Source organism: Ascaphus truei, chromosome 2, assembly GCF_040206685.1.
Source record: "Ascaphus truei isolate aAscTru1 chromosome 2, aAscTru1.hap1, whole genome shotgun sequence".
In the NCBI taxonomy this organism is placed as follows: domain Eukaryota; kingdom Metazoa; phylum Chordata; class Amphibia; order Anura; family Ascaphidae; genus Ascaphus; species Ascaphus truei.
The window spans coordinates 165865775-166009953 of record NC_134484.1 but is presented as its reverse complement, the minus strand read 5'-3'; positions in this window follow the sequence as shown (position 1 = coordinate 166009953).

Sequence of the window (144179 nt, the reverse complement as noted above, 5' to 3'; positions counted from 1 at the left end):
CTGGCATTCCCGTAGCGCACTCCCATGTTACAACTCTTCAGAATTCTTGGAGGAGGATCCTTAAGTCTCTACAAACTGCCGTCTCAAAACAAAAAATTAAGGCAGATTGACGTCGCCAACCAGGTCCTTCGTTCAAACCCGGTGACAGAGTGTGGTTGTCCTCAAAGAATATTAGACTCAAGACTCCATCTCTAATGTTGTCTCCAAGATTTTTGGGTCCTTTCAAAATTATAGAAAAGATCAATCCGGTCACCTACCGTCTAGCACTGACTCCCACCATGCGGATTCCTTCTGTTTTCCATGCATCTTTCATCCAGAGCTTGCACTTCCCGGACACTTCCCGAAAACCCAACCCAGTGACTAACCTAGGACAACAAGAGTACGAAATTCACTCTTTAATTGACTCTCGTTGGTCCAGAAAAAAACTCCAATTTCTCGTCCATTGGAATGGGTATGGTCCAGAAGAGCGTTCATGGGTTCCAGCACGTCACATCCATGCTCCCAAACTCCTCCAGCAATTCCATCTGAAATTTCCCCAGAAGCCATGGCTGGATCGCCCTGAGATCGATCCTCAAGGGGGGATACTGTGACGGTTCAGGGGAATCCTTCCCCTCCATGTGTCCCTGGCACTGCGCTTCCTCCTGCCTCTCATGTCCCTTCCTTGCCTTCCCATTCTGCTCTCCCTTCCTCCTCCCGCACCTGTCCCTCTGAGGCAGTTCCTGACGCTCTCCCAGTGTCTGCGTGCGTTCCCCGCATGGCACGCGCACCTCCTCAGTCTCCTGTTTCCCTCCCTGCTCACGGTCTCCCTCTGCTCCCACTCCGGTCCCCTTATCTCCTGCAAACTCCCCTCCGGTTCTCCCTCCACCCTCGGTGGGTGCCCCTGGGGAGCGGCGCTCCGCGCGCCTCTTGACACAGCCTGTGCTCACGCACTCTAATCTTACAGAGGGCGCGGGCACACGCTCCTCTAGTTGGCCGTCCCAGACCCCTGGCTCCTCCTCTCAGGCTGTCCAGGTCATCTCCCTCTCTGGCTCACCTGTCTCCTCCTCCTCTTCTTCTCACCTATCCCTGCTGCCACTCTCTTCACCCTCTGCTCCTCCTCTCTCTCCCATTGGTGTTCCCTCCTTTATAACCCCTGTCTGTCCTTTCATTCATTGCTCTGCATAGTTCTTTGTAACCTCTGTGTGTGCAGTCCTATGCTTGGCTCTCCTGTGTTCTCCTGCTTCTGTCCCTGCTCCTGCTTACCCCTGGATTTCCCTGGATTTCCCTGGCTTGACCTCTGCTTGTACTGGATTACCCTGCTCTCTACTGCCCCTGAACCCTACAGGCCCGGCAATGCCATACCACACTCCGGGCACGCCCTCACTGCTGTGGGTGCGTGGTAAAACCCTTCCCACCTCAGTACTGGGGACTGGCCAGGTCTGCGGGCATACAGGCGTAACAAAATGAAGCAAAATTGGCAGAACATCTGATGGGAGCAAAAAGGACAGGAGGTGGTCCACCTAAGGAGCTCCACTTTGAGCCATATGATGGAGGGGATGTCTACCTACCTTTAAAAGCAGGAAGCTGGTAAGTGATCTTAAAATAATTGACTAACCTAAAAAATTCACTAAGTCCAAATGATCCCCCACACATGTAAACACATACAGATGCAGCCATTCAAACTGAATGGGACTGCAAGATCCCCCACTGTGTTAATCTGATGGGCTATTAGTCTGGCTGTAGAAATCTCACAGAAATGTTGCAGCATTACTGGGAGATTGCCCCAGATTTTCCAAGGCAAGTGTTTGGATACTCGTGGCTGCATCTGTAACTCCATTACTCAACAATGTTAAAATTATATGGACAATATAAACTACTGATGTGACTGTTTTCGGTGCAGCGGACCACCATTTGAAAATCCTCAGTCTGTCTGCAACAGCAAAATCTGCAAGGTTTGCGGTCTGGAAGGATTAAACACAGGGTTAATCATTCAGGCCAACTAGCCTGTTGGATCTGTGCGGCTCCTCAGAACAGCTGAGGAAAGTAAGAGGCAGTGTGATGCAGTCTCCGTATCTGTCCTGCCCATTGATGACATAGATGACCGTATAATATGGTCCCATAGTATTCCCCTCATGGCATACATATGGTCATTTACAGTACATCAAAGGGAAGAACAGATACAGAGACTATTTTTCACTGCTTGTTACCTTTCTCAACTGCTCTGGGGAAATACCTACCCCAATTAACTAGAATAGAGGGTAGTAAAGCATTGTCATGCAATGCCTTACTAACCGCTAAGGTAGCAGGATGTAGTGGAGAGCAAGGGCACAACCAGAATCCAGGAAACAAATATTCCAGGGCAACTCCAGATTGAATAAAAAATGATTTATTGTGCATAAAGCTCGCAATGGCAGTGTAGAAAACGCACCTAAGCGTTTCGTCCAACTGGACTTTATCAAGGTGTAGGTACACAGTATAAATACAGGCATTTTAAATGAAAAATTAGTGCAACTCACCAATACGGATGATGTCATCATCATGTGTCCCCACCACAATATTATGCACAATAAATAATTTTTTATTCAATCTGGAGTTGCCATGGAATATTTGCTTCCTGATTCTGGCTGTGCCCTTGCTCTCCACTACATCCTTCTGCTGCTATTTACGAGGACTGCACACCCAAGAGGGACTGGCTTGTCATCACTGGCAGGTAATTGGCAATAGCCCTTTAATACTGTATTTACCTTACCAGTGAATTTTTGCATTTAATTAATTGTATGGGAAGTTTTTATAGTGACCAATATATATGGTAGTCACGTGGACTCCACTAGGTCATCGCCCTCGAATTATCTCTATACGAATAAAGCTCTTATGGACATTTCAGTTTACACTCTGGACACTTATTGAAGCTTATTGCTATAGAATATAGAGATTACATATTTGTGTGAGCGCCATCTACTAACCATCAATAACCGCTACGGTAATTAAGGGGTTAGCCTCTCCCATTAACACCACCCCTCCCAGGAGGCCTAACTTTCTACCCTGGGGCAAGTACCCTTAACCTGCACCCCTCTACCCCCAAAAACCCCCGACCCCCCTCCATTGTGCCGGTAGCTGCTTCGGCTGGTGTTTAAAACTCTCTCGTCACATAGGCCAATAGTAAGTTTGCCCAGCTGTAGTGACTACCTATATCTCTGGAAGCTGGTGGTCGCTGAAGCTGAAATTGATGGGCTTCAGCTCCGGAGACCTTTTGCTTCAATCTCGTGTAGCCAGGTCACCTGATGGCTACTATTCTGCCCTTGAGCTGGCAGCAAACCCTGGTACAATTAGTTTGCCAGTAGTTGGTATGGGGTTTTCCCTTTCCTTTGGTACTGCACTTGAGTGATAGCGGAGGGTGTACATCCTGTTGTAGCTGGGACAATGGGGTGCCCACCTTCTGGCTGTACTTAAGGACAGTCCGCCCTAAAGTTAATAGTTCCTTTCCCTCTGAGGAAGGCAGGTCACACAACAGGGAGCCTGAGATTGGGGCCTTCCCATTTGCTCTTCCCTCCGGGGGAGAGCGAGGGTGGACAATACCTCTGCCACCATTAGGGAGGTGGGGAAGAGATAGGGTGGCTGCAAGTGCCCTTGGCCTGTAGTGGCGGTCCGGGAACCATCGTTCAGTGAGATCTGAGAGTACTGCATCCGGCAGAAGCCTGCCGTGTAACTGTGCTGTACAGAGTGAATAAACCATTCCTGATTTGAAATATACCCCCTGCCTGGTGCGTGACCTTACTAGGGGGAGAGGTAGTACGTTCTGCCATGGGAGATCACCTTCAGTTCCTGGAGTCTACGGCAGATGGAGGCGCTGCACTGCTAAAGAGATATGTGGGTTATGAACCCGAGAAGCCTGATCTTGTGTCCCCACTACCATCAGCGGCCGACTCAGCCCTCCTGTTGCCAGCACCATACACCCTGTAATAGCCCCTATATGCGATGGGGTCGGAGAAACACCGTTACACCTGTAAAGAATTTTTTTTTTAAATGGTTGGATTGCTGTTGCTCTTGGGAGACACAGAGAGAGACTGCTTCCCTCTGGGACTCCTTTGTGCATGTGTTACAGGCTGGCTCAGTAGGATTAATGCTGCAGGGGTTCCTCTCAGAAGCAGGGATCCCGCAGAGTTAATCCTCCAGGGCAGCGTTCTGTTTTTTAGGCCGAGATCGAGCGCAGCTGCACACGATCATGGAACAAAAAACAGTAAGTCTGGATAAATCTGTAATCATGAATTGCCAGATTAACACACAAGTATAATAATAATTATTTTAGCTATAGTATAATGTCTTTTTGAAGTGAAACTTCCTTAACTGCGTGAATGCAGTTGACTGGAGACGGAAGTCAGTGGTGACGGAAGAGACATCACTCCTGGCAAAAGAGGCCGTCAGTGTTGCCAGCTTCCACCAAGAGGAGTTACCGGAGAAGAGGCAGCACTGGACTGACGAAGACGGACTGACACACACACACAATCTGTATTCATATAAACAAACACCCCAATTCCACATGGACCTCAGATCACAGCCGCTGCGTGTAAAGTTTATTAGATCTATGTATTTATATAGTCTCTCACACTCCCGGATAGTGTCTCTCTCCGGGATGTTTCCACTCTCCCGGACACTTACCTATGAATCCCCCACCACCCAGACTGGCGGATCCTCCATCTCCTTGACAGACACGAGGCTCTGGGAACAAGAAGCGGAGGCGTGAGCCTTGCCCGGAGCCCACTCAAGCGACTGTGGGGCGGAGCCAGCAGCACAAAGCAGCCAAGTGGGCGAGCTAATGTGCCAATTCCACTATGTAGGAGTGTGGTCAATGGAAGGGATGAAAGCAGAAGTAAACAGGATGCATGCGAAGGGGGCGGGTGAAGGTTTTGGCTCTTGCCTCGTGGGGCACGAGAACGAGTGGCAACTGCACGTGGGAGCGAGGTCTAGATCGGCCTCGAGGTGAATTAAGGACATTGCTCCTGCCAGTCCCTCACTTCCGGGGTGCATGGGTGCACACTACCAAGCACAGCAGGTGTAATAGGTGCGGGAAGAGGCGGGACCAGTGCATCACCAGAAAGACAAGGAGGACACACTGCATAATGTGATTGTCATGGGAGACTAGGTATTTACACCTCTATCGCAGTAGTAGAAACTCAGAGAGCGCAGAAAACCAGGGAGAGCATGGAAAATAAAAACAAATAAAAACTCACAAATAGTGCAACTGTCTATGAAACAGTAATCAGAAATGCAAATGCAGAAGTTGCATTTCTGATTACTGTTTCACAGTCAGAGTTGCACTATTTGTGTGTTTTTATTTGTTTTTGTTTCCCTTGCTTTCACTGGTTTTCTGTGCTCCCTGAGTTTCTACTACTGCGATTATGGAAGACCACCAAGGAAGGTCCAGTGAGGGTTGAGCTGCAATTCACCAGTGTTTGTACGGAAGTTTTTTTTATTATATTTTTATTTATTATTTTATTATTATTTCTGTGTATTTATTTATCCACTTCTTCTATACTAATCAAACAACATTGTGCATTGACAAGTGTTGAGTTATTGATTGCTTGCACATTTACCTTTCAAAGCCAGTATTTTGAGTGAACCAGGGGGCTACTAAACTGTGGTGCCTCTGTGTCTACTCGAGGTCTGGACTTGAAAGCCACAGATGCTGCCAGAGGTGTGAAGAACATTTGGACAGGATGGCTCGGTGACGTACCCACATCCTGGGATCAATGCAAGTTGTTCCGGCTAGCATTCGCCTTCCAGGACCTGGAGGCACCTATCCTCATGGGTGGCTTCTGCATAGCAAGTGGCTAAGTTAGTAAACTCGCATACTGCTGCGGCACAGTTTATTCGAGCATTTGCCCGTTCTGTGCCGCAGCAGTAGCCTGGCGCGCGCCCGAGTGTGACGGGCGCACGCCGAAGCAGCGGAAGAGCGCCCTCCGATCGGGGCGCTCTCCCTACCGCTGCCGGGTCCGCCGGGTCCCCCGGAACCCCCTGCCGCTGTCCCGCGATCGCGGGACACCAGGGCTCCCTCGGGGAGCCCCTGGACACGCGTGCAGGGGGCGCACGCTCCCGATGACGCGTGACCGCGCGTCTATGACGCGCGGCACGCCGAGGGGCGGCCACTAGCAAGCCGGGAGATTTCCCGGCTTGCGGTACCGACCACACTTCAATAAAGTGTGTCGGTAGTGTATGCCCTTGTTTCATTCAGAAGATCCGCTTGCCTGGCTTCAGAAGACTGAAAGCCATTTGACTGGCTGGGAAGTTCCCACGCTGGGATTGGCTGTAGTATTTTGTGAATTAACTCCAAAACACTATAAGAAGCCCTGCAGCCATTCTGGACGAGAGATTCCATGTGCCAAGACAGCAGAGGCAAAATCGAAATCACCAAAAGATTTTCTGAGATATATCAACGAGCTGGCTTTCGCGGCAGGTGTCGATCCGGTCCTCTCACTCTCCGGAGGTGTCCACCTCTTGAGGGAGCTCCAGCTGAGGTTGTCCCATAATGTCTCTTAGGGTGCCTAAGAAAAACCAAAAAACTGCACACTAATTATAATAAACAGTGAAAACATATATATATTAAAATACTATTATAAATCTAACCAATATAGAATATTATAAGAGCACTGAGTGGTTTAAGGGAACATATAGTAAATATTCCAAATAGTGATAATAGTGATAGATATAAGTATATATAAAATAAACATACAACAAACCTTAACTCATATGTAGAGTCTGCAGCTTGTTAAAGTGGGTGGCTTCACATCACACAGGGAAGCATGTAAAAGAGAAAAAAAACACAGCGCACGACTCTCTTAGGGTAAATAAGTACATATATTGTGTCAGTGAAAAGTGTAAAAAATGCACATACAACAAGATTAATCAAACAAGCAGGGCACGTTTAGGGTATGTGTTACCACTTCTGGATATAGATGACTTGCTTCATAAAGATCCCTCTGCATGCACAGCCTCCGATTCAGTCAGGGGCTCCTCTCATCTGCAGCAGAAAGTCTTCAATGATTCTTTGTAGCAAGAAGTCTGTAACACTGTCCCCACAGGGTTATGCAGAAAGCACACTGGAACAAAATCTCCAATACCGCTACCCACGCCCCCGGCTTACCCCGCCGAGGAGCCGAAGACCTCCGTGCTATTAGAATCAAATACCGGGATGGTGACGTCGCTACAGAACGCCGCACAATAGCAAAATAACCCTCCTCCCCGTTTCCAAACTCACTCATTCCATCTATTTATTTGCAGTTCTTGCTCAGCATCTGTGAATAAGCAGATTTTTTTAAGACTGCTCTCCCTCCATTAGGTTGAGGCCCCACTGCATGCGTCCGCACAGCTGCCTTGTTAGCTGGTGGCGCGTGCAACTCACTGCACCACTATTTGCAGTCTGCAGTGAACTGTGATGCGCGCTGGAGGGTGTTGCCAAATGGGTCGGGTGAGCGGGAGCAAAGACGATGGGGGGCGCAGCCATGTGTGTGCAGAGTGAGAACATGCACAATTATTACGTCACACACACTCTTCCTCCCATACCTTTTGGAGGGTGGAGGGGGGAGAGGGAGAGCTATGCACGGAAGGGGGGGAGAGAGGGAGAGCCATGCACGGCTGCCTCACAGACTTCCCTCCCAAGCCGCCTCCCTCCCGTAGCTCCTTCCTCCTTCCCTAATCCCCTCCTCCCCTCCTCGGCTGACTCGTGCACCACGTGACGCATCAGCTCTGCAAAATACAAGGAGATGGTAGTTCCGGCAGGCTGACGCGTCCCAGCATGCAGTCGCCCTGTCTGAAGGAGTCAGTGGGGACAAACACATATCAGGTGAGGGGCTGGTGGCCCGCGCACACGTGGCCGCGCGCACCGCAGACCGCAGTGAGGGCATAGCTTTAGAGAGGCTATAAAAGCTTTTGCAGGTGCAGCAGTGTTAAGACCTACAGAAGGTGCATACCGTGACTGAAGTTAACTTCTCGTTTTGTCATAAAAGGTGTGTAAGGGAGTCAAGGAGGTAAACTCCCTTAACCGGGCAGGAGACTGAACTAGGTGTCGGGTTTCCTGCAGGTGATATGAAAACACCTGATTGTACAGTGGATGAAAGGCAGGAAATGAGAACCTGTCAGTGTTCCTGTTGGAGTCTGTTGAGGAACACAGGCAACAGAGCTCCCGCCCGCGTGGATCCAGGCTTGTTGACCAGAAGGTTTTGCCTGGCAAGAGTGGGGAACCCAAAGCCCCACACTGCAGAGAAACCTGTTAAGGGATAGGGCAAAAGACTTACTGGGAGCAGCAGGACTTCACCACCTGCATCTTAAATGCCTGGAGAATTCGGGAACGCCGGACCAGAAAACACAGATAATACATTATATATTGTTCCCTTATATTGTTTCATATGTTTTGGGTTTGGAAACCAGCTTAGCTGGCATCCCAGTTCGAAAGGGCCGGAGTAATATTTATTCAGTCTACTAACGTGGAGTACGTGTTTGTTTAATGATTTTGTGTTTTGCCTTAAAGGGGCAGTAATCCAAAGTTTTAGTTGTTTTCTGGAGAATAAAACCACTCAAATATTATGGTTTACCCAGAAATGCATGTGTGGACTCTTGTCTGACCTCGCCTACAGGCCTCTCCAATCACACGGAGCTTTGTGGATCTGCCCATATATTTTGTGTGTGAGCTACAGTGCAGTTAAAAAGGTACAAAAAAAAACCTAGAAGCTCCCTAAGAAATGCTGAAATTTTTTAAAAATAGTACAAAAAAACCCATATTCTGTACATGCTTCCCAAGCTTATTATTGCAGCAAAGGTTATAACCACCATCCTCGTAGGGGAAGCTATTGCTCAATGACTAGTACAATTACCTTGGGTGTGCTATGACCTGACCATTAAATAGGGATGGCATGGGTGAACTTAAACTAAGCAGAGGGGGCAAATACCTCCCAATAAATTTACAAAACCCCATCCCACAGCATTACTGTATATTTTGAAATATTTAATTGTGACAACATACAAACCTTCCTGTACATGTATATTATGGGAGCATTGCAAATTTAGCCAAAAATATAAACTTCATATGCTGAACAATAAATATATCACAGAATCTTTTGTATTATAAAGTGCGTCATTAGAAATGTTGTTGGAGCTGATGTATTATTGTACTAAAATCTTGTACCAGCAACTTTGGATTTATAGCAAATTCCCCTGGTTACAGTACAGTGGGTAATGCACACTATGAACCCATAAAAAACATTTACTGATGTTTATATTTATTGTTGTGCTATGTTTATATTGGCTTTTATGTCTGACTATACAATGAATCATGTTTATTTAAGTAATAGGCAATAAAACTGGTTGATATTGCTGCTGTCTGTTTTCTTATTCCAATATACTAAACTATATAATGTGTGATGCTTCTGGAATAACTGCATTTAAAATGTGGTGTAATGTTTTACAAAAAGTATGTTGTAAAGGCAGCACTGAATAAAAGCAAAATATGGCTTGTAAAACATTCTAGTGGTGCGCTGGAATAATGGAGGATCCTAACCCTCCTACACAATAATCTAGGAAAAGGAGGGGTGGGGGAGATTTCCAGCACTCAAAATAAATGACAGTACAACAATGGGTTTATGCCAAAGAATAAGGAAAAATATTGTACATCAAAAAAATAGAGATGCCTTACAGCTTGGGCATTGTAAACAACACTAGACTGTGTATATACAAAGTGTCACAATGGTTAGCAGTGAGAGGGATGGGGTGAGGTGGGGAAGGAAACACACAAGATGGGGGAGGGAAGGGAGGGAAAGAGTGAGGAAAGGACAAAGGATATATATATATATATATATATATATATATATATATACACATATATATATATATATATATATATATATATATAAGACAACAGAAAGCACGAGTAATCTGTAGGATGAGGGGGGCAACGATTCGGGTGGAATGCCCCTCCTTCAGGACCATTTCAGCAGACCCAAGGGGCCTGTGGTACTTCCCTTATACCCCACCTACTACTGATCCCTCTTTTGGAGTAAAAATACGAATTGGGTAGTGTCAGCCAGAAAACACTGAAGTCAGCAATAAACTGAACCAAGGACAACTTTGAATTAACAGCATCTCTATTGTCACCTGCTGGGAGCAAAAACCAAACAATTGCCAAACAGAAGACTGTCCAAGAAGCAAAATAATCACTATGTTTTATACACACCTCAATCTTACGAGAACAGCTCAGCCACAAGTACTGATCAGTCTGTACACTATTCACAGTATCTGCCAGAAACCAAGGACAGATCATTGTAAAAAACAGAATACAGGTCTTTACTGTGGTGTAATAGGACAGAGAAAACCCGGGCTCTCCCTCCGAAGAAAATATTAAATGGGGTGAATATAATAAATGGTTTCCAACCTTGAAACGTTATACAAGGGTCCCCTCAGTGTCATCGTCTCTCTTATGGCTCTGACCCCAATAGGATCTATCCAGGATCCTTGTTAGTACAGGGATAATGAAAGAAAGGGGGAGCACAGGTAGAGGGATAATATTGTAATGTATAATATTGTAATGTATAAAACCTCTAATAAAAGGTGTGGGAGTAATAAAAAAAGGAAACCAAATAACGTTACGTGTCTCTGAAACTGTGGGTCTTTGTTTTGCCACTAGCCCAGAAGCTGTCTTATACTACACAGTGTGTCCTTTGTACTACAGACCTGATTTATTTTTTTTACACAAGATTTCACATTTTTTGCTGCTTTACAAGAATATATTTGTTGGACATTCAGAAGAAAAGTATTTATGATAAGAAAAATCAACTCATTCTTCAAGGTCATATTTCAACATGTCTATGAATAGAATAGACCTGCATGATCACAAGTTATCAGAATTGTACTATTGCTATGTAACGCTGGTTCCCCCACCCTCTGGGAGATTTTGCCATTACATGGTGCATGATGCTGATTACAAGCTGGTCCACAGGATGCAGAGTTGTTCACGGTGGTAATGGGGATGTCTGGACAGGTTACATTACTGGTCTGTATCTCTATTGATACAGTGCCTCCCTCTGCTGCAGGCTCCAGGGATGTGGAGACAATCCCTGCAGGATAACTTACTTCCACTCCCTCAGATAGATTGCACACCAAGGAAGGAGTATAATTGAATACAGGAACACTATTGCCTCTGTACAGCATAACAAGGAAAGAGAGAAAAAAAACGGAGCACTACATCCAGTGCTAGTCAGCCAAAAAGCGTTTGTTCTATCTCTGTACAGCATAGCCTGGCTACAGAATACACTTCTTGGGCTTCACCTTCTGATGGTCCCTGGACATCCCCCCAAGGTCAAGGGCACCTGAGGCAGTCCTTGCTCTACCCTGACTCCCTAAGAGTCAGGGGAAAGATAGCACTCCTCACTCCCCAAAGGGAAGGGGATAGTAGGTGTCAGATCCCAGCACACCTCTGTGTGACTACCTGTCTCTTTCAAGGGAAGAGACACTGATTAAATTTCGGTGTGCAGCCCCTTAAGTACAGAGAGGGAAGGTCCAAGGTCTGAGTCCATGTTTGGACAGAACGCAGGCCTTAGCCCACATCCTCCCCCATCACTCAAGGAAGCTGCTTACTGTGGGGAAAACCCAGGATTGGTCCTGACACTGCCTGCACTGTTACCAGGGCTTGCATGTCAGGCAGGGCAAACTGGTGGCCAAAACCAGGCATGGCTTCAACTAAATCATTTTTTACCACAAAAGATATTTAATTTGAAGCTAATGTACAATATATGAAATGTGTCAAAACATACCTTTAATCACATATATTATATCACAATAAAAACATCAAGTTGTAGTTGAACAGCTGACTGAGGGAACAGTAACAGAAAGTCAAGATAAATGGAATAATCTCTAAAAACAAAGGATGACATTAAGTTTTGCACTTGTGTTAGTCACCTTCAGTGACTTTACAAATATTAGTTGAGGGTTGAAAGCTAAACCATATGCATGTCCATTATTACTGTAGGTGTATCTAACTAGCCTGCTTTTCATACTTAGGTAAATCACTTATGCAAGGGGTGCAAAATAAAAGCAAAGTACCTTATTACATTGACGGTAACAGGAATATTTTTAAATTTAATTTATTGGTGTCACTTTAACTACCAGACAGACTTTTTTTTAAATGATACTGTACATATTCCTATCTCTGATATTACTGTCTGTTCTTTTAATCCCCTACACTTTTGTGGGTGTTGCTGTTCTCCAGCAGTGACAGATTTTGGATTATTAACACTGTCAATGTTCATGCTGTCAAACTATCATTTTCTTGCAAGTCCCATAATGGATTTGTTACAGAAAAGAACAATGATATACAGCACACACTGGAAAGCGAATTTTTGCAGGGACAACGGATTACGGAGGACCCAATACCTCCTATGGTAAAACTGCTATACCGTCCTCCTGGAACTCCCGTCTCACCGCCGATGGATGGCGTCTGACGTCACTTCCGATCAACGGGTGACGACATCAGGTTGGGAGTGAAGAAGAAGGATAGCGGTGGATCAACAGCAAACTCAGATGTCTTCACTTCGTGGGCAGCTGCAGCAGACTGACTAAACAAGCTCTACGCGTTTCGTTGTACTTAGACAACTTACTCAGGAGAAGATTAACATCCCTTGTGGGTGGGCCAATATACAATATAAATAACACAAAGCCCAGCACACACTGTCTATAGATAATAGAACAAATGAAAAGGGATAATGCCAAGAAGAAATTAAATGACATTTAATATGTAACACAAACCACCAGTATAAGAACAACATCCACTACATCAAAAATTGATAACATGCAATAATAAAAACCATATAACAGGCAACAGCAGAGGGAATAATGGAGGGGGGAGAGGGCGGTGAATAAGGTACAAATACAATAAGGTCAAGACAACACATAGGTGGGTACAAACAATGGGGAAGCAGCAGGGGGGCAACGTTTCGGGGAACACACCTTTGTCAGGCCCATTCCCCTTCTCTCCAATGGAACATAGGGGTACTTCCCTGTCCCCCAGACCCACAATAAAAACGTCAAGTCACACAAAGAGACTGAATAACCCCCACACAAACAGTTCAATAGGGTATTAGTGAACAACCAAAATAGTGAGTATATAGCAAAGTCAGAAGGGGCAGGATAAATGATGTGAGGCAAAAATGCAAACCACAAGCAGTCTAGTGAAACTCAGCAATCCTGCTCCTGTCAGAAGCTGTGGGCGTCTGTGTGAAGCTGTGTCTGCCATGATGGTATTAAAGGGGGATGACGTCATCCATCAGCGTCGCGGGTGCAATCCCGACATGGAAATCAGCTGTGGGCTCTCTACAGAACCCGTGATGTCATCCTCTCTTCAGGAGGATTCCAAAAATCACTCCGGTGCGTGCACGCATGCGCACTGCGTGCCAACATGAAAAAATCAATACAAACAAAAACGGAAAGTCCTGCGCATGCGCAGTAGGCTGGAGAGACGCAGCACAGTGTTGTAGTGTTTGTATATGGCTCCAAATAAGTAGTAGATCCTCTCCAAGTCCAGGAATGCATACAGTATGTAAAGGAGTGTCAGAGCGATGTCAACACTGAAGGCAGGCTGCAAGGGGCAGGTCACACAGACAGCACCAGGGGAGGGTCACTATTGCTCCCCCCAAAAGGAGGCAAATGCCAATTACCTATAAATAAATATAATAAAGCACAACAACAAGAACATAATTAATGTGTATATATATAATGTGATGAGATAAGCATGCATATAAGGAATACCTAAATCAAATCAGTAGAAACCAAGTAATTCTAATAATATTGTACATGGTAGTAAATGCTAATGATAAGTCAAATAAAAGCGAGCTGGAAACAAATCAGACGTAGACCAGCACATATCCGGATTGGAGAACCATACTATTAGGAGGGCCAGGTTAGAGGTGAAGGAGACTCACCCCTCACATAAAGGATGGATCACTCGGCATCAGCACCAGGACGCAAAGCCCAACAGTGTAATCACATACCTCAGAGTGTAGAGCAATAGAGTAGGACAAGCACCAGACCGTATCGGAGATAATATGGAGATCGTAATAAACGCACATTTACCACACAGAGGGCAAGTACCTGGGCAAAGGCTGTCTACAGATAGCAGCCCATATTGAGATCCTTGTTCATGCCCAACGGAGTCAAGGTACAGAGAGTGCGAATCCATCTAGATTCCTTCTTGAACAGTGATTTCTGTAGGTTGCCACCACATCGGCCAAATATCATCCCGTCAATAATCTGGTACCTCAATTTACTCACGTTGTGCCCAGCCTGTGTGAAATGATGTGCTACCGGAGCATCCGGGTCACATCTGCGTATGGCCGCTTTGTGCTGTCCAATCCTATCCTTTATTTTCTGGGTGGTCTCCCCCACAAAACCTTGAATTACGTGCCACCACACACCACTCCATCCCAACTCTGATTGGCTAAAGTAGACCATGTGACAGAGGCTTTGCTTCAGCCAATCAGAATTGGGATGAAGTTCCCACGCTCTGATTGGCTACCGTACCATGTGTCGCCAGCCATCTTTGTTTTGATGGCATCATCTTAAAGGCACTTGAAACTCAGCCATTCTGATTGGCTGGCGTCATTGCCCTTAAATGACGTCATCATTTTTTTTTTTTACAATTCACATGTTTTTCACAGCCCAATCAGGACCATGGGAAACATTTGACCAAAATGTGACGTCATAGGCCCATAAAAGCCTATGTCGCCTCATTTTGAAGCCAGACGCCGAGGAGGGAACACCTCTCCTCCTAAGAAGAGAAGAAGGGCGTGGCAGAAGAAGATGGACGAAGACGGAAGAAGACGGAGAAGACCCCAAAGAAGAAAAGAAGACCCCAAGACTGACAGGAAGGATTACAAATAGAAGACAAAAGACACCATTATGGATTGTAAGGGTTTATTTTTTTATGGTTACCTGTGGATTGGTTCCAGTGCTTCCGGGTCGCCTGCATTTCGGTGAGTGGGCATCTAATGGTAAGTAAACAAAAGAAAAGTGTATTATTTTTACTTTTACAGGGTTTTTTGATTTTTGATTCATGTCTTTTATTTTTTCAGTGAACCCAAGGGACTTGAATCGGCGCTGGAACACCCACAACAATGTAACAGTGGTGAAACAAAATATTACATATAAAAACACTGTGAACAAATGATGTGAAACCAAAAAAATACTTCTCAACCTTCCAAGGAATATGCAAAGATTCCCTACAGATGCAGTCTTGGTCCGGGGTGGGAAGGGAGCGATGATTTCGGAAACACATCAGAAATAAAAAATAAAACAATAATGGTGCAGTATATTAACACATCATGGAATGTACTGAATATCTTGGCTCTGTAGAAATTCCTACTTACAGCATGAAGAATACAAAAAGGCAGTTATCTGATACTGTCAATATAGGTGGAAATGGGCATTCAACAGAAGGGTAGACTCTAGATCAGAGGGAACTTCAAAGGGAGATCATACGGATGGCATAGACTCAGGTCTGAATGAGGTACTGTATAATGTGCATGGAAGATAAAACGGACCAATGGTATAGATCGCAATAACAGTTTTTATCACACATAAACAAGGTTAGAAATGTACTTACAATAAGTACATAATCTATGTACACATAGAGGTATCGTGAGACAGTAGAGTGCTGGTCCCGTATGGTAAAACTGCTATACCATCCTCCTGGAACTCCCGTCTCGCCGCCGATGGATGGCATCTGACATCACTTCCGATCAACGGGTGACGACATCCGGTTGGGAGTGAAGAAGAAGGACAGCGGTGGATCAACAGCAAATTCAGACGTCTTCACTTCGTGGGCAGCTGCAGCAGACTGACAAAACAAGCTCTACGCGTTTCGTTGTACTTAGACAACTTCCTCAGGAGAAGATTAACATCCCTTGTGGGTGGGCCTTAATATATAGTGTGGATGATTACAAACAATTACACAATAAAAATTAGCATATTTAATTAATTAACACGAAGGTTTGCCTTACAATCGGGCACATAACTCTGCAGTCCAAAAATGAAAAACAATTAAAATATATATTTTATTAACTAATAAGTAAGATTGAACTGAAATAAATTAATAAATAAAGCCATATTGCTACAAACTCATAACGGGGCAGGGAGAGATGACGAAACAGGAGAGAGAGGAAAAAAGAACGGGCATTAATGTTCATAAAAGACTACCAAAGGCATAGTATTAAAAAGCAAATAAATACTTAAAAAGCATTTAAAGAAAATATTAAATAATAAATATATGTAAAAATTCTTAACAAATGTAAAATATATCTTTAAAAGCAAAGGCAAAGTGCAGATGTCACAGTGATCATATAATAAGGGATGGACGCAACAGATATATAGAAAGAAACGGAACATACTAAGAAATCAAAAAAGGAGTTATTTCAAATTCAACATTTAGACCATAAGGAATGAGTGTGTTGAGTTTATGTATCCAATACATTTCACGTCTGCTTAGATCTATATCTGTGCTGCGTCCTCTCCAGTGCTGTAAAACATTTTCAATGGCAATACATTTCAGACTATTAGAATTTGAGTTATGGTGTTTTGCAAAATGTTTGGATACACTATGTGTGAGACTATCGCGTCTGATATTGCTAAGATGTTCAATGATGCGTGTCCGAATGGGTCTTGTGGTCTTCCCTACATATTGTAGCCCACATGGGCACTGCAGGACATATATAACATAATCTGTATAGCAGTTGATATATTGTTTAATTTTAAAAATGTCCTTACTGTTATTACATATAAAACTTTTTTTGTCTAATTGTTTATATTCACACGCCTTACAGGATGAACATCCATAAAAACCTTCTATACTTTTGAACCAACTTTTATTGTTTGTGTCTAATTTTTTCAGTGCACTTGGGGCCACAATATTTTTTATATTTTGTGCTTTTTTAAAAATTATTTTAGGTTGATTGGGTAGTATATCGTTTAAAATTGTATCAGTTTTTAAAACGTGCCAGTGTTTTCTTAAAATTTTACCAATATTGTTTGCCTCTTTATTAAATGTCGTCAAAAAAGCAGTTTCAAAATTATTAGTGTTGGTCTTCAAAACATTTTTTGGTTCCAGGAGATCTGATTGGCTGGCGTCATTGCCCTTAAATGACGTCATCATTTTTTTTTTTTACAATTCACATGTTTTTCACGGCCCAATCAGGACCGTGGGAAACATTTGACCAAAATGTGACGTCATAGGCCTATAAAAGCCTATGTCGCCCCATTTTGAAGCCAGGCGCCGAGGAGGGAACACCTCTCCTCCTAAGAAGAGAAGAAGGACGTGGAAGAAGAGAAGATGGAAGAAGACGGAAGAAGACGGAGAAGACCCCAAAGAAAAAAAGAAGACCCCAAGACTGACGGGAAGGATTACAAATAGAAGAGAAAAGACACCATTATGGATTGTAAGGGTTTATTTTTTTATGGTTACCTATGGATTGGTTCTAATGGTAAGTAAACAAAAGAAAAGTGTATTATTTTTACTTTTACAGGTTTTTTTTATTTTTGATTCATGTCTTTTATTTTTTCAGTCCCATTTAATGCCCGTGAATGTATCTATTATGTACCTATGGCTATACATACATTCACGGATACTGAATGGGTGTATTATAGGTGATGTTTGGATGTAAATGCATTGTTTTTTATGCTCTATTATTGCCCCTGTATGTTATGTATATCTATCTACTGTATATGGATAGACATACAGGGATAATAATTGATTGTTTTGCTAATGTTTATGTTGTTTTCATGTATGGCTAATGTATTTATCAGCTTTATTTTGACATTGCAATATGGAAAATAGCTGAAGCGCTCAAATGCAGGTATATCTCAAAATGATAATAAGCCAGACCACTGTACCAGGGTACTAACAATTGATATAGTACCTATTGTGTCATATAATGGGTACTATCCTCCTGAAGACAGGTGGTGTGTGGTGCAACCCACTCACCATCAGTCTCATTGGCAGGTTCCCCTGAAAAATATGCAAATACTCACATCCTGGTAGGGCAGGCAGGCAGGCTGTGCCGCTACTCAATGCAATACAGGGAAAAGGGAGACCAAAAAGCGCACCAGCACAAACAGAGCAGGAAGAACCCAGGACAAAAAAAATGATTAAAAGGGCACTTTAATGTGGCAAAAGACCCATCCAATGCATTTCGAACGTCGCAGCGTTCCTTGAAAAAGAATGCTGCGACGTTCGAAATGCACTGGATGGGTCTTTTGCCACATTAAAGTGCCCTTTTAATCATTTTTTTTGTTTTGGGTTCTTCCTGCTCCGTTTGTGCTGGTGCGCTTTTTGGTCTCCCTTTTCCCTGTATTATTTTAACATTGGTGTGAATAATGTAATTTGTATTTAGTTACAGGTTATTTTTAATGGCTTCTTTCTGGTAGTTAGATTAGAATAATGGTGGTTACTTTCAATTAGAATTCTTTTGGCAATGGTTTGGCTTTAGGAATTGCATAAGAATTGAATAGGGAATTGTATAATTGATTTGTATTGTATTGTAATTGGTTTAGGAAATGGATTAATTGATTGATGTTAATTGTATTGATGTTGCTTAGTTTCTATTTGATTTTCATGATGGCATAGGTGGTTAGGGGACATTGTTCATAGTGTATTTTATTGTTACATATATTTTGCATAGTGTTACATGATGCACAGATTAATTGCATCATGTACACACTCAATGCAATTGTGTGACATTTCATATACATTTGTGTAGCTGCTGGTTTGTTGTTTTATATTTACAATTGCTGCTGGATTTATTGTTACATGCAATGTGGTGATTTTAAGATTAAGAATTCATGTTTTGATTTATGCATGTTTTATAATGGGCAAATAATCTATTATCCATATCTGGATAATAGTTATTTTGCACATTATTGTACTGTATGTATTGGGGGGGATTGATGTATTTAATGTATAGGTCCGGTTTATTTTTTTTACATACAGGGTTGGTTCCTTTTGGTTTGCGGGGGACATCTGGAGACCACCTGTCCTCTGGCTTCTCACGGGTATCGGGCTGCCGGGTCCACGGGGGACACCTGCGGGGGAGAACCGGTTGTCCCACATCTGTGGGGGCACCGTGGACATGTAGGGACCACCCGTGGGTCCCCAGACCCCTGTGGGAACCACCCGAGGCCCCTCAGACACCTGTGGGTCTGACCCGGGGCCCCCAAGACATCCGCGGGCCTACCCTGGAGACCCCATTGTGGCCCACGGTGACCCGCAGAGACCACCTGGTGGACCATGGTGCCTGGCGGGACCCACCAACAGGCCTCCACACCCTGTGTGAAACATGATGCTGGGCACCTGTAAGTCTGTGAGGCGACCCTTCAGGCCCACCGGGGACTCCCGTGGGCCTGGAGTATGAACCCTGTATGTAAAATAATAAATCATGTATTTATGGGGGTGCACAGGGGTGGGTTATGTATTTAATAAATATAATGATGTTTATTGTGGGGCAGTGTATTGTTTGTATTGTGGGTATTGGGGGTGGGGGAAGGGGGTATTGGCCCCAAAGGTATGTGGGTAGGCCTCCCGGCTGGGTAGTGGGTGAGGGTGGTTAGGCCTCACGGGGTGGTGGGTGAGGGTGGGTTAACCACTTAATGCCTGTAGCAGTTAATAAACGCCCTGGTGATTAAGGCGTTAGGGGACATTACATTGGATGTTTTTATTCATGTGTACGTTTTGCAGCATCGGTGGGGGCATGGGCAGGATGAAGATGAGGATGAAGACGGCCTTCATCGTGGGTGCCTGTAAAAGGTAAGTGTAATATATATTGACTGTATTTATTGTAATTTATATGTATTTAAAATGGGCAAATGCATTATTATCCATATGTGGATAATAGTTTTTTGGACCATTATAGTACTGTAGGTGTTAGGGGGTGGGGGGATGTGTGTTGTATATTGCTACGTTTATTGGGAGAAGGAGTGGCTCAGTGAGTAAAAGACAATGACTGGCACTGAGAGTTTGAAATGCGGTTCAGGTCCTGAGACACCCTGCTCATGTACAGTATTGTTAAAATGTATTTATTTAGTGTACGATCGCCTGTAACAGCCTTGCATGGAGATACAGAATCTCCATGCAAATGTTACATGCAGCTTTTTTTTCTATCAGCTAGCATACGTAAAGGTTAAGAACACTAGCAGGGGGAAAAAAAGCAACACGTACGCTGTGGGTGTTTTGAGCTATTTTGAGCAGGTACGTTAAAAAATGGGTTCAAAGCCTTAGTGAATCACGTCCCCGGCTTCACTTTTTAATGAACCTGCTTTTTTGGAACATCAGAACGCAAGCCATTGAGCTTAGTGCATAGCCCCCTTAGTGTTTATTTGTAAAGTGCCAATATATTCTGCAGCACGGTACAGTGGGGGTACATACTGTAGTGACATAAATTGCATACATAGAATGACATACAAATAAGGACAGGCAAGCACAAACATACTGTTTACAGAACTTAGATTGTAAGCTCTCATGCGTAGGAGCCAATCTATAGAGAATAATGGGCTGTATTGAAACAAAAGTTAAAATGACTGCTCATTGTGGGATGCAGTATGCCTTAGGATGTGGCATGGTCCAGTCACAGAGCTGGTTCCATTAAGGCAGTGATTCCCAACCTTTTTTGTTTGGAGGAACCCTTTAAGTATTTTGCAAAATCTCAGGGAACCCGTATCTGGCTGACACATATTAGGTTCGACAGGGGTCACTCACACAATTTCACACCTCACGAGCCACCTCTATTTCCTACAATCTATCCATGGATTTCTCTCTATCCGTCTCACTAACTCTCCCCCCCCCCGCCTCACATGTATTTATCCATTGCATCTCACTCTTAGTCCCACTTTTCCTCACTCCCTCCCGCCCCCCTCTCTTCTCTCACTCGTCCCTTCCTTCCATCAATTACCCCACTCTCACTCAATCCACTCTACAAAATACATACCAACCCCCCCCCCTGGGGGGACGGGGGGGTCTGTGGTCCGTATGAGGAACCCCTGAGACTGCTTCAAGGAGCCTCAGGGTTCCACGGAACCCTGGTTGGGAATCACTGCATTAAGGTTTGGAGGTGTGGATGTTAGAGGTAGTGTAGCGTTTGGATCAGCACAAAGTAGATGTTAGGGGTATACTAGGTAAACTTCCTTAAAAAATTTCAGTTTTCAGAGTGTTTTTAAATGTCTGAATGCAGGGAGAGAGAATTGCAGAGAGAGGGCGCAGTGCAGGAGTAGTTTTGTAGGCGGGAGTTTCAGGAGGTAATAAGGCAGGAGGAAAGGCGGATGTCATGGGCAGATTTATAGTATATTTGGCAATGAGAGCTTAGATGTAAGGGGAGGCAGCATTATTGAGACCTTGCAAATCAGAGCTAGGGTTTTAAATTAAATTCGAGAGGTTATGGGAAGCCCGTGTTGGTATTTGCATAGTGGAGTAGCAGAAGTGGAGTGGTGAGTGAGGTAGAGGAGTCTGGCAGCAGTATTTTTGATGAATTGAAGTTGTGTAAGGAATCCACTACTGGCTTTGACTTTTGCCTTGCAGACCTGTGCAGTTGCAGGCTTCCTCTGGCAATCTATGGCACAGGTGCTGCCTCTCATTGCAGCTTCTGCCCTGTGCTACTTCATTGGAGGAATTCTCACACACCCTCCTCCTGTGATTGGATCTCCGCCCTTTATATTCTAGGCGTTGGCTCTGAACCAGCGCCGAGCATAATTATTCCTACCTCTATGTTACTGTCTCTGCCACAAACCACCCCAGGCCTCTCTCCTAGCGTTCTTACCTTCCAAGTTCCTGAGTATCCAGAGGCCTGGTCCTGGACGTCTGTGCTGAAGCGTTGTTGCCAGCACTGGCCTGCTGCTATCTCCTTGCAGTGGCCTACCCTGGACGTCTGTGCTGAAGCGTTGATGCCAGCACTGGTACTGCTGCATTCCCTCCTAGCAGTAGCTACCCTTCCTGTCCTGTGGCCTGCCGCTATTCTCCTGTAGTGGCCTATCCTGGACGTCTGTGCTGAAGCGTTGATGCCAGCACTGGTACTGCTGCATTCCCTCCTAGCAGTAGCTACCCTTCCTTTCCTGCGGCCTGCTGCTATCTCCTTGCAGTGGCCTGCCCTGGACGTCTGTGCTGAAGCGTTGATGCCAGCACTGGCCTGCTGCTATTCTCCTGCAGTGGCCTACCCGGGACGTCTGTGCTGAAGCGTGTTGCCAGCACCGGTACCTGCTGCATTCCCTCCTAGCAGTGGCTACCCTTCCTTTCCTGCGGCTTGCTGCGATCCTCTTGCAGTGACCTGCCTTGGACTTCTGCGCTGAAGCGTTGGTTCTACCCGACGCTGCCCTGCGGTGAACTTCGGCCAGCCTGCTGTCTCCTCCTGCTGAGATCGGCATCATGGGCCGAGGCCGCTCCTCGCGCAGAAGCCACCCCCGCGCTCACGCTCCTAAGCTGAAGCGGGGAAATCCTGACTACCTGTTGCCGAACTCCTGCTTCCATAACGACGATGCTGCCTTCTCCAATCCTGACCCTGCGATGTACGACTACGAACTGCGCACTCCGGATCAGTCTGCGTGGACTCAGGTCGGTGATTATATAACCCCACCTCAGCCCCGCGGTCCGGTCCCGGTTTGTGGCGAGCATCGGCGTAACAGTATGCTCGGCCCGTTAAAACCGGACCGCGCCGTGGCGGGGGATGGCAATTTTCCAACTGAAGTTATGTCCCGTCCTGCGTATCAGTCCCACTATGAAGGCCAGTATTTGTGTGAAGTAATACCCCTGATGGATGAAATGTTTACCTATGAAGGTTTAACCCCTTTGCAAAGACAATGCCGTTGTGATCTCTTTATTAAGGCTTACTGTATCCTGAACTTAAAACAGTCTCTAGCCGAATGTATTCGCTCCCCTGATTCCCCTTTAACCTGGGATAATGTGAACCCTATGGAACTGGCCGACGCCCAAGAGGCAATCTATGCCCTGGCCTCATCACTGGACATTCATCTAGTAGAACAGAGCGCCCTCCTCATGTTGGCTCAGTCTCAAGATACACTCCATGTATTTTCCTCAACACTAGACACTCACATAATAGAACAGGATCCCCTCCTTGCCAGCTATGCTGCTGCTTGGCAGATTCTCTGTGCTACCAGTCCTGTTACTAAACCTGTGGGGTTACCTCTCTCTCCTAAGAATGGTCAAACCATTTCTCTGTCGCTGCCCGCTAAGGAAGAAGCTGCCACGCTCCCTAATCCTGAGTTAACCTCCCTAAGTTCTGTCCCTGAGGTTATTTCGGTCTTAACCCCTGCTAGTCAGGCTTATGCGTTCCCCACTGTAAATCCCTGCAGTACCCAGGTCAGTGTGTCTTCCCTAGCACCAGAGAATGAATCCTGTTTGCCCTCTTTTCCTAAACCAAAAATTCTAAGCTCTGTTTCCGAGGTTTTTTCTGTATTAACCCCTGCTAGTCTGCTCTGTGAGGTTCCTACTGCTAACCCTAGTATTCCGCAGTCTAATGATAGGTTCCTAGGGCAAGAGGCAGAACCCCCTATGACCCCACTCTCGGAGACTAGCTTCTATTTCTCTGATTCTCAGGTACAGAGTAATTTAACCCTTGGGGTTTTTCCTATGTTAACCCCTGCAGGTCAGCCCTGTGAACCTTCCTTGGTAGATCCCTTTAGTTCGTCAGTCAGGGACACCTCCTTAGCCTCAGAGGATCAACCCCTTTTGTCCTCTGACTCGGCTAAAATTCTCGGGGCTATGCCCCCTGAACTTTCGGCAATAATACTGGCTCCAGTAAAAAGTATTCTGGAGCCGTTTGTTTCTCTAAACCTGTTCGCAGAATCCCTACTCCTAGGTATTTCACTCACCCCGTCTGCCACTCAGAGAGCTGAGACCCCTGCTTCTGAGCATAGACCCCTTTTCGTGGAATCTGTTGTCGTTTCTGAAGTCCCAGACACTCTTTCCCAAATACCCACTTCAGAGGCCAGCACAGTCGTGGTTGCCCCACTTGCACTGTCTGAGTTCTCCTTTTCCCAAATCCTAGGGTTTAAAGCGAACAGTACATATTATTCTCCTTTCCAAGTGACCCCTTCTGAGATCAGCGTATCTGCTGTTGCTTCCTCAGTACCATTAAAGTTAGGGCCCTTCTTTTTGAATGATCAGGCTTTCAAGTTTGAGACTCCCTTTATCCCTGACTTTGTAAAACTGCAGTCCCTTCTCACTGTAGTTAAAAGTTCTCCAGCAGCCGCTGAGTTAAGCTTTGCCGCTGCCAAATCTTCTGTTATAGAAGCAACCTTGCCTAGCTTACTTCTGTCTGCCCTATCTGTGATGCCTATCACCTTTACTAAAATTTCTGTTTTGCAAGGTATTTCTCCTAGTAAATCTGTGATACCTGCCATTCCTTTAATCAGTTCCAAAACCCCTGTCACTAAGTTTCCCATGGAGTCTGATGCCCTCACTAGGGATTCTCAGGGACCCAATTCTGTAACAAGCAAGATGTCCCTTGTGTCTGTTGGAGAGTTTACCCCAGTTTCTCTCACGGATCATGCCACAGCCTCCGGGATGATTAAAAATGACTTTAAGTCTGGGATGCCCATTCCTGTAATAATACTGTTTCACGCTGATTCGCCCACAGTATTCGGGGTATCCACTACTGACTGTATGTCTACTACCACGCACTCAGGGGTATCGCATTTGGAACGTTGCCTTTTTTCAGAAGATCCCGTCTTTAAAATGGACTTATTTTTCTCTGTGTCTTCCACAATACTTGGGGTACTTGCTATTGACTGTCCTGTCCCAAAACTAGGGTTACCTCTCAAAAAGGTGCCTGGAGCTACCGATGTTAAAGACCCTATGTTTAAAACAGTAACAATTTGCATTGCTTCTCCCACAGTATCATGTGAGACCTGGGTACCTGGGACCTCCACTCCGAAGCCAAGCTCTAGTTCTCTGTCTTCTTTCTCTGTGTTGGAGGCACCCAGCTTTAACCCCAAGACTTTTTTCCCTAAGGTTGATGCACCGCTTAACCGCCTGCCTTGTTTTTTGGATAAAATCTGTTTTCTCACCTTTCAAACAGACTCCTTACTCGCAGGTCTCTGTGCGGTGCCCAAAGTGCCCAATCGGTATGGCAATTGGCCTCTCCCTAAGACGAAGACACCCTTACTGGACCTCGTCGCTTTACCTGAAGCGTCCGTTCCTGTTCTCTATGGGTCCACTATGGGTATAGACATGCCTATTATGTCCTTCGCCAAGGCCACAATTTCGGATTTGATTCTCTCTAAAGATCACAAACCAAAGGAAGCGGATCCTTCTTCAACTGCCAGTACCATGAGTTGCATACACACTGCTACAGACTCTCGCAAATTGCTTGGGATAGCAACCCTGCTTGGTATCAAAAGTACCGCTGCAATAGTGTGTAGTGAACCCTCCCGCCCCATTCCCTTGCTAACCACCACCCGGAATTCCTTGGAAGCTAAAGACTCTCGCAACTTCCTCCGTGCTGATTTCACCAAAGACATTGCCTTCTCTGAAGGTCCCTCTGCCATTTTTGTCCGACAATCTGTGTCCTGTGTCCCGTACTCTTGGACTATTACTATGCACCGGACACCTGGCTACCGTCCTTCCGATGTTCCCATTCCGGAGCCCTCAGGTCCCATTGTCCATGTACTAAGAACTGCAGTACCACCGCTGTCTTTCATGGCACTCGCCAATGTACATCTGGATTGTGGACCTAATTCTCGCCGGAGACACTTCAGGAACAACTCAATGTCTCCCAGACCTATGAATGGTCCTGTTCACCCAGGCTTTTCACCCAGTGGTGGGGGTACTGTAAGGAATCCCAACAAACTATGGGCTTTCAACGCCACCTCTCGCCTAAGGAGGTTTAGGAACAATTCCATGTCCCCCAAATCTGTGATGGATCTTGTTCGTCCGGAGGTCTCACCTGAAGGGGGGGGTACTGTAAGGAATCCACTACTGGCTTTGACTTTTGCCTTGCAGACCTGTGCAGTTGCAGGCTTCCTCTGGCAATCTATGGCACAGGTGCTGCCTCTCATTGCAGCTTCTGCCCTGTGCTACTTCATTGGAGGAATTCTCACACACCCTCCTCCTGTGATTGGATCTCCGCCCTTTATATTCTAGGCGTTGGCTCTGAACCAGCGCCGAGCATAATTATTCCTACCTCTATGTTACTGTCTCTGCCACAAACCACCCCAGGCCTCTCTCCTAGCGTTCTTACCTTCCAAGTTCCTGAGTATCCAGAGGCCTGGTCCTGGACGTCTGTGCTGAAGCGTTGTTGCCAGCACTGGCCTGCTGCTATCTCCTTGCAGTGGCCTACCCTGGACGTCTGTGCTGAAGCGTTGATGCCAGCACTGGTACTGCTGCATTCCCTCCTAGCAGTAGCTACCCTTCCTGTCCTGTGGCCTGCCGCTATTCTCCTGTAGTGGCCTATCCTGGACGTCTGTGCTGAAGCGTTGATGCCAGCACTGGTACTGCTGCATTCCCTCCTAGCAGTAGCTACCCTTCCTTTCCTGCGGCCTGCTGCTATCTCCTTGCAGTGGCCTGCCCTGGACGTCTGTGCTGAAGCGTTGATGCCAGCACTGGCCTGCTGCTATTCTCCTGCAGTGGCCTACCCGGGACGTCTGTGCTGAAGCGTGTTGCCAGCACCGGTACCTGCTGCATTCCCTCCTAGCAGTGGCTACCCTTCCTTTCCTGCGGCTTGCTGCGATCCTCTTGCAGTGACCTGCCTTGGACTTCTGCGCTGAAGCGTTGGTTCTACCCGACGCTGCCCTGCGGTGAACTTCGGCCAGCCTGCTGTCTCCTCCTGCTGAGATCGGCGTCATGGGCCGAGGCCGCTCCTCGCGCAGAAGCCACCCCCGTGCTCACGCTCCTAAGCTGAAGCGGGGAAATCCTGACTACCTGTTGCCGAACTCCTGCTTCCATAACGACGATGCTGCCTTCTCCAATCCTGACCCTGCGATGTACGACTACGAACTGCGCACTCCGGATCAGTCTGCGTGGACTCAGGTCGGTGATTATATAACCCCACCTCAGCCCCGCGGTCCGGTCCCGGTTTGTGGCGAGCATCGGCGTAACAAGTTGTAACAGGCAGTCAATGGTAATGCCAACTAGGAGAAGTTTGCAATTATCAACGAGGGTTATGATAAATTAGGTACTCAGGATATTAGGTACATCATGAGTAAGAAAATTGAGTATTTTAGAAATATTTTTGAGATGAAGGCAGACAGGCTTAGTGAGAGCTTGAATGTGAGGAATAATGAGGATAGAGTCTAAGACGAACCCCTAGGCAGCAGTTTTGGTGTATTGATGAGAATGTGGTATTTTTGACAGTGAGGGAGAGTTTGGGTTACCACTAGGTAACAGTGGAAGGGGGATTCTATTTTGAACATGATAAGCTTCAGGTAATGGTGAAACATCCAGCAGGAGATTGTGGATAAACAGTTTGTGACATGGGACAAGAAAGGGGGAGTGGTCAGGGGAGGAGAGGTAGGTTTTGATGTCATCAGCGTAGAGATGATACTTAAAGCCAAAAGATTGTATTAGCTCACACAAAGAAGAGGTATAGAGTGAGAAAAGCAGAGGGTCAAGGTCATAGCCCTGTGGAAGCCCAACAGAAAGAGGGCGTGAAGAGGAGGAGACACCAGGAAAGGAAACAATAAAAGAGCTGTTGGATAGGTAGGACTTATACTTGGAGGGGGCTGCGACACAGATGCCAATTGAGTGTAACATGTGCAGGAGAAAGGGGTGATAAAAAGTGTCCAAGGCAGCAGAGAGATCCAGGGGAGTTAGATAGGAGGAATTATCCTTTGAGTTAGCTGTGAGTAGGTAATTGGTCACTTATGTTAGTGTTATCTCTGTGGAGTGCAGAGGGCAGAAACCAGATTGCAAAAAGTCAAGCAGGAAGTTGGAGAAGAGAAAGTGAGTCAAGCGCTTGTAAACAAAGCACTCAAGTAGTTTGGAGGAAAAGGGGAGAAGAGAGATAGGGTGGTAGTTAGATTGAGAGACTGGATCAAAAGAGGGCTACTTTAGAGTGGGCATAAGTACATGTTTAAAGGAAGATGGGAATGTGCCAGAGATCAGAGATAGGTTAAAACGGTGAGTTAGTTGCCAGAGAGTGAGTGGAGGGGATTTAAGGGAATAGGATCAAGGGGGCAGGTTGTTTAGGGGAATGATGACATGGTGCGGAGATGTCCTCTTCAGTCACAGTGGAACATGAGCTGAGGGTAGATTTAGATGTGGGAATGGAGGTAGGTGGTGTGTGTGGAGCCTGACATAAAGAGATGTGATGTCTGATGGACTTGATCCCATCTGTAAAGTAAGTGGCAATGTCTTGGGCCATTGGGGCGAAGGTGCAGTTGGGCAGAGAAAGGAGTTAAAGGTGGGAAATAGGCATTGAAGGTTAGAGGAAATAGATAGTATGAGAGAAGAAAATCAGGGTTGCTTGGCAAGGGAAAGGGGAGTGTTACAGGAGGAGTCTATGAATTTGGTGGAGGAAAGCAGCTTTAGAGAGTGTTTTCCTTCAGTAACGTTCAGCAGTGCGTGAGCACTTTGAGGTACAGTAGTTGTAAGGGGAGGGGCAGAGGCTAGAGTGAGGCTAAAAGTTATGAGGTGGTGATCAGATAGGGAGGAGAGAGTGTTAGAGAAGTTAGAGACTGAGTAGAAGTGGGTGTCTATTGCAGTGAGTAGGAGAGGTAGTTCACTGAGAAAGACCAAAGGAGGAAGGGGTTAATTAGATAAATTGAAGACTAAAGGGCATTGGGATTATTAATAGTTATATTAAAGTCTCCAAGGATTGCAATAAGTGTTTCAGAAGAGAGGAAATGAGAAAGCCAAGCCGCAATGTTCTCAAACTGAGAGGTTGGTCCATGGAGGGCAATACATTACAGGAACATGGAGGGAGAGGGCAGAAGAGAGACCCACAGTGTGAACTCCAAAGGACAAGAAAGAGGGAAGAAAGAGGGGATATGATGTGAAATGTGCAGCGTAGGAAAATTAGGATACCTACACAGCCACCATATCTGTTCCCAGGTCTGGGGGTATGGCTAAGGGAATGACCACCATAGGAGAGACCAGTAGGGGATGCAATGTTTGAGGGGGTGAGCCAGGTTTATGTAATGGCTCTAATGTTGAGAAATTAATATTAACGATACTACAGACAGATTGTGCATTCCATGGGCACATGAAGAGGGAAGGGTGAGATAGTGATGAGCTTGGAGTTATTGAGAGTGTGGCGAAAGGTCGCTTTTGGGTAGGGTTTGGGACATGAAATGATTGGTAAATGATTGGTATATGAATAGGGCCAGATTTGGGGAGATGTGACCAAAAAGTAGAAGTAATAAGGAGAAACAAAGAGTAGGAGGGGTAGTTGCTGGATATTTTTGAGTAATGGGGATGTGATGTTAGCAGCAGATGTAGTTAATGGCAGCAAATGAGGGAGATGTCATTAGAGAATGGGAAATTATGAGAAAAGGCTTATGGACGACGTGTGGGAGATAGGGATAGAGGCAAAAGCACAAGTGAGAGAGCAGAGGTAAATAAAAGAGGAGAGTCCAAAGCTGAGAAGGGGCTGAAGTCTACTTAACAGGAATCTGAAGTGTTTCACCCTCAAGATGCTGGCAGGTGCAGAGAGCAGCGAATGGCAGCAAATAGTGACAGCCCTTTGGCCTCCATTCGACTGCCATCTTAGTGGTGATGCAGATTTATATTGGAAAGGTTCTGAATGATTTCAGCTGTGCTATGCAAGTCCTATAGTCCAGAGCAATGAAATTGCAGAGGGCCCGGTTGCCGAAAAACACACCAAGCAATCCCAGATATTAACCCTTAGCACGTTTTTACTGTGCAGATGTGAGTAGCTCTTGGGAACCCATTCAGACGTCTGCCATTGGGGCAATGCAGATGTAGGTTGAATTGATTTTTACCTTCCAATAAAATCCTGTGTTAAAAGCAAGGTAAAAAGATAGATTTTTTTACACAAGGGATTTTATAGATAGCCCTTCAGCTTTTTCACCTTTTCGCAAAGAACTTCTGCAATTGCAAACAGCTTTACCTGAAAGTGTGAATTGAGAAAAGCTGTGGACAAATTATTGCCATGGTTTCAAAGCAGTTGCAAAATTTCTGAGTATTACTTTTATGCAAAACTGAGCAATGCTTTAAAAGTATACTAACCAATTCAGGGAAAAACTCCCAGTATTCCAGTTTGCCGTTGAGTGGCAGAAAAGCCTTTTTAACTCCTATGTTTGTCTGTGAATTATCCAGTTTGTTATATATTTAGTAACACAACCAACACTATTTTTAATGTTCTCTTTGTGCGTAAGGGAGATTCTGCCCAATGAGGGCGAACCAGCTCCGTGACGTCACTGGCCCGCCCCCCGACACGCCCCCGGATGGCACGCTAACCAAGGCCAGAGAAAGCACCCGCTTTCCCTCAGCCTCAGCGCGCCTCCGCACGGGCTGAGTCATCATGGACTCAGCCTAAGAAGAAACTGCTGGAGGAGGAAGAGACATTTACGGTCTATACTTTATTGCTACTTCCAAATAAGTTGTTTTGCTAGTATATTCTCCCACAGTCCGAAGACACAAACGCGTGACAGTCACGCGCCCGGGGACGCAGGGGGTGAAGCAAAAGTCCCCATCCACCACTGCATAAAGCCCTGGCCAATGAACACCAACCGCCACCAAACCCACCACCAAGTTGGTGTTCATTGGCCAGGGCTTAATGCAGTGGTGGATGGGGACCCTAGTGCCTATGACAGGTTTTGATTCTATGTACTTGTGGTTGATTCACTAACCACAGTACCATAAGACTACCCGCCTTAAACTATCCCAAGCCTGATCTCATGCTCCTGGCGCCTAATTGCTTCCGCAGTCCCCTCTGGGACGAACTCTCCCTCCGCCCACCAGTAATCTACTATGTCACCCTCTTCCAAGATTAATCTGGTGCGGTGTATGTAATGGACCTGGAACCTGTGATCCCACCATGGTAGGGACTTAACTGGGGCAGCCTTAGTAGATCCCGACACGGAGGTAGTGTGGGAAGAATTCACCGACATCGCATACTGACTTTCCCCCAGAAGTGACACTGCATGCCATCTTCTCATCCTCATCACCTGGAAACCCATCCCCAAAGTCCCAATCCTTCCAGTTCTGAGAGGGAACGTCTGGTTTCAACAGGCTTGGTGCTCTTCGAAAAGGATGGTCTGGAAAGTACAGTAGGGGAAGCGGTACTAGTCGAGGGGCAAGGGGCTTTACAGTCCTTAAAGTCTTGATCAGAGTCCTTGGTTTTGAGCCCACCCTGACTGGATACCAGCGCCCTGCTTACTATATGGGGTTCCATGTCTGTCTTTGATTTAGGCCTATGAGCCATTAAATGTTCCCGGTATGTAGCCAAATATTCAGGGGTAAGGGCCTCAACACTCACCGGAGTCATTGCCATCTTGCGGTTTAGGCGTGCCCAGAGAGAGTAAATAAATTGGTCCCTCACAATGTTAGTAATAGTTGTACTCATCAGAGCGGGAATCGTCCGTTCCTTGTCCGCCCCGGCGGTCGTGCTGGTAGTGACATCATCGCTGGAGGATCTTGCAGGATCCCGGTACAAGTCCATGTCCCACACCGGAAGTACGTCCACATCGGGTACTTGAATGGGTGTGTCATCATCATGGTCTCCATCTGCGTGGGCCTCGGCACCGGAAAGCACCTAAACAGGCGTAGTGAAATCACTGGCAAGGCTGCTGGGAACCTCCATGATTGGCATGCTCCTCCGTCGCTCAGGTTTCACTGTTGTCGTCATAACAACCGGTCTCCGCCGTCGCTCAGAGCCACTGGTAAGGGTCTGTTTGTTTGCAGCATTGGTAGGGATACTTGCCACCGGCCGAACCTCCACAGATGACTGACAGCTACTGGCACTAGACGAGGCTAGGAACACGTCTGCAGGGGAGAGGTACCATATCATTTCAGTGTCATCAGTGGCAATCAGCAAGACTCGTTACGGCTCCTGCACTTCTAACAACAGTGGTTCCTCGTTACCCCATGCAATCACCTTACCCAATTGCGCTTGGGTTGGTTCCAGTTCCCTGACCGTCCCTGGTTCCTCTGCGGGGTCCGGGTCTGGAACCATCTCGGAACGTTCAATCATCGGGGTACTGTACCCCCAGGTGTATTCTTCAGAGCAATCGGTCCCTTTTGAACCTCCCGATTTGAAGTAGTTGGTTTAGCGGCATTGACCATGCAGGTATTGGAGTCAGTCGCATTCTTCTCCATGAATGCCATAGGCCGCAGCAGCCGCGGCTTCAGAAATCGAGCTCCGCATCTCGCACACTTAGCACCCCATATTAGGTCGCCGCCTGGAAAGTCGCACTTGGGGCAGAGGCATTTAAGGTACCTCTTCCCTTCCACCACTACTTGGAGGCCTCCCGGCAGATGATAATGTGCAAAGTCCATTTCACTGACCATGGTCAGGTATCTATGGGCACGGACACAGGAGTATTGGTAAGATAGCTCCTCTCTCTTGCAGGCTCCAAAGAACTGAGGGTGTGGTTAGCAACATCCGGCTCCTCCCTTGTCTTCAGCAGTCATTCGATACTGGCTGTCTCAGGGCCCCCTCCCTCTGATGGAGATAAGAGGAGGGGCACACTTGGACAGGGCATGACTCTGGTTCCTCTCTGAGCCAGTCACATTGCTTGAGTGGGTCCTGGATTTCACGCCAGACCCTTGCAGAGCTTTGCAAGAAAAAGGCGTGCAACTTTCCTGCAAGCCTCCCACGTAGTTCCCAGTCTTGGCGGGAACAGCCTTTTTAGATGGTGCGACTTACGTGGTGCATTCCCAGGCACGGAAACCTCCATTTTGAGCACAGTTATATCCCCGACCACGTGGGTGTCGTGATTCTGGCAGGAACGTTGGAGGTCTCTGCAGTACATGGTTAGCTGTCTACTGAGAGTAGGTTATACCCCAGGCTAGCAAAGCTCCCTCCTTTACGCTGCACTCTTTAACGGTCCATCACAAATACTCTGTGATTCCTGTCTGGTGACTGCTAATAGTACTCCGGGCGTTCTTCCAGCAGAGGGGTATAGGCACCTAGTACGTCAGGCACCCCTCCTAAAACACTCCTAAGCAGTGGCATCGCAGACCCTCTCCAGAGGCCCCTGGAACATGTAGCCAGGCCACCCCTTTTAGGCATCATATGCCTACCAGTCCTCAGGGCGACTCTGACAAGCAATAGCCTCAGTCTCCAAACAGTTCACCCTATGGATCAGCATAGGCTGCAGTACACCTAGCCTTCCTTTCTTGTCAGTACTTGCTCTGAAAGCGTATCTGATAACTTCCAGCCTTGTGTCACTGAAAGCCGGTCCTGTTGAGCAGTATCTCAGCAGCGCCCTCCAAATGTAACGGTGTTTCCCCCACCCAATGGGAGATTCTGCCATTACAGTGTGTGTGGTGCATGCTACCTTTTGGTAAGCAGAAGGGCTGAGTTGTCCACCAATGTTTGTGGAGACACAGGACGAGCTTCTGGGGTACATACCCGACATAGATCTCTAGTGGTACAGCGCCTCCATCTGCCGCAGGCTCCAGAGGTATGGGGGCGATCCCCTACGGAATTACATAAATACCCTCTCCTTTCCCAGAAAGATCACACACCAGGCAGGAAGTATTATAACTGGAATGGTTTATTCCGTTCAGCTCAATGCAGTCACAGCAAGCCTCTGCCCTATGCAGTGTCTGGTGTTGTATCCAGCTGTAGAATGGTCCCTGGACCTGCACTATGGGTCAAGGGCCCCTGCAGCAGTCCTTGCCCTGATCCTCTATCAGGATCAGGGGAAAGGTGCACACTCACTCTACCCCAAGGGGAAGAGGAACAGGGAAGCCCAGTAATCAGGCAACCTGTCTGTGACCTGCCTCTCAAGTGGGGAGAGGCGCTAACTACATTTGGACAGCACTCCCCTTAAGTACAGCCAGGAGGAAGGCACCAGGTCCGACCCAGGATTGGGTGAACCCAAGCCTGGTTCCCCCTCCCCACTCTGTTACTCCAGGGCACTGCTGGAAGTGGGGAAACCCCATGATAAGTACTGGTAGGCCTGCTCCTACCAGGACTTTCTGCCAGTGAGGGCAGACTGGTAGCAAAGAACCAGTCCTGGCTACAAAAGTATTAATACCAGAGATGAGTTGGTCAGGATTAACAGATTAGAGTTTTAGGGAGTGTGTACAAATGTTCCTGGCTATGAAAAGTCTGGGATCACTTTGTTCAGTTCTTTTTATATATATATATATATATATATATATATATATATATATATATATATATATATATATATATATATATATATATATATATATATATATATATATATATATATATATATATATATATAGTTATATAGTATATGGAGCAAGCTCTTCCATTAATAAACACAAGCAGTCGCCTAGGACCCTGCAGCTGAAATGGTCCAAGATGGGCTTCCATGCTTCTGACTGAGTGTTCCTTTTATTAGGAAAGCGCCTAATTTCATGCACTCAGTTGGTGTATTAGGTGTTTCACATACCTGTGAGGTTATTAGAATGGAGCTAAGGATGGATTCAATCCTGCAGTATGAATTACACATAAATAGTCCTCTATTAATAGCTGATTTTGCGGCAACTGCAAAGCCTGCCCCTACATGCTCCCCACCAAATTGTCCTCCAACTGGAATGACACCAAGCAATTTGATTCAAGATCAATTGCAATACTACCAATATAATTTACCTGGCATCTTGCGATTGTGGTATGAGATATGAGGGGAAAACCCTACACCAGGCCTGCACAACATACGGGCCCGCCTGGCCTCTCTGTGCGTCCAGCGATGACTCCGGCCGGTGCCAGTTAATTAAATAAATGTTAAAAAAAAAAGTTAAAAAAATGGCGGTGATTCCCCGCGGTCCCGGCGTGCATGCGCAGGGCCGGCGCCCCCTCCCCCTGCTCCCTCCCCCCCCCCGCGCTCCCAACGTGGGATGGAGGGGGAAGTAACAGCCAGCTCCTCCTGCAGCCTGCTTCCCACCACTTCCCTCCGCGGCCAGCTTCCCGCGTCCCCTCAAGCTCACCTCCCGTGGCCACCCCCCCACAAGCTCACCTCCCCCCTCCTCCCCCCCGAGCCCATGCCCCCAAGCCCACCTCCCGTCCCGGGCAGCTGCCGCAGGGATATCGGGAGCAGGAGGGGAAAGCGTCCGGCGTCAAGCTGCACCCACCCGGTAAAGGTAAGTCACTGTCACCCACCCAGTCACTGTCACCCACCCAGTCACTGTCACCCACCCAGTCACTGTCACCCACCCAGTCACTGTCACCATCTCAGTCACTGTCACCCAGTCTGTCACCCTGTCACCCAGTCACTGTCACCCTGTCACCCAGTCACTGTCACCCAGTCACTGCCACTCAGTCACTGTCACTCAGTCACTGTCACCCAGTCACTGTCACCCAGTCACTGTCACCCACTCAGTCACTGTCACCCAGTCACTGTCACCCAGTCACTGTCACCCGGTCACTGTCACCCACCAAGTCACTGTCACCCAGTCACTGTCACCCTGTCACCCTGTCACTGTCACCCTGTCACCCAGTCATTTTCACCCTGTCACCCAGTCACTGTCACCCATCCACCCAGTCACTGTCACCCAGTCACTGTCACCCTGTCACCCAGTCACTGTCACCCTGTCACCCAGTCACTGTCACCCAGTCACTGTCACCCAGTCACTGTCACCATGTCACCCCGTCACTGTCACCCTGTCACCCCGTCACTGTCACCCTGTCACCCTGTCACTGTCACCCTGTCACCCTGTCACTGTCACCCACTCACAGTCACCCAGTCACTGTCACCCAGTCACTGTCACCCAGTCACTGTCACTGTCACCCAGTCACTGTCACCCAGTCACTGTCACTGTCACCCAGTCACTGTCATTGTCACCCAGTCACTGTCACTGTCACCCAGTCAGTCACTGTTACCCAGTCAGTCACTGTCTCTCACCCAGTCACTGTCTCCTACCCAGCCACCGTCTCCCACCCAGTCACCGTCTCCCACCCTGTCACCGTCACCCACCCAGTCACCATCTCCCACCCAGTCACCGTCTCCCACCCAGTCACCGTCTCCCACCCTGTCACCGTCTCCCACCCAGTCACTGTCACCCTGTCACCCAGTCACTGTCACCCTGTCACCCAGTCACTGTCACCCTGTCACCCTGTCACTGTCACCCACCCAGTCACTGTCACCCAGTCACTGTCACCCTGTCACCCAGTCACTGTCACCCTGTCACCCAGTCACTGTCACCCTGTCACCCACCCAGTCACTGTCACCCACCCAGTCACTGTCACCCACCCAGTCACTGTCACCCAGTCACTGTAACCCACCCAGTCACTGTCACCCTGTCACTGTCACTGTCACCCAGTCACTGTCACCCAGTCACTGTCACTGTCACCCAGTCACTGTCAGCCTGTCACCCACCCAGTCACTGTCACCCACCCAGTCACTGTCACCCAGTCACTGTCACCCACCCAGTCACTGTCACCCTGTCACCCAGTCACAGTCACCCAGTCACTGTCACCCAGTCACTGTCACCCAGTCACTTTCACTGTCACCCAGTCACTGTCACCCAGTCACTGTCACTGTCACCCAGTCACTGTCATTGTCACCCAGTCACTGTCACTGTCACCCAGTCAGTCACTGTCTCCCACCCAGTCACTGTCTCCCACCCAGTCACCGTCTCCCACCCAGTCACCGTCTCCCACCCAGTCACCGTCTCCCACCCAGTCACCGTCTCCCACCCAGTCACCGTCTCCCACTCAGTCACCGTCTCCCACCCAGTCATCATCTCCCACCCAGTCACCGTCACCCACCCAGTCACCGTCAAACCGCCATTCACCCACCCACCGCCATTCACCCACCGCCATTCACCCACCCACCCACCGCCATTCACCCACCCACCGCCATTCACCCAACTGTCATTCAAACTCAGTCACCCGGGTAGGCAGTCACATGTCTTTTGTTGAAAATATAAAAAATAAACAGGTTGCGTTGTAATGTTAAACAGTTAAGTAAAAGTTGCGCACAAGAAAAAATTACCCCTGAACAAGGTCAAATGTTTTTCTCGCACAACATCACAGAGGAGGGTAGATGGATAACCTGTGTGATGAGTGGAACTGCAATAAATGATAATAGGGTGGTGCTGACTGGGCCCCCGATGAAGACACAACGGTGAAACATATGTTGGGCAGGCCAGGCGCTACTATCAGGTGCGCAGGCTAGTCGGAGAGGTCTGGTGCTTTCCTCACTGTCAGAGCGGTTCGGAGCCTTCGTCATGGGAAGCACAACGCTCTGACTATCTCATAATTAGTTTATATTTTGAGTGTCAGACCCACAGAGTGTGGTCTGAGAGGGCTATGTTCATTCTTTTTTAAGAGCATTTGGCTATCATATGTTATAGCTGTTCACCAGGACAGACCTACAGTAAAGGCTCAGCTATTTCTGAGCTTGGTGGTCTGGTATCACTGTGTATGTGTATATAGTGACTGTATTCACAGTACTCCATTTTCAAGCAAAGCCATTGATACACAGAGCTCATTACCCTCTTAACAAACCAACACTCTCATCTACTTAGGAATAGTTGTCGGACGACCTAGAATTGTATTTAATAGCTATTACCACGGTGAGTATAATCATATAACCGTGGACATAAATAGTAATTAATAGCTATTTCATTATATACACTGACGTATTTGACAATAAGCACACAGACACCCCCTCATTTTTAATTTGTTTTAATCATTTGGTTCATTGTATATTTTGCTGCAATAAATATATTTTAATTAATTCATTAATAAATAGTACTTTTAATTTAAGTGTAGGGTGCTCTCTAGTGCGACACTACAGGGAGCTTTCTTTCTTTTCTTTGTTCATCAATGTAAAAGTTGCGCGCTAAAATATATTTTTTCGTGGTAGGTGCGCTATGGGTTCGGGGGGGGGGGCTGCTCCTTTCATTTGTCCCAAGCCCCATGATTTCTGTTGGCGGCCCTGTGGGTGATGTGAGGTGCAGGGGGGGAGAGGGCAATGGGTGATGTGAGGTGCAGGGGGGGAGGGTGATGAGAGGTGCAGGGGGGAAGAGGGTGATGGGTGATGGGAGGTGCAGGGAGGGAGGGTGATGGGTGATGGGAGGTGCAGGGGGGTGATTGGAGGTGCAAGGGGGGTGATTTGCGGTGCATGGGGGGTGATTTGAGGTGCAAGGGGGGTGATTTGAGGTGCAAGGGGGTGATTTGAGGTGCAAGGGGGTGATTTGAGGTGCAGGGGGGTCATTGGAGGTGCAAGGGGGGTGATTTGAGGTGCATGGGGGGTGATTTGAGGTGCAAGTGGGGATAGTGATGTAAGGTGCAGGGGGGAGAGTGATGTGAGGTGCAAGGGGGGAGAGCGATGTGAGGTGCAAGGGGGAGAGGGATGTGAGGTGCAAGGGGGAGAGGGATGTGAGGTGCAGGGGGTGTGATGTGTGTGCTGTGCCGGGTGGTATTGTGTGTTTGATGTGGAGGGGGAGTATTATGTGTGTGGGTGAGGGGGAGAAATGGGGGTATGAGAGATAGATGGGGAGTATCGCAAAGGTTGATAGTGAGAGGTTCTGGGGGAGATATGAGGATGATGATGAGGGGTGCTGGGGGAGAGGTGAGGGTGAGGGTGAGGGTGAGGGTGAGGGTGATGATGATGATGATGATGATGGTGATGATGATGATGGTGATGATGATGATGATGATGATGATTTTACCCGTGCGGCCCAATTTTTTTTTACCTTGAAGCAGCTCGGCCCTTCTCACTTTATGAGTTGTGCAGGCCTGCCCTACACGAACTGAGACATCGGTTCTCGAATATGTGGGATGAGTTAGGAACTGTCTAGATACCCCGCTACGATAGCACATGAATGACGCCCTCTAGGGGGAACTTAAAGGGCTTACATTCTACAGAATATACCACCTGAAAGGATAATTGGGATAGAATCCTCTTACCAGAATGCCATTCGATATATGGTTTACACATAAAGTCCTAATGTCCTGAATGAAGGCTCTCTATTCATCCTTTCTGTAACCCACTTACTACAAAGTTAATTTGGACTATTTTTTATGGTAGCTCTATAGAAATCTCCCCAAATTTTTGTTCTACTACATTACAGGTAGAGGGAGACAGAGGTTTTCATTCCTATCAATTTTAATAACAAATCAAATTTTTAACCATACCACGACAAGGGAAATTTTATTAATACTTTTTCATCTAGTGCCAGGGTGGGCAACCCTATCGCCATTCGCCACTTGTGGCGAATTGGCACGGAAAGTGTGGCGAACAAAGCTGCCTTGACTCTCTCTGCGGCCCGTGACGGCCCCCTGAACCCCCCCCTCTCCCCTTCCTTGGTAGGGAAGGAGCGCGCTCCCGCTGTGTAACACGCTATCCTCCCTCCTACACCCCCGTCTGCTCCAACGTGTGCTCCATCCCCTTCGAGCTTGCTCCAGCGTGACGCGCTGATGCGTACACCTCCCCCCCAGCTCGCTCCTGCGTGATGTGCTTCACGCCTGCCAGCCAGCCACCCGCGCCGCCCGCCATCCAAAAATGCCAGCCCGCCACCACTGCCGCTAGCCGCCACCACTGCCGCCGCTTCTTCCATCGGCGGCGCAACACAATCTGGTAGGCATTGGGGGTATGGGGGTGCGGGTGCTTGATGAGGGGGACTGCAGAAAGGGTGCTGGGAAGAGAATAAAGGGTCCTGGGGGGAGAATCATGGGTGCCGAGGGGGGGGGGGAGAATCAAGGGTGCCGGGTGGGGGGGGTGGAGAATCAAGGGTGTTGGGGGGGGAGAATCAAGGGTGCCGGGGGGGGAGAATCAAGGGTGCCCGGGGTGGGGGGGAGAATCAAGGGTGCCATGGGTGGGGGGGAGAATCAAGGGTGCCGGGGGGAGATCAAGAGTGCTGGGGGAGATGATGAGGGGGGGTTAGATGAGATGGTGATGAGGGGAGGGGTTAAATGAGATGTGATGAGGGGGGGGTGAGGAGATGATGAGGAGGGTAGTGGTGGTGGCATGAGAGGATGAGGGGGGGTTGCGGTCTGAGGGCCGTTCTATAGTGTGTGCGCTTGCTGCACCGTGTGCGCGCGTGGCAGTTATAGTTGGCCGAGGTTTGTCAGCCTTTCTATAATGGTGCCGCGCGCGCATGGCAGTGAGCGTGGGACCGGCTGAAAAGGGGGAGAATGAGGAAAAGAAAGATTTCGCTACCGCCGCTGAAATGTGTGTGTATGTACAATGTTAATAAATAATTTATTAAAGTATTTCTTTATTTATTTCAAACGTATTTATAACACACACACACACACAGTGCCTCACTCGCTCACAGCATACACAAAAAAAGCATGCGTCACGTGCATGCGCGTTCGCACAGGCTCCGGCGCACACACTATAGAACGGCCCTGAGAAACAGTGTGTGTTTAAAATTTTCGCATGCGCAACATAACACCTCAATTTTTATATAGTGTGGCTATTTTCACTTCTAATTCGCCACACCTGTGGCTATATTGAAAAATAGGTTGCCCACCCCTGATCTAGTGGTACATGATTTTGAAAATCTCTAGAAATTATAATAAGGGTAATCTATCATTTCAACAAAATCAGACTATCCAAAAGTTGGCAGAAATAAAATGTATAATATTTAAACCTGCTGATAAGGGAAGGACGACAGTACTAATTATTGTTTTTTATTGTTAGGTGCCCTGTTTCTGAATATACATGGTCTAATCGTTATTATATAATATTAGAGTATTGACTTCCACATTGCATACATCATGACATAGTTTGTAATTTTTGGGACTATAAGACGGATAAACTTTTCTACAGTCATCATTGTCCCTGAGGAAGCTCTATGAGTGAAAGGTGTAGGACTACAGTGTGTGAAGCATTTCATTACTGTAGAGAGCCCAGCTGCAATCCCTGCTCTCATTCCTGTGTAACGGGTGTTCCCTGTGAACACAGACGCCTACTGATGCTGTATTTTACCTGTGTGGCCCTCAGGAGCCAAAGCCTCCGCTGGGGGAGCCTGGGGTACATATATAGATATCTATCTCGTGGTGTAATGCCTCCACTTGGGAAGGATCCTGACAGGGTGGGAGGGGCCCCTCACAGGATTCAAACCAATGACACACACTTGGTATGAACAAACAAGAATAACCTTTACTGACCATGCATATATATACTCTTATACTCTATGTCCCAATGTCATTCACTCCCACTTATGAGTGTACACCCCTTTACCCACCACCGTGTTCCCCCACACCGTGTCCACAGTATAACCCTTGTCCCGTGGTCAGTGCTGCCACTATGTGAAAGTACTCTGTAGTTGGTGCACTTGCTTAACAATACCTGCCCAGTGCGGCTGCACCTGGGCGTTCAAAGGATCTTCATAAGGGATCCGATGACCTCCTGGGCGATGTCCGTTTCCACCAGCGTGGTACTCAGTCAGGGCTGTCCACCTTAGCACAGTTCTGCTCTCTCTGCGGAGTGGGCCTGATCCCAAGCCTCGGAATGGGAAGCGCAGCGTCCACTGTGTCCCTAACTGTACTGCTGACACTAAAGGGGCAGGTTCCCTAACCTAGGTGTCCCTGCAGAAACACAATCTTACTGAGTGGCTCAGGGGCTAACTGGGGACTAGGGGGCAGCTGGCATAGTGCAGTGTGTCACTGACCCCTGCACCCTCACCTCCTTCCCCACACTTTCCTGGCACCGACTGACTGTCTCAAACCCCACAAAATTTATCTATCTCCTGTAGCAGGGAGATCCTACAGCCCTATAGGATCCCTGGCGTCAGGTGGTGCGTTCCTGAGGCTCATGGGACATGTTGTCCCTACCCATAGCCAATCCTCATTGGCCACCTCTTCGCGATCTTGTAACGGCCCCCGCGAATCCCCCTGCGCATGCGCTAGCTCGCCGAGGGCCTCCGCAACTGCTGCCCTCACTGCTCATGCGCAAGCCAAAAGAAAATGTCGGTGCTCTGCACGGGAGCCGCCGAGAATGCCGGCTACATGATCACCGCTGCACCAGCACCCAGCAACCGCCACACACTAACTCTTACTCTCCCCCACTCTTGCGGCCATAGGGGATCGGGCTACACCAGTATGTTGGCATAATTTCTGGAAGTGATGTCAGGACTGCCTTAATCAGAAGAAGGCGAGTACTGGCGTCTGCTGTAGTTCCATGACTCCATTTTCTGACCCTGGGTGGTCACAACGATTTCTTGTATAGCGATGGCTGATCCAGCTATCTCTCTACCTTCACTGTCATGTAAGTTCTAGTAAGACACAGACAGTGACAGGCTATCCTGTGGGTTTTCCCCCTCATGCTGACTTCCTGAGTGACAGGTGTGGAGATGACACAGGGATCTGTGATAGCCAATGGTGGTACAGATACTGGACCCTCCCTCTTTGAGCTTCAGGAAGGAAGTGCCTAAATGATAGAATGAAGTTCAGCCCTTTGGGGGTGAGTCCTTCAGCAGCAAGTTGGGTGCGAGACAATCCCTTCAAGCGGTAGGAGCTATCAGCTTCTCCTCCCAGCTGGGAGTGAGACATGTGTTCAGCCCCTCATGGGCTTAGAGCATAATCTAATCCAGAGAGGCCTCACCATTACACGCAGGTCAGTAGATCCAGAAGCCAGGGATATACCTTATCAACTGGAGCATACGCTGCAACAACATCAGCAGTAGCTGCTGTCATAAAGATCATCCTCATTTATACTTCTAGCTCTGCTGCAGTCTATGTGGAGAGAGGTGTTGGGCATAAGTACTGTAATAGTGGGGACCGCCTTCAGCCTTGCTGAAGCCTCCTATATCTTGAGGCATTGTCAAAAAGAAAGAAAAAACCAGAGGAATCCCCAAAGGTCTTCCCTGTCCCCCCACATCATTGCAGGCATCTATCTCATCTCTCCTGTACCTCGCAGGTAATCAGCACTACACCTAGCAGTAGCCTAGCTATATTCTCCCAGGGGTTGGGGGAACATGCGCTACACTTGTTACTTACATTTTTGCGTATTACTTTTTATGGTATCATTTGTGTATAAAACAATATTGCACAATTTGCTTTTTCCATATTTTTGTAATTTGGAGTCCCCTATATCATCTGGATTATCTACAGAAGATGCAAAGTCCATTTATAGTTTGTTTATAACCTAATGGCCTTAATATTCCCACATCACGAGTGAGATGTTATACACCCGCCTTTAATTCGCTGAATTGATTTTAGACAGTGTTACAGTACTGTATATTTGTGCTGTTTTTCCATTCCACATATTTACCGGGATATTTTGCACTTCGAATCCTGTCCTCTATTTGTCTAGATGATTGGAAAAGTGTCTTGTATTTACGGAACTGCATTACTCCCAAGGATTGTACTTTTACAATATATATTTCCGTTTATGCACCGATAGTTAAATTTACTTTTCCATTTTAAACTTCCACTTCTAAGTGATATTTGCACTTGATTTTTGTTTTTAGTTTCTAGAGACCTTGTAAAAACGGAGTGCACATTCACATTTTAGCAATATAAATAGTTATTTCACAGACTATATACTTTTGCCTGTCCCCAACTTAAATTTAATTAGAGATATTATTAACATTTATTTTATTACCTTTATCAGCTATTAATAGAGGACTATTTGTGTGTAATTCCTACACTGCACCTTTCAAGGTACACTCTGTAGGATTGAATGCATGTGTGCTGCTTAGCTCCATTCCAATAAACTCACAAGTATATGAAACATCCAATGGGTAACTGAGTGCACAAAATTAGGGGCTTTCATGCCTAATTCTCCACTTGTGAAGAAACTTTTTGGCTTGGGATCTTTCCTTGTTTCTCACATTCCCTTCTCCTACAGTAATGCACCTATCCACAATCCCCACCCCCAAATTAAGAGGTAGAGTGGGTATCACTTCTGTCTCAGTTATTTATTACCATTTATTAAGTATCTAGGGACACATGGCACCCCTCCATGGTACAGCACAGATTCTCCTCACCTCCATGCACCACTGAACATGTTTCTACATCTGTTTCTACTTCAGCTGCAGATGGAACCTGGTGCCCAGTAGGACCCACAGAAAATGTCTCTCAGAAACTATACACTAATTCCCTTTTGTATATAACAAGAGACAGGGGGTGCCCAATGCTGCATCCAATTGACAAAACATATAAAGTAAAATACTTCAATAATAATAATTGGTTATTTCGTTAACCCTTTGGCCAAAGGCGTCATAAGCCTGCATACCAACGTCAAGGTATAACCAAAATAATGCAGGTCCTACACTACACTGTGAAACCTTTCCTTTTACCTCTGTGAGAGGGGAAAAAACCATAATGGGTCTTGTTCCTGCAGCAAGTGAAATGACCTTCCAAGTTAAAAGGGTGAAGGAGGAGGAGTGAGCTCTGGGGGGAGGTGCCACAGCCTCCAAAGAGACATAGGTTAACACAGATACCCAGCAAGCTCAAACTCCCCCAGAGGTAAAAGGAAAGGTTTCACAGTGTAGTGTAGGACCTGCATTATTTTGGTTATACCTTGACGTTGGTATGCAGGCTTATGACGCCTTTGGCCAAAGGGTTAACGAAATAACCAATTATTATTATTGAAGTATTTTACTTTATATGTTTTGTCAATTGGATGCAGCATTGGGCACCCCCTGTCTCTTGTTATATACAATTGCCACGCTCAGTAGCTCTCTGGTTGACATAAATATATATTCACTTTGTGGTGGGTGGGGGAGTTTGAGCTTGCTGGGTATCTGTGTTAACCTAATTCCCTTTTGTATTGGTAGAAAAACATTACTACAAAAATCTGTCATACTGTTGATAACAGCACTAGGGAGAAAAACGGTTTGAGCAAATCAGTACGTCTGGCCTTAATTCCCTGAAAGGAATACAACCATATTCCTTTAGTGGTTATGTACAGTACAAGTAACATTTTATCCTATCAAGAATGGGGAAAAGGATACTGCAAACTTAGAACATTTACTTGTTATTAATCTCAACTATTATCCGATTTTAATCATGTTGTATTTCTATACTGAATGCTGGTTACATAGAAAATTAAAAACAGGGTAAGTTTTGTATAACATCCTACAAGAAATCCAATTAATCAAACCTGATTGAAAAGAAATACTGTATACTGTATATGATGTTGGAAAAGTTTGCACAAGTTCGAGACTGAAGTGAAATTTGCTGTTTCTCTGCGGGAAATAAAACTTGTGAAAAAGTCCAACCAGCAAAATTGCAGGGTCATGTAATCCTGTTTTTACATAAAAAAAAAAAAAAAAAAAACAGAATTAGTGGTCAGAAATTAAAACATTTTACAATGTTAGACATTTTCATAAAAAATTAAATTGAGCTTTTTTTAAGGTAAATGCAGTTTTAATGCACAAAGTAGTGAAATCACAACTAAAAAAAAAAGAAAACCTTTTGCACATGTCTAATTGTGCTATTCTGATTATATCAGACTCCAATGTCCTAATGGAGATAATTTAAATAAATCAAAGTGATTAGATGAATGTGAGGTCTAGCAATTTAACCTTAATTGCTACTAATCAATATGCAGTTTAAATAATAAAATGGGGTAAAATTAACCTGCATATTTCTTCTAGACATTTATTTTTATTTTTACAGCAGCAAATGTATAATTTAATTTTAAAAATTCTATCAAGATACATTTTTTAAAATTGGAACACATGTAAATGGTTATCATCTAAACTTCAAAAAATTCAATAGAGAATAGGTTGCTATTTTAATCATCTACTATAATTATCCTCCCCCTTGCTTGTGCCCATACACTGCACATCTCTATCCCAGCTACTTCTACACCCACCAGTAAAAAAGCACCTCCATAAATCCTTTATTCACCTCCTTCCTCTCTCACTATGCCTCCTTCTTGCTGCTGGTGATATACTGCACATTACCGGTATCGCTTAATCCTGGACCCAGCCATATACACACCTGCTCTCGCCAACACCTCCTGCATCCTCCCACCTGGATAAAAGGCTTAACTAATCTAACTTGTTATCGTATCATTTGTGTATAAAGCAAGATTGCACTATTTGCTTTTTTCATTTTATACAACGTGTAGTCCCTTATATCATCTGGATTATCTACAGAAGATGCAAAGTCCATCTAAAGTTAGTTTATAACTCAGTTGCTTCATTAACTCCCACATCTTCCTTCCCACTCCTGTGCTCCCTGGAATGTCCACTCTGACTAACACGTTTCTGACTATGCACAACCTATTCATCTTTGTTCTAACAGAAACTTGGCTCTCACAACATGACTCTGCTGTGGAGGCTTCTGTCTCCTGTGGTGGTCTCTATAATACTCCATACCCCAATGGCCAGCGTGGTGGGGGAGGTTTTCTCCTGTTGCTGATATAAAGACACTATCAAATTTTTAGTGTACAGATTTAGCAAGACTGAACATCTCCGGTGCTGCTCGCGTTCACAGCACCAAAGGATTAACTCTGTGGGGGATTCCCATTAAGAAGCATGGACTCCCAGCAGCGCAATAATGGCAGACCCTGTACCCAGTGTAGCAGACTTTTTCTTGCTCATCTGTGAAGTCTTACTACATCTATAGGTACTTGCTGAAAGGGGTATCTTGATGTGGCTGCAGGTTAAACATGTTTTAGCCAAAAGATTGAATAATCAACCCATACTTAAGACAAAAACATAGAACACACATAGAAAATGTCGATTTGATTTAACTTTAAATAAATCCAATATTAGTCCTCTGGAGTGCTGCCTATTTTTTCCTGCTTGAAGTAGAATACACAGCTTCATGGACTATGTAGTTGGCGCATGGCAAGCACCCGGGGCAGTTCCAAACCAGAGATCATGTGAGTGCACCTTTTTTCTATACCCAATATAATTAAATATATACATATTTAAACTGTGGGACTGGGTTTTGACCTTGCTAAGGTTGCATATGACTATTTATACCAGGTCCTTACTAAAAGAGGTTCCCTTTATGATTGCATTATCACCTCCTATAATTCACCATCATGCATTCCTCTTACCCCCTCCAACCTGTTCCTCACTATTTGAGACCTTCACTTCATTGACCTCTCGGCTCTGGCATCTTCCGTGAATGTTAACCTCTCCTCTCTCGCTCTATCATCTGAACCTGACAATCTTCTCAATATTTACAACTATCCTCTCCTCCCTTGATCTATATTCCCTGTGGACGGACGTTCACAGAGGTACACAATTGGAGGCTTTAAAAGGTGAAATTATAATAGGCTTTATTGTGCCTTTTCCTTTTCATCAGGAAATCATCCAAACACAGGGGGGGGGAACAAAGCTTCTATTCACTTGGGAGTATCTCTAGTGAAAATACCATGCAATTAATTCACAACTCTCTAAGTCAAGCATGTCTCGCAGCCCCAAAACATATAGCATGAAATAAGCAGATATAAGCAGTCTCTTAATTATGAAAGTCTTATCTGTTTCTTGCTGTAGAGTAAGCTTCTCTGCTCTCTTGGAACCGCACCCGTGCGTGCACAGAAAATATCAGCATCCAGGTTTAGAAGTCTTATTTGGTGTCTTGCAATCAGCTATGCCGGGCAGAGCTCAAGACCGGTCAGCTCCAGAGATGTGTGTTCTCTTGGTCAGTCTCTCCTGGGAGTCTCAAGAACACTCTTCTGTCTCTCCAAAGGTCAGCTCTCAGTCAGAGCTAAGGAGTCACTTCCTGACTCAACAGACAGGCTTTTGTAAGCAAACTAGATCAGGCAGGTGGTGTTAATTCATTGACTACCAGCAGTTAACCACCACACTGCTAGATTAAAGGCACATTACTTGAACAGGGATTACACCCATGTTACATACCTCCCCTGTTTGTGGGAAGCTCGGGCTTGCCACGGCCAAAGCCCATCCTTCCACTCTCATTCTAGATATCTCAGTGACTTGAATGAGAGTGGATGGAGGAAGAGAACCCTCAGTCCTGTTGGGATTGGAGCCCTTTCTCCAGTTTATTCGTGTCTCCTCCAGAAGGTGTTTGAGATCAGCACCCCTCAGTCGCTTGAGGAGGACTTTCTCCAAGTATATTCTTTTTTCTACATGCGCGGTCATGAGATTTCCCTCGCGTCGGGAGCTCGTCTTATTGTAGGCATACTGTATGGCAGCAGTTGCAGAGCGTTTAAAAACCGCCCTTTGAGTTTTCCGCTCTTGAAGCTGTCGCTCTGCCCTTTTCCCACTCAATGGGGTTGCTAGTTCAGCTCCTTTTAGATTAAGTTGCAATTCCACACCTACTTCCAGAGAATGTCCCATCTTTTCAGCTTCATCAGCTAAGGATTCCTCTGGTTTTGATTCAGCACGTGTACCTTCTTTTGTTGCCTGCTGGGTGGCTGAAGGTTTTGCTAGTGCTTGTTTAGGTGGTTCAAATTTTGCAACCTTGTCTTTCAGATGAGCGGTATTCCCAGCTCTCACTGTACCCTTGTCTTCATGGGTTTTTGAAGCTGTGGGATACTGACACTTAGTCAGGGTCAATACTTGTCCTTGTAGGACTGTAATCTCATCCGCGAGAGATCTCTGTTTTTTGAGTGCGTCTTGCAAGTCTCTTCTCAGGGAATTTATCTGCATGCTTTGCTTTCTATGAGCTTGCCTCCCCATTTTATTGCATTGTGAAGCACTATGAACTTCTTTGCTTGGGCAACAGTTACTTGTTTCAGTTTCTGGACCTTCTTGTGCTCCCTTTTGTGCTGCGTCACCTGGGTTCTAAGCTTGGCTTTTAGCGTTGCTTTGGTGATGCTCAGGGTAGCCTTCAGTTTCTCATGCTGCTTTGCGGGGACATACTGGGTCATCAGACGTTCCTGCAGCACTTGAATTTCTTTAGCAGCCTGCAACTTTTCTTCCTGCAGCGTTTGCTGCTTCTCCTCAGCATACTGGAGGTGTGTACACAGACCTTGCAGTTGGTTCTGCAGTCAGTGCTCTGCTTCAAACTTTTCCTTGACTTCTTCTGTCAACTGAAAATTTTCTTCTTTCAGTTTTAAGTTTTCTAATTTTTAATCTTGAATTTTCTCTTTTTTCAGTCTCTGTATTCTTCAGGGCTTCTTTGCAGTCCTCCTTCCATTTACGCACATCTGCTTTGAGAATGAAACTCTCCTGGCGTGAGACTTCCTTCTCTAGGTTGAGGGTCTGAAGCTCCTTCTGAGAGACTTTGAGATCTGTATCAAGATTATCAATAGTTTCTTTAGCAATATCCAGTTCCTCAGTGAGACTGTGTAGTTCCTTTTTGGAAACTTCCAGGTCTGTGTGGCAGCTGTTGGTCTCATGATGTGAGGCATCAAGCTCTATACGAAGAGTGTGAACCTCTTGCTGGAAGACTGTCATCTGCTTCAGTGCCTCCTCATACTTCCGCTTTAGCGTAGCCACCATTTTATCAGATTGGCTCTGCTTTTCATCCATGGCGGAAATAGTAGCCTTTGCAGTATCTAGCTCAGTCTTGAGATCCTCCAATTCGGTCTTGGCCGCAGAGTAAATTGCGAGCATAGTCTTCTGTAGCTCAGCATTATTTTCTCTCTCCCTTTCCAATTCTTCACAGAGCAGATCACAGTCATGCCTGGCATTTTTCAGGGCATTTTCATGGTTGGTCAAGGGATCGTCACTCACTGGTTCCGGCTCCACTTCCCTGGGATGGTTGGTTGAGGGTTCCTCACTGTTGGCACCGGACAGACACTTCTTTGGGGTACACGACTTCTGCCTAGGGCCCTCTGGATATTCGGTTATCCGCGGGACGAATTCTCCATTTTCTCTAGGATGCAGGGCAACACGGTCCCCCTTTTCCTCCACAGGATCTGCGGACGTGTCTGTTCCTTTCACGGTAAGTGAAGAACTGATTTTCTTTTTCTTTTTCCGCCTTTTTGATTTGGATGACACCGTCCCTTCAGGGATATTGGGGTCTCCATCTTCATTTGAAATTTTAGCAGCTTCATTATATACGCCAGGCTTTTCTTGCAGTTGCTTTAGCTGACAGAAATATTGGGTGATCTGCTGCTCCCGCTCTGTCTCCTGTTGATCATATTCGTCATCAAAGGGAGCGGTCTTTTCTGTTCGTGCCGAGTTCAGGCACCCCCACCATTCTGGGTGTTTTGTGACGGTAACTCGGTTCGGGTTCCCCATAAGAGATGTCTTCCTCTTTATTGGACTGGAAGGGCCACTCTTCCGTGGGGTAGGGTTCATTACAGGAACGCTGCATCTTGTCCTCCATTTTTAGGCTATCAGGTGTAATTTTCTTCCTGACCTCAGGAGGCGCTATTGCAGCTGTTGCCACTGTATTTGCTAGAACCCCCAATTGTGGTAGTCCTACAGGTGGGCATATTTTGCTTGTAGAGGGCGTAGCTCTCACAGGCATCTCTGTAGAATTTTCTTTCTTGGATAAGTTTTACAATATCAGCAGTACTGTGCATGCATTTTCTCTCATCAGGTATACAAGATGTGCAGTTGCTAGGTAAAAAAGTCTATTTGCTTTACACCACTTACTTGCTAGGTTTTTACTCTCATTAGGTATGCTGAATGTGTAGTTGCTAGGAAAAAACTTATGTTTGCTTTACACCATTTATTTGCTATGTGCAATCTCTCCGCTTCAGCAACAGAATTTGGTTTACTGCCTGAGTTCAGTAATTTTCAGTCTCATCTTTGGGTATTATGGCATTCACACTTCACACTTTGGGTGTCTGTTTTTGCTCCCAAGATATATATAGGCAGACTTTATTTACTTACAGAAACAAACAACATTCTTTGCAGTGGACTATTTCTTTCATTCCCGGCAGGGTGACTCAACATTCAGCAATTGGTTTTGAAAAACCTTTTACACAGTTCAGAAATTACTTTTTCCCCTATAGGGCAATTTTACACTCAGCATTTGTTTGCTAAAAATTCCCCTGCTTCTGCACAGTCTTGTATCAATTTTCATACTTTTCTGCATATACTCCATTCACAGCTGGTAGCCCTATGCGGTGTGGCAATCTTTATTTGCAAAATCAGTACCACTCGTGGGTCACCATCTGTATTCACTGCTTCAGCGAAACTTTTGAAAACAACAAACACCTATCCCTTTTTAAGGGCTGACTCACTTCTTGAACCCTGACTATGGCTGAAAGGCAAAACCCCTATTTCAATGACCATATTACACTTTGTGATAGGCAAATTAAGGTTTAGCTACTTCAGCAGTCTCTTCTGGGTTTTTGTAAGTTTCAGTGCAGTGTGGTTTCAGTGGTGTGTATCCCTTTAATTCCGATCTCTGCTGCATGAGTTTTTTTTATTTTTTTCCTAAGTTTCTCAGATTGTTTGTAGGCAAAAAGCCTTAAAAAAAAATTCACCTAAAAATCTCCGGTCCTTTTTAACTACAAAGACACCTCTTGTCCCACCTCGGACACCATATGTGGACGGACATTCACAGAGGTACACAATTGGAGGCATTTATAAGGTGAAATTATAATAGGCTTTATTGTGCCTTTTAATTTTCATCAGGAAATCATCCAAACACAGGGGGGGGAACAAAGCTTCTATTCACTTGGGAGTATCAGAGATATGTGTTCTCTTGGTCAGTCTCTCCTGGGAGTCTCAAGAACACTCCTCTGTCTCTCCAAAGGTCAGTTCTCAGTCAGAGCTAAGGAGTCACTTCCTGTCTCAACAGACAGGCTTTTGTAAGCAAACTAGATCAGGCAGGTGGTATTTATTAATTGACTACCAGCAGTTAACCACCACACTGCTCGATTAAAGGCACATTACTTGAACAGGGATTACTCCCCTGTTACATTCCCCTTCTGAGCTTAGACATAACCGTCCATCTAAGCCATGGCCTTGGCTAAATTTACAAACACGCATCTTTCACACTCGCTCGTCTGTGAGAATTCTGCATGGTCCGGACCTGGTTTTGCGATCTGGTCCAGTTTTTTTAATGTGCTTGCCCTAGCTTGGCTGTTTCGGCCATTTTGGTTTCTGGCAACCTCCTATATAATAACACTGAAGATGGACAGAACCCCTATATTGCACTCTATTCCTATGTGAAATGGTGGATGAATTAAAACATATTTATTCAAGAACTTCGTTAAAACAAGGGGGTTTAAAACATTTATTAAATAGTACCAAGTGCTTAATAAATTCTTGGGGTAGGTTACTCCAGTGGAGTGTTATATGGATATTAAAGTCCAGTGTTAGTGAACTCACTGGCCCTAGTAATCCTCATATACAGTGATTAGCTAGGGATTTGTTTGGAGTGGGAATGAAAGTAATGACCATATATGTAGTGCCACAGTAATTGAGTACTAGTTGGTGCACCTTTACACAGAGACCTTATACTGTGCTGCTATATTTTGCAGCCAGTTATATGATATTGGTTGTATATTACAATCCTAGGTAGTTGTGCATCAAATCTTGATCACTAACGCCAACTAAGATTAATTGTGCGTGAGCGCGGAGAATAAGATATTATATATGGTGTGAACCTGGGATCTGAAGTATGCAGATCTGAAGTTAACACTGGTACTCAAGAGGTTAATTGCTGATAAAAATAGGGGCACTGTAGAAACTCCTATATGGTTAGATAAGGAGTGTCTGCTAAGTACTGCACCGTGTAGGATCTATATGCAGGTTAGTAGTATAAAACCTTTATCCTAATTGGTGTTGTACTGCTCCATATATGGTATGAAACTGGCACTCCAGATGTTAATGGCTGGATCGTACACTGTATGCTTACAAAGTTAACATAATCCCTTAATTTAGTGTAGTGGTAGGATATTAGCAAGATAGTAGTCCCTAATAGTATAGATAATAGTGGTGAGCCAGATAGATTTAATCATGCCCTTTTGTGTTGGCTCACAAGACCGTCAGGTCTATTCAGAGCCCGTAGCTGTGCAGCAGCCAAGCCACGCTGACTTTCCCTAGTTGGATGAAGTCAGAGGGCTCGGCACGTGCACGTGACTGCGTGGTGCCGTGCCGACGCACGCGTTTCGCGAGTAGCTTTTTCAAGGCCAGTATGCGAAAAAGAGTGCTATATAGGGGTTCTGTCCATCTTCAGTGTTACTACATTTCTTGCCCCTTTAAGCACCATTCCCTACATCACTAGCTGTAGCGGGGGTATCTGATAAGTATAACCTCCTATAAAACGCTGCACTTCCTTCAGGAAGTTGCAGAGCAAGATTTCTGTTACAACCCTTTCCAGCGGCGGATTCCCAAATCCGCCACCCTTAGGCACTTGCCTGTGTCTTTCGCCCTGCTTCCCCTTCAGAATTCATCATCAAATGATGCCGCGGATGTCACCAACGTGGTAACACGATGTCATTATGGCACAGTTACCATGGCAACGAGACAACGAGACACCATTTGTTACGTCCGCAGCGTGATTTTATGCTCGATTTTGAAGGAGAAGCAGGGCGGCAGAACGAAGGCAGCCGGCACAGGTAAGTAAGTCCCTTCCCATTAGGTCCGATAGGCTAAGAGCACAGTAAATGCAAATGGGGCGGACATTTTTGTCAACCCAAAATTTTGCTAATGGGAAATCTGACACTGGTCCTAGCTATTGTTGCTGTAGTTTCCCTGCTACCGATCTCTGCTTCTGACCCTGACTAAACATTTGCTGCCTGCATTTACCTCAGCCTGTGACCCCGACTCTGCCTTGATCATCTGCCTGCAACCAGACTACTTTAACAGGACAAATACAAATCGATCACTCCTGGCTCCAAGATCAGCCTAAAAAGTCAACTTGAACTTTAAAGTCCCACAATATATTGCTGTATGCAATGTATAGTACAGGTGCGCCCACGAGTATTCTAAAACTTGCCTTGGAAAATCTGGGGCAATCACCAACAATACCCCAGTAATTCTGCATTTCAGGCAACTTCATTACCTTAGCGGCTAACTGCTAAGGCAATGAAAGGGTTAACTACCAGTGTCATGTTTATTGTGGGTAGCAGGGTTGGGTGGGGTGAAGAAACCTTTACGGTTTCGAAACGCGTTGGAAGTGTGCTACTATTCTACCTTGACTCTCTGCCCCGTTATTGTATACTGATCTGGCCACCGGAGGAGGATTGCGACGCGAGTTTTGGTGCAACCCTCCTGTGACGTCACTATCCGGAAGTGCTGGAACGGAGGACAGAAGGAGGAATCCAGCCGTCGCGGAGATCCGCGGGATACGGCCATTCTCACGTGAGCCGCGGGTCTGCTGGACACTGCTCACATTCAAGTGGGGACTCTAAAGGACTCCATACTTACCCATCCGGAACCTGGATATCACGGACCAGCTCCATTACTCCTTGATGACATCTGATCCAGTCCACAGTGTTGGTGCATGGGTAACTTACCCCTGAAATGCTTATCTGAATTTTATTTGATGTACGCACAATACTTACCCTATTAATTTGTTGTCTTAATATATTTTTAATGCACTATGAGCGTTGTGCGCTGTGTTTTTTGTGTATTTGGGTGAAGGTGGTACTTTTATTTACTTTATTTATGCTGGCTGGCTAATGTTTGCTTCACAATGGGCAAATGCACTATTTTTGACCATTACTGTACTGTATGTGTTGGGGGGGGGTTGTAGGAGGAAGTGGGTAGTAAGGAGGTAGTAGAGGAGGTGGGAAGTAGGGTTGTTGTGTGTATTTTTATGTGTGGGTAGAGGGATTGGGTAAAGGGGGTAGTAGCCCCAAGGATGGATGTTTAGGCTTACAGGGTTGCAGTGGGAGGGGTTAACCCGCAACCCCCCGCAATGCTTAACACCAACCAAGGGCCAAATACCACCTTCACCCAACCCTGCTACCCACAATAAACATGGCACTGGTAGTTAACCCCTTCATTGCCTTAGAGGTTAGCCACTAAGGTAATGAAGTTGCCTGAAATGCATTTTTACTGCATGGATTCATGCCAGGTGTCTCCGGTGCTGATATTAATGAGTATCAGCTCCGCAGACTCTCAGCATTAATCCGATACAGGAAAAAAGTTTTTTTTTTTTCTAAGTCCACTCTCGCCGCCTTCTCAGCAGGTTCTCCCCAGCCTCACGCCAACTTTTCCTGGCGTGAGGATTTTTGGAGAAACATGCCATTCTAGGGCTGCGATTAGCTAATCAAGGCTACTAGAATTGCATGAGTTTCAGAACCTGCCGATAAGTGGTTTATCGCCGCTCACGGCGATCTGTTTTGAACAGCTGAAAAAAGTAGCAATCTATGCCTTTATCACCGACTTATCGAGGCTTACAGAATAGCAGTAGGCATTTTGGCCGAAAAGGCTTCCATAAGTGGCTTATTAAGGCTTACAAAATAGGCCTGTAGATATTGTAAGGTCCGGGGGAACACACCTCCCTAAGGGGGTTCCCCCCGCGACTTTACCTACCCATGCTCCGGTCCTGCTCCCTCGACGCCGCGGGCGGGACCTTCCTTCCGCTACGCTTCCCGCGGTGGCTACTGAACGCACACATGCGCGCGCATGATCGAGGACTTTCATGTCCTCCCTCAGGAGGAGTTCCCGCCCCCAGCTCAGGCCACAGGTATCTCTCCCGCGCGGCGCACACACTTGATGCGCGTGCACCGCTCACAAGCCTCGCATCAAGAGCAGCTATGATAATTATCTCCCCACCAATTCCTACGCTAAGCTAGAGAAATGTTCTTTTCATCTTTCTTCCATTCCCTTTCTTGGATATATCATTTCTAGCACTGGCTTCTCTATGGACCCAGTCAAACTCAAGGCTGTCTTAGAATGGCCACAACCCACTTCCCTGAAAGCCATACAGCGATTCTTGGGATTTGCGAATTACTATCATAAATTCATCAAGAATTTTTCTTCTACCGTGGCCCCCATTACTGCCCTTACCAAAAAGGGAGCTAACACAGCAGTCTGGTCTCCTGCAGCTCTCCAAGCTTTCGACTCCCTCAAAATATCTTTCGCTTCTGCTCCTATTTTGCGCCACCCTGACCCAGGGCTTCCCATTACCCTAGAGGTAGACGCATCCGACGTCGGTGCTGGCGCCATTCTCTCTCAGAGACAGTCCCCACAGGCCAAATTTCATCCCTGTGGGTTCTTTTAAAAAAAAATCTTCGGCAGAACGGAACTATGACGTCGGAAACAGAGAGCTCCTGGCTATTAAACTCGCCCTTCAGGAATGGAGACATCTTCTGGAGGGAACGGAGACCCCCATTTCGATCTTTACTGATCATAAAAACTTACTTTACATTGAGAGTGCACATCGCCTTGGGGCACGTCAGGCTCGATGGTCTCTTTTTTTTCCGAGATTTAATTATCTCATATCTTAAATTCCTGGTTCAAAGAATCAAAAGGCTGACGCACTTTCACGTCAATTCCTGTTTGAAGACAATTCTCAAGTTATCTCCGAGACAATCTTACCCTCCAAATATATTATTTCGGCCAACTCTTTTGATATCCTGGATCAGGTCATGGCAGCACAATCTAATCTCCCGAGGGGCCTTAAGGTGCCGGTCGGCCGTCTGTATGCAGCTCCACGCTTCCTTAAGATGATCTTGAGTGGGGTCATTCTTCTAGGTCAGCCAGTCATCCAGGCATTAGCAGGAATTCTGACCTCATTGGTCATATCTTTTGGTGGCCAACCATGTTGCAGGACATTTCAGAGTACGTAAAAACCTGTCCAATCTGCGCCCAGGTTAAGACCGCTTGAAAAAAAGCCGTATGGTCTTCTACAACCCCTCCCTATACCAGAACGCCCATGGAGTCATCTGTCCATGGACTTTGTGGTGGAACTTCCAACCTCTAAAGGGATGAACACCATTTTGGTTGTCGTGGATCGTTTTTCCAATCAGGCCCATTTTGTTCCTCTCAAAGGCCTACCCAATTCCCCCACCCTGGCAGACATTTTTGTTAAGGAAATATTCCGCATTCACGGAGTTCCTCTTTCCATCGTATCCGATCGAGGTACACAATTTGTCTCAAAATTTTGGCGGGCCTTCGCTCGCAGGATGGATATCAACCTCCATTTTTCTTCTGGGTATCATCCCCAAACTAATGGGCAAACCGAGAGAACGAACCAGACTCTGGAGCAATACCTCTGATGCTTCATTGCAGAAAGCCAAGACAATTGGGTAGATTTACTAGCAGAGTTCTCCCATAACTCTTTAAAGAACAACTCCACGTTGAAATCCCCTTTTTTCATTAATTATGGTTTTCACCCGGGTCAGCTGCCCACCACCTCAGTTCCTTCCGGGGTTCCATCGGCCGATGACCGAATCAAGGAACTTCAGGAATCCTAGAAAAGGATCCAAGAGGCTTTAAGAAAGGCAACTTACAGACAAACGGCACAGGCAGATCGTCACCGCCGTCAGGCACCAGTCTTCAAACCAGGGGATAAGGTCTGGCTCTCCTCCAAGAACATTAGACTGAAGACTCCAAGCCACAAACTGGCTCCCAGGTTCTTGTTTCCATTCTCAGTAATAGAACGGATCAATCCTGTGGCATATCGTCTGGAACTTCCTCCATCCATGAGGATACCCTCCGCGTTCCACGTGTCACTGCTGTAACCTGTCTCCCAGAGTTCGCGGTTCCATAGGACACCGATTGACCCTAAGCCAGTCATAGTCCAGGGGCAGGAGGAGTTTGAAATTCAATCTAGTCTGGATTCCAGGAGGACGAGGGGTTCGGTACAATACCTGGTTCACTGGAAGGGCTTTGGTCCAGAGGAAAGATCTTGGATACCCTTCCATCAAATACATGCTCACAGACTGCTGAGACTCTTTCACGCTAAATTTCCCCAAAAGCCATATTACAGTCGTCCTGAGGCCGCTCCTCAAGGGGGGGGTACTGTAAGGTTCGGGGGAACACACCTCCCTAAGGGGGTTCCCCCGCGACTTTACGTACCCACGCTCCGGTCCTGCTCCCTCGCCGCCGCGGGCGGGATCTTCCTTCCGCTCCGCTTCCCGCGATGGCTACTGAACACGCGCATGCACGCACGATCGAGGACTTTCCCGTCCTCCCTCAGGAGGAGTTCCCGCCCCCAGCTCAGGTCCAGAGTTTCTCTCCCGCGCGGCGCACACGCCTGATGTGCGTGCACCGCTCACAAGCCTCGCATCAAGAGCAGCTGTGGTAATTATCTCCCCATCAATTCCTATCTTCCCTGGGGCCGCTCCCTTGTTACTCCCCCTCTTTCTATTGGGCCTTCCTCCTATTTATACCTTGCTCAGCCATTCCTTCTTTGGCTGAGCATAGCTTTGTGTGACCTGTGTTACCCACGGTCGTGCCTACCTCAGTCCCTGTCTCTTTGTCTTCTCTAGTGATCCTTTGTGTACCGTACTGGCTTGGCTGTGGACCCGCTCTGGACTTCGACCCTTGGCTTGCACCCTGACCTCCTGGACTTCCCGAACCCCTTTACCTCGGCTTGCAGATTCCAACCTACCTCCCGGCTCTGGCCCCCAGGTTCTCGGTACCAACTATCTTCTGGAACCTCCCTTCTCGTCTGGCGAGTATCTTACTCTATCTTATAATCCCAGATGGTTCCAGACGCCTATTTTCCACTTTCCAGGCGTGTCCCCGTAGCTGTGGGTGCAGTTGTTACCCATCTCACCTCAGTTTCGGGATCCCTCCTTGTCCGTGGTGAGCACAGCGTAACAGATATTTGTTGGAAAAATACACAAGTATGTAGCACACTTTCCCCCACCCCCTTGGAGGATGTGTGGCTACAGTGTGTGGTGCAATACCTGTGGATCACAGGAGGTCTGAGCCTCCGCTGCATGGAGCCTGGGGGTGTTCTGTAATGGATTATACTGTGTGGAATTACCCGTTACAGGACATACAATATATATCACCTAGGTCATCTTCACTATATATATATATATATATATATATATATATATATATATATATATATATATATATATATATATTATAAAAAAATATATATATATATGATGAGACACAAAGAAATATCGCTCAACACTATAAGTCACTGGTGTCCACAAGAACTGTCAATAAGTAATATAAATCATACTCCAAAGTGGTGCTAAAGGTTGAAATAATATTAAGCCAACAGAGAAAGCAACCTTATAAAAAGCACACGGACATACCAATAAGGTGTAAACAAGGAATTTTATTAAAGTGAGTTATAACAGGGGATAAAGTTAAAAGGTGAGGGGGGCTCAGCTCTACCAAACAATGTGAGCCTAGAGGCAAGGGTCTAAACATAGAACCAAATCTGACATGCACAGGACACAGGGAGCTCTGTAGAAGCACACCTGTGAATTGAAAACCCACACTGATAATAGGTATATCCACATTAGAATAATCACCATACAATCGTAAGGAAAGGTTGCATGGAGTGGAGGCAAGGATAGTACAGGTAGAAATGTGAAATATACATCACCACTCAGTGTAGGGGTGTCACGGGCAAAAGAGTAGGTCAGAGCCTCATATCAGGAGAACGAAGGTAGGGGCCACCCTCAGCAGATTCCCACTCCGACGCGTTTCGACTTGAAAATGTCTTCTGGGAGAAGTGTTTAGACCCTTGCCTCTAGGCTCACATTGTTTGGTAGAGCTGAGCCCCCCTCACCTTTTAACTTTATCCCCTGTTTTAACTCACTTTAATAAAATTCTTTGTTTACACCTTATAGGTATGTCCGCGTGCTTTTTATAAGGTTGCTTTCTCTGTTGGCTTAATATATATATATATATATATATATATATATATATATATATATATATATATATATATATATATATATATATATATATATATATATATATATATATATATATATATATATATATATATATATATATATATATATATATATATATAGTGAAGATGACCTAGGCGCAAAAAAAAAGGGTGAGGAACAAATAATACAATATAATGGGAAGTCCACAATAATTCAAAAAACAGAACACTGTCAAGGAAGGGGATCCCAAAAAACAAATGTCACTGTATCCAATTGGGAACGAGAAATTCCTTGCTGTATACAATTAGGAGTGTGGATAATATAAATACATATAGGGTGTACAATCAGCTCTTCAGCTCTCCTCTCTCTGCTCATAGAACGCTCGCCCTACGTGTTTCTCCAATGTGGCTTCGTCAGGGGTACTCGCCCCAGGGGCGAGCGTTCTATGAGCAGAGAGAGGAGAGCTGACAAGCTGATTGTACACCACGGATCCGGAGCAGTGAATTTCCAACAACAGAGAGGAGATGTCGCGAGAGCGGAGGTCACGTGACGCGGAAGTGACTGCGTGAGTTAGTTGGACTGGGAGCCGGTGCCGATCACCACTGAGTGTGAGAGACTCGTGTGAAACTCTCAAATGCTTTTTTACGACTCACAAAGTATGAGTGGGATACTTATTTAATTCCTTTATTAGTTTTAAAATAAAAGATTTTACACTATATTGTTTTTACTTTTCTTTTCCCTACCCAATCCTTGTATGAGATCTGTCTGGAAGACCCAATCCCTGTATACAGTTGCACCGCGACTGCTGTGAAGCACTGTGAAAGCAGTGACTTTGAAAAACGGAGAGTTTCCAGCCAAAAAGATCACCAAGCTGAGTTCTTGATCCCTGAGTGGATAAACAGCTGATATAAATCCTAATTGCTGTAAGTGCATATCTCACCAAATTAATACTCTGATAATCTGACGTATTACCTTTGATGGTTCTTTTTCTCTTTTTTCTTTCTCTCCCTGCTTTTCTTTGCGCCTAGGTCGTTCTTTCTCATGCATTTTATATCGGCAACTGTGGAGCTGTGGACTGATGTGGCAGCAGACTTAACAGGGTCAGTTAGTATTTAAAGGGTTAAAACCTCTTGTTTATGTAGCCATGTGTACAATTGGTGTACATATCTCTTTCTCATGCTGGCAGTAAACCTGGTAAGTATGCAGGATTGCCAGCAACAATCATGGAGGTTTGCCCTCAAACCCTGGTGAGGTGTCATATGTCCCAAAGGAAGTGACAACATATTTTGTGTCCACCCTTAGTGACACAGAGGGTGTCTGTTTTCTAGAGGTGATATAAGACACAGAACTGCCTAAAGTTAGCAGTTCAGTTCAGTTGGTGTTCTGACTCTGTTCAGGAGAGTCATGTGGAGGTCTGCAACAGTGTTGCAGTGTCTGATGCAATAGCTGTGAGTCTGTGCAGCTCAAAGCAGAGAGACAAGCTGGTGAATCTCCCTGAGGGGTGAGTTGGAGAGCAACTCTATTTGAGGAGAAGGAACCTTCCTAATGGAGTGCAGCAGAGAGATGAGCGGCTAGACTGCTAGCTGTGAGGGGCAGCTGGCCCATACCACCAAGCAACAATAAAGATGCCCTGTTTAAAGACAACCCCACTGTGTGAGTGTGAAGTTACTCTCCAGCGGAAGGCACCACCAAGGAGGAGTTCCTCATCAGAACCATCCCCTTGCGGACGCAGGGATCCTGATGAGGTGGAGGCGCTGCACTGGATATAGGTAGGACTCATGCACACTACATCAGATGCCGGTCTGGGTTGGCAATCCCCACACAACAGAATGCGGGAGACTCAGGAGTCCTGTTGCCAACAGGTGCACCACCAGACACGACCATGTAATGGGGACGGGTTAGACCACAGGGGCCAATGTGAGATTGGGTGGGTCAGTCAGGCCAGAAAATCTGTTACATTTATAAATTGAACTGGCTAGTTGCAGTTTTTCACCAAATACTGTTTTGATATTTTGTTGGGAGTTGCGCTGTATGTTTCTTGTATTATATATATATATATATATATATATATATATATATATATATATATATATATATATATATATATATATATATATATATATACTTGTACAATAACTGCACACACTGGGTAAAACATAAAATAACAGCTTTAGTGCAGTTTTTCTACTGGTTATAGCCTTGCATGGCTGTAACCACCCGCCAAGTGTCCCACACTCCTGTCCCTAGAGTACCTGACAGTGAACTCAGGCACCCAACCACCCTGGTGTCCACAAGGATATAACCCCTCACATGTGGTCATCGCTGCCACTATAGTGTGTGTTGGTGCACTTGAGCGTGGGGTACCTGCCAGGTGCAGATGCCACAGGTGCAGATGTTGAAGACGTGATTTGGAATTTAGGGTACAGTATGCAAAAGTGCAATAATAATGTAACTAGGTAAAATAATGTACCATGTTGCTGGATGAGCGAATAAAACCTAATAAGATAAAGAATCTTAACATGGAATAAAACACAGCAAAACATTTCAAACACATTTTTGGCTTTTGTGTCATCAAATTGTCCTATTATTCTCAAACTTCAGTTAAAACAGTAATGTTTGGCCAATTAATTCTCACACTAATGTGTGATATTATATGAACCAATAAATACTATAAGCCTGCTTTCCACTGACAGTTGAGGCACCGGTAACAAATTTGTCCAAAATACAGCTATTGCGTGTCACAATGATCAAGCATTGTCTTGAAGTCAAAGAAATGTAAATACTGAATACCACCTCAACCCTCACATTATTGTGACTTGAAAAGAAATGCGTTTAACATAATATCACAAACTGTTAAATGGAAGTGTTTTGCAATCTCAATCACAAGAAACTTTCCGAAAGTTGAACAAAAACAAACAACTCATTCTCAAGAAGGCCGTGGTTTATTTATGAGCAGTTTGTAAGGATGTGCTCACCACAAACGAGACGGGACCGCGGTGCTGAGGTGGGAAAGGTTAGAACGCCACCCACAGCCACGTGGGCACGTCTTGAGAGTAGATTGGTCTGGGGTTCCGGATCGGGGTAGGAGAGGTACGGTTGGTAGGAAGGCCGTTTGCCAAGTCCGGGGTTGGAGAGAGGGACGTTGTCGTTTACCGTAAGCCAGGATCGGAATGCCAGAGGTGCGGAGAGTCGTGTAGCCGTATGCCGAGTTCAGGTTGCCAGAGGTACAGGAAGACGTAGCGGAAGCCGGTTCGGTTCACGAGGAAGTCTGCAAAGAGAACTAGGGAGGCAGAGAAAGGTGAGAACAACTGGTTCTATGCTCAGCCAACGAGTCAGTGATTCTGCCAGGTATATATAGGAGAGAGGGTCCAATAGCAGTGCAGCAAGGTGGGGGTGTGTGGAGGGGCCAGGCTACCGCAGGGATAGGTCCAGAATGAGTCCCATGGGAGGAGCCATAAAGCCCAGTAGTCTGAGTGCATTTGATTGCAGCAATGTTTTGATGCGCTGTACCTTTAAGGGGTTGGGGCGACGCCGTGTGGCCATGCCTCCGTATAGCGGGGTTTGCGTGCGCGTTACCGGGTGAAGCCGCCAGCCCGAGATTAGAAGTGCAGTCCTGGCGTGCGCGCTCGCGCCCACGTGAAGCAGTGACCGGCGCTCCGGTGAGGGAATGAGAGTGTGCTGCGGGGATCTCCGTCGGAGCTGTAGGTGAGTGAGGAGCACGCCGAGGGTGGCGTGACTCCCAAACCCTCACACAGTTATACTGTACATTTCAAAAATAGAAATCCGATAGTCTAGTGGATTTGTGAAGAAAGTTATTCAAATGCATTTGCATAGTTACAAGCAATTCATCAGCTTTTGTCCCCACCAGGACCTTTTTCAAGGTAGCAAAGCAGTGATACCTGTGTAATATATATTCCCACCAGAAGCCAGGGGAGACATGTAAGGGGCAGGGGACAGGGCAGGGGCTGGGAAAATTGTGCCAAGAGCCCAAGTGCAACTGTTGCTTGGCAATTATCTTAACAGTGCTGTGCTACCTGTGATACAATAGAATAAGCCTTATTGTGACTATACATAATTATACATATCAGACTTGAATACAATACATTTAAATCATAGTAGGGAATAAAGAGCAATGTCAATACTATATATGAAACCAAGTATAAACTGTATATTAGAATATATACACTTGTATAATACTACTGATCTAAAGTCCTAGCGGCTTCCTCTCAAATATGAATACTCTTAGTCTAGAAACTATGCTCAAATCGCTAAGGAAAGATGCAGCCTTGCCGCAGTCTACAGACAAAATTTGAAGACCAGTAGGAGAGTAAATTGCATATAGCGAGCATGACATGTCTGTACAAAGCAACACGAGAGCGACTGTGCTTCCAAGTCTTGGCACCCTATTTCCAGTCCCCTCCCAGTTTCCTCCCCCTTACATGTTTCCCTTGGAGTCTGGTGGGTATATTTAGCCCAAAGGTATCACGATTCATTTTTTTATCCCCCATGTGGGGGCCGAAACGTTGATGAATTGCTTGTAATTATGTAAAGAACTTTCTTCATAAGTCCACTGAAGAGTTTGCTTTGTATCTTTGAATTGTATACTATATCAACCAAAATGTCTGGACTGATGTGCCTCTTTTCTATATGAACAGTTATACTGACATTGCGAATACCATGGAAAACGAAACAAACACCTGTTGTAATTATCACTGCCACCTAGATGTCAAAGTAAATCTACAAGTTGTTCAGTTTGGGAAGTCAAGAAAAAAGTGCACTTCAAAAAATAAATAAATAAGTGGTCCGAATCAAATTTTATATAAGATACATGTATAAAACAAGTTGTATTACTTTACACAAATATTCCAAATTATATACAAAAATGTTACAAATGATTTTATATAAATTATGTAATATGTTAAAGTGCATAAACATAAAAAACAATTTCAAATGTAATTAAAGAAAATTCAAGAATTGTTCATTCATAATGAAAAAGCAGATATACAACAGACTCCTGATAGCTATAGTCTTGGCCTTTTCTTATATTCCTATAATAGTCCCCTTAGATGTAGTTACTTCAGTTTGAATCAGCCTCTCTGCCGGGTGCGTATGCAGCTCTCAAACGGAGTGATTCCAATTCTCACTAGATAGAAGTAATGTAAATTAAAGAAAAGCCCATAGTATAATAAGGTTTAACTGTAAAAAAAAATATGTATTCAAAACACAAGTGTACTTTGACTCATTTGTGATGGATAAAAAAGCATTCACATATTTAATGGAAGTATGGTGCACTTTAGCATTTGTCCTTGGGGCGTCGCAAGGGTTTCTCTCAGACCCAGTCTACTCCCAATTGCTATTACTTGGGTACTTTCTGTATGAGACACGGTGGATTTCCAATTGGCATGTGGGATTACCGGATTGGTTGAGTCTCCCCTTTACTGGATGGGCAACTTGCAAAGTTCAATCAAACACATTTTGTGACAGTGTCACTTCATCAGGGAAAATTATATGATCACCAGGATCTGTCTTTTATAGTCCCAACAATTGGCCTAATTGTTCAATTAACATGAGCATAATTCTTACATAAGAGATCTTAGATCACAACCTTACCTCCACAAAACAAGACAATTTAAAAAATGGTTCATTAAAATGGCCAAAATGGAAAATGTATAAGTATATATATATCCAAAAAACTACTCATGGAGTCTGATCATGCGTGTGCATCTACTTTGATATACCTATTAGAATCTACAGTGTTTGTTAACATGGTTACCAAATTTGTCATCATTTTTAATATTTAATTTCTCTGAAATGGTTCAAGCAAATTAACTAAAAATGTAGTACAAATTCCAAAATCATATATTTAGTGTCTTGTATCAAGAATCTGGTCCATTTCCCCCCCCCCCCCCCCAATCCCCTCCCCATCCCCTCTCCCTCCCTCATCATCCCTCATCACCCCTCCCCCACCCCCCCCCCCCCCCCATCCCATCATCCCCCATCTGTTGAGCAGTTCTAGATTACTTCAGGTTTTTATTCACATTTTTCAAATTACATACTTGAGCCTATTCTAGTAGTTCCAACGTGTGACAAACTTCTTTTAAAGTGCCATTTAGAAGGGGATTGGCATGCTTTGCTATTCTGTAAGCCCTTCTCGCATGTGAAAACACATTTTTAGAAGCAGTTTCATTCCAGCTCTGCAAATCTGTGAAGAATGATCAAACCCTCATTTTTTTTAAGGCTACTGTAGCTGAATTCTAGTACTGTAGCTCTGAAAAGTGCAAAAGTCTACACCGCTTCAAACACCTTGCATTTTGTTTCTCGCCACCTCAAGATTGGGCCTCAAGACAAGATACTGTAGGCATTGCAAGTTCCTTCCCGAGCCTAAAATAAGGCTTTTGTTTCATGGTAGGGGAGGAGGATCAGAAATTACAATCTTTACTATTCAGGGAAGAAGCTCAGCCATTGAACTAAACCAGATGCTGGCAAATGCTATTGTCACAGCGTACTTTTGAGCTCTAATACCCACACTTCCCTCTGGCTTCCTTTAAAAGCAGACCGCTTCTGAATACCAGTTCAATGTTCCTTGTGCACAAATGAGAGCACAACTGAGGTACCTGAGAGATATTAGACAGTAGATTTTTCCAGCATTTGGTTTAGTTCAATGATAGAGCTTCTACCCTGAGTAGAAGAGGTTGTGGCTTCTGTTGTGGGATCCTGTTGCGAGAAAAGTACCCCTTCAAATATTTTACGAGGCATCACTCATTTAAATATACATTACATAGTCATAGCATATATCCCAAGGTACCTCAAGTGTGTTACTTTTTCAGCACAGGTATTTGTCTTAATTTATTTAGATGTAGATTTGAGGGGACATATACAACTGGAGACACTACTAAATTGGAACTCCTCCCTCCCCTCATCCCCAGCCCCACCTCAAATAAGAGACATTGTTTTACCAGACATAGAAAGAAAATCACAAGGAACAGATTGAACTGAAAATATGAGTTGTAGAGGAATTAAATAAACATTAAAATGAACTTGAAGGACAGTAATGTGGTCCTTAATTATACTGTTGAAAAACAACAAAAGAAGCAGGAGGCACAAGGGTGTAACATTGCTGACTGCAAATATACAGACCTGCAGGGCAGAGGTAGGGACCTTGGCCTGAGGTCTGGGATCCATGGGTTGTCAGGTCAGTTCCGGTGTCGAGGCAGGAGGCAGTCAGGGGTAGTCAGGTCCAGTTCAGGGAGCAAAGCAGGCGGAAGGCTGGAGTAGTCAGGTCCAAGAACAAGTTCAAATGCAGGAAATCACAGAAAGGCAGCCCTCAAGCAGGAACAGAGTACTTTGCTTGAGCAAAGACAGAGAGCAACTGCCTGGAATTTAAAAGCCAGAAGCAGCTGCAGGCAATAGAGGACCAGAGAGAGGCAGACTTCCTATCAGCAGCCGTCTTAGGTGGGGCAATACAGTATATGACCTGGTCCTTCGGCCATCTTGGTAACCAGTCAGATCCCTTATAAAGGGAAACAGACCTCAGCGACAGAGAAAATAGCCTAAAATGAGATTTGCAGCATTTTTAAAGATGAGATTGCTGTAAGAGGGATATAGCTTCATGCAGTCAAAAAAACACATTGACATCAGAACCCCCTGAAAGACAAATGCAGGACAAACATGTCAATCATATAGTGCCATCAACAGCACCAACACCACCAAAAAGGGTCCTAAAAAATAATAATTTTTGAAACTTTAAATACATTAATGGTATAAATATTTCAGAAATGATATTGAGTTCGTATAATATCTTACAATAGTCTCTGTGAGAGTTATGAAGGAATATTTTTCATACAGTAGGAGTTCCACATATAGTGTTTTCTTTTTTTCCCCAAAACATACATGTTTAAAATATTGACTTTTCAAAAGTGGATAATGACATAATGACATAAATGGGCACTAATGTCCTTGCTTGGTTACACTGTGTAGACATTCAAATGTGTGCAGGATTCCTCACAAAAGGTTATTATTATAGTATGGTAGGCTATTACTGTATATCTTAATATAATCTCTATATATGGTGTTTTCACATGCTTGGTCTACGTGACAAAGTCACACCTCATATAAGGAGCTAAAATGATTATCAGAAGTTATTATGTCATAGTTCTCAAATGACACATCTTTTTGTCTTACAACAGTTGTCATAATAAATTCAAGTCACTTATTGGCTTCAGATATATTCTCAACAGACGCTTTAATACGAGTATTATCTACTGTAACAGGACAAAGAGGGACAGCGCAGGCGCCATAGTGTAAATAGTTAAGGCTTTATTAATCACAAGCTAAAATCAGTTCACTCACAGCATTGAGGTAGGACATGCGCATTGAACAAGAACACCAGTCATCCGTGGTATCTCCGTCAGTCAGGAACTGAAGTGTTGTTGCTGCATACGTGTAAGTCTCTTCCTACAGCTGGGCACCTTTGTGATGTGTGTGCACTCAACAGCCCCCCAGCTGAAGCGGTACACGATTACTTGGTTCCGCAGCACAAAAGTTCCCATCCGATTCAACAGATGCTCAGTGAGCTGGATTCTTAGTGTTGCCAATAGCGCCCTTACGCGTTTCGTCGCATATAGAACGGCGACTTCATCTTACAACAGTTGTCATAATGAATCCAAGTCACTTATTGGCTTCAGATATTTTCTCAACAGCCGCTGTAATACGAGTATTATTTACTGTAACTCTATATTTTAAACTAGCTACATTCTTTACCATCAGAAATTACCTGTGTACTGTAGCTACAGTGTCTCCAATACCACATGAATGGTTAAGAATGGAAGGGATATCTAGCACGCCCCCCATGGCTGTGTAGTCCATAACTCATGCAGCATGCCCAGGAGGATCGGCCTCTAGATTCTCGACTAACTTGCCTGGATATTTTAACTTAATGCAATGTTGTACAGAATGCAGCAAGCAATGACTATGTCGGTAACATTCTCAGGCAAGTATTGTACAGCACCATGAGATTTATCCAGACATCTGAACTGACTTTTCAACAGTTGAAATGTCCTCTCAATAATTGAGCTTGTGAATGAGTTTTCCGCAGTATAATGTACCTGTGCCAGAGTTTGATGATTACACACTGAGTTAAGGAGCCAAACCAGGTTGAATATCCTGTATCATCTGTAGACAGAGGGACTATATATGAGTATTCTATGTTTGAAATGTACTATACATCTTATTTTATTGATAAGAACTAATCGTGTTAGTATTTGCTATCGTTTTGGTTAACGTGTGTGAAGGAAAATCCGTTATTTCCTTCCCCTGGCTTCAGAACCAAAAGGAACCTATTCTCTGCAGAGAAAAACTGAGGCCAAACTGAAGGAAAATCCGTTATTTCCTTCCCCTGGCCTCAGAACCAAAAGGAACCTATTCCCTGCAAAGAAAACTGAAGCCTTGTGACTGGATACACAATCTGCACCATTTTGCAGCAGACTTCCCCGGAGAAGCTTTCACACCCTGCAACTGTTATCTTCGATCTTTGATGAACCTTATCAGGCCTGGAAGATGAACGAAATGAAACGTAACGCACGCCAGGTTTCAAATCCTTTGTCTCAATTTATTACTCAAAGGGTAATGACTTTTATTCAGAAAAAAAAAAGATATTGGTTAGAGGCGTAACATAGGCGTATCATAGGCGTATACTAGGTGTGTCTTGGGCGTAGCTATGATTAGAGGCGTGATTTAGGGGCAGGACATATTAGTGGCGTGACTTTTGTGACGTGTCTTTTTCCAATACAAGCAATTGTCTAAATACATAGCTTATTCATTGTCTGTTATCAAAAGAGACCTTGAGTCTTAGCAACTTTATTACATTATCTTGCTTCTTGCAGAGAACCATTCTATTATATTCTACTAAAACACCAGGAAATTGACATCACAAAAGTATCTAGTAATATCCTGACCAGAAAGAAAGGAAATGCAATTTAGCAGAGAAACTGAGTGCATTTATGAATTATATTTCAGCAAAAGGCTGACTACAGAATCTTAACTAGTTATGACCATACAAAATGGAAGCTTAACATGAGTGCAGACTCTGGCCTGACATACTGGTCCTAACAATGTGCATGAAATACTTGCTATATTATTAACACATATCTAAGTGGCTGGATTAATGTGCTATTCCCTTTACTCATCCACCAGCTATCCTTCTCTGTATTTCCCCTCCTCCAATGCACGGAAGACTGATGAGTGACTCAGTATATAGGAATCATGACAGGTACCTTCATATTTAGCTACCACACTGAAAATATTCCTGTGCACAGCACATACAGTATGACCTGCACATTAAGGGAGTGGTAGTATTTGTGATTGCAAAAAACACCTCCTCCCTTTCAGGGACTGGGGTAAACGCAAAATGTGTACAGTCTATTGAATCAATCACATTGGGTATCCTAGCTGTGTTGTAAAAGCCTGTTCTGAGTTCCCGACAGTGTCCTTTCACTAGGAAAAGGGATGCGTATTCAGGATACATAGAAATTGGCTAAGAGTACGTAAAAAATTTGGCTGCGACACTCCACCTACTATGCCAAGAGATTACTGAAAAGACCAAGAGGCTAAAAAAGGAAATTACATCAACATGTTGACAAGTCCAGGCACTGCATCACCCTTGCCTGTCAGAGGGTCAAACTCTACTCCTATCTCTTCATAAAGGATTAATATTGTTGGTGAGCTCAACCTGTACATACTCACTACTTCCTGATATTTGGGCCCTTCCAATGTCATCTTGGGCCTATAGAAACATGACCTTGCTCCTCTCCTTACCACCCTGCCCTATCCATGTCTGTCCCTCTCCCACGATGATCAAGTTTCCAGCCTGTGCTAACTTTGAGCTTTCATAAGCTGCATACACATTTGTTGTTTTGGTCAGGGTGGAATATGTTTCGACAGCAGAATATATATGTTTTTGTTTTTAAGCCTGGCATATGTGTATGCCACTTGGCTGGCTATCTTGTTGTAGCAGTACTATCCAATTACTTTCCCATCTTGCTCTTCCTTAATGCTGATGGTTTGTAGCTCCACAGGGGCATGGTAGTTACATTATTTACAGGGTCAGAAAGTTCCCATGTCATGCCTTGCCTTCTTGGACTATCCCAAGTTTAGTACCACTATTACTCACAGCAGAAACAAGAACATACCACTGCCTTTCTTCCTCTGACTCTGAGGTTGCAATCCAAAAAATCATGTTCTCTACTAACTGTCATTTTTGCAACCTACACTTTTTTTAAGGGGCCAGGTGAAGAAGAACGCTTGGTGGCTTGCTGGTTACAAGGCACAATGTGGGATTCTTTTTCCCACTGTGGCTGCTTTGATCAAATGTACTTTTTCTTCAGTACATAATTCTCACCCAGTGTTTGGGTTTAAGTATAGTATGGATTTGGAAATAGCTGAATAAGCTGTACTGCTACGAAGAGTTTGTTTATACTAACATTCCACGGCTGCTTTGGCTATCGTCCATGTTAAAAGGTAACGGAGTAGAACTACAATACATGATAAAAGGGTCTGACTTTGCTTTAGACATGCTGCCTGTCTGTCTACCAAATACACAAAGTTGTCTTTTGACAATAAAACCTTAACTTTACAATGTGTAACAGAAACTAGGGAATGGTAATACATTCGATATATAAGGCTCCCAGGATACTGGACAGCTTCTAGCCTGTTTAGGCTGGAAAGTGCAGCCACAGAAGGGATGTCTCCATCCCACAGTTTTGCAGGTGCTGGAACTGAGGAATGAGGGATCCAGACCAGAGATTGTCTGCTGCCTGATTTCTGTCACTTGTCCTGCTAATTGAAAACAGATATTTAAAGCTGGTTTCTGGTTCCTCTTCCCTCTCCAAGAGCCTGGAGGCAGGAAGGCTGCCAACAAGCAGAAAGGGGAGAACCTTTCCCCCTTAAAGGGTAAATCATTTGTGTACTACCTTTGGTTGCAAAGTTTTTATTTTTATTTGTTGGAAGCGGGCAAGCAGCCCAACACTCATCAGAGTGATCCTCTATTTAGTTATAGCTCAGTTGAGCAGGGTTTATTTTGTACATTGTTTTCAAAGTGTTGCAGTCCCAGTGCCTGGGACTGAAAAAACTAGACAGAAACCTGCTTAAGGAACATTGCATTAAGTCTCCTCATTTCATTGACCCTAAAAGACTGTTCAAGTGGATCTGGACAGACGGTGGAGCCCCCTGAGTAAGCCGTTTGTCACATATGGTGGAGAATGCAGGCAGAACACTAAAAGCAATGAAAAAGGGGTGTAACCGGGCGCTCTTAAGTGACTGTGATCTCTAAAACTAAATTACTGATATAAAATATCAAGTGAAAAAATAACCTGGGAAGTTATTGAGCGCAAACGTGATTGATTTGTGCCAAGTCACAAAGAATAATATATTCTTAAAAAGTGACCTATATTTAAATGTCAACCATCACCTGTGAGTGTGAAAGTGATAAGGTACAAAGTGTTTAAAGCAGCAGCTCAAATAACCCTTTGTGGACCGTCCTTTCACCCCGAAAAAACAGCTGGAATATCCAAAGATTGGGGAGCGCTTGCAGATCACGGTAGGATATATTGTATGAAAAAGATAAAAAACGAATAATAGTCTAGCCAGTTCGTCAAAATATAAAAAAATGAAAGAAATGTTCTAATCCCACTTACATATGTTAATAGTAGGGTAGGCAGATCGGAGATACACTTCTCCCCGATAAGTGCTCTTTAGTCAATGCATCTCTAGGTTGTCAACGTCGGTCTTCTATGATATAACTCCAGTGTGGTAGGAGAGAGAAATATATGCACAATAGGGTAGTATGTCTAATATATATATATAAATATATATATATATATATATATATATATATATATATTGCACATGAAAAGGTTGTTACAATGCTCACTCACATTTTCACAAAGTATACAATACGTTTGAGAGGACTTGTTCCATAAGGTTTTTTGCCGGTTTCTCTGCGCCTCTGTGCTTCCACAATCGTCACTGCTGGTGACGTTAGTGAGTCTGGCGGATGAAGCGGTTGAGGCATCTACAATTAATTCGGCTGCCAGTAGTTGGATACGAAGTCCACGGGGGCACGATTCAACGCGTTTCGCCAAAAGCTTTGATTCTTTTAAAAGGCCCACGTTAGTGGAAGCAAGGAGGAATATACGGGACCATAATAGTACTCCCGGCCAAACAGATAGGTCACTTCCTACCCTTACTTCAAGGTAGAGAATTAACTAGTATATTAGGGCGGTAGGAGGAATTCCACTATAATTAAATAGTTGTTAGTCCCAAGGACATTTCGAAAGGTGGTATTTCATCTTACACATACTGTAGTCACCCATTGGGGGGACACCTAGGGGTGGAAAAGACAAACGAAAAGGTTCTCCGAAGCTTCTTTTGACCTGGGGTTCTGGTGGAAATGACAAATTATTGTTCCTCATACCCATAATGTCAGATCACTGCCCCGTTCGAAGCATATCATATCCCATTGGTAACCCTTCCCATAATAGATGTACCATTTGATCGGATGGCTATGGATCTACTAGGACCTCTAATAAGGTCTGCTAGGGGACACCAAAATATATTGGTAATATTTGTGATGGTGAAGGTTTAACCAGGCTTTATAATAATGGTTAAGCCATTTGGTTGCCCCTGAACTGTGTTTTGGGGGTCCTAGAGTGTCAGCACATGACTATGTGCAAATTATGCAACGATAAAGATTTTTCTGTGTTTCGCCTTTCCTGGGATGCTAGGACCAGGAGATTTCTAGGCTGTGAGTTTCAGGGTAGGTTTGATGAAGATACTTCTTTCAGATTGCGTCTATTTAGCGGGGTTCCAAAGTTACTGGAGACCCGAAAAATTTACCCAGGATTCAGGTTAGATTCCTGGCTACATTGAAGCACAGTGCTCCGGTCAAAATCCTTCCATGAAAAGCATTCTGGCAACTCACCACTAGGAGGTCCTGCTTCAGCATAGACCAGAATGGGTAAATGGAGCACGAAGTGGTTAATGTGTCCCTGCAACCTACACTGGGGTGCCCAGTGTTTTCCCAGAGCCCCTATAACCTAGTATAAGGAGTTTAGGGTTTACTCCAGACCAAAAATTAGGCTGTGAGAGTTTTAAAAGTAAAGTTAAAATGTTTAAAGTACCAGTTTGCTGTGTGTAAGACATAAAAGCTAGTGTAAGGGGAGCAGCTTAGGTTACACTCAATTTTATACACCAAAAAAACTATAACATATTTTAGCAGCAGAATGTATAAGAGTATGTTTTATTAAGCAGCACTGTTTTAAAATATGTTTAACTTTATACATTAAACCAGGCACGGTCATTCATCCTAGGTCCATAGATCAAAGTGACACTTGTCCTGGTGGTGTGAACCATTTGTTAGCAAAGAGGACTAAGTGGAGCACCCACACCCTCAGCTCAAAGGGTCCATGTGCCTAGTCCAGACGGGCTGAAGCCTTGCACTGTGGGGAGAAAAGGGACAGAGAAAAATATTTTACCTGTGCCTGGGAACACTCAGGTGTTTAAGGAACCCCATCTAGTGGTCTCAGATTGGATGCTAGGGAAATTGTTAAGGTTTTTGATTGGGCTGCAGGGTTTCTGGGAAGGAATTCCAGAGTTTTTAAAAATTCTGACATAGCTCAGATTTGTCAGAATCAATGTGTGTTCCAGATTTTCCAAGTTTTCCAAAGACTCTAAGTTAGTTCCAAGCTCTGAGTAAGTCATCTAAGATTCTCAGAGGCTAAGTGTCCAGTTACAAGTCTCCAGCAGGAAGAAGCTGCTTCAAGAGAAAAAGTTGCCTGAAAATTGGCTGTTTGTTTTTGCAACTGTATCAGGGTGAGTATTCCCTGCACTTAGGAAGTATAGTTTTGTTATCCCAGTTCCAAAGTAAGTGTGTCTTTCTCCTGCTATTTGTAACCCATTGTGTGTATGTCTGTTTCCAAGGAATAAACGCAATTTATTTAACTTTTTGGTTTTGCTCAGTGAAAAAATCCCGGTATAAAGGTGTACAGGCATACCCCGTTTTACGTACACCCGCTTTACGTACACTCACAAGTACGTACATTTATTTTTAGTTGCACCATACCCCTGTGTACGTACACGTGCTTCGCGATCGCGAGTACGGACACCAGGGGGCGGCGTGCGCACCTCAACACTCCTGCAACCTCCTTCATGCTTGTCTTCATTATGGTGCGCTCGATCTCCCTGTTCCCTCTGCCCTCCCATCTGTCTCCGTTCCCCCTCCCATCTGTCTCCGTTCCCCCTCCCATCTGTCTCCGTTCCCCCTGCACTTATGCTCCATAAAGCAGCAGCTAAATCAGTGATTCCGCCCGTGACTCTGCTTCCTCCGCTCTCCTCCTTCTCCCCCCTCCATCCCTCCTCCCTCCTCAGAGCTATGCAAAGCTTTGCATGTGATGTGAATTATGGACTACAATGAGGGAAAGGAGAAGATCTTCTGCTGCAATCTTTGCTTGAGTGTGTGTGTGTGACACTGAGTGAGTGACAGTGTGTGTGTGTGTGTGTGTGTGTGTGTGTGTGTGTGTGTGTGTGTGTGTGTGTGTGTGTGTGTGTGTGTGTGTGTGTGTGTGTGTGTGTGTGTGTGTGTGTGTGACTGAGTGTCAGTGTGTGACTGAGTGACTGAGTGACTGTGTGTGACTATTTGTGACTGAGTGTGACTGAGTGTCTGTGTGACTGTGTGTGACTGTAACTGAGTGAGTGTGTGACTGTGTGTGTGACAGTGTGTGACTGAGTGACAGTGTGTGACTGAGTGACTGAGTGACTGAGTGACTGAGTGACTGTGTGTGACTGAGTGACTGAGTAACTGTGTGTGACTGAGTGACTGTGTGTGACTGAGTGACTGTGTGTGACTGAGTGACTGTGTGTGACTGAGTGACTGTGTGTGACTGAGTGACTGTGTGTGACTGAGTGACTGTGTGTGACTGAGTGACTGTGTGTGAGTGTGTGACTGAGTGACAGTGTGTGACTGAGTGAGAGTGTGTGACTGAGTGATAGTGTGTGACTGAGTGACAGTGTGTGACTGAGTGACTGTGTGTGACTTTGTGAGTGACTGTGTGTGACTGAGTGACTGTGTGACTGTGTGACTGAGTGACTGTGTGTGACAGTGTGTGACTGAGTGACTGTGTGTGACTTTGTGAGTGACTGTGTGTGACTGAGTGACTGTGTGACTGTGTGACTGAGTGACTGTGTGTGACTGTGTGTGACTGAGTGACAGTGTGTGTGACTGAGTGACAGTGTGTGTGACTGAGTGACAGTGTGTGACTGAGTGACAGTGTGTGTGACTGAGTGACAGTGTGTGTGACTGAGTGTGTGTGTGTGTGCGTGTGTGTGTGTGTGTGTGTGTGTGTGTGTGTGTGTGTGTGTGTGTGTGTGTGTGTGTGTGTGTGTGTGTGTGTGTGTGTGTGTGTGTGTGTGTGTGTGTGTGTGTGTGTGTGTGTGTGTGACTGTGTGCATGTGTGTGTGACTGTGTGTGTGACTGAGTGCGTGATTGACTGAGTGAAAGAAAGAGACTGAGTGAGTGAGTGAGAGAGAGAGACTGAGTGAGTGAGAGAGAGAGACTGAGTGAGTGAGAGAGACTGAGTGAGTGAGTGAGTGAGAGTGAGTGAGTGAGTGAGAGAGAGACTGAGTGAGTGATAGAGACTGAGTGAGTGAGAGAGAGACTGAGTGAGTAAGAGAGAGAGACTGCGTGAGAGAGAGAGACTGAGTGAGAGAGAGAGACAGAGAGACTGACTGAGTGAGAGAGAGAGACTGTGAGAAGGAGAGAGCTGCTATACAGTACTGACCCACGTGCGCGCCTCTCACCTATTTGCTTGCTCCCATTCATTTTATTTGAATAAAGCCTACTGTATTTATTTTGGTTACAAATGCATTATTTACATCAGTTATGCACGTATATGATGTTTACAGTACAGTACATGCATTGTAAAGTGGAAAAAAGGCAGTGCTTCACTTTAAGTACATTTTCACTTTACATACGTGCTCCGGTCCCATTGCGTATGTTAAAGCGGGGTATGCCTGTATTTTGCCTGGTCTCCCGTGACAATATTACTGTAGATTATGCCTCTCACTATCCGGAGGCAATTCCCCTATGTAGCACCTCTTCAAAAATATAGCAAAAGCGTTAATACTCCTGTTTACACAGGAGTATCTTAACCGACCAGGGAACCCCATTTATGTTTCAAATAACAAAAAAAAGAATTATGCAAGCTCCTCAAAATTAAACATCTCAGAACCTCATTCTATCATCTGTAGAAAAAGTGGAGAACTGGCGCACAATCTTATAAAGTGGGTCCCAAGATAGACAAAAATTATGATTTATTGGTAAAATTACATCCAACAAACGGAGGAGAGCAACCTCCTACGTGTTTCGTGTACGGTTGTACACTTTATCAAGGAGTATGTGCGCCAGTTCTCCCCTTTTTTCTACAGCTGACCGCATCTACTCGGCTGCACATCCTGCAGGAATTTGGATCAGCGCAGTATGTGAGTACTTTTCAATCTTTTGGAGGGGGACCATCCCAATTGGAGGTGTTATGGGGTTTTATTGCTTGCCCCTACCTCAGGGATCATTTGGCCCCACAGAGATGGTTATGTCCTATTAGCCTGAGTCCATTTTCCACAATTTGATTGTGATCAAGCATTTGAGCGCAGTTGTCACTACAAATTCCTCATTCTATCATCAACAGACAGATGGTCTAGTGGAACGATTCAATAAAATCCTAAAGAGCATGTTGGTGGTTGATAAGGATGGAAAAAACTGGGATTGTTTATTGCCATAACTGTTATTTGCCATTATGGAGGTTCCCACATCATCCCCTTTTCACCTATTGTATGGCCAACACCTAAGGGGCTTACTGGATATAGTCAAAGAGACGTGAGAACACGAGGTTACACCAAAAAGAAATTTAATAGAACATGTGGCCAGATGCAGGACCGCATAACAGCGGTCCTACCTATAGTGAGGGAACACATGGAAAAAGCCCAAGAAGCACAGAGGAATACTTATTATAAGGGTGCTAGGGTCAGGATTTTTCATCCAGGGGATAGTGTGCTAGTTTTGGTTCCCATTGTAGAGAGTAAATTCCTCGCCAAATGGTGTGGGTCAAATGACGTAATGGAAAGAGTGGGAGAAATAAATTGCAAGGTGAGACAGCTAGGTAGGAGGAAACCTGAACAAATTTACCCTGTAAACCTACTTACGCCCTGGAAAGATAGAGAGGTCTTATTAAACCTAGAAACCCATCAGTGAGTCAAAAAACTGACCGAAGGGTTAGCATAGCTGAAACCCTATCAATTCATCAGAAACGAGGAGGTCCAGAACCTAGTGAGAAGAAACAAAGAAGTCTTCTCTACAAACCAGGTAGAACTAAGGTAATTGAACATTACCTGTCTCTGAATCCGTGGTCTGAGTTAACCTTATAGAGTACCTTACCGAATCCCATAGGCCAAAATAGACGCTGTAAATTTAAAGTCTTAATTTTTTTTTTAAACTTGGTGTAATTGAGGAATCCCAAAGTGGGTGGAATAGACCTATAGTTTAGTTTTAGTCCCAAAACCTGATGGTACAACAAGGTTTTGCAATGACTACCGCAAACTAAATGCCATGTCAAAATTCAATACTTATCCTACAGCTGCAGCAGCCATTATCTGATAATTTTGCGGAATGAATTCCTTGGTACAGTATACCCGATCTTGGTGCATGATTTAGTGCAATTTTCACGCGTTAAGACTTGAGTTTACTAGTGTTTTGATCGAGTGCAGAAAATGGAATTTTGTCATTGTCTGCAATACCGTCGAGAAACTCAAGTGGGCGATCACGAAAATGTAATTGCAATTCAACCTGTCTTTTATTCCCGTACAGTACTACAAGTGTGTCTACAGTAATTGTAATTTGAAGATTAACGCTATGTGTTCATATACATGGGAAAGAAGTCCTTCCTGAGGCTCCTTGGCCATACATAAATCCTCAAACTGTAGAAGATTAAAACTATGAACACACACAATAAAAAGTATTTTTAACGAATTAAATGTTTTATTTGTACTGGATAATACAGTTAAACTTAATACAGGTCAACCCCGTTATAACGCGATCATTACAACGCGAATCCGCTTATAACGCGATGTAAGCGTGGCACCCAATTTTTGTATTTATGAATACTTTACAACACGAGTATTGGTATCTTAAATACTTTATTGTACAATACATACAATTTCTAAAGCGATCTGCTTATAGCGCGATGTGATTCTTTGGACCCCAAGCACAGCGTTATAAGGGGGTTGAGCAGTAATATGAAAATACAACGTTGTCTCTTATTCCGAATGTAAAATGTATATTCCGCGCATGCGTGTATGTCAAATTGGAACCTTGTTGAAAATATGCGTCATCACATTTCTGTGCATGAGTGTATGTCAAATTGGAACCTTGATGAAATGCATATGCGTGTCATCACATTTCTGCTGCACATGCGTGTCATTGTGTACTGTAACCTTATTCAGAATTAAATTACTATACAGTAATATACAGTGCATTTCATCACGGAGTCGCTAGATATCTGCTGTACAGTAGTACAGTACTGCTGTTAGTGTATCTAAATAGTAAAAACAACTTTTATTTTCTAGATTTATATAGTATACTGTACATACTACTGTAAGTTTATTTAAGCATTAAAAGGAAATTAATTTCAAGATTTATATATACGGTAGGTCACATTTTTATATATATTTAAATGCCTTTACAACTTTATATTACAGTGTGTACAGTATAGTGCTACTGTATGTGTATCTAAACAGTAAATGCACCTTATTTGCAAGATGTTTATACTGTAAACAGTACTGTATGTCAACGAGATATTTATATACAGTATATTTACATGCCTTTAGTACTTTATGTATAGTACTACTGTAAGTGTCTAAACAGTAAACATATGTGCACATAAAAAAGTATATTTAAAGAATTAACATTTTTATTTGTAGAGCATAATAAAGGAAAAAATAATAATACAAAACTACAATGTCGCCTCTTCTTCAAAATGTACAATCTTGTCTCTTTCTTCTTCTCATTGGCTGGTGCTTCTTGGACATCTGGGTCTGTAATGAAAGAGACAATATACTATATTATCAATCGCACCTTACATTATGCAATCCGGATTTTTGAGGGGTTTGGGGAGAAAGGGCATGACATGGAGAACAATACATTATGACTACCTTGTTCCTACACATGAAAAAAAAACTATTAAACTATGATGCCAGTACAGTCCATTATTATACAGTATCTTCTGCTTTTTGGGGAGGTTGGGGGAGACCAAAGCATGCATGGCATGGGGTACAGCACTGTACATCTCAAAACTGATTTGGTGTTTAAAGATTAACTGGGCATATTTCTGAGGTAGACCACCACATCTGATCTTGTATTTCTCTTGGACGCTCTGGGGCAGGTTGTTCAACATGATTCTGGGAGCTGTACAATCCTGGGTGCTGGTGTGTTCATTCAGCGGGTGGGGGTAGAAGGTCTGGACGAATACATTCCTCCTGTCATGGCCTAGCTCTACTGAGGTTGTTATTGTCTTCAACAGAAGGGTATACGTGTATCCTGGAGACGAGGGGATGAGCGTGGGGGGTCCTGTGGTGTGCTTGGTGTTAGCACCGTGAAGGTGAAATGGGATTGAGAGGGTGCACGGGGGGGTGTATGCAGTGCCTCCATGGAAGAATAAGGCGCCTCCAGGTCACACTCCTGCTCCTGCATTGGACATACAGGAGCAGGGACTCCAAGCAAAGAATTGAGCCCTGCGATGTTCCTCTCAATCTTATCCAGAAGAACACCCATGCACCTATCCATATTCTCCATGGTCTCCAAAAGATCCATCTTGGCCTCCATTTGTCCCTTTATTGCTCTGTTAAGTTTTCAGTGATTTCGATACCACTAACAACATCCAGCATGCGGACAACCGAGCTAGATCTGGTGCAAAGTGTGCTGGTGTCATCAGGACAAACATCGGCGTGACTGGGTGCTGGAGGAGATGGGATGGGTGATTTTGGGCAAACATCAATGTGGCTGTGTGTTGGATGAAGTGGGCTTTGGGTTTCTGGACAAACATTGGTGTGGCTGGGTGCTGAAGGAGGTGAGCTGGGGGTTTCTGGACGAACATTGGTGGACAAAGAGTCAGAGTGGGCGGATGTTTGGCAATCGGTGGCGGTGGGTGATGGCAGTGAAAAGTCCAGGACATCCGATTCAGCTTCGGTGGGTGCAGGGGCACTTCTAGGGCCGAGCCAAACAACTTGATCATCATTGATTTTGGCCATTTTCTTCATCACATACAAAGGGCCAGGGTTCTTTGCCTTGGGCACCTTTGGGTTTGGCTTAGAAACAGCTTCCGACTTTTGTTTTCTCGTGGTCAGCACAGCAGAAAAAAGCAGGTTCCTGCATCCATAAAATCGAAGTTGATCCATGGAAGCATATGGAAGAATGCACAATACATTATCTGTTCAAGAGCTCGTCCAGATAGAGATAAACATGAGGGAGACTATGCAATTTGTGCCACCTTTCATGCAATTTGTCCCTGTTGGCTGTCATGGTCATGAGCTACAGGTGTTAAAAGCGGGCGTATACTTACAGTAACCTGTCAAGCGAGGTCCATTACATTATAAATACACCATTACTTCTGTTGATTCAATGCACATTAAATATACATCGAAAACACATTGAATATATATTCCTCTGTGTTGATTTATTTTCTAAAGCAGCGATGCTGAGGAAAGTTATTTCAAAGTATCTAAGCTTGAGAATACAGGATATATACAAGAGAGGACATGGAATTTTTCAGATCAAACGCTAGTTACTTACTTCGGGCCTCGATTTAGCACAAAGCACTGTCAGCTATCATGCCCATGGTCAGACAAAAAGTGTAAAGCGGAGTCCCCCAGTCACAACAGAGTAAGTATTTTGGTTTTCTCTCTGCAATTACTGTATTTCTATAAAAGCTTCTTGCATATCAAAATGCATTTTTTGTTTACTTCTTTTCTTTGCAACTCTTATAGAGCCAAAAAATGACTGTACTAATTTTAGAAGTTTAATTTTAAATATATGTTATGTATTTGTTTTGAATTATTTTTGGGTCTAACAATTTTTTTTTTCCTTATACTGTAGGATGGCAAAGTGTCTGGTGGACGAAATCAGCAAGGCTAATGATAAGCGCTTTGCAGCAAACGTCAAGACTGTTCTAGAGAACAGTCACAATATCACAGCATATAAGACCAGCATCAGGGTGATGAGACGCCAATTGGGATGGACATATGGATGTGTCAAGTAAGTACACTACTGTACTTTAGGAAAAAGTATGGTTTTACTGTACCTGTAAAGTTCTTCCTTGTCATTACAAAGCGTATCTTATGATAAGGGAGGTCAACGAGATAAAACCAGTGGACCAAGCATGGGCATGGATCGAATGTGGCGAGACTTTTTCAGGATGCCATCTTTTCTGACGAGACAACTGTAACTCTTGCGAGATTTGCCACTATGCATTCCGCAAAAAAGGACGCCTATCTCTGAAGCCGTGGCCCAAGCATCCACTGAATATGCATGTGTGGGATGTGATCTCTAGATGTGGACCAGGATGCAAAATCATATTTGAGGGTAAAATAATGCACAAAGTCACAAAGCCTTATGCACTATACTACTGTAGTGTATTCTATATCCTAATGTTCAGTTTTTTTCATAATTTTTTCTTCTCTTGTTCCAGGAATCATGGATAAACTTTTCCAAGAGCAAATTTTCACCCATATAGTTAAATACATTAGACATGGTTACCCATCTGGTGGTCACTGGTTCTTTCAGGACAATGTCCTTAAACACACTGCCTCTACAGCCTATATTCTTGCGAGTGGGATTAACTTGGTTAAGACACCTCTGGAGTAAGTACTCCAGTGTACAGTAAATGTTTCTCATGGTTTTAAACTGTTTTTATCTGTTCAACTAATTCGGCGTTTTTTCCCCTCCCATTCCAGATCACCAGATTTGAACCCCCTTTAACTAATGTGGCAAGCGTTGAAGGATCATAAAAGACAGGTTGTTAAACCGTCCAACAAGGAGGAATTAGTTACAGCAATAAAGAGTTTCTGGAATGACATACTGAGTGTACAAAAATGTAACAACTACATTAACATATTTGCAACATTTTGTCCGTTGTTTAAGAGCGTAATGGGAATGCCACTGGCATGTAGTAAGGTAAGTACAGGTTCAGTAAGTATAGTACAGGTAAGTATAGTACTGACAAAAACCTGTTAAAAGTTAGCCATATTAAAGGTAATGGAACGTTAACCATTTTATGTCTGCGCTTACGCTCCACTTTGTATATATTATATACAGTATGTTAAGTATTTGTATTAGATGTGTGTATTACCTATTATTTCTAAAATTCATTACAGTTTACAGGTACGGTTAGTTAAAGTTTACTTGTTTTGTGTGGCTGTCAATAGTATTAAACAGTGTCAATAGTGTTAAACAGTCAAATACTTCAATGCACTAATCCTGCAGTAATTTATTTTTCTTTCACAGGCGAGGAAGCACTACTGGAAAGGGGGAGGGGGTAATGTTCAAGCTTATTGACCTGTGTGCATACATTAATAACAGTCAATAGTTTGGCCTAATCCCCCCCCCCCTCTCAGTGATAAATAAATCCACAGTCATTTTACACCGGATGACTCAGCTAAACCCCATGGAATTGAAAAATAAAAAACCCTTAGAAGATGCAGCCAGCCCTTTACTTCCACAGTCTTTTACACCCGGTGACTCAGATAAGCCCCATGGAATTAAAGGCCCCTTTGAACATGAAATGTATTCTTGTTGTCAGCTGTAACAATACAGCTTGTTTTCAGCTGTAACAATTGTTTATTAAATTAATAAAAATACTGCAATATGCAAAATTTGATCAAATATGAAAACAATGCATTACATAATGTTTTCTTAAAATCCCACAATTACTCAGCCCTTCACGAGAAAAAAAAATGTACCTTTCATTTTTTTATTTTTTTTCTCGTTGGATTTCTATGTCCGATTGGCAGTGAAAGCTTTTAAATACTAGTATCCCAATGTGTGTGGAACCAGGAAATTAAAAGTGCAAGAAACATCTCCGTGTGAAATGTTATTACAGTTTATGTCATGTAATTGAATTGATCACATACTGTACAGTGCATAGTGTGTTGTTCAAAATAATAGCGTGGGAAAGTTTTAAAAGCGTGAAGCTGGTAATACCGACTGTATAAAAGTAAAAAAAGGCAATGTTTAAAAAAAGCGATATTAGAGTTCCATCAAACTTCATCATCTTTTGATGCTCGATTTCACGGTTTCTTTTCTGAAAAAAAAATTATGTTATAAGTCCCGATAGTGCGCATGCATCAAGTCACGCTCTAGTGTGCATGTGTATAAGCATTGATATGTCAGGCATACACTACTGTAGTGTCATTGGGAATTAAAGGTAATACTTTATAGTACATTATATTTACCTTCATTATAAACTTTACCAGTCGGGTGGAGATGAGCCAATGTCAGAGGTGTATTGTGCGTACAAGCTGGGGTCACACATGTAGTCTGCATTATAGTTGACAGGTGCCTGCTGAAGCTGGTAATCAGGCGGGGCCAGGTAGCAAGGATTGCAGTTCTTAAGGTTTTCAGTGCCGGTCATCCCGTTATTGCAATAGTATTGGTATGACGGTGTTGGTACATTGCAGGGTCGGGAAGTACAAATCTTAAATGGATTTAACCCGACCTTTCTCCTTTTGAAGTTGCCATGAGCAAACATACTGGCAAAAGCTAGGAGCACAGACCAATAACCTCTAGTACTTCCCGGAAGAGGGGCTGTGTGAAAAAAGCCATCTTCATAAGTTAATGTTTGCTTATCGAATGCTTCCACCCATGATGGTTCTGTGAAAATTTGAAGAAATCATTGTTGTCAATGATATAGCCATATATTTCTGCTTAAGTCGCCTTCTTATCTGTTCCAGCATTAATTGCAGCAAAAAATATGCATAACTACATTCAGGCTTAGTATAAGGACTTGACATGATATTCAGTGTATGTCCATTCAGAAATTGTGCAGGCATAGCAATGTAGAATACGGGCCAAAACATTCTCTTTTTAGATTTTAATTCTTACACACCTAAATTTGATAGCGTCTTCAGCAACCAATGTCAATTTACAGTGGATCACTGTAGTTGACACTATTTTTATCTGGTTTTTAAACACCTGCACATTGACTACACACTAGCCACTGGATAGTCTTTACCAAGGGAATCATTTTTGCCATCTGGCGGATACGCGAAGAACTGCACCCAAATAAATCAGGATCCAGGTAATCAAGGAAATCATCACCGGTAAACAGAGGTGTGATTGGCAGTCTTCACTGAAGATTAATGAGTGAATGCTGTGTGGAATACTGTAGACTTTATGAAAATGACTCAGAGAAATGATCGGATAATGACTGTTGCATGTGTATGCCATGGGTTGATGAACTGGTAGAAAGACTGGGAAAATCCTGATATGTCACTATCCGAGACCAAACATAAGGGTACTGACAGGTTCCCCTCACAGAAAGGGCAAAAGAAAAGACAGCCTCAACTCCAGGCGGCCTCTTTCAGTATAGGGTGTTGCCTTTTGGCCTACATGGGGCCCCTGCCACATTCCAAAGAAGGATGGATAACATTTTGAAGCCACATGTTCGGTACACTGCCACCTACCTGAATGATGTGGTAATTCTTAGTGAAGATTGGCAATCCCACCTTCCAAAGTTCCAAACTGTACTAGATTCAGTTCGGGCTGCCAGATTAACCGCTAACCCGCTAAATGAACTATTGGTCTGGAAGACCCCAAGTATCTAGGGTATTCCATTGGCAGAAGTTTACTTAAACCCCAAACATTCAAAGTAGAGGCGATACGAAATTAGTCAAGGCAGTTACAAAGAAACAAGTGAGGACCTTTTTGGGGTTAATTGGCTACTATAGAAGGTTAATTCCTAATTTTGCAACTAAGGCAAGCCCACTAACCGTCCTCACAAAAGCAAGAGGGCTGCCAATGGTAAAGTTGTCCCCTGAAACAGAACAGGTCTTTAGAAGCCTGAAAGAAGCTCTGTGTCCAAACAGTGTTGGTCACACCTGACTTTTCTAAAGAGTTTTTGGTCCAAACTGATGCATCTGAGGTAGGGCTGGGGCTGTGCTCTCCCTGGAAGACCAGGGTGCGGAGCACCCCCATCCTTTTTTAAGTAGGAAACTAAATCTGCATGAGAAAATTACTCCATAGTCAAGAGAGTGTCTCACAATAAAATGGGCTGTGGAGTCCCTCACTGTCCCATACTGTCTATTGGGGATAAAACTCCGGTTGGTCATAGATCACTCACCCGTCACCTGGATGTGTCAAAACAGAGAGGAAAATGCTAGGGTGACCAGATGGTTTCTAAGCCTACAACCCATTACTTTTTCTGTGGTACACTTAAGTGCTAAAACATGGCAATACTGATGGGTTGTCAAGGATGCACTTCCTGATATCCATGGTCATTAACCCTTTAGGTCTGAGCTGAGGGAGGGGGATATGTGACAGAAACCAGGGAATGGTAATACATTCGATATATAGGGCTCCCAGGATACTGGACAGCTTCTATCCTGTTTAGGCTGGAAAGTGCACCACAGAGTGAATATACTCCATCCCACAGTTTCGCAGGTGCTAGAACTGAGGAATGAGGGATCCAGATCAGATATTATCTGCTGCCTGATTTCTTTCTTTCACCTGTTCTGCTAATTAGAAAACAGACATTTAAAGTTGGTTTCCTGGTTTCTCTTCCCTCTGCAAGAGCCGGGAGGCAGAAAGGTTGCCAACAAGCAGAAAGGGTGAGAACCTTCCCCCCTAAAAGGGTAAATCATACGTGTACTACCTTTGTTTGCGAAGTTTGCTATTTCTATTTGTTGGAAGCGGGCAAACTACCAAACCCTAGTCAGGGTGATCCTGTGTTTAGTTATTGCTCAGTTGACCAGGGTTTATTTTGTATATTGTTTTCAAAGTGTTGCAGTCCCAGTGCCTAGGACAGAATAAACCAGGCAGAAGCCTGCTTAAAGGAACATTGCATTAAGTCTCCTCATTTTACTCACCATAAAAGACCATGTTCTAGTGTATACGGACAGACGGCGGAGCCCCCTGAACGGCGGAGCCCCCTGAGTAAGCTGTTTGTCACAAATGGAACAAAATTAAAATCATCCCAAATGTTTACAAGCAAATGTACTTTAGTACTATTGTTTGTACAAGGGTAGCTTATGTTTCAATTTGTCTCAGGCACAGAGATCTAAACTGCAGATGTCCTGCCCATCCTTAATACAAATGTAGCTTATTATGGTAGGATATTCCATGATATTCTATATTATCAGTGCCATTAAATCCGGAGGAAACTCAGTGATATTCTGTGTTATAGGTAGATAAATAGAGATACATACTGTACATACATAAACTCTTCGGCCCTTGTTGATCTAATGTTACTATAAATGAATGTCTTCCAAATATCTTCCATGCACTGGTTGCCATCTTTGTCCAATGATTTCTCTTTGTGATATGTCTGGTCCATGGCTATTTTTTCCTTCACCCATATTATGATGTCACAGACTTTTGTTTGCTTCTGAAAACATTAATTCTTTTTTCTGTCTTTTTGGGTAATTCTGAATAAACATCTGACAGGTTGAATTCTGTTTCACAGCCCTATGCCTGGCACATCTATGTATAGGTCTGATGACCAGCAGTGACCTGGTTAAATCCTAGCTTGGGAAAGGCAGGTCCCAGCTTCCTCATTAAGAGGCTTTAAAAACCCAGACTCTAAGCTTGTGCTTGTCTCTTTCCAAACCAAGAAAACACACACTGGAACTCTGGAAGGAAAGCAGCTTGACGCAAGGTCTGAGTCTTTGGGACATTTATCCTTGATTTGGGTTTATATGCTGGACTTGAAATGCCCTTCCTGGAAAAAGGAAAAAGCCCTGCTCAGGACTTATCTTTCTGTTTATTTATATCTGCTGATAAAAAGCTGTGATTTTGTGTGCCATATTTTTTAGGCAAAATAAACAAGCCAGGGGAGAGGGGGTTACTACTCACAATTAATGTAGTATATTTATGTACTAGAGGGGTGCTATTGGGGTAAAAAGATACTGTGAATTTACGGGAGAAAAATAACCCTTTGATGCACTATACTACTTCTAATTTTCAAAATAATTGTTTTATTAGATCAGAAAGACATAAAATATATATTGTTAAAACCTAATTCAGCGTTGGTGTGCCCTTAAGTGAATCTTATCCAATTAATTTGCTGAGGCTAGTATATGCATAGAGAAACTGGTATTTCCAAATTAATTGGATAAGATTCACTTCAGGGCACACCAACGCTGAATTAGGTTTTAACAATATATGTTTTATGTCTTTCTGATCTAATAAAACTTGATTATTTTGAATATTAGTAGAGGTAGAGTGTATCATAGGGTTAAATAAACAAGCCAACTCAGAACACCCATGTGTCATTGCGTTGTCCCTTCAACAACATCTCTCAAACTTCTAAATTATCTTAACCTTTAGGGTTCAAGTTTCATACCTAAATGTGAGCACAGGCAGCATACACTAGTTTAACACCTTCTTTAATTAGATCTTCTAATTCTGTTCTATTTCATTTATTTCAACCTTTGTAGAGTTGACACATTTGTTAAACATCTCTTCAGTCTTGCCGACATTCATATGGAGGCTTACCTTCTTACTTATTTCAGCAAGTTCTCTCTTTTTATAACACCCATCGATCTATAATTCTTTTAGTGGTCTGAAGCTTCTGAATTATCTTCACATTTAGCCTTAAAGTCTTCCACTGCTTGTTTATGCCTTGTGTTATCTGTGTTCCTGTATAATGTTATGTAAAAGTACTCAACTTTCTTTGACAAATGCACAGACTTTAATTTTTGATCCATTGTCTTGTTTGAGTGCAAACAATTTCCTTCTTCACAAGCATAAGTTGCTTTTTCTTTAAAACTTTTGTTATCTTCGATAGTGTTCATCACCATGTTACATTTTCTTACATTTTTAAGCTGTACGCTTGTATCTTGCACTACCCTGCACATTTAATTCTTCTTCTTGTGTCTTGGGATTGCTTCATTTCTTGTTTCCTCAGCAACTGCATTGTTTCATCTGCTATTTTCTAATATTATTTTTTTAGCAGGTGCTCCAGTTTATTCTGCATCTTCAACTACAATCTTCATAATTGTTAAAGTATTCCCATGCATTTCAAGCAAGATGAAGCGATTTTTTTTTTTAAAGCTCTAGTTCAAATGATTTTCTGTTATTCATGATATTATTGATGTTCTTTGCATTGTCTTTCTTTTTTTATTCGTTTTCCTTATTCTATCTTGGCATTTAGATGAACAGTAATTTACGCAAACCAATCGGTGATGATTACTTGTATCAAAACAATTAAACTATAAAGATACAGTAAGACTTACTGTAGCAAACGAAGTGGACAAACAAGTGAAAGCCTGCAGCGCTGGAAACAGTGCCTTCTGCAATGTTGTTGAGGGGGTGGGTGGGGTTAGGTCATGCTTCTGAATGGGACACCCTGCAGCTTTAATCCTTCGGTACCATGACTCCCGCATTTGTGGCACCAAAGACCTTAAATCTTGCTACATCTGTCTATATACGTGTGTATATATCTAATATCTTTAATCTATCTCTATCATAATCCCCCTCAAAACTGTAAACCAGGTTAAATTAAAGGTCTCAATCATTACTCTGTATGCTGTGTATTTCTCTGCCATATCCTTCTTCCACTTTCTTGCTGTGTTATTGTCTTACTGATATTTTTCTTTACTCTCCTGCTCCCATATTTCCCTCTATTCCCCTATCTCTCTATCTTTTGCTACCAACCATCGATTTTACTCATACAATATGTCTCTTGCTTCTATCTTTCACTTCAATTAGTTTTGCTCTTCTACTCTACTTTGCTTTCCCCTCTCATTAGGGCATTTGGGGCCTATTCTATAAGGCTTCATAAAAAAAAATCGCTGGGCTGGTTACGACACAAGTTTGAGCGTTGCTATCACAGTATTCAGAAATCCTAAATTACCTGTAAAAGCGAATTTCCCAAAACGGGCGAGTAGCCAGCGACGTGATGTTCACCTCTCTGAAAAAAGCTCAACCAGTGATTTTTTCCAGCTGCAGAGAGAGCTGCACAGAGAGCCGCCTCCCACTGCGCAAATCTCGCCAGCGATCGCAGGCTTTTAATAAAAATGAATACTAGTGTATTGTAGCCGGGGGTCTTCAGAGCAGAGCCACGTTGATTTCCGGTCCGGTGACCCTTCCTACCCGAGATACAGGCCCCTTTATGGGGTGCCAATATCTCCTATGCATTTAAATGTCTCGCGACACGTGCCCGGGAGAATAAAATGCATAAGAGATACCGGCACCGCATAACGGAGCCTGTATCTCGGGAAGCAGGGGGACCCCCTGCTCATGTACACTAGTATTAAAAAAAATATTAAAACAGTTTCATTACCTTAGCAGCTAGCAGCTAAGGCAATGAAAGGGTTAACAGTGGCCGGTTTATTGTAGGTAGTGAGGGTGAGTGAAGGTGATATTTGGTCCTTGGTTGGAGATTGGGCCTTGTGGGTCGAGTTAACCCCTTCATTACCTTAGCGGTTAACACTCTCTACAACCCGGTATGCCTGAGCATCCATCTTTGGCTACAACCCCCTTCACACAATCCCTCTACCCACAATAAACAAAAATACACACAACAACCCTACTACCCACTTCCTCTACCCCCAACAACCCCACAACACTTACAGTACAGTAATGGGCAAAATTAATATTATTCAGATGTGGATAATAGCTAAATTGCCCATTAAAAAAACAAACATTAGCCAGCCAGCATATATAAAGTAAATAAGACTTTCTACTTACCCTTGCCATCATGAAGGGCATTATCATCAGCATACTCCAGGTCCATGTCCTCCATTGCCTGCAAGAGTACATGAAAAAATATAATCTAATGGCCCCTAACCCTTTAATCCCCTTAGCGATTAATAACCACTACAGTAATTAAGGGGTTAACCCACCCTCCCCTCTACCCACACTTCCCAGGCCCACTATACCCACGCTCTACCCATTGATTGGCACAGTGGTTCATCATACCCATATAGTATGGGCATGATAAGCCACTATAGAACTCAATGGTCAACCTAATAAAAATCATTTAGGCCAAAAATACACAAGAATAAAATAAATACACAAGCACCTAAACACCCCAGCAATAAAAGAATGAAAAAGACTAATAGTACACACATACTGTATAATTTTTAATCACCAAAACAGCAAAAGAAAAATAATTGTTATTCCAAAACATAAGAATTAAATAAAATAAATACCTATCCAACCAATTCAAGAAATAAAAACACTAGCCAACAAATCAATTAAATAAATAAAACCACTAGCCAACAAAACAATTAATTAATTTCAAATGCTAACCAATCCTAAAATTTACAAGCCATCCAAATTCACAATTACAATTTAATCCAAACAATAAATCGAAAAAATGACAAGCATTTGCAAAAAATTCATTGCCTGTCACTGTATTTATCTGTACCCTATAGGGGCACAGATTAATACATTAGCAGTCAATGGGCAATGAAAAACATTTAAAAGAAATACAATAAAAAAAACCTGAAAAAAGACAATTACATACATTCAATATTTAATTTTACCTTTCGAATTCTGGCGTATCTGCAAGCTATCAACCCGCAAAAAAAAAAGTGGGCACATGATACAGCGCCCAATCGGATTGGAGCTGTACCATTTGACCCTAAAATGGGACGTCACAGGCCTCCATCTCATTTTAGCTCAAGAAAGCGATGGGACAATATCCGTTGTGGATTTAACATGAGGTTTTGGATTGAAAGAAATAAGATAGAAGATTAAAGAAGAGAAGAAAATAATGATAGATGAAGATAGAAGAAGGTGACAGAAGATCAAACACAGAAGACTTTTAACCTGATGCAGATCTTCAAGGAGGGTTGAGATGGATTGTTGGTGATGTCGCGGGTCGAGAGCTTGCAGATACGATGGGATTTGGAGGGTGAAGACTTCTAAAGGTAATATAAATATTGAATGTATGTAATTGTCTTTTTTCAGGTTTTTTTGATTATACAGCTGCATCCTGTTATAACAAAGTTTCTCGGGGGCCACAGAATGAGACCGCGTTATAACTGGGATCGCGGATTTTTTTTTAAAAAACAAAATGGCTGCTGTGATCATGGGTTCTGCGAGGCCCTGCTGCACGCTCCTGCATGCTCGTATTGCGTCCTGGCGGCACGTGCATGGTGCTTCACAATGATCTGCACTCTGTAGGCTCCTTACTTCGGCATGGGGTGTATGGCCAAAATGGTTTGGGTGGGCGTGGCCATGATAGAGTGCAGGGCCATGAAACAAGCACAAAGCATCTCACAGAACTGAGAGCACACAATCAACAGGTAGGGAAAGTGTGTGTGCGCGTGCACGTGTGCGTGTGCACGTGTGTTATTAAAGTTTGCCAAAATTATTATTTTTAAATAATATTTTTTTTTAAATGTGAGCCATGTTTACACCGCGTTATAAGCTGATCCGCGCTGTAGCGGATCGCGCTATAACGGGATTGAGCTGTACTGTATTTATTTATTTTTAGATTTCTGCTTGCCCATTGACGGATGATGTTTTAATCTGTGCCCTAGGGTATAGATAAATATAGTGACAGGCAACGCATTTTTTGGCAAGTGCATGTTTTGAATTGGTTATTTTTTCTATTTCTTTTATTGTTTGGATTACATTGTTGGGAATTTGGATGACTTGTTTTGAGTAAATGTTAGGATTGGTTAGCATTTTAAATTAATTAATTGTTTTGTTGGCTAGTGATATATTTATTTAATTGATTTGTTGGCTAGTGTTTTCATTTCTTGAATTGGTTGGATAAGGATTTGTTTAATTTAATTCTTCTATTTTTGAATAACATCATTTTAATTATGTTGCTGTTTTGTTGATAGATAATTTATTTTCATGTGTACTATTAGGCTTTTTAATTCTTTATTGTTGGGGTGTTTGTGTATTTATTTTTTTCTTGTGTATTTTTGGCCTTAATGAATTTTATTTGGTTGAACATTGAGTGCTATAGTGGCTTATCATGCCCATATTATATGGGTATGATGAACCACTGTGCCAATAAATGGGTAGAGCATGGGTATAGTGGGCCCAGGGTGGGTGGTTAGGCATCCCAGTGGGTAGCGGGGGAGGGTGAGTTAACCCCTTAATTGCTATAGCGGTTATTAATCGCTATGGTGATTAGGGGGCTAGGGGCCATTAGATTGTTTTTTTTTTATTTACTCTTACTGGCAATGGAGGACATGGACCTGGAGTATGCCGACTAAGGTGCCCTACATGATGGCCGCGGTAAGTAGGAAGTTTTATTTACTTTATTTATGCTAGCTGGATAATGTTTGGTTTTATAATGGGCAAATGAGCTATTATCCATATCTGGATAATAGTTATTTTGCCCATTATTCTACCATATGTATTTTGGGGGGTTGTTGGGGTAGAGGAGGTGGGTAGTAGTGTTGTTGTGTTTTTTCATGTTTATTGTGGCCAGCGAGTTTGGGTGAAGTTTGTAATTGGCCCTTGATGGATGTTTATACCTACCGGGTAGGAAGCGGGATGGTTTAACCCCTTCATTACCTTAACGGTATTAACTGCAGAGGTAATGAAGGGGTTAACCCCACCCGCAATGCCTAAACACCCACCAAGGAACCAAATACTACCTTCATCCACCCGTACTACCCACAATAAACATGGCACTGATAGTTAACCCCTTCATTGCCTTAGCGGTTAGCTGCTAAGGTAATGAAGTTTCCTGTAAATGCATTTTTCATGGGATTCATGCGGTCTCCAGTGCTGGTATTAATATGTATCAGCTTCGGAGGCTCCCGGCATGAATCTGATGCAGGAGAAAAGCATTTTTTTTCTAAGTCCTCTCTCACCGCCTTCTCAGCAGGTTCTCCCGCGCTTCACGCCAACTTTTCCTGGCGTGAGGATTTGGGGAGAAACTCGCAATTCTAGAGCTGCGTTAGCCTCGATAAACTAATCGCTGCTACTAGAATTGCACGAGTTTCCAAACCTGCCAAAAAGTGGCGTAACAACCCTCACCCAGCAATGCCTTGTGGACGGCTGAAAAAATTGTCGATCCATGCCTTTAATCGCCCACTTATTCAGGCTTACAGAATAGCAGTAGGCATTATAGAATAGGCCCCATTGTCTTTTTGCTTATCTCTCTCTCTTATCTCTCTTTTAACCAATCTCTCACATTTTATCTTATCTTTCTTTCTCTCTTTTACTCCTATTTCTCATTCATACTTTGGGCCTCATGCAGAGAGCATCGTTATTTCAAAACTCGCCATTTTTTGTTCAATTTCCCTCAGAAAACGGCATAAAATGGCGAGTTGCGAAAAACGCGCCATTTTTTTATTTCTATGTTTAAAACTCGCCTCGCGGCTGGCGAGAACCTCAATCGCGCCATTTTTAAAACTCTCCGAATGCAGAGAGGTGCGAACGGCAAGTAGCGGCTGTTCGCGCCAAAAAAAGGCGCGATTCTCGCATTTTTGCCGCGCCACGAAAATATGGCAAGATGGCGCTCGCCGCCTATAGTAAAGGGGAAAAAAAAGGCGCGAATTTGTTTTTACACGTTTCTGAAGCGCGCATCTCGCCAATTTAAACTCGCCACACGCATCCATGTTAAACATAGCAGAATTCGCACTTTTCTGCATATGGAGAATAAAACTCTCCAAAAAAGCTACTTTTTATGAAATTCGCCATTTTTAAAATTCTATGCTCTCTGCATGAGGCCCTTTATCGGTCTCTCCCTTACATTTCTATCCTTTGCTCTCATCACTTCAGCCTAAATTCCCTTGAAAGTTGGCTTTGGGTATCTCTTCCCCTTTTGTAGAAAGCCAAAAAAGAGTTTTGTCAGTTTTAACATTCTTATTCCCCCAAAAAATCCAAAGCTGCCCTTTTTGGGGTATGCAGTATGTAATATGGCCCCATGTAGCATAAGGTTACGTGCCCCAGTTGTGTGAGGTTCTACAAACACACTCAAATTTGCTTTGTGAAACATTTCTAAGATAAAATGTACTCATTTTATATGATTGCTCTTTTCTCACTTTCCCATCACAACTTTTGGCCTAAATTTGAAAAGCTAATAATTTTTATAATTCTGAAGCAATTAAAATAACAGAAAAAAAATTTCATTGCTGGATACGTTCGCTATACTTTCACTCCTGTTTAAATTTCTAGGGTTTTGCGGTGTTGTACAAAGCCACTGCCCTGAAAACAGGTGAAACTAGTTCGAATTTTAGTAGCAGCTCTCTGAATTAAGACAAGTCCCTTTATTTTTATGTCCTAGTATAAAAATGTACTGTAGTTGGCAAAGTCTCTAAAATAGAAAATTGTGCCTATAGAATTACAGTATGTGTATATAATAAAAAATATAAATATTATTTTAATTATTTTAAAGACAAGTAGCTGTTTGGCACAAAAATTCTGGTAATCAAGGACTGAAGTTAAAAGCTATTTATTTTCATGTCTAGGCGCAGAATCTGTCAATCTAAATTTTAGAAACTGTTTGATGTATTAGGATTTGAGCACGCTTATGACACTGTGTGAGATGTGTGAATGCAATCACGTGTTATCTGTCTTTACTGGATCTATCTTTGGAAAGGATGCATGTAAAAAGAAATACTGTATGTCATGTTCTCCAACCTTGTTAATTGGAATTTAGATTGATCACTAATGTCAAGATGTCTCATCAAATGACAGTCTAAACAAAACTGCCACAATGTCCCCAATTGTATGTGCATCTGTTTATATCCTTTTTCATAGATAAAAGATCAGCAAAAAAGGCTTAGGTTAAAGATTAAACCCATCATTAATGCTTTTTTAGAAGCAATTTGACATCTACTAATAGTACATCTTTTTGATATTATAAAAAATGTGCAACATATTGGTCTATGTAATATGATTTAGTATATAAATGTTGCTAACTTATTGATAACTGTTTGTTATCTGTGATATACAGATCTATAGTATTGCAACTTAGGGACTTCCAATGGTCCATCTCCCACCTAATACAGTAGTTTACCAAGAGTAGATTGACCTTATACAGACTTCCAAGCAGCTTGAGAAATAACAAGTTTGAAAGGGGCTACATAGAAAGTCAAATGGAATAACATAATACATTATAATTCACTATTGCTTTCAAGATATCACAAATGTTATTTAATATTATGAAACCATTGGTAGCACTGCTTCACAAATTAAATTAGAAAAACTACCAACTCTAAAAAGCATTCAAGCACTACTGTATGTTACCCAGGGTCCATGTATAAAGATTAGTTCCATTATGACTCTAAGGTTCTAAATGTTTCAAACATCAATGAAAACACAGGGAATCCCATTAGACACATTCACTGAAGTACAGTATCATATTGATTTATCTGATTACTGTAGGATTCATAAGTAGAACGTGGTAATCCTCTTTTCACAATGGTATTTTCAATTTCTCCTTCCACTTACTTTTAGATATTCAAAATGTCTTGTCTGGCTTATATGAAGCTCTTACTTAGTATGTCCACTCATGATGCAGCTTAGAATCACTTTTGTTAAACTCTTGTTTTTACAGTGCATGTATCAAATATAGTTGGCTCAGGATGTATACTCTTGATTGCATTGATATTGTATAGTTCATTATATTGTACTGTATTGTGCCATAAGCATAAATGCAATGTATATGGAGGATGATCCTTCGTAAAATTATGATTGCACTAATACAAATCTGTGATTTATATTGACACACAAAAAGGTGGCGAAAAGTATTAAATTAGAGAAAGGGGAAATAAATTGAAACATTCATAATTATATGTTTCAAGCAACTCATTTAAGTCTATCAATTGTTCAAACCACCAGTCCAAATTCTACTCTGATACAAACTGAACAACATCTTAACAATTTAATTTGATGGAAAAAGATGTATAAAATGCAGAATGTCCACCTGTTTTTACAATTGTTTTTTTTTTGTCCACAGGATCTGAATTGAGGGGTCCTCTCCTCTGGAGCTGAATCACAATTTTTAGCTTTAGGGAACCGTGGTTTCAAAGATATTAACCTTTTTAGTTGCCAGAAATTTTCATGTGTTCATTCAAAAATTACAACCGATGTTATCCAATACAAAGTTTTACCATCATAACCCGATGTTACTGCTTCTTATTGATTTGTTTGACTTCTTGATTGACACAGGTGAAGGCATTTGTAATTTCATGAATGTCAGCAAAAACACTGGCAACAAAATGTTAAATAGCAGGGTTTCGCTTCGGAAGATTCCCCCGTTGAGATCCTAATAAATTATACCGAAAAGCAAACAAAATAAAGAGTATTGCTGCTTTAAAGCAATTCATTTAATTGCAAGTTTCACAGTTTAATATATACATATGTTGTACACACTTTTAATGAACCACTGGATTTGTATATGTAGCCAAGTCCCCCCTGCCTGTCAGCCCCCCCCTCACCTTGCTGGCGAGTGCAGGTGCCGCCGAGTCCAATGGCGGCCCCGCCAGCCGATCGCAAGAGTGAGGGCGGTTAGGATCCTGCTCGGGGGTTGCCGGGGCCGCGTGCGGCCAGTTGCCAAGGCCGCGATCGCGTTGCAGGGCTCCCGGCGCTCCCAAAGCAGGCAGGTGAGGGAGCGGCCATCTTCTTGTTGTTCGCGCATGCGCAGTGCAGAGCTTGGTGCGGTGGCCTGCAGGGGAGTTGCGCATGCGCAAGGAGAGTGCGAGGAGAGCCCGCGATACCCTTGCCTACCAGGGAAGGCTCTAAGCAGGGACTACAAGTCCCATGAGCCTCTACGCACCCCACGTGAGGCCAGGGAGCCAATAGGGCTTAGGATCTCCGTGCAGAGAAGCTTACTAGATACATTTCGCGCGCTGAGAACGGCAGTTGGAGCTGGGAACAAAAAGGGGAAGGAAGGGTGTAGGGAGCGAGTGAAGCTCCTGCACCAGGTAGGTTCCCCAGGTCCCAGACAGGCCCCAACTCCCCACCAGGTTAGTGGGTAATTAATAAGGGATGGCCCCAAGATAGGGACCCTACCCTTAGGTTCGTGTGTGTGTGCGTCTTGTCAGTGTCATGGCTGTCAGTGCTGTGAGTGCTGACAAGAGGGCATCGTGTGTGTCTGCAGCACGTTTGCTGCAGGCACCAAGTAGGTTGCAGTGCGTTGCTGCAGGAGTTGTGAGTATCCGTTAGGAGTCAGAACCGGGAAGAGCTAGGGGATCGGAGTAGGCCAGTAACCCCCTAGGCCCCAGATAGGTCTTAACTCCCCAGCTTGTGGTGCTACAGGGACAGGCCCTAGGTTAGGGACCCTGTCACTTTAGTATTAGTGTTAGATAGGGACACAGTGGACACTGCGCTCCCCGAGAAGAGACTTGGGCTCAAGTCTGTGCCTAAAAGACAGAGACTATCTCCAGGGTGGGATCGCCCCTGGCGGGCCCCGTGCGAGGCAACATCGGATCAGACGGGATCACCAAGCAGCAGATCCTTTTTGAAGTTGCTTGCAGGCCCGAGTGCAGGAGCGCTCGGCAGGTATCTTCCTATGTGCACCAACGTATCCTAATATATCACAACTACACATAGTGGCAGCGCTGACCACGGGACAAGGGGGTTCGGCTGTGGACACAGTGTGGGGATACACGGTGACTGTGGAGTTACTCCCTAGGGGGAATGTTATAAGTGTGTGTTATTGCCTGCATATATTAGTAAAGTGATTATATACATTCCTGTGTATGTGGTTATTGTATATGCAGGTCCTGTGTAGGCAAACTTCTACATCCCTAGAACCCTACACAGGTGGAGGCGCTGAAACCGAGAACGTTCCAGAGGATTCACCCCAGGCCCTCACTAGCGGAGGCTCAGACCTCCTGTGAACCTGACAGGTATACTGCAACACACCTGGTAACACATAGGTTTCCATCCACACACACAGTATCTGTGATTGGGATAGAGGGAATACCCGTTACATATAATTATAGTTGCTTCCATAAATGAACAGGGTAAAGTAGTAATAGCATTGTACATGTGAATAGAATAAATGAACAGGGCAAAGTAGTAATAGCATTGTACATGTGAAAAGAAAACAAATTTTTATTAAGTAAAACACCATATTTACTATTCATAGCCATAATGATTGAAATTGATAAACCTTATGTCACACCAAAATGGTCTGACTTGTGAAGTGACCTTGTGCTTAGCCTTTTTCAAATTGTTGTAAAAGTTAGTGTGATGAAACAATGAATATTGTTTCCTGATCCCTTATCCCCAATTTAGGATTTGTATGGCTATACATGTGAGAGAGAATGTGTGAAAGAAAACACATATTAGTATGTGAAACTAAGTGTAAGATCAAAAGAAAGGGTAAGTACAGTATGAGCATTTGTTAAGCTGTGCAAAGAAGAGGGCAAAGCGAACAAAGGAAACTACAGGTGTGGGAATACATCAGATCAGCAGTGAAACCATTAAAGTGGTGGAGATAAGACTATGGGGATTGGTTTCTTTCTTCCTACCATTAAGACAAACGTTAAGACTCATCTCTTAAATGAAGCACTTCAATAGCATAGACTGTGCCATACACACAATGCACATATTCCCTAACCTGATGTCTTTGTACAGTAAGTCTCCCACCATAGCCATTAGTTTGTAAGTGTAATGACGTGCTCGCCACAAACCAGGACCAGACCGCTGGGCTGAGGTGGGTATAGAGAAACACCCCCCTTAGACCGCAAAGCCGAGTCCAAAATCCGGATTCCATCATCGTGAGTAGCCTGGACGGGGTTGGAGATAGCAGGGTAAACTGTATCCAGGCTGGGGTCAAGGCATGTGGCACAAGAGCGATGGTCGAGGTCACAGGCTGGGGTCAAGGTAGGCGGACAAAGAGCGATGGTTGAGGTCACAGGCTGGGGTGGGTACCAGGAATGGCTTCAGCATAGTGAAGGCAAAGACTTCAGGAAACAGAAAGCTTCAGCACAGGAATTGCCTCTGGAAGGAGGATAGGTACGGGAAGCACTGAAGGCCTCAGGAAGCAGGGTATATTGCAGACAGACCACTGGAACAAAGAAGCTATAGCGCTGGGGATCCAGCGCTTCAGCACAGGAAAGGATTGACGAACTGGAAGCAATGACGTCCTCTGGAAGCAAGGTATAGTGCAGAAAGGCCGCAAGAACAATGAAGCTTTAGCGCTGGGGATCAAGCACTTCAGAACAGGAATGCCAGAGATAGGACAAGCACAGGTTACACCTAAGAAAGTCCTCAAGGGATACAAAAATTATGCTCAGCTTTTTCATGATGAAAGGGCTGACCCTAAATAGCATTGACAGCAAATATGGGTAGAGCTGCACAGAAAGCAGCATCAAGCAGACTGCAGTGTAAGTCCAAAACAGCTGTTCTCAATTACTCAGTTCAGGGAGAGATTTGCCTGAAACCTCTACAGCCCTGCAAGGGTGAGTTCCAGTTCAAGACAGGAACCCTTACAGTAAGATATCCGGGACATGGATTTCTTTTTCTTATTGTCTGATCTTGTTTGTTGCACTTCTTTGTACTAATTTCCTATACTGTATTGTATCTTTTATAAAGCACTAAGTACAGCTGTGGGTGCTAAATAAATAAAGACATACATACATTGATTAGTGATTAAAAGAGAGAGGGGTTGATTACATTACTTAATTAGTTTTGTGGGGGATCCAAATAATATATAGAACTAGGTGTGTTCTAATAGTAGTGTAGCCGAGTCCCCTGGCTATCATCTTTTCTGTGGCCCTAACAGCATAAGTCCTTTTAGACACAGGCACTGTGGAGGATAAGCTCTCACATGGTGGCCTATCTTGTTGTTGCAGCCTGGATACACTATTGCTGTATCCAGGGGCTGGATTAACAACAACCAGAGTCATCCCTGGGGAGGATACTGACTGGGTCACAAGCCCATGATGTGATGCCTGTCAGTATTGGACCTGCCCTGTTATGGGGCAGGGTTACAAGTCCCTACCCAAGGGTACATAAGCTGACACTCTCCCAGAAGTCAGAAGGCTCTCTTCCCTCCCCCTGTGGAGTGGGAGCACTTACCCTTCCTTTATCCCATCAGGGGATAAAGGAGCTGAGAAGTGGCCTGCAGGGCCTGTGGGTACTACTTCAGGGAGTGTGCCTATTAGAACTATTTGTATGCTGATAATAAAGACCAAGTCAGAGGGCCCATTTGTGTAGTATCCATAAGGGGACTTCATGGGATCTGAAGAACTGGCTCCCCAGCCAAAATGGAGCTACAACATGGACCCCTCCTCTCCAAGTACATGCATGTGTAGTGTGTGTAAAAAAAACTATGAAGAGGTGCGGGGGCGTTATCCCAGAGGCGTAACCGAAAGGAAGCTGTGGCCTGCACCCTGCTAATTCCAAGAAGAGGTGTGGGGGTAGTGTCTCAAGGGCTCCATCCAAGGAAACTACGGACTGCACTGTGCTAATTATAAGAAGAGGTGTGGGGGTAGTTTCTCGAGCTCCACCCAAGGAAACTATGGACTGCACTGTGCTATTTCCAAGAAGAGGTGTGGGGGTAGTGTCTCAAGGGCTCCACCCGAGGAAACTACGGCCTGCATCATGCTAATTATAATAAGAGGTGTGGGGGTAGTTTCTCAAGAGCTCCACCCAAGGAAACTACAGACTGCACCGTGCTAATTCCAAGAAGAGGTGTGGGGGCTCCACTCGAGCCGCACTGTGGTATTTGTTTTTGTGTGAGAAGGCAGGTATCCAAAGAGGGACGCTTGATCTGTAGGCAGCCTGAACTTGCATTTGAGGAGCTGCAGCCATGCTAATGTGGCCCCTGCAAAGGGGAGCTGCATACTGTTCTGTGCCATTGCAAAATGATGGTTCCCGCCGAATAGGGGGGACCGCGTGTCAGTTTGCAAAAGATTTGCAAGCTCTTATTATCATAAGCATCTGGAATTGGCGTGAAATGCCAACACCCCTCTTTCTCCCTCCTGCATGGGATGTCTGGATCCACCAGGGGAAGGGATATAGGACGTGCCTAGCACTGGACTGACCAGATACAAAGAGCAAGGAGCTCAGACACATGTGAAACTCTGGTGCATGCAGACTGTGCGGAGCTGCTCCAAGTACTACAATTAATCATGGCCGCCCAGCTAGGAACCATCTACGAACTGACTGACGGGGTCCTAGTATTACCGTGGGGTCCTATGGCCCAAACACAAGGGGCCTGAGCTTCCCGTGAATACTCTGGACACGGAGGAGCTGAAGAGGCTGTATGCTCTTGTCCAGAAACTATCTACATTTGCCCAAGGATCCTCAGGCGATGTGCAAAAACATTATATGAATATGGTGTATGAACTATTTCACCTAAACAACTGATGACAGTCCTCATTTCCTGTGTGGAGTATGGCGCGGTGAGTCAGGACTCTGGGGTGGACTCTCTACAAAGAGTAGGGCATGGAGGAATTCCCTTTTTCTGCCCTGCCAAGTGGATCGAGGTTCCCAAGGGCTTACCTGCTGCCATGCAGGGGTCTGAGTCATCCACTGTCTCATTCGGAGCGATGTCAGAGCCGTTTAGTGCCCTGTCGGAAGTTCGCCTGATCCACAACTGTCAGGTATCCCGTGTACCATCCATGCCGACCCACTCCATGAGGGAGCATGCCACGTCTGATTCTGTTTACGGTTCAATGGACAACGAGGGTGCGACCATCTTCGAGATACCAGTCGGGGCCTCCCCGCTCCCGAGTTGGAGGTCATCCTGCCCGTTACAGAACTGAATGTCTGCACTGGGATGGTGATCCAGAACACCGATCTGCGCTGGGCCCAAGCCCAAGATGCTGAAAGCCAATATCTGCGGAGAAGACAGGAGATGCAGGAGGCCCGCACCCACTCTGCAGTGTATATGGCTGCATCCGAGCTGCATTTCATGGCCCTGGGTCTTCCAGAGGAATTCACCAAGTTCGTACCAGCTGGTGATATTTCCTCTACTACCATTCTTATTCTATCCCCACGGTCATAGGGAGTCGAGCGTGTGGAACTGTCCGGAAGGATGGGCCCTTGGAAATCTGCACCTTCCCCGGTGAGTGATAGCGCACCAGAGTCGTTCCTTTTGCAGTGTCAGGGAACAACATAGAGAAAATAACCCACTTAAAGCACTCAATGACCCCTATGAAGTGTAATGATAATATTAAAAATAATCTTTAATGCTAAACTAATCAAAATAATGGGTGTTAAAATACATCAAATGACACACATATGTGTTAACCCTAAGATGAGTATATATGACACTCCGGGTTAATGTAATAGAGGGACAGTTTGAGGTGAATTAGATCAAACGTGTCCAGAGAACTGATATGCAGTATTCCCTAATAGTGGTAGTTAGGTATTATTACGTCACCCATCAGCACCGTACCCCCATACATTTACTTAACATTTAGCTGAAGCGGGGTTCACCAATATAGTACTGCAGTGTCAGGGAAGGAAGAGAGAGAGATCAACGGGAGGTTGAAGTCGTTGCTGTGGCCAAGTATACCACTGCTAGGGGCCGTGGTAAACTTAGCTCTGCCGGGACTATGAACACTGCTATTGCTCCACCTGGGGAGGTACCTGAAGTTCCCTAGAAAAAGGACCTTAAAGTACCCGTCCCACCCCACGCCACCAGCGTATTCTATGCTGACCCCATCCCTAGCTATAAACCCCTACCACCTCAGCCCTTGTCACCAGTGATGTCCGTGGTCCAAGTGGCAATCCTTTTCCAATGCCTGATATGTATGCTATATCTGTGGGGGTAGGCATGTTACCATGGTGGGACTCAATGTATAGAGGATGTGTGTCACACCTGAGCAGGACACGCTTTGTGCTGGAGAAAAATTATAAGGTGAAGTGCTGGTGGGAGGAGAGTCAGTTTACTCCGGAGGAAGAAGCAAGGATAATTCGCGAACATGCTATAAAGTTTCAAGAGGATAAGTTCTTATTTCCCGGCTTTGAGGGCCCTATGAAACCATTATGGGAGGGGTCCCTGTCCGGTTTTTGCCCGGTAAGGCCTGTGGGAACAATTTGATGAAGAGTAGTCGCGCAGAACAGGTGCTTGTACAGCACTTTAGGAAAATGGGATATGATTATCCATACCGACCTGAACCATTAATGAGGAGTGCTGAATCACATAGGAATGAGTAGGTAAAGTCCGCCATTCTGGATTATATTTCTAGTAGTACTAAGGGTCCAATGGTTTGTGGGGAAGACAGAGCTAAGTACTTAGTGAAAGTATGGGTTGTGGGTCGCAATATCCACATAAACCGGGTGGCGTATGTCGCTGAGTTAGGTAAAACACACTGTCAATCCATCACATTGGCAGATAGTGAAGGCAGGTTAGTAAAGAAGCCTGAACCTGAGCATTATTATTTATCTGGTTCAGTACTTTAGCTGTGTAGGGCCAAGGGGCTCCAGAAAATGAGGTACCAGTTATGTTTTAGTGCTAAATACTGTATGTACTTTGTTGTTACGCATATGTACACTGGCGACACACTTTATTCGAGCTTGGCTAGTCCCACGAATTCAGGTATACCCGGGTGTATTGAGGTTTGTGACTGTTTTCTGCCCGAGTGCATTGAGTTATTTTCCAAGCAGGGATTGAAGCATTTTATTCCCGCTGGCTGCAATACTGCACAGTATATATATATATACTGCATTACAATTCATGAATTTATGCCATCTGGTAGACACGCGAAGCATTGCAGCCTATTAAATCCTAATCATTATCATTTAACAGATCAGCCGCCCATCAGCCAGGCATGAACCCAGGCTGGGAAGGCAAATGCAACGGGGCTTGTCAGAGGTGAGGAGTGGCGCATTCCAGGTATCTACCAGGTACATACCGGGTATTTGCTCGAATAAAGTGTGTCGGTGCAGTATATGTAGTTATGTTCAATTTTGTGGTTGTTGGTACAGTATATCGATGGTACATGTAGCGCATGTCCCGTCCCCCCTCCTCTGGGAGATCTTGGACAGGCTACTGCTATGTGTAGTGCTGATTACCTGTGATGGCACAGGAGAAGTGAGATGCTCGCGATGGGGCGGAAAGATAGGACAAACCTCTGGGGATTCTTCTGGTTCTTTACTTCTTGGTGACAGCGCCTCCAGTCATAGGGGGCTTTAGCATTGCCGAAGGCAGTCCCCGCTATGACAGTCCTTTACTCCAAATTCCTCTCTCCACACCGACTGCCGCGGAGCCAGAAGTATAAATGAGGATGATATTTATTATAGCAGCCACTGCTGGTGTAGTTACAGTGTATTCTTCAGTTGATAAGGTATATCCCTAGCCTATGGATGGTACTGGCCTGCGGGCAATGGGGAGGCCTCTCTGGATTAGCTTATTGTCTCAATGTCACGGTTGTGCTCGCCACAAACCAGGGTCGGACTGGAGAGAGCAGCGTAGTCAGTGGACGAGCCAGGGTCAGGATAGGAGACATCAGGGTAAACGTTATCCAAGCGGAGTTTCGGCAACAGCAAGTCAACTAGGTCCCGCTTCAGCGTAATAGCTGCAGGGCAGGAGCGGGTTCTGCGCGAGTGGCGACCATGGCCCATGCTACCAGTCTCAGGAAGGAGAAGGATGACCGGAATGTGCACAATGCCAGGCAGCACTGGTAAACCAATGCTTCAGTGCAGGAGTCCAGACCGGGCCTTTGCGAGAAGAAAGAGCAGCAGACCTCAGGAATCGGAAGGCAGGCCTCTGCTATGGGAAAGGCAGCAGGCCACTGGGAATGTTGGGCTGAAGGATATGCTGGGAAATCAACGCTTCAGCACAGGAACCAGGACAGGAACCAGGAACTAGGAACATGAACTAGAAACATGAACTAGAAACATGAACTAGGAACATGGAAACAGGAACAAGGCGGCCAAACAGGTAGCTTGTGGCAAACACAGTAAGCATCCAAGAAGGATTATGCTCGGCCGAGAGGTATTGTGGGAATGCAGTATTTAAAGGCCAGCGGGCCAATCCCCGGAGGAGGGTGTGAGGGCACTGCTCCAATGACTGAGTACAAGGCTAGGTTGCAGTGATAGCCCACACAGCTGCTGTTGATTGCAAAGAGTGAGAACAACAGCACCCTGCAAGGCTACGAGAAAAGCCAGGAGTGGATTCCTGACACTCAGCCCATGAGGGGCTGAGCACATGTCTCTCTCCCAGCCGTGAGGAGACGAGGAAAGCTCCTACCCCATGAAGGGATAGTCTGGAACTCTCTCTCACTGTGACTGAAGTCTCCCCCCTAAGGGGCTGAACTACAATCTATAATTTAGCTACTTCCTTCCTGTTACGCCGGTACTGCCCACAGACCAGACCCATCCCTTCTACTGAGGTGAGGAACGTATATGGGCACGCACCCGCAGCAAAAGGAGCGTGTCCGGAGTGTGGTGATTTTGGCGTTGCCAGGCCAGGTGACGTTTAGCTAGCAATACTTGCCGGTACCGGTGTAGAAGTGCCGTCATCGTTGCCGTTTTAGCCAAGGTCAGGGATTGGAGAATTCCGGAAGGTCGTTGTCCAAGCAGGGGTCGAGAGCCAGAGAAGGACGTCCGCAAAACCAAGTCGTAACATGAGTGAATGAGAGAGAGAATGCCAGAATAGTGATCCTAGTGGAAACTATGTCGAGCAATGACTGAATGGCCGGACAGGCAATATAAAGCGTGGCTGACCAATAGGAAGAAGAGGCAGGCCTGGAGGAGTGCATGGAGCTGTCCTGGATATGCTGTCCAAAGGAGGATACAGGTGAGCAGTCTTTATGCCTGATTGATCCTTGTGTGTGTGTTGGGGGCGGAGCCTCACTGCAGGAGCAGTGAATAAATTAAGAGAGTCCTGCGCATGCTCTGTAACAGAGACGGGCGCGCGCTCGTAAACGGTAGCAGCCGCATGAGAAGGGAAGATCCTGCAGGAGCACGAGAACGCAGAGGACGGCGGGGAACCCCCAGAGCCGCCAGAGGTAAGTGACGCCAGCGAGGAGCGAGCGCCACGGCAGCGGGGGTTAATGAAGGTGAGGAGGGACCAGGGCACGGGTGCCGCGATCCCAGAGTCCTCACAGTATTCCCCCCTTCAGGATCCGCCTCAGGACGATCGTTCCATGGTTTTGATGGAAACTTCTTTCGGAAGCGTTTGAGGAGTCCTGGAGCATGAATATCTTTCAGGGGTACCCATGACCTCTCTTCGGGTCCAAGAAGTAGACTTTACCTCTCAAAAGACGGGAATCCAGTAAAGCCTGTATCTCGTACTCTTCGTTACCCTGTACCATCACAGGATCTGGTTTAGAAGTGTGGTCCGGAAATTGACTACTGGAGATGAATGGCTTGAGAAGCGAGGTGTGAAAGACATTCGGAATCTTCATGCTTTGAGGAAGTTGGAGTCGGAAGGAAACTGGATTTACCTGCTCCATGATGGAAAAGGGACCCAGATACCTAGGAGCCAATTTGAGGGAATGAGTTTTGAGACGGATGTTCTTGGATGATAGCCGAACCTTGTCCCCGGGTTTGTAGTTGGGTGCCGGACGACGATGACGATCAGCCTGGGTTTTAGCTGTCAAGGATGCTTTTTGTAGTGCAGATTGGATTCTGGACCAAGAGTCTTGTAGGAGAGCAATATGCTCGTCCACGGCTGGTACTCCAGAGGAATCTTTAGCAATCGGTAGGCGAGCCAGATGGAATCCGTAGTTGATAAAGAAGGGGGTCTCACGGGTAGACTCATTCCTGGAAGAATTAAAAGCGTACTCAGCCCAGATAAGTAATTCTGCCCAGTCATCCTGAGAATTAGAGACAAAGCACCTTAAGTATTTCTTGAGGGATTGATTAACCCTCTCGGTCTGTCCGTTGGATTGGGGGTGATATCCAGAAGAAAAGGAAGATGAGATACCCAGTCTCTTGGTGAAATTCCTCCAGAATTTAGAGACGAACTGGGAGCCCCGATCAGACACGATGGATGTGGGAATCCCATGGATACGGAAAATCTCTTTGGAGAAAATATCAGACAGGGCGGGTGAGGAGGGTAATCCTTTGAGAGGAATAAAATGTGCCATCTTGGAAAACCGGTCCACTACCACAAGAATGGTGTTCATGCCATTCGACCTAGGCAACTCCACAATAAAATCCATCGATATGTGGGACCAGGGACGCTCCGGAATGGGTAAGGTTAAGAGAAGACCCTGAGGTTTCTGATGAGGAATTTTGTTACGTGCACATACCGGACAGGACCGTGTAAATTCAAGAATGGTTTTAACTATATTGGCCCACCAGAAAGTGCGACGGATGAGATCCAACGTCTTCTTGAATCCTGGATGCCCTGCCGAGCGGACGGCATGTCCCCAGTCCGGTACCTCAAGAACGAATCTGGGCTCTACGTACAAAGAGTCTTTCGGAACCTCAAGACCGGTCGGAAGATGTTTTTGTGATTTAATGATCTTCTCAAGATTCTTGAACGTCACAGCCGCAATGATCCTTTGTTTAGGAAGGATGGACTCGGTGGTCTTTTCCGGTCTCTCTTCAGAAGAGTATTGCCTGGAGAGGGCATCCGCTTTGACGTTCTTTGTGTCGGGAATATAGGAGAGAACAAAATTAAATCTGGAGAAAAATAACGAACATCGGGCTTGGCGAGGACCTAAACGACGGGCATTCTCAATTTACAATAGGTTTTTATGGTCCGTGAGAATAATGAATGGCTCTTTTGACCCCTCCAGAAGATGTCTCCATTCTTGAAGAGCCATCTTGACGGCCAAAAGTTCCCTATTGCCCACGTCATAATTTCTTTCTGCAGGAGAAAACATTTTGGAGAAAAACCCACAAGGGTGAAGTTTGTCCTGGGGAGAAAATTTCTTAGAGAGAACCGCACCTGCCTCACAGTCCGAAGCATCAACCTCTAGGGTGAATGGGAAATTAGTGTTCGGATGTCGAAGGATGGGAGCGGAGACAAAGGCTTGTTTTAGCGTTTTGAAAGCCGAGATTGCCTCTGGTGACCAAGATGAAGGATCTGCCCCTTTTTTGGTCAGTGTAGTGATAGGAGCGATGATAGTAGAAAAATTACGGATAAATTTCCGGTAATAGTTGGAAAAACCTAAAAATCGTTTAATGGATTTGAGGGAATTGGGTTGCGGCCAATCCATGACGGCTTTCAGCTTCTCTGGGTCCATGGCTAAGCCTCTGTTGGAGATAATAAACCCAAGAAAGGAAGTGGTAGACTGGTGAAAAAGGCATTTCTCCATTTTAGCATATAACTGATTCTCTCGGAGGCGTGAAAGCACAAACTTCGTGTGAATTATATGATCCTGTAAGTTTTGGGAAAAAATAAGAATGTCATCCAGGTAGACAATGACAAAACGATTGAGAACATCCCGAAAGATGTCATTAATAAAGTCCTGAAAAACTGCTGGTGCATTGCACAAACCAAAGGGCATCACTAGGTATTCGTAGTGTCCACTACGGGTGTTGAAGGCAGTTTTCCATTCATCACCCTCTCGGATGCGGATGAGGTTGTATGCCCCACGGAGGTCAAGTTTGGTAAAGAGGTTGGCCCCCTGAAGTCTGTCGAAGAGTTCGGAGATGAGTGGGAGTGGATAACGATTTTTCACCGTAATATGGTTCAGACCCCGGTAATCAATACATGGTCTGAGAGTACCATCCTTCTTCTTGACGAAGAAGAATCCGGCCCCTGCGGGAGAGTTGGAATTAAGGTTCTCACGAATATATTAGTCCATGGCTTCCGTCTCGGGCAACGAGAGAGGGTAAGATTTGGCCTTTGGCAAGGTGTATCCGGGTACCAGGTCAATCGGACAATCGTATGAACGATGAGGAGGTAGGAGCACAGACTGCGTCTTGCTAAAAACGTCCAAAAATTCAGCGTAAGGAGAAGGTAACTCCCTCTGAGGATTGGATGTATTAGCTAAAAGAAAGGACGGTCGCTCCGTAGACACTGAACATTCTTCTGACCTTGACCTCCAGTCAATGGGATTAGGAGATATCCAATCGATGAGCGGATTGTGCTTCTGTAACCAGGGCAGTCCGAGCGTAATCGGTGTACCCGGGGCATGAATCACGTCAAAGCCTAGGGTCTCTTCATGGGAATGAGTAGAAAGGGTGATAGGTCCGGTCTCCAAGGAGATATATGCCGGAGTGAGAGGACGATTATCTGTCCCGACCAAGGCAACGGGGGAATTCTTCTTGGAAAGTGGGATCTGATTTTGTTCAGAAAATGTCTGATCCATGAAGTTCCCTCCTGCGCCGGAATCGATAAACGCTGCTGTGGAGGTACGGGAGGTAGGACCAGAAAGGGAAACGGGAATGGTCAATCTTTTGGGGAGTTCCCTTCTGAGTAGGGGGCAAGGAGATTTAGCACCCAGAAAGCGCCCCTTCGTACTCACTGGGTTTGGTCATTTCCCAAAGGTGGTGGATTGTCACGGGTACGCTGTTGAGAAGACCAGCAATGAAGGCACGACTCTCCAGCTGAGCGAAGCTGTCGCAAGGGCACCCAAGGTTGTTGGACTCCGAGTTGCATCGGCTCTGGAGCTTCCAGCGCAGGCAGCAGAGAGAAAACGGGTCTCGGGGTAGTAGAAAACCTGGAGAAGGAAGCACGGAAAGGCGTAGACCGGGATTGCTGACGCTGAGCGCGGATCCTTCAGGAAATCCGATAGGCCATTCCAGAAGACGGAGACTAAGGCCTCCTTACCCCAACGAGTCTCAGCTGCTATGGTCCTGAATTCCAAGGCATATTGGGCCACAGGCCGACGTCCCTGTGTAAGGTGCAGCAGGGAATCAGAAGCAGTTTCTTGTCGTGCGGGGATATCGAAGACCTGTAGAAAGTCACGTCTGAAGGCTGCGTAATCTCGGGTAATCTCAGGTCGCAGTTCCCAGATCGGGGAAGCCCATGCCAGTGCGTTACCTGTGAGCAGACTGTATACATAAGCTATCTTTTTCCGACCAGTAGAATACAGTTGCGGAGCCATCTCGAACTAGATCTGGTTGAGAAAGCCGCGACAAGCGTGGGGATCCCCTGCGTAGGGCTTCGGAGCCGGAATCTTCGGAGCTGAGGACAAAGTGGAAGTAGAATCGGACTGCGCCGGCGGCGCAGACGCAGGTGGTGCCTGTAGAGATAGGTCCTGTACTTGTTGGGAGAGGAGAACCACTTGATCCGTTAAGGCCTGGATTTGTTGATACATGGCCGTCATCATAGAGTCCACATCAGTCTGGTCTGCATCTTGTGGGCTCGACATAATGTTACGCTTGTACTGCCCGCAGACCAGACCCGTCCCATCTACTGAAGTGAGGAACGTATATGGGCACGCACCCACAGCAAAAGGAGCGTGTCCGGAGTGTGGTGATTTTGGCGTTGCCAGGCCAGGTGACGTTTAGCTAGCAATACTTGCCGGTACCGGTGTAGAAGTGCCGTCGTCATTGCCGTTTTAGCCAAGGTCAGGGATTGGAGAATTCCGGAAGGTCGTTGTCCAAGCAGGGGTCGAGAGCCAGAGAAGGACGTCCGCCAAGCCAAGTCGTAACCTGAGTGATTGAGAGAGAGAATGCCAGAATAGTGATCCTAGTGGAAACTATGTCGAGCAATGACTGAATGGCAGGACAGGCAATATAAAGCGTGGCTGACCAATAGGAAGAGGAGGCAGGCCTGGAGGAGTGCATGGAGCTGTCCTGGATAGGCTGTCCAAAGGAGGATACAGGTGAGCAGTCTTTATGCCTGATTGATCCTTGTGTGTGTGTTGGGGGCGGAGCCTCACTGCAGGAGCAGTGAATAAATTAAGAGAGTCCTGCGCATGCTCTGTAACAGAGACGGGCGCGCGCTCGTAAACGGTAGCAGCCGCATGAGAAGGGAAGATCCTGCAGGAGCACGAGAACGCAGAGGACGGCGGGGAACCCCCAGAGCCGCCAGAGGTAAGTGACGCCAGCGAGAAGCGCGCGCCACGGCAGCGGGGGTTAATGAAGGGGAGGAGGGACCAGGGCGCGGGTGCCGTGATCCCAGAGTCCTCACACTTCTTGAGGCTCAAGGAGGGAAGACCCAGTATCTGCACCACCATTGGCTATTCACAGATCTGTGTCACCACCACTCCAGTCACTCAGGAAGTCAGCATAAGGAGGGCGAAAACCCTGTAATTGTCTGTATCTTACTAGAATTTACATGACAGGGAAGGTAGAGAGATAGCTGGACCAGTCATGGCTATATACATATATTGTATTCGTCAGCAAGTGCGTGAGAGGGTTTTCACCACAGGGAAGGTGTAGCCTAGTCCCCTGGCTATCATCTTTTCTGTGGCTCTAACAGTATAAGTCCTGTTAGACACAGGCACTGTGGAGGATAAACTCTCTCATGGAGACAAAGCTTGTTGTTGCAGCCTGGATACACTATTGCTGTATCCAAGGGCTGGCATACCATAAACCAGAGGGTGTCATCCCTCTGAAGGATATTGTCTAAGTCACAAGTCCATGATGTGATGCCTGTCCGTATCGGACCTGCCCTGTTATGGGGCAGGGTTACAAGCCCCATCCCTGGGGTACATAAGATGACTCTCCCAGAAGTCAGGAGGCTCTCTTCCCTCCCCCTGTGGAGTGGGAGCATTTACCCTTTATCCCATCAGGGGGTAAAGGAGCTGAGAAGGGGCCTGCATGGCCTCAAGACCTGTGGCTACAACTTCAGGGAGTGTGCCTGTTATAACTACGTGTATGCTGATAATAAATACCCGGTGAACTCATCTGTTGTGGCTGCTTGACTGGGCCACTACCTGAGTTGCCAGTGCAGACCATCTGCACCAGGATCCTCACTGGCTGGAGGTGCTGCGCTATAATTTTTATGTGTTTAGCGTTTAATTTTTAATATTAATATTTTATTCACGTATCACTTTATCACTTTATTATCACATAAGCATGAAAATGTATAAAAATTGATTAGCCTGGAGTGCACCATGGTAATGTACTTTCTGATACAATATCAATTAATCCTCTAATTTGTAAATAGCTATAATGATCTTCACTGAGAGCCTGTCCTGATGCCTCCCATACCATCGTGGAGTTCTCATGGCCTTCCGTTCAACCTCACATGTATGCACCGCACCAGAATACACCAGTAGCAATATGATCTCTCTTAGATTGGGGGAAAAGGTGCTACAGTAGGATGAGGTATAGAGGCTATAAGGCTGTCTTGCTGTGATAGGCAGATTATGTGCAAAGGTTTTTTGCAGTGTTCAGTTTATGCAGGGTGTTATAGTTATCCAAGGAGTATTAAACAGCCCAAAGTGTGCTTTATATGCTGTTATAGAACACTACTCCACATCAGAGCAGGCATGAGTGAAGTGTGAAAGTATTTTTGAATGGAGATTCTTAAAGAATGTGTAAGGTTATGGCCCCTCTGTCTGCGCTGCACGGGCGCCTGCCAGGCTGGCGGCGTGTGCAGCAGAGTTCCTCGGTCTGCAGTGAGCTACAGGGGAAAAGACAGGCGGGGTGTGACGGGGAGTGATGGGGGCGCGCCCATGACATCACCCGACAGATTCGCCCTCATTGGCTGAACCGCGTGGCCTAGTGCTCCATCGCTAGTTCTACTCACAATTTTCATGTCTGCTTGAGAAACTGGCCATGCAGCGCGACGGCCACCCCTCGCAACGGGCCCGGCACCTCTTGTCCCATGGGCACTGAAGCAGCCAGCGGGGACCAAGCCTAAGATTTTTAAGGAGTTCTGTGTGTTTAAAATGATCCTTATTCCAGTCAGATAATACATACAATACAATATGTTTTTTGATTATTATGTAAATGGAGGGTTATATGTTGGATAAAGAGTAAAAAAAGATAGATTGTGTATTTAGCCATGTGGAGCATATATAGAACATTAGAGTTCTTCATAGTTTAAAATTATAGTGCACAGATCTTTTGAAATCTCATAGGTTTCAGCTTTAAGCATACTGTGACAGCACAGTTTGAAGGAAGCATAGAGTGCTGTATACAGCCCTGAATCCTAATCTGGTAAATAGTGGTTAAACTCTGTCTTCAAGTGGTAAAGTCAGGGGTTAAGTATGCGAGGTAGCAGGAATGGATGAATAGCAAAGATGTGAAGAGTTGTCAAATGTATAAAAATAAAATGTTTGCATGCATGAATACCATTGATTTGTAATGCTTTATATATCATGTATTCCCCTTCACAATTCACATGCCTAAAAGGTGGGATTCATTTTAAGGTTACTGTAATCAAAACCTTGTCTTCTTCTTGGAGGAAGAAAATGCATGTATAATTGTTTGCTAATTGCTATGGGGCAATGACCAAACAGAATTTAGGCCTGGGGCTACTGAGCTAAAAATGTTTAAAAGTGGGTTCCCTCTGGTTTCAAAGAGAATCTGCAGAAAATCTCAGGAAAGCAATCCACAATTCTATTGAAATTTGCAACAATTTTAAACCCTAGTACTTCTGTAATTTTTTTAAATCCAGCTGTGAATTTGGGCTGAGCAATTAAGTCTTCTCCTTGCTATTACATTTTTCACTTCTATTTTTTTTTTTTTCAGATTAAACCTGTGTTTAGTATTAATTAATTATTATTAGTCTGCTACTTCTTCCATTTTCCTGTGACATTACAGGAACAATGTTTGCAGAGAGTAAAGCAACCAGGAGGCAAAACAACTAATACCAGTGTGAAATAAAGCTACTTTATTTTGGGAATATAGATATCAAAAGCTAATTCACAATGAAAATATTCACAGACATAAACTTTCACTCCTCTACGCATTTAATTTCTTCTTGCCTGCCCCATACCAGCAAACTGATTCAGGTCTCTGAGTGATACTATTCAAGGAATGTATTTCTTCTGTAACACTCTCATCCCAGTCAGGCACTGGGGATCTATGTGGACTAGAGTGAGAGGGGCCTGAGTTCACCCTCCTCCCCACCCCTCCCTGTGTATGGTAAATACATGGTGTGTATTACCAGCAGGGAGGATTTCTGCTTGTTAGGATATAGTGTATGGGAGCAAACAACACAGCAGGGTTTCTCTTATCTCAAATAACCCTTTATACAGTATGTACTGAGTCAGAGGCAGTTGTACATGCATGTAAGTGCCCATATACTGTACATGGAGAAAATAGCACAAGTGTCCCTGATACACTGTGGTGTACTCTGGTGGCTCAAGGGTAAAACTAGTGGGCCACTGTTGGAGCTCATGTAAGAAAGAGTCCTGTTGTGGTGGCAGGCCTGATATATATGTATAATAGTTGTACCTGGCAGCTCATATTTTTTAATGAAAGATTTCTCTAAGGACATAATCAATTTCTGGGATCTTTTCCGACGCTACAGTAAGTGAATCAAATGATCTGACTCTTGATAGAGCAAAATATAATTGTCCATGACTAAAAACAGGCGTAGATAGATAAAGGCATATCTGATTAAATGTTTAGCATTGTGTGTGAATTGATTATCATTGAAAAAGCCAACAGTATGGAAATTGTTTTCATTTGAAGCTGAGTGGTAAATTGGTAAATGTGTATCTGATGGAATTAGTGGGATTCTTGGAATAAATAACATGTCTGCGTTTGCTACACTTATCACTTTTGCTTTGATTGTGTGTTTGTATTTGAGTAATAGTACTGTAAATCTGAGACTGATACGTTCTGGAGATGGGACAAACTGCGTTCATGAAAATATCAAAGTTCAGGGAGACTTTTTGCAGAGAACGGATATTCTCCCTGTCTCATCTGGACCCTGCAGTCCCACCCAGGTGGATATTATTAGTACTGTATTGACCCCAACAGATCACTTGGCCTGCTCTGTGCGTTTAAGCAACCAATCCCTGAACATCCCTACAAGCGAAGAGGCAGTGAGTGACACTACAAAGGCGCAACCACCAGAGGGCACTGTTTGTCCTTAGCCTTATTGCTGACATCCCTAGCCTTATTGAAGAGATAGATAGATTGATAGATAGATAGATAGATAGATAGATAGATAGATAGATAGATAGATAGATGTAGCTTATCTGTTACTCAAGCACGCATAGTGTGCTGGAGTTGGTGTGGAAAGTATGTCTGTGTTGTGCGAGCGATCTCCCAGATGTTTTTGACAGGTTACTCAAAACTCTATGATCCCGCCTGTATAGATCCTCAAAAACAGATCTGTCAAGGGTGTTGGCTCCTCCTCAAAGTTTCCCTCAAGTGTTGTCTGCTTGGGCCTTGGATAGGTGGAACCAAGGCTGTATTTCTTCTCCGATATGGGGAACCAGCATACTGCTCAATCTCTCGCTTCATCGGTCTGACTCATAACCAGACTCTCGCTTCCTGTGTAGCCCCACGGTTAAAATGCTGTGATGTCACTACTCGTTCTGGTTCTGAGACCCCCACTGCTTCCCTCTGTCCATATTGTTTGAAATAGATACTGTCTGTGAATGTTCTCAGCACTGAGCTGCCAGCAGAGCATTCAGGTACATTACATCTCATATACACAACCATATACAGTATATAACTATATAAAGTGTTACAGGGTGTTACACTTCAAACATTCCTCTTTTATACTACAGTTCATGTCAGACTTGAAAATTATAAACCAGGACAAGAAAAATATCAATCAGGAATCTTGGAGTCAGTTATATAAACAGAAAAAGAAGCGCTCTCAGTGACAATGCAGTAATGACAATATTGTAATTAAAAAATCTTAAGCAAAGATTTATAGTATCATATTGCGTGTTGGAGCTCCAACCTTAGCACAGACTGTGTGTTTAATCTTCTTAAAGGGGCAATCCAAGCAATATCCTGCTTGTTTTTTTTTTTTTTTTTTTTTTTTAAATAAATCAGTTCTGTATAGTGTTAGATAATGCTTACTACTTTATTCAACTCTTAATGCCATTTTTCTGAGTTTTAATATAATGAGCATCCTTTGATTTCTATAGTATGTTTTAAAACACGTCCCCAGCAGTGCAAGATATTTGCAACACTTTTCTGGTTGTGATCATTTGTTGCCAATATTCCCAGGAGTTTGAGCTGAAAACTGTAACAATAGATAATGTTACTTTAGTAATATAAGGATACATTGTAAATGCTGAGTTACACTGACTGAAAGATTTATTAAAACTTATACAGTATGCACCCATTTATTGAACCCTTGGAATCAAGATCTTTGCTGATAGATTATGGGAGAACTAATCCATAGGCAGCTTAGGAAATTGATTTTCAATAAAGGCAATCAAAGGCTGCATATATTAAAACAACATTTTTTTTTAATTTTTTTAAAGTTCCACTAGGATTGTCTTGATAGATAAATAGATAGAAAGTAGTTATTTGGGTTGATGGAGCACACAGGCACGCCAACAGGGGGGGTCTGCCGGGGTTGGCATCCCAGGCCCCGTGAGTCAGGGGGTCCGGTCGCCCGGGGCCCCTGAGCAGCCGTGCCCATTATATTAAAAAAAAAAAGTCAGAAAAAACAATTGCTGGCGATCCCCGTGCGCATGCACAGAGCAGAGGTCTCAGAGCGCATGCACAGGGAAAGCAGCGTGTCCAGCCTGCTGCCTATGGGCCTGCTCCCACCGTGGGATGGAGGGGAAGCACTGTGTGAGCCCGCACCCGCAACCCAGCTTCTCCCGCGTCCACCAACCCAGCTCCCCCCCCACCGCCAACAAACCCAGCTCCCCCCATGCCAGCAGCCACGGGGACCAGGGACTGGGGGGGGAATGCTCCAACGGAATTAGCCTGCAAGTCTCACGCCGCCCCCCCCAGCTGCCTACCTCCCATGCCCCCGACTGACCCCCATACTCCGAACCTACTTCCCTTCCGGGCAGCAGCCGTGGGGATAGGGGGCAGGGGGGAAGCGTCTGGCGGGCAAGGAAGCAGCACCTACCCAGTCAAGGTCAGTCACCCACCCAGGCAGTCAGTCACTCACCCCCCCTCCCAGTCACCCACCCAGTCACCCCAGTCGCATCGCCGTCGCCCATTGCGGGCACTATACGCACGGCCTTAGGCTACGCTTATAGTGGAGGCGACGGCTATGCGACAGCAACGTCAGGCTACGGTCGCTGGAAAAATCAAATTGAGATGACTTCCAAGCCGTCGCGCCATCGCATAGCACTTATTATAAGCACACGCGACGGTGGCAATGCATTTGTTTTGACACAATGTCGCGTCGCTTTTGCCGGCACTATAAGTGCAGCCTTATTCTATACACTCACCTGGGGTCAGAGATAAACTTGCATTGGTTAAATGTTTTGAGGTACAGGTCTGCATACAAATTACATTAGTTAGAAATATGAATTCTCATGCAGTATATATGAAACAAGATAAATAGAGACAGACCAGTAAACTTAATATTTTGGCTTTAATTCAGAAAACCTTGCAGTTCCGGGAGTGTGACAGATGGTTAAAAAGTGTGACTTCTGCCACACAAATTAAAATTAAAGTTTGTGTAGATCTGTAATTATAGGATATGACAAAGACCTGTTACCAAGACTATCACTGTGCATAAACACAACATAACAGTTTTGGAAAATTAGTATATACACTGGCGACACATTTAATTGCACTGCGGCCAGATCCGCAAGCCGGGAGATTTCCCGGCTTGCTAGTGGCCGCCCCTCGGCGTGCCGCGCGTCATAGACGCGCGGTCACGCGTCTTCGGGAGCGTGCGCCCCCTGCACGCGCGTCCAGGGGCTCCCCGAGGGAGCCCTGGTGTCCCGCGATCGCGGGACAGCGGCAGGGGGTTCCGGGGGACCCGGCGGACCCGGCAGCGGGAGGGAGAGCGCCCCGATCGGAGGGCGCTCTTCCGCTGCTTCGGCGCGCCCGTCACACTCGGGCGCGCGCCAGGCTACTGCTGCGGCACAGAACGGGCAAATGCTCGAATAAACTGTGCCGCAGCAGTATATATATACAGTGCTCGACAAACCCGGTCGCCAAGTCACCAGCTGCGATCGGATATTGGCTCGTGGCCAGTAGCTTTTCCCCTGCTCTGCAAAAACAAAATCCCCTGCTGGAAAAAAAAAATCCCTCTGGCTGTGACGCGGCTTGGAGTTGCCAGGAGTTCAAACCGCCCTTCCTTCTCTACACGGGTAAGTAATGGGGGGGAGGGGGGTTGGGGGTGCGCACGCGCATCTGCTGCTCCTCCTCCTATATATCCTCCTGTATAATTGTGTCACCTCCTACTTACAAGACCTGCACTGATCCGGTCATGGATCATTCCCGCAATGTTATACATTGGAGGGGATGCGTTCCCTACCTGTCTTCTGGGATATGGGGGATTCTGATGTCTTCCGTGTGAAGCTTGAGTCAGATCTGGAAGAAAGCAGTATAGGTTATTTCGGTGTAGTATAGGGCAATTAAGATACAGGGTAAATAAGATATCCAGATCCAGATTGTGAGACAGAGAGAGGGTGAGACAGAGAGAGGGTGAGAGAGATTGAGAGAGACGAGAGAGAGGGTGAGAGAGACGGAGATAGAGGGTGAAAGATGGAGCGAGAGAAGGTGAGAGAGACAGAGAGAGGGTGAGAGAGACAGAGAGAGGGTGAGAGAGACGGAGAGAGGGTGAGAGAGACGGAGATAGAGGGTGAGAGATGGAGCGAGAGAAGGTGAGAGAGACAGAGAGAGGGTGAGAGAGACGGAGAGAGGGTGAGAGAGACAGAGAGAGGGTGAGAGAGATGGAGAGAGGGTGAGAGACGAAGAGAGGTTGAGAGACAGAGAGAGGGTGAGAGACAGAGAGAGGGTGACTGTGGGGGATGGGGTAACTGGGTGGGGTGATTGGGGGTGTGGGGTGACTGGGTTGGGTGATTGGGGTGTGGGGTGACTGGGTGGGGTGATTGGGGGGTGGGGTGACTGGGTAGGGTGATTGGGGGTGGGGTGACTGGGTGGGGTGATTGGGGGTGGGGTGACTGGGTGGGGTGATTGGGGGGGTGGGGTGACTGGGTGATTGGGGGGGTGGGGTGACTGACTGGGTGATTGGGTGGGGTGACGGGGTGGGGTGATTGGGGGGGTGGGGTGACGGGGTGTCTGACTGGGTGGGGATTACTGACTGTTTGACTGGGTGGGGTGACTGGGCGACTGGGCAGGGGGCATGGATGATTGACTTTTGACTGACTTGGTGGGGGGGGGATGACTGACTGGGTGGGGGTTGGGATGACTGGGTGGGGGGGTACCTCTGGTGTCCTATATGTTCACACACACACACACACACACACACACACACACACACACTCTCTCTGATAACCCATACACACACACACACACTCTCTCTCATACACATACACACAGACTCTCTCTCATACCCGTACACACACACTCTCTCATACCCATACACACACACACTCTCTCATACCCATACACACACACTCTCTCTCATACCCATACACACACTCTCTCTCATACCCATACACACACTCTCTCATACCCATACACACACTCACTCTCCCTCTCCCATACACACACTCACTCTCCCTCTCCCATACACACACACATGGGATGGGATGGAGAAACATCCCGCTACTACCTCCTGAGAAAGACCTGACCCACACGGAAAGCGGGAGTGCCGGAAGGTGAGGAGAGAAACACCCGAGCCGCGTGGGCAGTGGGAGGAGGGTGAAACTCCTGACCCATGCGGACAGCGGGAGCGCCAAAAGGGGGGGGGGAGAGAAACACCCGAGCCGCGTGGGCAGCGGGAGGGGGGGTTAAACACCCAACCCGCATGGACAGCGGGAGCGCCGGAGAAGGGGGGGAGAGATAGACCCGAGCCACGCAGGCAGCGGGAGGGGGGTGAAAGACCCGAGCCGCGCAGGCAGCGGGAGGGGGGTGAAACACCCGACCCGCGCGGACAGCAGGAGCGTCGGAGGGGGGGGAAGAGAAACATCCAAGCCACGCGGGCAGCGGGAGGGGGGTGAAACACTCGACCCGCGCGGACAGTGGGAGTGCCAGAGGGGGGGGGGGAGAGAAAGACCCGAGCAGCGCGGACAGCGGCAGGGGGTGAAACACCTGAGCCGCGCAGGCAGCGGGAGGGGGTTGAAACACCCGATCCGTGTGGACAGCGGGAGCGTCGGAGGGGGGGAGAGAAACACGCTAGCCATGCGGGCAGCGGGAGGGCCGGAGGGAGGGGGGAGAAACACCTCCGCTACCTTCCGCGCGGGCAGCGGGAGCGCCGGGGACCGGATGTATCAGTGTACAGTTTATAAATATTTATTAAAGTACGTTAAATTCCTCCCATCTCAAGTATCTCTCCACAAATTTGTTGCGACGAAACGCGTCAGGGACGTACCTTACGACATTACGTCATCACCTTGTGTGCATCCTTTACGGCCGGGGAGCACATGGAGCTATAGTGAGGCTTACTCTGCTACCTTACTTATTTGGAGGATTTCAAGTGGTACCGGAGAGAAAGCACTGTTTGGGAGCTTGATTCCAGCTGATCTTGGACTCTCTACCTGTTGCGGATTGTACCTGCCTTGGTGGTGATTATAAATCACATATTGCTATATTTTAACTTGCACATTGTGAGTGTTTTTAATCCCCCCAACCATTTTTCCCTACATTAAATGTTACAGTGTTACACTATGTGTGCGCTCTCTGTTTTGTTTTTCTCATATATGTATATATATATATATATAGGAAAAAAAAGAGGAGAGCGCGCACGCCCCATAGCGTAAAAAGATAAAATTTATTGGATGGTGGGGGAGGGAAGGGGGGGGGGCAAGGAATCGCACTCACAAGATTAAATAAAATATTAGGCAGTTGTGAAATTCAATATCACCGCCAATCCGGTATGTCCACAGCAGTCCGATTGCGTCATCCACAACGAGATCTTGATCTGCACATGCAGTGAATGATAGACTGCTGGATGACAGGAAATGACCCCTCTACAAACTCACAACAGCTCCGTTATATGCCTCCAAGGGATCCTGGATATCACAAGGTCTGCATAGACTTTGTGTGCGATCCGACCTGACCGCGCACTTGCGTGATGATGTAGCTTTGTAGCGTAATGACGTCCTGTTTTTACGCTATGAGGCGTGCGCTCTCTCCTCTTTTTTTCCTCTAGGTTCTACTGGATGTGGTTCATCCTATTGAGAGCAGCCTGAGTATACCCTCCATAGAAAAAATATATTGTATGGTGCTCTAAAGACAAAACCGTAGTAGAATGATATCTGAAGATATATATGGAAAAACAACCCTATAATGTATAGGTGTCCAAATGGATGCAGCCTGGTAGAAAATAATCCCACATAGCAAGGCGGTAAGGATAAATTCATGAACACCTGCCGGTGACCAGTAGATGAAACATCCAATTAATCAGGACAAAATAAATGGGGTAAAAACTGGAATAAACTCACTTGGGATCCTTTATCCACGATAAACAGCAAGTCCAATGTGTCCAGTGCCCCAGGGTTGAATGTGCCTCCGTTTGTAGTTAAACATCAGGGAGAAAGGGGAGAAAAAATGAAGCACTATATCCAGTGCTGATGATGCAGCAATAAAACCACCAGGAGTACGTTCCGATAAAAATAAAGCTATTTAATTGGTCATGAATATAAGTTACAAAACACACCAACGCGTTTCGGACTTAGAAAGTCCTTTATCAAGGTGAATACACAAACAACATAAGGAGTGCAATTTATACTTACCCCGACACCGCTGGGACCAGTTGCGGTGACTTCCGGGTGCGTCACGTGATGCGGGTAAGTGACACATGACCCGTGACGCAAGCACGTCGGTAACCGCAGCAAGAAAGCATAACCAATAAAAGCGAGCGACGTCATTGCGCAGGAGGACCAGGGGGGCGCGGCATGTGTGCCAAACGAAACACACTAAATGCCATACAACCCCATCAAAGTCCTTCATGATGAAAAACGGCGCATGACGTCAACACGTCGATCGGCACGTAACCAAACGTCACGATGCATCGTGCTACTAAGCAACATGACCCCTACAGGCCGGGATAAAGATAAATCAATACAATGAACTTTATTAAAACTAAACAGAAACACTCCCAATGATTGACTCTATGGATACAAAAAAAACAAATGAATAAAAACAATGTTAAAAACAAATTTCTAGCAATTAAATAACAACCTCAGATATTAGATATCCATAAATCGTAATTACGAATTGTGTAGTATTTGTAGGGGTTTTAATGGAACATAAATATATAGATGAATACTAAATAAAATAAAATAAGGTTAAGTGTAATTTATAAATCAGAACATATAATATAATATAAATTTGTTCCAAAACCCAGAGTAAACAATGAATAGAGACTGAAATACAGTATTTAATAAAATTTAGCTAACCATTAATAATTAATGAATGAGTTAACCCATTACGAATGGAAACATTAAATACATGTACTAAGAGTTAATTAACCCATTCCAAATGGAAACATTACACATATGTACTATTATCAGACAGTCTGCGGTATTGCCAATAACATAGTATCAGTAGACCATATGGGGAAACACAATTAAGTATCAAATAGAAGAGGCCCTATATCCCAGTCTGAATTCAGACCATAAGGGATACGGGTTTGTAAGGTAAATATCCAATATAGTTCTCTTCTATTTAAGATACTTAATCTATTACCTCCTCTAATAGGACCAGATACATGTTCAATACCCAGAAATGACATATTTTTTACATCGCCCATGCTGCAATTGCTAAAATGTTGGGACACAGGGTGATTAATATCTTTTTTGGTAATCAACCGTAGATGTTCAAGTATGCGAACTTTTAAATTTCTAATAGTCCTTCCTATGTATTGCTTTGCACAACCGCAACTTAACAAATACACCACGTATGTAGTGTCACAATTAATAAATGAATTTATGTGGTATTTTTTGCCTGTTCTATTAGAAAAAAAACTCTGACTTGCTTTCCATGTGTTTGCATATTTTACACTTTGAACAAACAAAACTACCCTTGGGTAAATTCATTAATGGAGCCTTAGTAGAAGAAAACAAACTATTGGAGACATGATTAGCAATTGTTTTTGCTCTTCTAAAGACTATTTTTGGTCCTTCTTCATAAATGGAATGTAAAACAGGATCTGCTGCTAACACGCCCCAGTGTTTCTTAACTATTTCTCTAATTTGGTTAGCTTGGTTATTATGTTGAATAACAAAGAAAGGGGAATGAGAGTGTGTCTTTGGTTTATTATACATTCTGTCTAATAAGACAGATCTATCCATGTTATAAACCTCCGAAAACGCTTTGTTAAGGTCCCTTCTTAAGTAACGATATATAGTTGAGTTGAGGCGGTCACAGCACTTGGAGTCCAGTCAAAGGATGATGAAGATAAAATCAGCTTTATTAGAACATGCTGTACATCGCAGAAGACAAACTCTGACGCGTTTCGTCTATGTCCGAGACTTTATCAAAGAGTAATCTACCGTTATCACACAGGTTCCTTAAATACGTCCCAAACAAATGTGATTGGATGTTCTAAATATGAGCATATGGAACTCAATCAGCCTAATGGGCTGACTGACCTTTAATGAGACCTACTGTATTCACAGAGTCTGCGTGAAAAGAACAATACATACAAATAAAATATATATATAATAAAAAAGAAAATTATATATATTTAAACACATAACACAACATTTAAAAAAACGATCACTGCGATTTAAAGCATGATACAATGAAATAATTAAATCTAACATATATGGAGTATAAGGTGTGGAGGGATAAGGAGTTTAAAAATAACAAATCAAAATGTACAAATTAATATATATTTGAAGGACATAGCGATGCTGATAATAATCATCGTGTATATCTATAATTGTAACTATAATAATAAGCGATAATTAATTGTGCAACAATGTTGATATTGAATAGTTATATATAATATTTAATTACGATGACTATACACTGGCGACACACTTTATTCGAGCTCGGCTAGTCCCACGAATTCGGGTATACCCGGGTGTATTGAGGTTTGTGACTGTTTTCTGCCCGAGTGCATTGAGTTATTTTCCAGGCAGGGATTGAAGCATTTTATTCCCGCTGGCTGCAATACTGCACAGTATATATATATATATACTGCATTACAATTCATGAATTTATGCCATCTGGTAGACACGCGAAGCATTGCAGCCTATTAAATCCTAATCATTATCATTTAACAGATCAGCCGCCCGTCAGCCAGGCATGAACCCAGGCTGGGAAGGCAAACGCAACGGGGCTTGTCAGAGGTGAGGAGCGGCGCATTCCAGGTATCTGCCAGGTACATACTGGGTATTTGCTCGAATAAAGTGTGTCGGTGCAGTACAATTAATTGAACGGATGGAACAATAAAGCATATGTAATCTAAAGGCTGTAGATCCAGGGAAGGATTGATGAATCGGAATACACCCTCTCTACTCCCACATATTTATATTACAGAAAGTGTTTGAGCTCCCAGTCTGTGTTTATTCCATGTGGGTGAAGAGTATTGAGGGTGTATATCCAATACATCTCCTGTTTGTTTAGTGTGTTCTCTCTATTACCCCCCCTGGGGTGAGACTGAACGTGCTCGATAGCAGAGAAGGAAAAATTAGTGATGCCTCCTTTGAGGCATCTCGTAAAATGTCTTGCTACCGGATGGAGTAAGTCGCCTTTTCTGATTAGGCGTACATGTTCCGCTATCCTCGTCTTAAGGGGCCTGATGGTACGACCCACATATCTTGATCCACATTTTCAATACAAAACATATATGACATATCTAATATTGCAATTTAGAAACATCTTAATATTATATTTCCTGAGATTATCTTTGGACATAATATATGTAATTGGAGATGCATACTGACACATTGTGCAACTGCCACATTTAAAGAATCCTTTCGGAATACCTCTAACATTAGGTGAGACTTGATCTGCTATCATACATGCTTGGTGACAGATGAAAGGCTAATGTCTTGGCCTTGCAGTAGGTGAATCTCGGTTCATCTTTAACAATTGGGTGGATATCACTGTCCAGCAGGAGGGTATGCCAATGCTTGTGAATGATATTACGAATCTGTTGGGATTGTTTGTTGTATGTTGTAATAAAATAAGGACTTTTTTCACCATCAGATTTCCAAACATTGGTTCTCTTCCTCCTGTGCAGTGATCCCCCCCATTTACAAATGAGGGATTTTCTATCCATAACCATAGCTTTCTCAATAGCTGCTGAAATAACTTTGGCTGAATACCCCCTTGCCAGGAATCTGTCAGACATCTCGCCTGCACGGGACAAGAAGACCTCATTGTCAGAGCACAATCTTTTTAATCGCATAAATTGCGCTCCAGGAATATTTCTAATCAATGATTGAGGATGGCTGCTTTGAGCGCTGAGGAGTGTATTCCTGGAGTTCTCCTTACGAAAAATATCAGTTTGTATATGCATATTGTTGTCAATGTACAGGACTAAATCCAAGTAGTGAATATGATTAAGATTGTGTTCAAAAGTGAGTTTTATATTTACGTCATTGGTGTTTAAATAATCAATAAAAGAAAAAAGTGTGTCCTCATCCCCCTTCCAAATTAATATCAGATCGTCAATATATCTCTTATAAAAGATGATATTTTGACGAAAAAAATTGTCACTGTGGAAAATAAACCGTGATTCCCAAAAACCCATAAATAAATTAGCGTATGACGGTGCAAAACTCGTGCCCATTGCAGTGCCTAATAATTGTAAATAAAAACGTGAGTCAAACATAAAATAATTGTGGGTGAGTAAAAATGAAATGGATTCAAGTAGAAAAGTGTAATGTGAAATAGATAGTGTAGAAAGATCTAAATAGTGTTGAATGGCTGTGAGTCCATGCTCGTGTTCAATAATAGAATACAGGGAGGCCACATCAAGTGTGACCCACCTGTAATCCTTGTGCCATGTGAGGTCCTGTAGATTGACAATCAAATCTGCTGTGTCTCTGACAAATGAGGGCAACTGTACGACCAGGGGTTGTAAGAACCTGTCCACATACCGCGACAATCCATCTCCCAAAGATCCAATACTCGCTACAATTGGGCGACCAGGAGGGTCTACCAGCGATTTATGGATCTTTGGGAGATGATGGAATATGGGAGTCACTGGATGTGGACAGGTAAGGACTTCAAATTCCTTATGACTAATAGCATTAAGAATCTTTCCAAATTCTAACAATTCTAACAGTTCACAACTATATTTGGATACAGGATTCCCTACAAGACGCCGATAAGAGTCCGCATCCTGTAACTGTCTTAATGCTTCTTTCTTGTATTGTTGAGAAGACATAATCACAAGTGCGCCCCCCTTGTCAGCATTCTTAAGTACAATATCGTAATTCTTTTTGATACAATCAATCTGTCATATCTCTGTGTGAGTCAAATTACCAGAATTTACATTTGAACAGGAAAAACCTTGAGCTAATAAACGTAAGTCCCGTTCTACTAAATTTTCGAACATAGTGATTGAGGGCCCTCTATTGTAAGTAGGGCAAAACAATGATGTATTGCGATAGCCTGAATCTTCATGTCCAAAAAATGGTTGGGTATATGTAGATAGATGTTCACCCTGTGTCTCAAGTAGTGTGTCCAAATCGGAAAGGGCACAACATTCTTTGAAAGTCAATGACTCAGGCTCATTATCCATTGATAATTTTACTGACGTGTCGCCACTGGTCTCTAATGTGTCCGAATTATTTTTTGAGTTAAACATTTTCTTTAGGGACAGCTTTCTGGTAAATTTCTGAAAGTCGATCACAGTTTGAAAGAGTTGAAAATTTTGTGTAGGTGCAAAACCAAGTCCCTTATTGAGAAGTGTCAATTGATCAAATGTGAGGTGTACGTCAGATAGATTAATTACATTACCAGGATCCGTCACTCGTATTTCTTCCGCTTGGCCTTGCCTCGTGCCTCGTTTCCTTTTGGATCTCCTTGTTCTCCTCGCCCTTTCGGGCTTGCCGGTAAAAAAGCTGAGGATGGTTGACCTGAGGATTTAACCATTTTAATTTGAAAGGATGAGGTTGAGGCTTTGTTGTCAAACTTGGAAGTTCCCCAGTTATCCCTAGAGTAATCTACAGATCTATCGAACGAAACTATTTGTGATCTGTATTCTTGATCCGAAGCTTCGGATTCAAAACTAGAGGTCTCTACTCTGGGATTTTTCAAAATATATTTATTGGGGGGGTTGTTTGTCCATCTTTTTTGATGGCGTTGTGCGCCCTTAGGTGTTCTGGAGCTGGTAAATTCTTTAATAACTATAGGCTTTTGCCAACAATATATTTGGCCCTTGCTGTAGTCAATACGATCTCTTTCAAATTTCACGTGTTTTTTGTCGCTAATGGTATCCTCTATTATTTCAATATTAGACAATAGGGTCTTATCATTTTTGATAAATTGATCCATTTTTGAAAATGGTTGCAACTTAGTCTGGAGTGTGGTAATTTCTGACATAAGGAGCGATTTTTCTGCTGTCTTTTGTTGAATAATAAGCTCCATCAATTGCAATGAGCAAGTGTCTAAAGCCTTAACCCAATCTTGTTCAAATTGTTTGTTCAGAAATCCAAAAGATGGAACTTTCTTGATGCGTAGTCCTCTAGGGATTCTGTTGCATCTGATATAATTCTCTAGTGAGGTAATATCCCACCAGAGTCTTAGATTCTGAACCAACAATCTTTCCAACTTGACAAAATGATGGGTTAGGTCTGATGGTTCATCGTATACTATGTCAGAAATACCATAAAAAAGATGAGCGGCCTTTCTTGATCTTCTTGTATTGTCACCACATGTAAGTACATATGTGCTACTCTCAGCATCTGATATGGCATTTTCCTCTCCACTAGATTCCTCCATAATGTAAAGGTAATTTGATGTAAAAATTCCTTAATTCAAAATACTTTTTGCAGAAATATTGTGTACTTTTTTATGTACTTTTTAAAAAAAAAGATAAATAGTTCCTAGACTGTATACTCTTGTATAGCGGACTGGATATATATTTAAAGGTAAAAGAATATTTTTTCAAACAAAGAAAAAGAAAAAGATCCCAATGTGATAAACTGCATGCTATATTTCTCTCAGTATAATCAATAAACTTTTGGTTAGAAATAATATACTTGACGAGCAACCAGCTGACCACAGTAGCTCACCACGGTATATTTAGACAGTGCTGACATCACACCCCCTAACCAAGGCGCGCAGTGAATGCAGAGACGCACCAGCAGCTCCTCCTCTCAGTAGGAAACAGCGTGCGCTGATTTGGAATCAGCTGGTCTCCACATGGAAGCTGGGTTGGCACGGAAAAACATCTAGGATGCCACCGCAAGCTCCCTCGTCACAGGAAAGACGCCAGGGGAGACGTTCCAGCAGGACACACAACTTAACGTGTACAGCAACTTCCCAGAGGATACAACAGGCACCGGGCGGGTAAGGGCAGCAGACATTGGCACAAGGGACACAGGAGTGCGGTGTTTCTGGACACTTCATATTCCTGGACCCAGCCCTACACTGCAAAACGGGCCCCCCGCCACGGGTGAGTTATATTATCCTCATATTATTCTTATGTGACTTTATAATTCATTTTAATGGTGAGGAGTCATTCTCGGTACAGCGGACTACGGATCACTCCCATTAACCCCTCATATACTTGACTCGGGTAGCATCAGCTTCTGGGTTCATTCCCTTGTTCAAATTGACCTTCTTAAGTAACCCCTGGTCTCAAATCATTCCATCAGATCTTTTGATTGTTTAAGAAAATCATCTTCATTTGTACAAATTCTTCTCAATCTATTGAGTTGGCCCTTTGGTATACCTTTAATCAAGGATCTTGGGTGGCAGCTGTCAGCTCGCAAAAACGTGTTTCGTGAATTTGTTTTGCGATAAACCGTGGTAATAATATTCTTGTGCATATCAATAGAGAGTAATAAATCTAAAAAGTGAATGTGATAAAAATTATAATTTGTGGTAAATTTTAAATTGAAATCATTATTATTAAGATATTCGGTGAATAAAATATGTGAGTGATCATCCCCATTCCAAATAAAAATAAGATCGTCAATATAACGCCTATAAAAAGTGAGTAAGTGTCAATAAGGATTTTTATCTCCAAACACATGGACCGACTCCCACCAACCTAAAAATAGGTTGGCGTAAGATGGGGCAAAACTAGTGCCCATTGCGGTACTACGTGTTTGGAGATAAAAATCCCCATCAAACATAAAGTAATTATGTGTTAACAAAAATCGAATTGCATTTAAAATGAAAGTGCTCTGTGCAGGTGAAAGATCTGATTGCTATAACTAGAACCTGACAGCACCCAAACCCATGATCGTGTACTATAACTGTATATAGTGATGTAATATCAAGAGTTAGCCATATGAAATTTGTTTCCCATTTGATGGAATCGAGTTGGACCATAAGGTCCCCACTATCTTTAATATATGACGGTAATACTTGCACAATGGACTGCAAAAATTGATCAACATATCTTGAGACACTATCTCCCAAAGATCCAATACTAGAGGCAATTGGCCTCCCAGGTGGGGAGACCAATGTCTTGTGGATCTTTGGGAGATGGTGAAAGATGGGAATGATGGGGTAGGGACGAAACAAAAACTCCAACTCCCTGGCATCAAGGGCACCCAATATAGAACCCTCATCCAAAAGGGTTCTAAGCTCTTTGATATAAATTGCAGTGGGGTCCCCCCTTAATACGACATAAGAGGAATTGTCGTTTAATTGACGAAGAAGTGCCTCAATTTTGTAATCTGATTTATTGAGCACAACAATCGCTCCCCCCTTGTCAGCCCCCTTGATAACCAGAGAGTTGTTAGCCTTCAGAGCATTGATTGCCAATCTTTCACCATGGGTGAGATTGTCTAACCTATGTTGTAATGGCATGATAGAGAAAGAATAGCCCGTAGCTAAGAGAGACAGATCACGTTCAATAAGCTGCTCAAATGTTGTAAGGCAATGACCCTTCATGTATAGAGGATAAAACACGGATTTATTTCTCAACCCTGACGTTCGTCGGCCTAAAAAGGAAGAAGGGACATCTGTATCATCAGTATTTTCAACAATAAGATCTTTCATATCTTGTAAACAACAATGCTCATGAAAGCTCAAAGACTTAATCTCTATAACATTATCACAGATAATTGATGAAGCGTTATCAATGTCAGTAGTTATACTATGCTCAATAGAATTCTTCTGATTATAGAATCTTTTCAATGTTAATTTGCGGATATATTTGTGGAGATCAATTGTAGTATCGAACAATTTAAAGTCACTGCAGGGGCAAACTTCAAACCCTTATCAAGAACCGATAACTCATCCTGATTGAGTGTAAAATCAGAAAGGTTAATGATTCATGTGTGCTCAATTAGAAGTTCTTCTTTCTCTTCTGAGGGTTTTTTATGCTTCCTTTTTTTGGCCCCTCCTTGTACGTCTGTTGTGACCCTGTTTTTTGACCCCAAGAAGGTTCTAGATTCATATTCAGCATCCCTTTTATTATTCTGATTGTATGATTCACCCCCTCTACGTTCATTTTGTCTGTCTCCCGAACTTTCATAACCAACATTTTCTCTATCATTGGATGCCATAAATCTTGGGAAAAGATCATTATCTGAACCCTCAGATTCGGCACTAGCTGAATGTGAGAAAGAAATGTTCTTTTTAAGTATCGATTTCCTTTGCTGGCCTTTCGATTTATTAGATTTATGGTGAGTTGAGGAGTTTAAATTTTTAAAGTTTGGGACTTTCTGCCAAACATAAATCTGGTTACGGGCGTAGTCCTGTTTGTACCTTTCAAATTTCAATTGCTTTTTGGCCATGATTTCTTTTTCCATACTTTTTGTATTATTAGACAAAACAAGATCAAGATCATCAAACCCATCCATATCCTTATATTGATGCAAATTTTTCTGAAGAGATGTAATTTCTTCATCTAAGAAAGTTTTTTCTTTTGTTTTGGCTTTGATGATAAGATCAATTAGGGTAAATGAACATATGTTAAGTGCCTCCTTCCATTTGGTCTCAAACTCTTGATTGATAAACCCAAAAGTGGGTGATTTTTTTATACGTAGACCCCTTGGGATTCTTTGTGTTGTAACGTAATTTTGCAAGGAAATAATGTCCCACCAAAGTCTAATTTTTGTAGATAATATTTTTTCCAATCTAGAAAAATGGATCTTAAGATCTGATGCGTCTTCACAATCTAATTCTAATGTGTTTTCAAAGACTTGTTGTGCTTTCTTGACTCGATGGGAATTATCCGAGCAATTAAAGGCAAATTGCACAGGAATGTCTGTATCAGTCTCATATTCACTCTCAGTAATATTCAGATCCATTTTGTAGTAAAATGAAAATTGTTACAAAAAAAACTACAAAAAGCTAATGGGAAAACGTACCCTGTGTGATATGAATGAAAAAAGAAACTGCAGTTATCTGAGCTACCCCACAACAATGATTACAATAGAAAAAATATATTGTATGGTGCTCTAAAGACAAAACCGTAGTCAAAATGGATCTGAATATTACTTAGAGTGAATATGAGACTGATACAGACATTCCTGTGCAATTTGCCTTTAATTGCTCGGATAATTCATGCAAATTCATGCAAATTCATGCAAATTCCAGCAGATGAATGTGTGTATATGGCTTTATTACCGACATAAATTTGGGCCAAATGTGACATTTCTTTAATGTTGCGAACATAAAATCCCACTGTAGTCTATCAAAGGCCTTTTCTGCATCAAAGGCCAATATAGTCATAGATATCTGATTCAGTTGTGTGAACTAGATTATATCAACCAGCCTCCGTGTGTTGTTCCTTGCCTGTCTATTAATGATAAACCCAACTCGATCAGGAGGGGAAATCTTCGGCATGATATGGCTCAATCTATTGGCCAATATTTTAGCATAGATTTTGATGTCCGTGTTTAGCAGGGATATCAGCTGATATCCCCCTCAGTTCTGGGCATCTCATCCCTCTTTTAGGACCATTTCTATATGGGCTTGAGTCATGAAGGAATGTAATGCACAGTTTTGTTAAATGCGGAAACAGAGCAGAACTAAACTTTTATAATACAAATGTATGAACCCATTTTTAGGGATTTTATGGCTATAGTTAGTTTATCAGTTAAGATTGTTTTGCCGAGCTTGGTCCCTATGTCTGGATCTATTCTGGGCAAGTTACAGGAATTTAAGTAGACAGGGAGGGCCTGCATATTTAGATGTTGCTTTTTCCATGCATGAGGCCTATTATATACAGTAGGGACTTGTAAAATTTTTGAAATTCCTCGCATATCTTGGGGCACTGTAAATCATATTGCCTTGTTTACCTCGGAGTGTGGTTACTTGGGTGAACATTTGTTGTGGACGCAGCTTAGTAGCCTGCATTTTATCTGGCTTATTCCCTTGCTTGAAAGATCTTTGTTGGCCCTATCTCAAGGCTTTTTCTCATCTATCCAACAGGAGGGAATTAAGGGCTCTATGCAGTAAGCGCCGAAAAAGTGCTCTCGGCAAGTGTTCACTATCGGCATGATGTTGCCGATTTTCCCTCGCCGTATGCAATAAGTGCCGAATCCCTTCTGAATCAAGCCGAAAACATTTGTTCTCACTCTGGCGATGATTTGCCGATCACACACAGGTGTATCGGCGTGCATGGCGAGGTGGTGTTAGGTTCGCCAATGAAACTTCTTGCTGAATCTGCCGAAGCAAGCATGTTTTTGATTGATCGGCCTATTTAAAGGTAGCGTGTATTTTTATTCATTCTCTGTGTTGTTGGGAGAGAGAGACACACACAGAGCTGGGCGATTTGCATATTTCAGATTGACAGAGATAGTTGCCGTGTATTGTGAGAGGTTTGTCCTGTGTTGTTTTGTTAACATCTTTGTGTTGTGTTCAGTTTGTAAGTGTTCAGTGCGATTGTGTTTAAATTTCTTTTCTGTTCTTTGTGAGTGCTATAGGTAATGCCGAAAGGCGTGGGAAGAGTGATGCTGGTGTGAGTGGTACTGGTAGTCGTGTGAGTACGCGTCTGAGTGAACGTAGGATTCAGGGGAGTGCTGTTGCTGCGAGTGTGACTGGTGTTGCTGGGAGTACGAGTGGTGTTGCTGTGAGTGTGAGTGCTGGTGGTGGCTCTGTTGCTGGTGCTGCTGGGGTGTCTGTTGCTGGTGGTGCTGTGGTGTCTGGTGGGGGGGTGGTTGGTGGTGGGCCGCTTTTGGAGTCTCTTCCATTGGAAGGAGAGTCCAGTCAGCAGCAGCCAAGCTCTGTGGCTGTACGTGGTCGGAAGAAATGTGTGGAGCGGCCACGTAATCCTGGTTTCAATGATGAGGAAAACAGAGTTCTTGTCACAGGGATTTTGGAGCACTATGACTCTCTGTACTGTATGGGCATTTATTAGGTAAGTCAATCTTTGCATTGATTGTTCAAAAACATTTTATCCTATCTCATGTGACGTGTTAATATCACACTATTAATCTCTAATATCTATCAATTAAAGTTAATTGTTACACACATAATCCTTCATGCTTTATAACGACCATAACAATCAGTCAAAAAAGTTTGCCAAAGTTCATACAATAATTATGCAAGCTTCCTTAGATTTGTATGTTTCCACGTAAATGCTAATGTGCTACACATATTCAACGTAAACCAGCATGTTTGGTATCTCTTGGAACAGGTATCATTTTTGTAAAATGTTCGTCTTTCTATTAATTTGTAAGGTCATATATTTTTTATGTATTTCAAGGGCGGACAAGTTCAGCCTCAAAAAAAGAAATGTGGGACCAAATAACATTGGCTGTGTCTGCGTGTGGGAATCATGTCAGGGACCGCACGAATTGTCGGAAGAGATTTGATGATATCAAGGCCAATTTAAAGAAAAAAATCCAAGCACAACGGATGCATGCATCTTCCACTGGAGGTGGGCCGCCAGCACAAGCTCTAATCTTAACTCCATTTCTTCCTGTCGTCGTGGAGGGTTTGCCAGGGGACAGAGATATCGGAATTTATCGGCTCAATTTCCACCAGGTGACAAATGTTACTGTACTACGCGTGTCCTATGTTACAGTTCTTATCTATATTTCCGCTGCAACTTATAATTTCTTCCAAATATAAGCATACCTACATATATATCTGTATCTGTATCTCTCTCTCTCTCTCTCTCTCTCTCTCTCTCTCTCTCTCTCTCTCTCTCTCTCTCTCTCTCTATATATATATATATATATATATATATATATATATATATATATATATGTATATATATATCTATATTTATATATAGTTGTCCACAAAAAATAAAAAATAAAAATATATATATATATACAGTATATATATATATATATTTTTTATATCTGTGTGTTTGGAAATATGTATTGGCTCAACTATCGTGGCTTACATCATTATGAGTCAACATACACCACTTGACCTGCATGAAGGGATTCTGTGTAATGATCTTCCAAATAACACACACTGCAACCTTCTAGTTTACAAAGCATTCAACATCTTTCCCCTATAGTTGAAAGCTGAATGTATGTTCGAATCTTTTTACAAACAATGGGTTAACATGCATAACCACAAAGCACACCCGCAGTCATTTTTTGTCACAGTAATGTTTAACATCACTGTGTTGTTCATTATACTGTTTCTGTGCACACAAATGCATCATTCACTTTTTCATGTACTGTATGTGTCGATCCATATATACATATAATATATATATATATATATATATATATATATATATATATATATATATATATATATTTGTGATAATCTATGTTACACCTATAAACAGGCTGTAAGAGGTCACGGTGGTGTCAAGTACTGGGGGAGGAACTACAGTTGTTATAAGCTGACAAGGTGAACACAAGTTCATCACATTCATTAGAAATGGTAATTATCTTACTACTTTCAAGCACCTGTCCACGATTTATTACAACGTACGTTAGTCATTAGTTCAGCTATATATTATTGTAACGTTATAGATACGCCACCTTCTCACGCCAGTACCATCTGTGAGTGACACACTGCATGTGTTGCTGAGTGTCAGCCACATTGAGCGCTACACCTGCTTCTCTTAAATGTTCAGACAGATCACTAAAAACATTCATACACATTTCCACAATTAGGTACTGAATTATAAGCAGAGTCAACTTTGCTTGCATGGTAGTGATGTACATAATTGTAGCTATATTAATACCCAACATATGCAGTGTATGTACAACAGACCAGTTAATTTTACAACGCATTCCTGCATGAACATTGTATGTATTTTGTATGGTGTTCAAAAGAAATGTGACGATTAGTTTCACATGTACATTTAGGTTAAGATGGATAATATACAGATTGCCCTAACCATAGAATTGTGATTTCCTTACGGGATGCTGATATTTAGCCATAAGTACTCCCACTACAGATACTTAATGTTAATAATGCACACATGAAAATGAACTTCTGATGTTATTCTTCTATATACTGTAGTTGGTCCGTCAGCTCCTGTGTCACCTGTGGCATGTGATTCTGAACACGTCTCGTCACCTGTCTCATCAAGGTCATCATCAAGAATGGAAGGTGAGTGTATGAGGTGCAGGACATATAATGTTTACATTGGAAGCATTTCATTTGCCATGCAAAATAAATGCCTTTCACATGTAATAAACTTCTCATCTGTTATTGACACAGGAGATGTAGTGTTTCATGACACAACATGTATTGTGTCAGTTTTCAAGTATCAGCTAGGAGTTGTGATGTTACAACAAACTTTAATTCATTCTTCTTTCACACCGAGTCGAAACTTAATTGTTGCTTCAAGCTTTGTCCTTGAGCGGCAACATCTGGTTCTACAAATAAATAAAGACATTATGAACTGACATGGAAATTTCATTTTTTTCCACTATAATGATAGTTCTCATAGTGGAACACATAACATGTGTCCATAATTAATTATTTGTGTCCAATTAAAAGATGATGCTTGAAGCAACAATTAAGTTTTGACTAAATTTAGTTAATTGGACACAAATAATTAATTATGAACACATGTTATATGTTCCACTTTGAGAACTATCATTATAGTGGAAAAAAAATGAAAGTTCCATGTCAGTTCATAATGTCTTTATTTATTTGTAGAACCAGATGTTGACGCTCAAGGACAAATTCTCTCAAGTGACCATGAAGATGTTGACACTCCAGCATTGAAGTCCTCTTGCTCTTGACACCTACTCAGCTATTGCAGCTTCTGAAGAACGAATCTTGGGTGAAGAAAATCGTCGCCGTCCAGAGTCATCAGTTCTTCATTCCCCAGTTCTGGATGATACCGGTACAGTAGGTGCAAGTTCTGTGCAGGTCCCTGTCAACATCCAACCGCTTACATCTGTTCAAAATATGGAACCGACACCTACAAATGAGACATGCAAAAGAAAGTTAGGGCAACAATTACTAATAACCAGCTTTTGGAAGAAGATTAAAACACAAAAACAAGAAAGTGCTCCACCACCACTCTTGCAATGTTTATCAAGTGTTTCTCAACTGCCACAGCCCACACCCAGTGCCCCTGAAGTGCCACAGCCCACACTCAGTGCCCCTGAAGTGCCACAGCCCACACTTAGTGCCCCTGAAGTGCCACAGCCCACACTTAGTGCCCCTGAAGTGCCACAGCCCACACCCAGTGCCCCAGAACTGACACAGCCCACACCCAGTGCCACAGAATTGCCACAGGCCAGTACAAGTGGTAAAGTTAAGGCGAGAGTACTTGGCACAGGTAAAAGGCGAACACAACAGCCAACAAGCAGGCCTGTGACTCGCTCTCAAAAGGATAAACAAAAATAAATAAGCACAATTACTAAATATTTTTGTGTACTGGTGTCCTTTACTGCAGACTCTTTCATGCATAGTGTATGTATGATCATGTACAGATGCTTGCAAACATTCAAGTATGTCCTTGTACACATGAATGTTTATAAATGCTCATTCACTGAATGAGTGAAGGCATATTTTAGAACATATGAATATCTATTAATCATCAGTTGATTAATGTTAATAGATTATGACACACTTTGCATGTATATGGAAGATGACATTCACTTAGCTCTTGTTCAGTATTAGATGTTACAGGTGTATTATTGAAATTTAGATTGTCATTTCATGCTAATATTATGTACATACAAATTAATGTAATTACCCATATAACAGCCTACTTTTTAATGTTATGTTTTCTTGGGTCTTCACTCTGTAAGACATTATTTACCTTAATGTTCATTCATAGTTCATCATGTTGGCATGTGATCATGTATGATTTGTGGTTACAATAACAGATCTGTAAGTGTGTATGAATATATCTGTAGTCTATCTCTGTATCTCTATCTATATATGTATACACACACACACACATTGTCTATATTTGTGTGTGTGTGTATGTGTGTATATATTTACTGATATATATATATATATATATATATATATATATATATATATACATATATATATAAAAATATATCTCTGCCAGTGTTGTCTGCAAACAGCCCTTGTGTTAATGATATACAAATGTTAGGACACTTGCTACAATTATTGTATCAGTATGAGTGAGGCCCTAATTCAGTCAGCTGTATTGAACTTTGATTATGATTACAACAAGGCCTGCTTACACCCATCAATGCCTTTAGTTTTGCACTTTATATATAATATATAGAATCCGAACCAACATTACAGGCCTTAATGGCTGCAAAGAGGCCTTGTTTGCTGTTAAATACAGCTTCTACACAGCTGACTCAATTAGGCCCTCAAGCATACTGAACCAGTAATGTTATACACTTTAATGAAATTTGAATATAATTACAACAAGGCCTGTTTCAACACATCAAGGCCTTGAATTTAGCAGTAATAATATTATTTTTATATATATATATATATATCTATATATATATATATATCTATATATATATAGATTTATATATATATAGATATATATATATATATATATATAGAGAGAGAGAGAGAGAGATAGAGAGAGAGATAGAGAGAGAAAAATCTGTTCATCATAGCACAGTTAATGATTACACACATTTTTATTGTAATTAAGAGTAAACTTGTTTTTCTCATTTTGATTGCCTAAGCAGCAAGTAAAGTTTCGATTCCTGTGAAAAGAGGGTATCTTAGACAAATAATTTCAGCCAATTATTGTAACAAATTTCTTGTGGGAGAAAAACAAGGCGTATAAATGTTCGGTTGTAGTCTAACCTTGGAAAATACCGCAAAGATAACATGTAACTATTCACACATTCAGCAGACATCCTTATGCTTTCAACTTAGACACCGTACACTTGAAGAGAGAAGAAATGGCAGGACCTTCCACATTGTACAGCCATCCACGTAAATCCTACAAATTTTTGATTTATGAAGCAATCGAGTCAACGCCACAGAAAAAGGCGACTGTGGGGGAAATCTATGACTTGATCCAAAACAAATATCCATACTACCAAGAAACAGCCAATCAAAGAAATTTTAAAACTTCTTTACGATTCACTTTATCCGCAAATGAATGTTTTGAGCGTGTCCCTCATCGTCAAGCTCAACGATACTGCTGCTGGCAGGTTGCTGCATCATTTAAACTTACCATGGAACATATCTGCTGTTAAATAGCATATTTTTGCCTAATCCCAGTTACATAGAAGCCTCACAGACTGTCGCGTCTGCTGATATACCTGCACCGTCTCGATGAGATGCAAACTGGACATAACTACTATGATATGTATAAAAACTTATATGAGGGAAAAATGGTGCAGCAAGTAAACACAGGATGTGGATCTATGACAGATCTTGGCTCTAATAAAATGCCTACTTACAACAAGTAGGTATTAAAACAGCAAATGATGATGTTAAAACAAGAGGTGGTTCGTGGAGACTTCTACTCGCAGTAACAGGTAGGTATTGTAACAGCATATACTGGTGTTGAAGTGGGAGATGGTTCATGCAGGCTTCCACTCGCAGTCAGGGTCATGCAAGACAGGGAGATGCCATAGTGTAGATCATAAAAACACAAGTTTTATATATAAAAAACACATAGGACAAGTATGCACATTGTGAACATACAACACGATCACATAAGATTTTACTTGAGGCAGTTGGTCAGCAAACGAGTTGTTAGAGCTGCAGCCACTTCAATGTCCCTCCACGAGAGTGCCCCCTCGCCGGATCGCAGATGGAGAGCGTCTGACGTCACGTCCGGGCCTTGGACTGACGACTTCCGGCTGGAGCAGACAGAGAAGGGGATGGCAGGATCGCAGTGTAGACTCTGTGCCTTCAGAGGTAGAGCAGCTTCCAGACTGTGTATCAGCTGTGCTGCAAACAAGCAGGCTCTACGCGTTTCGCTGTAGGAAACAGCTTCCTCAGGAGCATAATCACACCACCAATGGGCTCACAAAATATAAAGTACAAACAATCAGATAATTAATTAAAAAATAAACCAATTTAATTACACACAGGTTCTCCCCATTAAGGGGTACATAACTCTGTAGTCAAAAAACAACGACGCACTAAAATCACACACACTTTTAAAAAACACAGAAGCATTAATATTAATTGATTGATTAACTCAATTCATGGGAGAGAGAGGAAGAAAAGAAACTTCAGTTAGTAGATGGTCTAATAACAGTATCAGAGATATAAGTAATATAATTAAAATATGACAAATATAAAAGAATGCAATGAAAAATAGAAATAAAATAGAGTAAAATACACATAATGAGGAGTGGGGTGGATCTAATGGGGAAAATAAGAGGAAGGGGGAAAAAAGAACACACTAAAATACTGATGAGGGGGAGTAGGTATACAGCAAATAATCGCAATTAGAGAGGGATATGGAGATTATTTTTGATCAATATAACCACCATAATAAATACCAGCCCCTAATTGATTTAGATAGAGAACGACACCCCACTACCTCTGGTCGTGAAGAAGAGAGGGCAACGTTCTCTTTTTTAGATTGGAGACAGTCCAAGGACACCAAAAATGCCAAAGAAGCAATAAGGGACTTATTAGGGAGAGACGGGCCCACAAGGGACGCACACAACAAAAAACGTAAAAACACCTTAGAGGAACGAGAGGAGGGCGAAAGAATGGAAAAGGTAACAAAACATTAAAACTAAAATCTACACACAACAATATATTTAATATTAGCAAATACCTTGTTACAGCAAAAGAGAAAAATTTATTATCTAAAGGATTATCTTTTGCTCCAGTAACAGGCCCTGATAGCTTTAAGTTGTACATACTGCACCGACACACTTTATTCGAGCAAATACCCAGTATGTACCTGGCAGATACCTGGAATGCGCCGCTCCTCACCTCTGACAAGCCCCGTTGCGTTTACCTTCCCAGCCTGGGTTTATGCCTGGCTGACGGGCGGCTGATCTGTTAAATGATAATGATTAGGATTTAATAGGCTGCAATGCTTCGCGTGTCTACCAGATGGCATAAATTCATGAATTGTAATGCAGTATATATATATATACTGTGCAGTATTGCAGCCAGCGGGAATAAAATGCTTCAATCCCTGCCTGGAAAATAACCCAATGCACTCGGGCAGAAAACAGTCACAAACCTCAATACACCCGGGTATACCCGAATTCGTGGGACTAGCCGAGCTCGAATAAAGTGTGTCGCCAGTGTAGATATTCAACGCTATGTACGAAAGCTATGCCTCAAGAAATACTTTCTTAGGGATGCGCTAACTAGAACAGATGGAAATAGTCAACTACCCATCTCTGCCGCATCCTCAAAGAATAAAATATTCAAAAATCCATCAACGTTCTTCCCCAAATTTGTGAGTGGTCCCTTTGTGGACACATTTGCCCAAATGGTCACTGATGATATTGAAGTTCAAAGCCGTAATTTTAAAATCAAACATGACAACCTCAGTGTGGATGATAAAAACACCCTACGTGCACTTGAGGAAAATGATGCGATTATTATAAAACCTGCTGACAAGGGGGGGGGGTTGGTCATTATGTACAAATCATATTATATCGAAGAATCTCTTAGGATTCTGGGAGATGTGTCCACCTACCAACCCCTCCCCTCTGACCCTACCATTCAATATCAACAATCACTTTGTAAGTTTCTCACAAAAGGTTTAGATCAACAAACCATCACAAAACAGGAGTTTGATTTTCTTTATAATTTACATCCACGTATTCCTTTGTTTTATATCATACCCAAGATTCATAAAAATTTAGAATTTCCCCCCGGGAATCTTTAACAATCTTTAACTTCACATTTATCTTAGTATATTGATAATAAACTTCAATCATACGTTGTGCAGTTACCCTCCTATGTAAGGGACACTACCCACATATTGCAGACCCTCAAGGACATCCAATGGAAGTCACATTATTATTTTGTCACAGCTGATGTTAATTCTTTATACACTGTTATAAACCACACACATGGATGTAAAGCTATTTCTGATACATTAGATAAAGATCCGACAATGTCCACAGATCAAAAAACATTTATGATTTCTGGTATTCAGTTTATTTTAAATCACAATTTTTTTAATTTTATGTCACAATATTATCTACAGATATGTGGCACCGCCATGGGTACCAAATTCGCTCCCAGTTACGAAAATTTATTTATGGGCAGCTGGGAAGAACATCACATATGGTCCAGTTGCCCCTTTGGAGCGGATTTGGTCCTGTGGCGGCGCTACATAGATGATATTATTTTTATATGGTCAGGCACTTTAGAGCACTTAGAAAAATTTAAACAGTATATGAATAACAACACATATAATTTGACATTCACTTTTAATTCTAGTTCGACATCCATAGAATATCTGGATTTACTCATTTCGGCTATTAATGACCAAATAGAAACTCCTACCTACTTTAAACCAGTACAGGCAAATAATTACCTCCATGCACGCAGTCACCATAACCCGTCTTGGGTTAAAAACATACCCAAAGGACAATTTATTAGACTAAAAAGAAATAGTTCATGTGCCGAAACATTCCTCAATCAAGCTAAAGATTTAAAGAAAAAATTTCTGGAAAGAGAATATTCTTCTAAAGATCTTGACAAAACGATAACAGAAGTGGCAGCAATGGAAAGATCTAACCTTTTACAATATAAGAACAAAGTTATAAATAAATCTGCTAATCTTAGCTTCATAACACAATACAATCAGATGGCTCCAAATATAAGGAAAATATTTAAAAAATATTGGCCTATCCTCAAAAAAGATAAAGAACTTGAAGGTATTTTACCAGAACACCCTCAGATTGTATTTACTAGAGCACCAAACATCGGACGTAAATTAGCTCCTAGCTGCCCATCTTTACAAACAAAGTTACGTAACACTGTCATAAATAAAGGATATTTCCCATGCCATAGGTGTACTGCGTGCAAATATAGTATAAAAACATCCAACTACACATCAAACAAGACATCCAAAAATTATATAATTCAACAACACATCACTTGTAAAAGTTCATTTGTAGTATATCTATTGGAGTGTCCATGTGGTCTGCAATATGTGGGTATGACCACTAGACCTGTCCAAAGACGCATATATGAACACATATATAACATCAGGAGAGGGTTAACAACGCACAACGTATCGCATCATTTTCAGCAAGTGCACAACCAAGATCCCACTGGTTTGAAATGTATGGCAATTGAAACCATCACTCCAAATTGGAGAGGAGGAAACGCAGTGAGCCAACTGGGGAGACGTGAGTCCTATTGGATATACGAGCTACGGACCCTATCCCCACTAGGCCTCAACGTTGACTTCGACTTAAAATCCTTTTTGGTAAATTAATTTAAGGTGTTATTTGTCCAATTTGTTCTGTTCTTTTCTTTCATACTAATGGTCATTGTTGAGATAATAATTTTCATTGTATAAATTTTGGATTCCAGATAATTCTAATTTTAATATGGATTATTGTCTTAAATGTACAAATATGTATAAGTTAAATGTATGTCATATGAAACACACTTTGTAAGCACAAATCACTTTAACATTATAAATAAATTTAAAACACTTAATTAATAACTTCATTCACTGGCTATAAAGATTTAATAGTAATACAATCACTTTTTAATATACACTTATTCAAAGTCACATATTTATAATATATTTACTATCCATAAAAAATATTCACTGTACTTAGTATTATTATTAAAAAATTTGAGCATTATAATTAGTATACACCATGTCACTTTAACTCTTTCACTAGTTTTAGTTATATATACATCACTGTATTAAGATTTAATTATTAATCACACTATAAATAATCATATTCACATTTTGTATATGTACACACCACATAACACAGTTTAGATTATATTTATTGATTATTATGTCATATAATCACAGCACATTTTTTATAGCACACACCACACAGCTTAGATTAGGTTCATTATTCATTTACACATACTC